This window comes from Nicotiana sylvestris, chromosome 4 (genome assembly GCF_000393655.2).
Source record: "Nicotiana sylvestris chromosome 4, ASM39365v2, whole genome shotgun sequence".
Lineage (NCBI taxonomy): Eukaryota > Viridiplantae > Streptophyta > Magnoliopsida > Solanales > Solanaceae > Nicotiana > Nicotiana sylvestris.
Window position 1 is genome coordinate 144,396,796 of NC_091060.1, and position 144,179 is coordinate 144,540,974.

The following is a 144,179-nucleotide window of genomic DNA, read 5'->3' on the forward strand; positions in this document are numbered from 1 at the left end:
CAATGAAGCAATTTTGAAGATGATAGGGACATTTGAGGGAAATAAGTAAAGGCATTTTGAGATCATTTAAAGCCCGAATTGTGTGAAACCGGGGCAAATAATTTGGGAAGTTAATATGATGACAATAGTTCATTAAGGAGAGTGAATCCCTGACAATTTGAAGCGAGCAACTTTGAGTTCAAGTGTATCTCAAGTAACAAGATAAAGCCAAGGGATTTCGCTCCAAACAGATGGAGGGTATCCATTGTGAAGAAGAAATCACCCAACGAGAGTGTTGTACTTGACAAGGCACAAATAAGTGGAAGGCATATCAGTGATATCAATGCCGAAGCTGCAAAAGAAATGTTGTACTTGCCATTTTCAGGGATTGGGAGGCCCTCTTTCAGCTACCCAAACACTTTATACCATTCGGCACCCCTTTTGAGCCTATGTTAATTTTCTTGACCTCTCCTCTTTTGGAATCAAATTAGAGTCATAAAAAAAGGAAACAGAAAAAATGTTCATGTCCCCATAGGTTTGTTTTAGAAAGTTCATTCTAAAAGAAAATTCAAAAGAAAAAAAAACAAAAGAGAAAAGAAAAAAAGAAGAAAGAAATATAGAAACAAAAAGAAAGCATTTTGTGAACTACTTTCGACCTGATTCTTGTCACCGCAAAATACGTAGGCAGCCTTACAGTTCGTTCGCACCAAATAAAATATTTCATAATCCCACGAAGTCGAAAGTAGAGTAGTCTTTCTTAGAAATTCCATCTAAAAAAAAATCAGATTCCCTTGCTTCAAAAACCGGGGCAAAGTTTTTAAAATAGATTCTAAAAGTTGTAAATAAATTAACCCTGTTGTTTTAATAATTTTGAGCCTTTATGATATCCTTTCTTTCTAACCATGTCAAAAAGCCACATTACAATCCAAACAAGACCTCCCAAATAATCTTTGAGAGTGCCGAGTTAGACACGCCAGGAGCATACGATGTTTTTACTATGGTCAAGGCCATCATCTACCGAGTTAGAGGAAATAAAAAGAAAAAGAACAAAATGAGAGAGTCTTGTCGGTGAAAACCTTTACAGGCACCGTAAGGCGACAGTAAGTTGAGAGAAAGAAAAATGAGAGAGGCTTGATGGTGAAAACCCTTCGGGCACTACAAGTCGAGTAAGGATCGTGAATCAAATTGGATAATCGGAGCATTGAAGCCCAGTTTCACTGTTTAGGGGTATAACAAGAGTTGAACATCAGACTTGCTTGGCAAATTAGGCCATTTAATCCAAAGGTACATGTCATGGTCATAGAGTTGGTATCCACATCTGATAAATTTCTACTTTGTAGTTTTCTTATTAGGAATCATCTCTTTCCATTGTCCTTTACTCTATTCCTTTTGTTTTGTTTACTTCCTCTTCCTGAGTCTGTTTGGTCAGAACAAGTGAGAAATGACTTCAAAATTTGGCACCAGCTTCCAATTGCAGAAAACGGGATCTGGCTAGCACATCAAAGTGGCATAAGTCAGGAAAGAACAACATGCGCACTGAGTTGGTAACAATCAACGTGCTTTGGGATTCATATGAAATACAAAGGTTCGGTATATGTCAATTCATGAACAATGCAACAGATAAAGGGTGTTGGGTTTGAACGGATCAAGGGTATTTTCTGTGATAAGGTTGACATAGAAAGTGGTTAACCAATAACAAGCAAGGTTTTCCTAGTGGAAATTAAAGTTATCATGGCAAGTGAAGGAGCAATAGACCTCAAAACCAAGTCCAGTGGCATACGTTAGGAAAGAACAACAAGCGTACTGAGTAGGTGGAAATTGATGTGCTTTGGGATTCATGTAAAACACAAAGGTTCGATATATGTCAATTCATGAGCACAATGCAGCAGATATAGGGCACAATGCAAGTTTTGTTTGTTTGAAACAAGGACGAAGACTATGTCCAAATCAAAGCTTGGAAGCTTGAATTTTTCAAGTGTCATGCCCAAATTTTGTCAGCACAAAGGTGGTTTGAGAAGGGGAAAGAAAATTTGTTCGATCTGCAGGAACCCTCAATGAGGAAAGCATGGTTCAGGGGCAGAGAATTTTGTTCGTTCTGCAGAGATCCTCCAGAAAGAGAGCATGGGTCAGGTAAGTTCATTCTCGGCTTTTCAGGACCCTCCTGGATAATGGGATTGAGTTTAAAGTTTTCATGACCTGCCTAGATAATGAGATTTAGTTTTAAATTTTCAGGACCCTCCTGGATAATGGGAATTTAGTTTAAAATTTTTATAACCCGCCTGGATAATGGGATTTAATCTTAAAAATTCTCAGGACCCTCTTGGATAATGGGACCTAGTTAAATTTCAAGACCTTAATAGATAACAATATTTAACGTAAGATCTACCTTTAGGAAATATAATTTAGCTTTAAAGTTATCACTCTTAAGATAAGATTTAATTTGAAATTTTCAAGACCCTCCTAGATAATGGGATTTAACTTTTAAATTCTTAGAGATTTTGGGCAACATGATTCGATTAACACTCACAGATGCGACCGGATACCAAACTGGGGCAGAAAAGTTTCTTTTGTTTTGTCTGTTCTGTTGTAATGTCAAGCTCCCACCTGGAGAAAAAGGGAATACAGTTCAAGTTTTGGCAATCAGGCGCCCACTTGAAGAAAAAGGGAATACATTTCAAGTTTTGGCAATCGGGCGCCCACCTAGAGAACAAAGGAATACAATTCAAGTTTTGGGAATCAGGCGCCCAACTGGAGAGCAAGGGAATACAGTTCAAGTTTTGGCAATCAGGCACCCACCTGGAGAACAAGGGAATACAGTTCAAGTTTCGAAAATCAGGCGCCCACTTCGAGAAAAAGGGCATACAGTTAAAGTTTCAGCAATCAGGTGCTCACCTGGAGAACAAGGGAATACAGTTCAATATTCAGCAATCAAGCGCCCACCTGGAGAACAAGGGAATACAATTCAAGTTTCGGCAATCAGGCGCCCACCTGGAGAACAAGGGAATACAGTTCAAATTTCGGCAATCAGACGCCCACCTGGAGACCAAGGGAATGTAGTTCAAGTTTCGGCAATCAGGCGCCCACCTAGAGAACAAAGGAATGCAGTTCAAGTTTCGGCAATCAGGTGCCCACCTGGAGAACAAAGGAATACAGTTCAAGTTTCGGCAATCAGGCGCCCACATGGAGAACAAGGGAATACAGTTCAAGTTTTGGCAATCAGGCACCCACTTGGAGAACAAGGGAATACAGTTCAAGTTTTGGAAATCAGGCGCCCACCTGGAGAACAAGGGAATACAGTTCAAATTTTGGCAATCAGACGCCCACCTGGAGAACAAGGGAATACAGTTAAAGTTTTGGCAATCAGGCGCCCACCTGGAGAAGAAGGGAATATAGTTAAAGTTTTGTCAATCAGGCACCCACCTGGAGAACATGGGAATACAGTTAAGGTTTTGGCAATCAGGCGCCCACCTGGAGAACAAGGGAATACAGTTAAAGTTTTGGAAATCAGGTACCCACTTGGAGAACAAGGGAATACATTTAAAGTTTTGCAGTCAGGCGCCCACCTAGAGAACAAAGGAATATAGTGAAAGTTTTGGCAATCAGGCGCCCACCTGGAGAACAAGGGAATACAGTTAAAGTTTTGGCAATCTGGCGCCCACCTGGAGAGCAAGGGAAAACATTTTCTAGTTTTGGCAATTAGGCGCCTACCTGGAGAACTAGGGAATGTAGTTAAAGTTTTGGCAATCAGGCGCCCACTTGGAGAACACGGGAATATAGTTCAAATGTTGGCAATCAGGTGCCCACCTAAAGAACAAGGGAATACAGTTCATGTTTTGGCAATCAGGAGCCCACCTGGAGAACAAGGGAATACATTTCATGTTTTGGTAATTAGGTGGTCACCTGTAGAACAAGGGAATACAGTTGAAGTTTTGGCAATTAGGCACCCACCTGGAGAACAAGGGAATATAGTTCAAGTTTTGGCAATAAAGCGGCCACCTGGAGAACAAGGGAATACAGTTAACGTTTCGGCAATCAGGAGCCCACCTAGAGAACAAGGGAATACACTTCAAGTTTCGGTAATCAGGTGCCCACCTGGAGAACAAGGGAATACAGTTCAAGTTTCGGCAATCAAGCATCCACTTGGAGAACACGGGAATACAGTTCATGTTTGGGCAATCAGGCGCCCACCTGGAGAACAAGGGAATACAGTTCAAGTTTTGGCAATCAGACGCCCACTTGGAGACCAAGGGAATACAATTATAGTTTTGGCAATCAGGCTCCCACCTGGAGAGCAAGGGAATACAGTTCAAGTTTCGGCAATCAGGCGCCCACCTAGAGAGCAAGGGAATGTAGTTCAAGTTTCGGCAATCAGGCACCCACCTGGAAAACAAGGGAATACGGTTCAAGTTTCGGCAATCAGGCGCCCACCTGGAAAACAAGGGAATACGGTTCAAGTTTCGGCAATCAGGCGCCCACCTGGAGAACAAGGGAATACAGTTCAAGTTTTGATAATCAGGCGCCCACCTGGAGAACAAGGGAATACAGTTCAAGTTTCGGCAATCAGGCGCCCACCTGGAGAACAAGGGAATATAGTTCAAGTTTTGGCAATCAGGCACCCACCTGGAGATCAAGGGAATACAGTTCCAAGTTTTGGCAATCAGGCGCCTACCTAGAGAACAAGGGAATATAGTTCAAATATTGGCAATCAGGCGCCCACATGGAGAACAAGGGAATACAGTTCATGTTTTGGCAATCAGGCGCCCACCTGGAGAATAAGGGAATACATTTCATGTTTTGGCAATCAGGCTCCCACCTAGAGAACTAGGGAACACAGTTCAAGTTTTGGCAATCAAGCATACACCTGTAGAACCAGGAAATACAGTTAAAGTTTCGTTAATCAGGCGCCCACCTGGAGAACAAGGGAATACAGTTCAAGTTTCGGCAATCAGGCGCCCACCTGGAGAACAAGGGAATAATCTTCAAGTTTCGGCAATCAGACGATCACCTGGAGAACAAGGGAATACAGTTCATGTTTTTGCAATCAAGCTCCCACCTGGAGAACAAGGGATACAGTTCATGTTTTGGCAATCATGCGCCCACCTGGAGAACAAGGGAATACAGTTCAAGTTTTGGCAATCAGACGCCCACCTGGAGAATAAGGGAAGTCATTTCAGAATTCAATTCAAGTTATAAGTAGCAAAAGCTCACGGCAAGAATGCGAGTCAATAGTCCGAGATGATCAACAGAAGTTAGTCACAATCCAAAATAAAAAAAGAGAAAGAAGTGAATCCATAATGTAGAAGTAGAGAAAGATGTGAACTGCTCAAGACTTGGCTGAAATCACGAGCATTGCATGTCCGGTCTTGATCCGAAGAAGAATGAACTAGCACCTGAAGCTAGCAAGCATCAAGGTTCAAATCTAAAGTCTGCATGAAGAACCATTCAAGACTCAAGATCAAGCTTCAGAAGACTTATATATAGGAATCTTGTAACTCGTAGTTGACAAACTTAGTTAGTTTTTTTCATTTTGATTTTTGATGTAATAACAGGAACCGCAGATCGGAACCTCGACGACACCTCAATCGGCTCTCCACCTCGGTACTTCATCATTGTTCCTAATTCTAAACTACATGTGGCCTGATTCCTTTATAGCCAAGGATATGTAGGTAGCTTAGATACTAGGGCTCGGTCACATTCTCCTTCCTCTTAGTTTTTGGTCTCCTTAAATAAGGGTCGGGTCAAAACACATATCTAGTCGTTCTTTGTCTGAAAACTCTTCGTGTTTCCAGTCAAAGAGGGGCAGCTGTAGACATGTGATTTTTGACCCTCCCCGAGATTTTACCCATTTTAGCGTAAAATATTTAGATTAGGCCTAATATCGATATTTCAATTAGTTTTGGCTCTTTTACTTTATAAAAAAAATAAAAATTACAAAAAATATTTCTTATTTTTAGTTGCTTTTAGTTTATATACCTTTCGTAAAACTAAAAAATACAAAAAATAGTACCTTATTTTTATTTTAATATGATATTTGAAAATACAAAAAAATAGGTTTGTTTTAACGATTAGTCTTAGTTTAATAGTTATTTTATTTAAGTAATATTAATTAGTAAATAAGGTAGTATTTTAGTCTTGTTCACAGAGAAAGAATAAAATTTGGGCTCAAACAACCATTTTTAAGCCTAATTTTCGGATCAAGCCCATAATTCCTAGGCCCATACCCCTTAACCTAAAAAATCTTACAAAACTAACCTAGACCCCTAGAGACCCTTCAGCCATTTTTTACAAGGGGAGTACCCTTCATCTTCCTAAGAATGAGATATACACAAAAAAACAAGATCTGGAAAAGGGATTCTAACCTAGACCACCTAGAAGAAACCAGTCGTTACACCCCATCAGAATTGGAGCTCCATTAGCTTCTTTAGCGTTTGAACACACAGACCCAAATTGCCGCCTTTCCCCTTAACCTCTGCTCACCAGACCCAACGCCCACCTAGTACCCTAAAAATTCCAGCCATCACCCCCTAAGAAAGCCCATGAGAGAACGTCCAAGTCCCCCTAAGAATTTGGGGTAGTAGCAGCGACAAAGGGAAGGGGAGGGAACGGAAAGTGTGACTGTTTGCTTTTCTCAAATTTTATCTTACTTCCCTTAACCAAGACATCCTATTTTGAAAAGGAAAACCAGGACAAAATATGGCTATAAACCGAGGCTTGAAGCTGGTTTGAATCGTTGATTGAGGGAGTTTGTCCGAAGTTCAGTCGCAGTTCGGGCACGTTCAACTAAATTAATTACAGCAGCTTCCTAATGCCGATTTGATTTTCGGTCGAGGTCGCCGGTGTAATTCCTGATCCGGTTAGTTGGTTCAAGCTTCATCTCTTTTGTTCATGTCGCAATTTGTTCGATTTTTTATCTGAAATTTGTGTATATATTGCGATATATGTTTGAAAGTAATAAGTACATATATCGTCTTATTGTCTGTGTAAGGGTTGAAATTACCCTTTGTTTTCACATTCTTTAATCTTGTTTGTGGTTTAAGAATATTTGTAGGGATTGATAAATTTTTGGCCCAGTTGATTGTTAAGTAAATCTCGAGTTTTTCACTTGGGATTAAAAGGATTTGGGTCATGATTTAATGTAAATGGGCATTGGCATTAAGAGATCATTTTTTGAACCAATAACTTTGTGGTGCGTTTTAAGAAGGGACCAGAATTGGATTTTGGCATCACTTTGTTAATTTTGACTTTAGAATGGTGTTACAATATTAGGGACAATTGGGGTAGTAAATTCATTGACCAATTGGGTCATTGGGGTAATTGTGATTAAATGGAATTAAGCCGTGAAGTTCTGAACATAATAACAAGAATTTGGAATTTGGATATGTTATTTCTCCCATTTAATGATTTTATCACTTGTTATATTCGTAGCTTGCTTTAGGCGCGACTTAATCTATCACCGTGATTGTGGATACATTTCATGACATAATTATGATTTTAAAAATAAAATCGGAGTATGCGTTCACGCAACTTCGACCAAACCTTCTTAATAATAATAAAGCGTTATTAATTACGGACACGTACGCGTGACATGATTTTTGACTTGCCAACGAAATAAGTACATGCACTCGTGACTTGTTTTAGGAGAGTTTCTTAATTAAAAAAGGTAAATGCACATAGGTTTTAAAATGAGTAATTACACAATTTAATAAGTCAAGTATGATCAAAGCGACCGTGCTAAAACCACGGAACCCGGGAATGCCTTACATCTTCTCTCGGGTTAACAGAATTCCTTACCCGAATTTCTGTGTTCGCATACCATAAATAGAGACAATTTCCTCGATTTGGGATTTTAAACCGGTGACTTAGGACACCATAAATTATCCCAAGTTGCGACTCTAATTTTAAATAAATAATCCCGTTTTGATTGTCACTTAAATTGGAAAAAACTAACTTATGCTCCCTTGCGGGGTAGTAAAAAGGAGGTGTGACAAGCATGATGAGTAAGTACCTCAAGATCCAGTGCTAACACTAACAACAATTCTGGCTCAGACAACTATATCTCCAGAGGTGGGTCAAATGTTTAATGTTGTCAACAATGCTATGGATATGTTTAAAGCCTTCATGGCCAACCAGAACGAGAGAAGAGATGAGATTCTACCTCAATCAAATAGACAAAGCAATTCTGAGTCCTCAAGAGTGAATGAATATTTAAAGATGAGTCCTCCATTGTTCTGTGGTACTATAGTTGATGAAGATCCAATATTGTGGCTGGAAGGTGTCAAGAAAGCCCTCCAAGCGATGAAGGCATTTGATGATGAAGCAGTGGAGCTGGCTGCCTACCAACTTAGAAATGTGATTGGCGCTTGGTTTGAGATGTGGGAAAAGGAAAGAGATGAATATGATGGTCCTCCTACTTGGGAAGAATTTGAAGAGGCCTTCATGGCTAATTTTATACCAGAAGAGGATAGGGAAGCTAAAGCTATAGAGTTCGAGCAGCTCAAGCAAGGGAATAAAGGTGTGCAAGAGTACTACATGAAATTCATAAGTTTGGTTAAGCATGCTCCTCATATGGTTAAGACAAAAAAAGCAAAGATCTACAGGTTTGTTGGTTGTTTGGCTTACCACATTAAGGATACGACATCTGTTGTAGCAGCATGAATGACAACTTTCTCCTCTATTGTGGGATTCGTCAAGAACTTGGAAAAAGACAGACAACAAAGAGAAGAAAAAGAGCATAACAAGAAAGCCTAGACAGTGGGCGGGTTTAATGGTACATCCAGTGGAGAAGGAAGGGGTTCCTTCAATAAGTAGTCATTATCACCAGTTTAGTCCTATCATCAATCAGGTGGTGGGTCTTCCTTCAGACGTACTCAGAGTTATGGAAACCAGTCTTACCAGAATCAGAATTTTAGGACAACATCCTCATATAGCTAGAGTCATGTTGAGCAACATTCACAATAACAAGGTCTTTGTGGTACATGTAATCAGCAACATTCAGGTCAGTGCAAGCTCGGGTTTCACAGTTGCTATCATTGCGGAGACAATGATCATATAAAGGAAAACTGACCAAAGTTGCGACATAATTTCAGCGGGGGGTCAACTCGTCCTTCTAGTTCCTCAGCTACTACAGTTGCACCACCTCAGGCCGCGCATGGAGCAGGCAGAGGTGCAGATCGAGTTACTCAGGGAGGGGGACAACCCCGTTTGTTTGCTACACTTGATCGTCAGAGTGCAGAGGCATCTACAGAAGTTATTACATGTATACTACTATTATGCTCATATAATGCTTATGCCATAATTGATTCAGGTTCAATGTTTTCATACATGACTCTATACTTAGAACCTAAACAACATAGTGAGACATTCTTATTATCTACTCTAGTTAGCGAGTCAGTGAAAGACACAAGAGTCTATAGAGGTTTTATAGTTTCAGTCCAAGGTCGCAACACCGAGGCCGATCTTATAGAGTTAGAAATGGTAGATTTCGATGTGATCATGGGTATGGATTGGTTGTTTTCCTGCTATGCCATGTTAGATTGTCGTGCCAAGATAGTCAGATTCAATTTCCAAATGAAGAAGTCTTAGAATGGAAGGGTAGTTCAACATCACTTGTAGGTAAGTTTATTTCTTATCTTAAGACACAACCAATGATCGGTAAGGGGTATCTCACCTATTTGGCCCACATCATTAATCCAGAATCAGAACCACCAGCTTTTCAGTCTGTGCCAGTTGTTAGAGAATTTCCAAAAGTTTTCCTAGATGACCTTCCTGGACTTCCTCCTGAAAGAATCGTAGACTTTGGCATCGATCTCTTGCCAGGAACTCAACCCATATCTATACGTCCTTATAGGATTGCTCCAGCAGAACTTAATGAGTTGAGAGAACAGTTGAAAGACCTCCTTGACAAGGGCTTCATCAGGCCGAATGTTTCATTGTGGGGTGCCCCGATCCTATTTGTCAAGAAGAAATATGGGTCTCTCAGAATGTGCATCGACTATTGATCGGGTCCAAGCCTACACTACTATTGAGTAGAGAGGACGGTCGATGTAGTTTTAACCCAACTAGATCGGGATCAAATCCACAGGGAGATAATATTTGGAATTATGTTTATATCCAAGTTTAGATGCGGGTTTTGCTCTTAATTACACTTCCACAAATGGTTGATTTGTTTTCTACTTCTACTTCTATTCTATTGCATGCAATATTTGAAACTAAGTACAATGTTTTTGTTATTGATTTTCATGGGTTTAAAGGGATTAGGGTAGTGACTTCCACCTAGGTAGATATCTAACGAGTAGCAAGAATTGAGGGAAATCATGTGATTAATTGGGGTCGTAATATAGCTTTCACACTCAGGTATTCACTCTATACCTCTCGGTAGTTTGAATGATTTTGACCAATTTGGCTTTCTCAAGTCCAAATGGGTATTCATGCAATTCAAGTGATATTAGCTCAAGTCGGGTATTACTATCTCTAGGTTTAACCCTTTAATTGGGGCTATCAATTTCTTGAGTTTATCCAAATTCCTTGTTAGCCTAGTTTTTCTAGACTTATCCCTCTTTCTCAAGTAGAGACTAAGTGATAAAGGCATGAATCAGTGTTTGCAACCACTAATTCCATAGTTCTAGCAAGAACTAGGCTAAATACTACTAACCCATACACATTCGAGCCTAAAATTCAAGACCCATCAAATACCCACACTAGGGTTGGGTCACAACCCTAGCTATGGGTTTAGCTACTCATGGAAATAGTAGAAACCAAAGATGAAATAAAGATAAAATTCATAATGCTAGATTAAAAGATGAATATCTAATATTGAAAGATAATTCTAGTATAAAATTGCCCAAAATGAAATTTACAGTCGTCTCACGTGCTCAACTAAAATAACTTAACCTAAAAATGTCAAAAAAATCTATTTATAGTAAGCTAAAATTTTCTGACAAATATACCCCTGCAGAGGTTTCGCGGCTGCGTAATTCTCATCGTGGCCGCACTCATGCTTTTGTGGCTGTGTAAATCTAATTGTGGTCCGCGTTTTTAACTTCTGGATCTGGGTTGAGCATTGTTTTGCAGGGCACGTAATTTGCATCGCGTTCGCATAGGAGACTACCGCGGCCGTGTAATTCTACCGTAGACTGCACTTCTTGTTTTTGCTTGAAATATGAATTCTCTGAACCTCAGCAACTACGGTTCACATAATTCCAATCGCGGCCGCGATGAGACTTTCGTGGCCGCACTTTTCTGGCGCGGAACTCGCTCAACATTTGGCCTAATTTTAATCAATCATGCATCAATTAGGACTAACAATTACCCTCAACACAAATGAATTATCAACAATACAAAACCTTTTTAGTACCATAGTTCTATTTCGACACTAGAGCATCGAGAGTTGACTTAATTCATCAAGGAAGCTCGCTTTATTACATAGGTCATTGTAGAACCCAAACTCTTCCTCCTCTACTCTCCATAAGCAAATCTCACTTTAGATTATAGCACTCAAAACAAGGATTGTGAAGAAGTACGCTCATCTCTCTCAAAGGAATGTCACAAGTCTGGCTCTAAGTACCATAAGCTTGCCCCTTATGTAAATCACCACTAATGTAAGCTCACTCAACTCAAAATCATATAGGGCTTTTGAGGGAATGTAATGAAGGCTTTTTGGATCAAGGTAGGACTTATTGGCATATGATGGTTTCATCTTTCCTTAAGAACTCTATTTTCTCATTTCGGCTCATACTTTCTTGACTTTTTGAAATATTTTATTCTTCCTTAGGGGAACTAGAGAGACACACTATCACTCTTTCTTGCTCATGATAATCATTTTTCTCCTTTTCTAATCATTCATGCCTTTCATCATTGAATCCCTTCACTTTTCTACCTTATTCACTTTCTTTTTGACACATTTCTTTCTTTATTTTCTTTTGCCTTCCCTTTTCTTCATTTCTTTTTGTTCTTTGTACCTTTTATCACTTTAATATTCCTTGTCTCTCCCCCAAACTTATGCTTTTCCACTCATCTATCACGAATGCCAAGGAAAGATCGGGTGCCAAGAGAGGATCATTAGAGAACGGATAAAGGCTTGTAACATGGTTATTTAAAGAAAAAAGGCTTTCGCTCAAAGGGGTTGACTAGGGATATCATATTGGTAGGCTACAGAAGCTTTCAAATTTCAAATTGGATCAAGTATAGCCTACAATCATTTCTCAAGTCGAGATATACTTTGAATTTAGCCTAGACAAACATTCAGGGCAAGTTCTAGACTTATTGGCACAGAACTTGGACTTGCAATTCAATACCTCACCTCACAAGCTGTTAGATTATTAAAGTGAACAGAGTCAAGGGCCCACAACAACCCTAGCTAAGATTGAACATCACAAATGGCTGAAAGAAACCACTCGATGATTGTTTTAGTCAACACAAGAGTCTAAAGGTCACAACTAAAACTATTCTTTGCGAATCAACTTGTCTTTAACCATAAAGTCGAAGGTAAATGTGTTAGGTCCAAGTGAAGCCTGCTTGAGACACTTTTATTTATTACTACTATTTACACCAAAACATAAAGAAAATGGACTCAATCCCTTAAAAAGGTTGTCACGCCATTGATAACTATGGATTTTAGCCTATCTTATGTTCTCTTTTGCTTAGGTTTTGGATAAAAAATGTGTAAAAGTATTCCTGAAAACTGACTTAATGTGCTTGTCTGTAGGGTTTGGTCAAAATGAGGCAAATAAGCCATAATCAACTCATGAAGGAGTTAAACTTGCATAAGTCCAAAGATGGGATTGGAGCGCTGACTGCGATGGAAAATAGCGGCTGATAAGGTCCACCTCTGAGGCGGCCACAAATACAAGGCCCGCGAACATGAGATTCAGAGAAGCTGTTTTGAGCACAAGTTCTACCGCTAACCGCGATGAAGAAGCGCGGCCGCGAAATATCTAATGCGGCCGCGGTGGTATTTTTGCTAAGAGCAGTGATTGAAGTTCAGAGACCCTGCAAGTCAAGCTTAATAGAAGAACGAGGTCCGCATCAAAAATTTGCGTCCGCGGTTGAAGCTAACGCGGAGGCGGTGGCTTTTACACTGTCCGCGAGACCAAGTCAAAACAAAGCCTAGAATTAAAGAAACGCGAACCGCGCTCGTTATTGCGCGGCTGCGAGAGCTCAAGCGTGGACGCAGTAGGAATTATGCCACCGCGAAACTTTCGTAGGGGCATTTTTGTCCGAGAATTTTAGCCTAGTATAAATAGATCTTTTTCAGATTTTTAGATTAAGTTATGTTGTGTTGAACACGTGAACAACCGCATTTTACCTTTTTGAGTAATTTTAGAGTAGATTTACCTTCAATCTTTAGATTTTCATCTTGTATTTGAATCTTATGGCTTATATTTCATTTCCATATTTGATTTCTGCTATTTTTATGAGTAGCTAAAATCATTAGCTAGGGTTGTGACCCAACCCTAGTGTGGATATTTAATGGGTCTTGAATTTAGGGCTTAATTATTTATGGGTTAGTGATATTTGCCTAATTCATGCTTTAATTGTAAAATTGGTTGTTGCAAACACTGATTCGTGCCTTTATGACTTAGACTCTTCTTGAGAAAGAGGGACTAAGTCTAGGAAAATTAGGCTAACAAAGAATTGGGGTACGTTCAAAAGATTGATAGTCCCAATTAAAGGGTTAAACCTAGAGATAGTAATACCCGACTTGAGCCAATATCATTTGTTTTGCATGAACACCCATTTGGACTTGAGAAAGCCAAATTGGGCAAAGTCGGTCAAACTACCGAGAGGTATAGAGTGAGAACTTATGTTTGATGGTTATATCATGACCCCAATCATAACAAGCTTGCCCTGAATTCTTGATACCCGTTAGATATCCACCTAGGCGGAAGTTACTACCCTAGTCCCTTTTAATCTTTGCAAACAACCAACAAGAACATTGTACTTAGTTTAACTATTGCATGCTATAGATTAGAAATAGAAGTAGAAAACAAAATCAACCATTTGTGGAAGTGCAATCTAGAGCAAAACCCGTATCTCTACTCAGATGTAAATCTAACTCCAAATTCATTAACTCCCTGTGGATTCAATCCCGACCTTTGTTGGGTAAAACTGCATCGACCATCCTTACTACTGTATAGTAGTGCAGGCTTGGAACCGATAAGCCATCCATCATCGGGAAGAGCCACCTGGTTCACCTAACATCCACCTTTGGAAAGAACTGTGGCGTTAAGAAAATCAAAGGCTTATTATCAACATAAACATAAAAAGAAGCTAACAACTTAAAAAGAAACTACTACAGGAAATAAGAAGCTATGAAGTAAAATTATGAAAGAAGTTATGAAGTAAACTACGGAAATCAAACTGAATATATACAAACTTGAAGTAAAGCGAATATATACATAAATAAAAATGAATATATACATCAAATGGTAAAAATATATACATACCAAAATATGAAAGTAACGAATATATACATACTTAAAGTAAATATAAAGTGAAGTAAAGATAAAATAAAATAGTATCATAGTTATTACATGCAAATGTCATCAAATCGTCACCAATCAAAATGGACCAACTACCCAAATAAAAGATAGCATTATCCTCAATGCTAATATCAAAATAAGATTAGGGAAAGGATTAGAGAGTAAAGAAAGCTCCCTATGTGGTCTCTATCTACATTGGGTCAGGCACATGAGTGGGAGCCTCGTACTACATAGGATCATCAGCTCTAACTGAATCTCCAAATCCTCTGACTGGGGGACCACGGGGTTGCAGAGCATCTAGATCATCTCCTCAGCAGTATGTGTAGCGGCAGCCGGCTCCTCGACCAGCTGCTGCATCTAGTTCCTGTGCTGCTGGGGCTTGCTCCTACATTAGCAAGTCCAGTGGGAGGTCTCCAGCAGATGTAAACTTCTCTACATCCTTCTTTAGTAGCTCCACTGACTCCTTTGAGGATTGAGTCTTCTTCATATTCTTCACTTGCTTGCCTAGATCCTTGATAACCTTTCCATGTGTAACCAAAGTATTCATGATCTTCTTCTGGTTGTCTAGGAGCTTCTTCTGGTTGTCCAGAAGCTCCTTCAATGACTCCTCCACTGATGGAGGTACCTGAAGTTGTGTTGGGGATGACTGTGCTGCAACTGTAGTGGATAAGACAGACATAGCTGCCTGCATCCAGTTATTGATGTTGGATAATGTCTGAGAAACCCGTAGTGCAGTCTGAGGGTAAGTGGAAGATGAGGGCACAAATAATGGCATGGTGATGGATGGCCCGGATGAAGGAGGAGGCATGGTAGTTGAAGATCCCCCAGCTGTGGAAGGCTTTGACCCTGTTGCCACTACACTTGGCTCTTCAGACTGGCTAGTGGAGATAGCAGCCTTACCCTTTGCTTTAGGGTTGCCCGATCCTTGGAGGCTATGCCAGGAGAAAGGCTTTTTTGGCTTTACCTTTGTGTCATAGTACTTCTTCTGGACCCCTTGGTCCTCGAAATACATAGTGAGGAAGTTGGGGTAGGGATAGGATCTTTCCTCTTTTCCAATTGCCTTAGAGATGTGATAGTACATGAGGTTCCCCACATTGATTGGATACCCCGCCATGATGGAAGCTATCAAGATCGCTTGGGAGACTGAGAGGACATTATCATGCTGGCACGGGTCCAGCTTGCTGCACACAAATGTAGACCACCCTTGGGCTTCAAAGCTGAGGGTGTTTCTGGCTATGAGACTCCAGTTGTGAGCCATGCCGGTGTCGTCCCTAGAATGGCTAATATCTCTGCTAGCCATGGACATGTTCTTCATCTAGGGCCAACTTCTCCAAGTATTTCACAGCTTCCACATCCTCAAAATAGTATATTCATTCAAAGTGTGGCCATCAAACCAGATCTTCAAGTTCCAGACCTTTGTCACAGTGGTGCCCTTTTTGATGTCGGCAACATTGGTTTAGAACTCTTTGACAAGGTACTCATTTGCATCCGACACTTTGCTGGTGAAGAACTTCCACCCTTTTATCTTGTCAAACTGCCCTTGACATTTGGATTGTGGGGAAGGAGGTCTCTCTCTATGAACTGTCGCTCAAGGGTGAGCGACCTTTGGGGCCACCATTCCCGAAACTTCATATATTCTTTCTCACTCACAAATCTATCAGCCCACACCTCAGGCTTTCTGGACCTGGCCAACCCTCCCACATTGGTATCACCCCCTCTCCCGTCATCCAGGACCTCGTCATCATCATCAACATTAATAGGGGCAGCTGGGGAAGCATGTGCAGAAGGGGATTCAAAATTTGCACTACCCTCTCCCGAGCCCTCGGATGAACCCTCAGAGGAGGTGGGCTCATCAACTAAATGGAGTCTCTCCAGGAATTGTGTGGGGATATATGTTGGCACGGAGTCTCCTTCAGAAGCTTCCCAAAATGGGACATACTCACTGGTGTCAGAATGGTCCGTGACTTTATCTGTAGCTTTGATGGAGGCTCTTAACTTGTCGATAGACTTTTGTACTGCTAAGGGTAGCTTAGTCTTGCCTTTACCCCTACCTCGGGAGGGTTCTGCCTTCCCTTTTGAAGTATCACCTATACCTCGGGAACGGACCATTGTCTGCAACAAACAAACAATGAAATATAGTCAGAATAGGGATTCAAGCATGTGTTAAATAGTAAAGATGAAATGCAGATACTGCTTCTCAGAACAGGGCACCACGGATAGCATAAAAGTGAGCACGACCGCAAAATATCCATAGCAGACCGCGTAAAAGTGAACCCGGCCGCGAAGAAGTCAGTCTTATATGTTAAATAGTACATATGAAATGCATATATTGCTTCTTAGAATAGGGCAACACGGACAACGTAAAAGTGAGCGTGACTGCAAAATGCCCATAGCGGACCGCGTAAAAGCGAACGTGGCCGCGAAAAGGTCACGCTCAAACTACTGACTCTCTATACTTGATCAAATGCAGACCGCGAAAAATAGAACGCGACTACAAATGACCCATCGCGGACAGCGTAAAAGTAGTCGTGGCCGTGAAGGCAAAATATAAGCTCTCTGAAGTTTAAAAGTTGCGGACCGCGAAAACATGGACGCGGCCGTGAAGGCTGAACAACTCACAGTGATTTGAAGTTAGGGTGTCGTGGACCGCGATGTTTTGGATGTGGCCGCATACCCTATCGCGGACCATGGAAAAATGACCGCGCAAAATTCAAATGAAATTGGCACTGAAGAACACTGATAACTAGGGTTTTTACTAATTGTGCAAATTATAGCAATTAAATATGCAAAGTTACTAACCTCAGCCCCCACTAGGCATACAAACACTACCCACGTGTATTTAAGCAACAATGAGGCATTAATTTGACATTATGGCATGCTTTTAACCCTAACTAAAAAGAAAAATTAAAACAAAGAGAAAGGAAAAGAAAAAGATAAAATCAAATCATTAAAATAAACATACCAGTTGTATAATGTGGTAGGAACTACACTTGATGAGAATGAGATGAATTTGAAACCAAGTAGAGATGCACAGTGTTTTAGAGGAGTTTGAACAGTTAGGGTTCATAAAGTATGAAGTGAATTAAGAACCTCTATTTATACTAAGACTCAGTGAACCCCTCTGACTTATCTGAGTGCGGCCACGAAATATTTTCGCGGTCCGCACTTATTACCTGTTTGGAGCTCAATTGAACGCGGTTCGCGAAATAATGGCAGCGGCCGCACAAATTTTGCAGACCACAGAATTATGCACACAGTCGCGAAGGCTTAAGGATTTTCAATAGGACAACTTTAGAGAGTTGGCAATTTCTATCAACCAGGTGTGTGGTTTGCATCAGAATTGTGCAGCCGTAAAGTGCTAGCGCGGTCCGCATAATTTTTATTGCGGTCCGCGAAATTCCATCACCTACCAATTTTTCCTTGTCAAATTCCTGCACTGCACAACCAATTCCTACATATACTTAACAACCAGTTTGTCCAAAACAATGCCTAATCTAAGAAGAAACCCAAAAAGAAAGAAAAACACATGGGTTTCCTCCCAAGAAGCGCCTGATTTAACATCGCGACACGACGCATTCTACCATCATTCACTTAAAATGGATCAATGCCACAATGTGGCCATCATCAACCTTACCAAGGTAGTGCTTCACTCGATTCCCATTAACTCTAAAGATCTCACCATTCTTGTTTTCCAAATATAGAGCACCAAAAGGAGTTACAGGCACCATTTCAAAGGGACCGCTCAATTTTGACTTTAGCTTTCACGGAAACATCTGTAACCGGGAGTTGAATAAGAGAACAAGGTCGTCTGTTTTGAATTATTTATTCTGGATATACTTATCATGTAGGTACTTCATCTTGTCCTTATACAAGGATGAACTGGAGTAAGCATGGAACCGAAGCTCATCAAGTTCATTCAATTGCTCCACCCGAAGATTGGCAGCTACATCCCACTCTAGGTACAACTTCTTCAACGCCCACATGGCCCTATGCTCTAATTCCACCGGGAGGTGACATGTTTTCCCAAATACCAACTAATATGGAGACATACCAATTAGAGTCTTGTAAGCTGTTCTATAGGTCCATACAACATCATCAAGTTTCCTTGACCAATCAGTCCGATTTTGCATTGATAGTCTTGGATAGAATACTCTTGATCTCCCTGTTGGAGACCTCAACCTATCAACTTTCCTTTGGGGATGATAGGGGGTTGACACCTTATGAGTGACGCTATACTTGGAGAGTAAAGTGTCACAGGCTTTGTTGCAAAAATGAGAACCCCCATCACTAATGATGACCCTTGGGGTGCCAAACCTTGTGAATATGTTTTTCCCAAGAAAGCCACCACACTCCGTGCTTCATTGTAGAGCAAAGTTACAACTTCAACCCACTTGGAGACATAATCCACAGCAATAAGAAAATAAGTGTTCCCACATGAACTTACAGATGGACCCATTAAGTCGATACCCCACACATCGAAAATGTCAATCTCAAGGATGGTAGTGAGAGGCATCTCATTCTTCTTGGAAATCCCACCGGCTCTTTGGAAATCATCACACCGCTTAACAAGCTCTATAGCATCTTTGTACAAGGTAGGCCAATAGAATCCACAACTTAGGACCTTTGTAGCAGTTCTCGCCCCACCATTGTGACCTTTGTAGCTCTTCTTCTGGAACACATATCCGGATAACACCATCGGTGCAAATTTTAAAAAGATATGGCTCGTCCCAATAATAATCAAAGCAGTCCCATTTGAGCTTCCTTTTTTGGTTTGAAGAGAACTCATTCGGGACAATTCCACTCACAAGATAGTTAGCCACATCTGCAAACCAAGCATCCCGGTCAAATATATAGAAAGGAGTTGTTAATCCGGAAACAAATCATTGATCTCAAGGCCATCATGGGGCTCCCCTCCTCTTCCAAACGGGACAAGTGGTCCACCACTTGATTCTCACTCCCTTTTCGCTCTATGATTTCAAGTTTAAACTCTTGTAGAAGAAGTACCCACCTCATCAATCTAGCCTTTAAGTCATTCTTACTCATCAAATAATGAAGCATCGCGTAATCGGTGTGAACAATCACTTTGGTACCCATGAGGTATGGGCGGATCTTTTCCATAGCAAAGACAATGGGTAAGAGTTCTTTCTCGATCACCGTATAGTTGACTTGAGCATCCTCCATGGTCTTTCTTGCATAATAGATTAGATGGAAGATTTTAATGATTCTTTGACCCAACACCGCTCCAACCGCAACATCACTAGCATCACACATGATCTCAAATAGTAAGCTGGAATTTGATGCGGTAATGATGGGAGTGGTAGTCAACCTATACTTGAGTAGCTCAAATGCCTTCATACAATCATCATTGAACACAAATTTGGCATCTTTTTCCAACAACTTGCACAAGGGGTTCACCACCTTTGAGAAGTCCTTGATGAACTGTCGATAAAACCCCGTGTGCCCTATAAAGCTCCTCACTCCTTTGACGGAAGTAGGAGGAGGAAGTTTTAATATCACTTCAATTTTTGCTTTATCCACTTCAATACCATTCTTGGAGATCTTATGGCCGAGGACAATGCCCTCCTCAACCATAATGTGACACTTCTCTCAATTAAGCACTAAATTGGTCTCTTCACAACGCGCCAAGACTTTATTAAGATTACCCAAACACCCATCAAAAGAATCCCCCAAAATAGAGAAATCATCGATGAAAACCTCGAGGAAGTCCTCCACCATATCCGTAAATATTGCCATCATACACCACTAGCCGGTGCATTACACAAACCAAACGACATCCTTGAGAACGCAAATGTACCATACAGACAAGTGAAAGTGGTCTTCTCTTGGTCTTCAGGTACAATAAGAATCTGGTTATACCCGGAATACCAATCCAAGAAGCAATAATAAGCATGTCTCGCTAACCTATCCAATATTTGATCAAGAAATGAAAGCAGAAAATGGTCTTTCCGAGTCACTTTGTTGAGCTTTCTATAATCCATGCATACCCTCCAACCAGTGATAGTTTTTGTGGGGATCAACTCATTGTTGTCATTTGTAATCACAGTCATGCCCCCTTCTTTGGTACACATTGTATCGGTAAAGTTCATGAACTATCAGAAATAGGGTAGACAACCCCAGCATCCAACCAGTTGATGACCTCTTTTTTGACGACCTCTTGCATGACCTCATTTAACCTTCTTTGATGTTCCACGGAGGGTTTGACATCCTCCTCCAATATGATTTTGTGCATGCAAAAGGCGGGACTTATACCTCGAATATCCGCCAATGACCAACCTATTGCCTTCTTCCTCCTTTGGAGCACCGCAAGGGTGGCAAGTACCTGCACGTTAGTTAAGCACGAGGAAAGAATAACAGGTAAAGTGGAAAAAAGGGCCTAAGAACTCATACCTGAGGTGTGAAGGCAAAGGCTTCAACTCCAATATGGGAGGCTCCTCGATTGAGGGCTTTATTGGCAAAGTCTTCCAATTGTCAATATCCCAGGAAAGTTTCCAGGGCTCATATGTATATGAACTCATTCCTTGCAAAGCATTGACATATTCCACCAAGCCTTCCTTCTCATCCACATCATGATTCAACAACACCACTTCCAATGGGTCTTCTACATTAATCACAGCAATTGTGTCTTCAACAATCACTTCGGTCATAAGATCCACAAACGAACACACTTCGTTGCTATTAGGCTGTGCCACGCCCCGAACCTGGGGGTGACACCAGCACTCAGTGTTTCACCTATCCTTGTGTACCAACTTGCAACTAAGGGACTCTGAACATATGATGTCATACTTTGGTCATGGTCCACATTGCAAGACAACTGTGAACGCTGACTAAATATCAATATAAAGTTGGGCCGACAAGGCCATCATAATTATTGCAGCTGACAAACCAACAAATATACATACAATGCCTACAAGCCCAACATATTACACTAGCTGACAGGATATATCTACAAGCCTCTACTGGTGGATGTATTGTGATCGGAATAGCTCCCTAACCTACTCATCAAATATATACATATATACACAAGATGTACATAGTTATGGTACTTTGAGTTTTGATGATTTGCTAAATAGTCTTGAGGAACTAGTTGTGATCAGCTCCTTAGATTTGGTTCTCATGGGAAATATGGCTGATTCATAGGGGGAACAATGTGGAGATCTGGTTCTTATGGGGAATATAAATTCTAAGTTTGTCATCATCAAAAAGGAGGAAATTGATAGGTTACAAGTACCTTGGGCATAAGTACTTTACTTTGCGTTTTGATGATCTAACAAACTTACCATCCAGAACCAGATAAGGAACCTGTTACACATTTACAAGACCTTGAGATCACAAAGTTCCAGGTTGGGATCTAGCCCTTGGGAAAGCAAGGTGAAGGCAATTATTGAATCAAAAGACTTGTAGGAGCTAACCGTAGAAGAGCTGGTTGGAAATCTGAAGACCTGCGAGATGAAGATGAAGATAGACAGTGAAAGAAGAGAACCAAAGAAAGAAAAGAACCTGGTACTCAATGCTGATAGCAATGAATCAAGTGAGGAAGAGTGGAAGGAACAGCTAAGGGAACAGGTCCCTACCAGTTCCCGAGGAGACTGTATGAAGTCAACTCTCCAGCAGGAAAGTTGCTGCCTGAGGGACCTGATACCTTGGTGTTCCCTTGAAAGAAGTATAAGTCAACTGTACAGATAGAAAGCAATTGCAGAAAGTGACTACCTGCAACAGTGCAACAGACAGTGCAACAGTCACTTTCCATTGAGATTGTACATCACCATTGTGAATTGACATCACTAAGGTAATATTTTTTGTAGTATAAACCTTATGTAAGGCACAAGATTCAGGTTCCAAGACTTGCAAAAATTAGAAACGAAATTCCTTTCTCAAGTGTTTGCCACAACCTCTCTCATGAACAAAGCTGCTGCAACCTCAAGGACTGGATCCAAGATTGAAGATATCTTAAGTCCTTAGGTTTGTTGAGTTTTTTTTTGTTCTTCATTGTAACTCCTATCTTGCTTTTTAGAAACTTTTTTTAGGAAACCCAAAATCCGTAAACTCTCTAGTTTATGTTCTGACTATGTTTAGTCATAAGTCAAAGTCTTTGTAACTAGAGAGTTATAAAGTGGCTTGTAATAGTGTTGTTACAAGTTAGAGTGATCAAAGTCTTTGTAATAGAGTTATTACAAAGTGGTTTGTGGCGAGAGTATCACAAATTAGTCAAAGTCTTTGTAACTAGAGAGTCACAAAGTGGCTTGTGGTAAGAGTACCACAAGTTAGTTGAGTTGAATCCTTTGTAATAGAGTTATTACAAAGTGGCTTGTAATAGGGGTTTACAAGTTAGTGAAGTTGAAAGCCTACAAGTGTAGGTCGTGGTTTTTGTCCCCTTGAGTTGGGATTTTTCCACGTAAAAATTCTCCGTGTTCTTTATTTACTGCCAAGCTACTGTGGGACCAAATAGAGAACTTGATTCCCTATACTGGCTGGTTTTACAGTCTGTTGCTTATAGTGGGAACTTATAGAGAATCTGGTTCTCTATATAGTGGGAACTTATCATGTGTTTCATTTGCATACTTTTTCAGTTGTTAGCATTGTACCAAACAGATATAGGACCAGATCGCTACACAGTTTGGTTCATTAGTATTTTCAGTGGAAACGCATAGAGAACCCGGTTCTCTATATGGTTTGGTGGACGCTTAGTTTCTAACAATTGGTATCTGATAATACAAGGAAACATGTGAGGAATCTGGTTCTCAAGAGATAGTTCTGCTTCGCAGGGGGAACGATGTTGATAATATGTTGATTATAGGTCTGATCTGTAGGAAGCATGTGAGGCATCTGGTTCTCAAGAGGAATATCAATTTTGGGTTTGTCATCATCAAAAAGGGGGAAATTGATAAGTTATGGTACTTTGAGTTTTGATGATTTGCCAAACAGTCTTGAGGAACCAGTTTTGATCAACTCCTTAGGTTTAGTTCTCATGGGGAATATGGTTGATTCATAGGGGGAACAATGTGGAGATCTGGTTCTCATAGGGAATATCAATTCTAAGTTTGTCATCATCAAAAAGGGGGAACAATTAGAGAACATGATTCCCTGTACTAGCTGGTTGTACAGTCTGTTGCTTACAGTAGGAACTGCTAGAGAATTTGGTTCTCTATACAGTGAGAACTTATCCTGTGTCTTATTTACATACTGGTTCCGCAGTTAGCACTGTACCAAACTGATATATAGGACCAGATCACTATACAGTTGGGTTCATTAGTATTTTCAGTAGAAACTTATAAAGAACCCAGTTCTTTATACAGTCTGGTGGATGCTTAGTTTCTAACAATTGGCATCAAAGTGGGTTCTTTCTAAAAGGTTAACACCTAAAAAGGATCTACATGGTTGCTCTACCAAACTTCGAGGAAAGTCAATCAACCAATAAACCACAAAGATTTTAGAAGATGGTTCATAAAAAAGGTGGGATCCCAAAGAAAGGAAGTTCCAGCAAGAATCTCAAAGGAAATGATTGTTGTCATAAGTGTGGAAAGCATGGACACTTCATCAAAGACTGCCCATTTATGAAACAAGAGCATTACAAGCAAAACTCTGACAAAGTAGCAAAAAGGAACCTGATTCCTAACAAACGATTCAGCTGAAAATGTACAACTAACAATATTGTGAAGTAAGTTCTTGCTGCATGGGGAGACTCCTCCAGTGAATTAGAAGAGGAACCAGATGCAAGAAGTAGCTCCATGATGGCAGTGGAAAATAAAGCAAAGGAATATGATTCATTGTTTGCATTGATGGCTCAGTCCGATGAGGATGAAGAGGATGACAATGATGAGGTAACTTTCAGGGATGTTCAGAGAAATCTGAAGTCCCACTCTTCGAAAAAATTGATGTCATTAGCAAATGTTCTAATTGATATATATTATAGTTTTGTTAATGATAAAGATGCATTAATCATAGAGCTAGGAGATGCTGAACATTCTAGAGATGATTTGATAGTAGTGGTTGATGACTTGAAGGAAACCATAGAGAACCTTAGCAAAGAAAAGAATACTCTAGTAGAGAAAATTGTAGCTACTTAGCAAGAAAGGGATGATATGGTAGTTTTGTATTGTAGATTTAAGGGAACAAGTGGAAGAAGTAACTAGAGAACACATCTTGTTGAAAAAACAAACAAAAAAATGGATGGACAACACTGATGGAGAGGAAGTGGCTAGAAAGGCTCAACTTGAGCTTGAGAGTAAGCTTAAGAAAATTAAAACAAGTCTTGTTGCTGAGCTTGAAAAGAATAGACAACTTCATGAGGATTTAAAAAAGGTTAAAATGATCTTGATAAGTCACACAAATGGACCCGGTCCCCTGATATAATAACGTCTATATATAGGAGTAATGATGGAAACAGGCAAAGCTTCGGGTTCCAAAAGGCTAAAACCTCCTATAATTCCCATAGGAAGTATGTAACTATGGCTGATAATATGTTGTGCACTCACTGTGGTCAAACTGCTCATTACAAGGACTCTTGTAAAGTTAAAATTCTGTCTTTGCAGAAAAACAAAGTTTTTGTTGAAAAAAGGCATACTGATGAGGAACCTGGTTCCCTGAAAAGAAAATATGTAATGCTTACATGGGCAAAAAGAAGTTTGATCCGCCCGTTCTATCATTATAAGGGACCCAAACTGGCTTGGGTTCCTAAATATAATCATTGATTTAGTGTGCATGGAACAGTGAAAGGGAGCAGTAAATAATGGTACATGGATAGTGACTGCTCAAAGCTCATAACTGGAAGTACAAATGATTTTCTTTCACTGAAGGTCCTGCAAGGAGGGAGTGTATCCGCTGAAAAAGGATCGGGAAGTTTCTTTCCCACTTTATTGAAAATGTGTACTTCGTGAAGAGGTTGGAGTATAGCTTGCTGGGTATTTCCCAACTCTGACAAGGGGATCTTAGCTGTCTGAGTGTTCATATTGATAATGCTTAGCTATGGCACAGAAGGCTGGGTCGTGCAAGTTTCACGCTGCTGAACAAACTAGTCAAGAAGGACCTGGTTCGTGGTCTGCCAAAATCAAATTTCAAGGATCACAGGGTGTGTGATGCATGTGTAAAAGGAAACAACATCATATCCTTTTTCAAGCCCAAAAAGGAAGTTAGTATCTCAAGGCCACTTGATCTCCTCCATATGGATCTATGTGGACCTATGAGGATGCCAAATAGAAAAAGAAAGAGAACTGAAGATGAGAGTCCAACCGACATAGAGGAATCGTGTCCCTCAATCACAATATCTGAGCAAAAAACAGAGTTGTGGATGATGTACATGGAACTCCAACTGCTAAGAAATTCAAATCAGATCAAAGACAAGAAACTCATTTGTCGTCTCAACCCTTCTCTCTCAAATAGAGCCTAAGATATCAAGGAAACACTGAAAGATGCTGACTGGATTACAATTATGTAAAAAGAGCTCTGTCAACTTGAGAGGAACAGTGTGTGGAACCTGGTTCCATGACTTGCTGATAGAAATGTTATAGGAGCCAGACTCCCCATGCTTGAAATCATGAAGGAACCTACTCACTGTGTAGATTTATGTTGATGGCATCATCTTTGGAGCAAAAGTTGACTCTCAATGTGAAGAAGTTGCAAAACTCATGGGAAGTGAGTTAGAAATGAGTACGATGGGGGAACTGAACTTCTTCTTAGATTTACAAGTGAAGCAACCTCCAAAGGGGACAATGATAAGACAACAGAAGTAAATCAAGAAGCTGCTGAAGAGATTTGACATGGAGACATCAAAAATCATTGACACTCCCATCACCACAGCTAATTGTCTAGAATGGATGAACCTGGTCCCCCTATAAATCAGACCATGCATAGAGGTATCATAGGGTCACTTCTGTAGCAGACCAGATATTTTTTGGTATGGGTCTGTGTATTGAGTTTTAATCCAATCTAAAGGAATCTCATCTGAAAGCTACCAAGAGAATCCTAAGATATCTCAAAGGGATGCAGGACCTGGTTCTCTACTATCCCTCGGGAGATAATATTGAATTGGTTGGATATGCTAATGCTGATTATGTTGAATATCTGGTGGATAGAATAGCACATCTGGAACAACGCATTTTCTGGGATCATGCTTGATATCATGGGGTATAAAGAAACAAATTATGTGGCTCTTCCTACTGCTAAAGTTGATTACGTGGTTGCTGCTTCTTGTTGAAATCAACTAGTACAGATCAAGCAACATCTTGAAGACTTTGGTGTATTTACAGCTTGAACCCGGTACAACACAAGAGGACAAAGCACATTCATGTGCGACATCACTCATTGAGGGATAATATTGAAAAGGTTCTGATTTGTATGAAGTTATGGAAGACGGAGGACCATGTAGCAGACATCTTCACCAAGGCACTAAGCAGAGAACATTTTGAAAGAAAGCGTCTGGAGTTGGGGCTGATCAAGCTCAACTAAGGACCTAGTCCCTCGTTGATTGGCTATGTTAAGAAGGAAAGGTACAATGCTAAAAAGTGTATTTTGGCGACATCAAACTCAAATCTATACTGTTACAGGTATACACATATGGCAGTTTCAGGACAAAAACAAGTAAGAGTGACATTGCACTTCTAGGAGTCTTTGCTCAAAATTTTCAAAAATCGTCAAGGAACCTGGTTCCTGTGACTCAGGTTAGTAGTCTCTCCAATACTTATATGCCTTTTTAAGCTGCTGAAGTGCCATGTCATTAATTTATTTCTGCCTTTCTCCTACCTCTCCTCCTAACCTTTGAAGTCCAAAATGTTAAACCTTTTCTGAACTGACCTGTTGCCCCCCAAAAGGCACTTCTTTATCTTACACCCAATTAAAATCGATTGTTTTCTTCAAAACCAAAATCAACCTTGTCTCAAAAAGAATCCTTCTCCCCAAAATCAAACCCCCAAGAAGTCTTTGGTAGATTTTGATGAGAGTTTAACTGAAAGGGAACGGGGTAGATCTAATATTCTAGAGCGTGATGCTGAAATTGTTGTTGGGTTTGTAGAAGCCTTGAAGGATGGAGGAATTGGTAAATATGCTAAAAAATAGGGGACTTGAATGAGGGAACCGGTCCCTAAAATCCTTCTTAGGATGTTAATTCTAATGATGATCTTTTTCTCTTGGGTTCTATGCTTAAATGAACCTCTGATCCAGCAAAAAGAATTGAGAAAAACAGGCTAATTGATGATGAAGTGGGGTAACCTGCTGATGTGGTGATTGTGGAAGAGATGATGAAGTGGAAGAATATCCATTTGTGCAAATAAATAAATAAATGGAGAAAAGAAAGTTGGCTGAGAAAGATGCAACAGATGATAAGGGTGAACAAATTGAGAAGAGAATGAGGGAGACATGGAAGCTCAGGGATAGAAAGAGTAGTGTAAGTAAGGAACCTGGTTCCATACAAAAGCAAAAGGTTGGGAAATTAGGTTTGGAGGTAGAAGACATTGAACCCTAAAAAAGTGTTGTAAGGCAGAGTGTTGACCCTGATATTGTTGAAAAATGGAGGAACTTCTTGGCAGTGTTGAGTTCCAAAAATAGAATCACCTCTTTGTTCCTCCAAGTCCCAATGTTTATGAAGAAGAAGTAAAAACATCTATGTTTTATGTGACACTATGATGCTATATGTGCGCGGGACAGAGTTGTTTCTGATGAGAAGAAGCTTGGGAAAATTCTTAGTGATCTGATTGATGGTTCAGCCTACTCAGACAGGTTGAGCACCAGGTCCTCAAAGACCCTCGACAGAATAGAATGCTAAGTTGAAGGGTGAGAATGAAAGATAGAGGAAACATGTGGAGGAACTGAGAGAGTAGATGATCATTGATCAAAGGAGATTAAATGAACGAATTGACAAGATCATCAAAGTCTTAGCCCCTTACGTTTCTTCCTGCCCAGTGATCCATGTCCATCACTCCTTTCAAAATACCTTGAATTCTTATCTTCTTTTGATCCCTATATTTAATGACATTGGTACTTTAGTTCTTTAAATTGTCATATTATGTATTGTTGAAACTACTGTGCTTTTGTTATAATTACTCCACTATAGGCAATCACTCTATTTTGTGCGATGACATTCACTTGTTGTTAATGTTACTATTTATGTTGTGTTGCCCAAGTGGCCTGAGTTAATGTTGCTTAACTTCTTTTTGGTTGTGCTTCTTCTATTATTTTTTTCGATGATGCCAAAATAGGGAAGTTATATAGGTGTCAACAACATGGGGGAATCGAATTGATATGTTGTGTTGTGCATGAAAGATAGCTCTGCTTCGTAGGGGGAACATTGTTGATAATGCAGGGAAACATGTGAGGAATCTGGTTCTCAAGAGAGAGTTATGCTTCACAGGGGGAATGGTGCTCATATTATGTTGATTATAGGTCTTATCCGCAGGAAACTTGTGAGGAATATGTTGAAAAAAGGGGAAATTGATAAGTTATGGTACTTTGAGTTTTGATGATTTGCCAAACAATCTTAAGGAACTAGTTGTGATCAGCTCCTTAGGTTTGGTTCTCATGTGGAATATGGTTGATTCGTAGGGGGAACAATGTGGAGATCTGGTTCTTAAGGGGAATATAAATTCTAAGTTTTTCATCATCAAAAAGGGGAAAATTGATAGGTTACAAGTACCTTGGGCATAAGTACTTTACTTTTCATTTTGATGATCTAACAAACTTACCATCCAGAACCAAATAAGGAACTTGTTACACATTTACAAGACCTTGAGATCATAAAGTTCCAGGTTGGGATCCAGCCCTTGGGAAAGCAAGGTGAAGGCTATTACTGAATCAAAGGACTTGTAGGAGCTAACCATAGAAGAGCTGGTTGGAAATCCGAAGACCTACGAGACGAAGAGGAAGATAGATAGTGAAAGAAGAGAACCAAAGAAAGAAACCTGGTACTCAAAGCTGACAGTAATGACTCAAGTGAGGAAGAGAGGAAGGAACATCTAAGAGAACAGGTCCCTACCAGTTCCCGAGGAGACTGTATGAAGTCAACTCTATAGTAGGAAAGTTGCTGCTTGCACACGCTATTGTACAGGAACAGTGCAGCAGTCAACTTTCTGTGGAAGGCTTTTTAGCTACCTTGCTTACATCATTGTAAGTGATGTCACACATGTATAAATACAATCAAGGAAGGTAAAACAACTTACGTCATGAGAGAACCAGATAAAGAACCTGAAGCATGCCTGGTATAACTATTCAAGTTAATCGACTCAAGATAATCTGGGCAGTGTGTCTTTAGATTCACAAGAACCAGATTAGGGACCTGATACCTTGGTGTTCCCCTAACAGAAGTATAAATCAACAGTACAGTTGGAAAGCAACTATAAAAAGTGACTGCCTGCAACTGTACACGCAATAGTTCAGTAAACAGTGTAGTAGTCACTTCCCATTGAGAAGAGGCATGTACTAACCAAGATTTTACATCACTAAGGTGATGTCTTTTGTAATATAATCCTGGTGCAAGACACAAGGCATCCTCTCCAAGACTTGCAAAAATCAGAAACGAAAATCCTCTCTCAAGTGCTTGCAACAACCTCTCTCGAAAGAACAAAGCTACTGTAACCTCAAGGACCTGATCCAAGATCGAAGATATCTTAAGCCCTTAGGTTTGTTGAGTCTTTGTTATTTTTTTCATCATTGTAACTCCTATCTAGCTTTCTTTGAAGCTGTTTTTAGAAAACCCAAAACATGTAAACTCCCCAGTTTATGTTGGGACTAGGTTTAGTTATAAGTATAGTCTTTGTAACAAGAGAGTTACAAAGTGGCTTGTAATAAGTATTATTACAAGTTAGAGTGAGTAAAAGCCTTTATAACTATAGAGTAACAAAGTGGCTTGTGGTGAGAGCATCACAAGTTAGTTAAAGTCTTTGTAACTAGGGAGTCACAAAGTGGCTTGTGGTAAAAGTACCACAAGTTAGTTGAATTCTTTGTAATAGAGTCATTATAATGTGACTTGTAATATGTGTTTACAAGTTAGTGAAGTTGAAAGCCTACAAGTGTAGGTCGTGGTGTTTTTCCCCTTGAGTTGGGATTTTTTCACGTAAAAATCCTCTGTGTTCTTTACTTACTATCGAGCTACTGTGGGAAAAATTAGAGAACCTGATTCCCTGTACTAGTTGGTTGTACAGTCTATTGCTTACAGTAGGAACTGCTAGAGAATCTGGTTCTCTATACAGTGGGATCTTATCCTGTGTCTTATTTACATATTGGTTCTGTAGTTAGCATTGTACCAAACTGATAAAGTACCAGATCGCTATATAGTTTTGTTCATTAGTATATTCAGTGAAAACTCATAGAGAACCGGTTCTCTATACAGTTTGGTGGACGCTTAGTTTCTAACAATTGGTATCAAAGCAGGTTCTTTCTAAAAGGTTAACACCTAGAAAGGATCTACATGGATGATCCACCAAACTTTGAGGAAAGTCAATCAACCAATAGACCACAAAGATTTCAGAAGATGGTTCGTAAAAAGGGTGGGATCCCAAAGAAAGGAAGTTCCAGCAGGAATCTCAAAGGAAATGATTGTTGTCATAAGTGTGGAAAGCCTGGATACTTCATCAAAGACTGCTCATTTCTGAAACAAGAGCATTACAAACACAACTCTGACAAAGTACCAAAAGGAACCCAGTTCTTGACAAATGATTCAGCTAAAAAAGTGCAACTGACAATGTTGTGAAGCAAGCTCTTGCTGCATGGGAGACTCCTCTGGTGAATTAGAAGAGGAACCCGATGTAGGAAGCAACTCCATGATGGTAGCGGAAAATAAAGCAAAGAATATGATTCATTATTTGCATTTGACGGCTCAGTCCGATGAGGATGAAGAGGATGACAATGATGAGGTAACTTTCATGGATGTTTAGAGAAATCTAAAGTCCTACTCTTCGAAAAAATTGATGTCATCAGTAAATGTTCTAATTGATACATATTATAGTTTTGTTAATGATAAAGATGCCTTAATCATAGAACTAGGAGATGTTGAACATTCTAGAGATGATTTGATGGTAGTGGTTGATGACTTGAAGGAAACCATAGAGAACCTTAGCAAAGAAAAAAATCTGGTTCTCTATATAGTGGGAACTTATCCTGTGTTTCATTTACATACTTGTTCAGTAGTTAGCACTGTACCAAACTGATATAGGACCAGATCGCTACACAGTTTGGTTCGTTAGTATTTTCAGTGGAAATGCATAGAGAACCCGGTTCTCTACACAGTCTGGTGAACGCTTAGTTTCTAACAATTGGTATCTTATAATACAAGGAAACATGTGAGGAATCTGGTTCTCAAGAGATAGTTCTGCTTCGCAGGGGGAACGATGCTGATAATATGTTGATTATAGGTCTGATCCGCAGGAAACATGTGAGGAATCTAGTTCTCAAGAAGAATATCAATTTTGGTTTTGTCATCATCAAAAAGGGGAAATTGATAAGTTATGGTAATTTGAGTTTTGATGATTTGTCAAATAGTCTTGAGGAACCAGTTGTGATCAACTCCTTATGTTTAGTTCTCATGGGGAATAAGGCTGATTCGTATGGGGAACAATATGGAGATCTAGTTCTCAGAGGGAATATCAATTCTAAGTTTGTCATCATCAAAAAGGGGGAACAATTAGAGAACCTGGTTCCCTGTACTAGCTGGTTGTACAGTCTGTTGCATACAATAGGAACTGCTAGAGAATTTGGTTCTCTATACAGTGTGAACTTATCCTGTATCTTATTTACATACTGGTTCCACAGTTAGCACTGTACCAAACTGATATATAGGACCAGATCACTATACAGTTGGGTTCATTAGTATTTTAAATGGAAACTTATAAAGAACCCAGTTCTTTATACAGTCTGGTGGATGCTTAGTTTCTAACAATTGGCATCAAAATGGGTTCTTTCTAAAAGGTTAAGACCTAAAAAGGATCTACATGGTTGCTCCACCAAACTTCGAGGAAAGTCAATCAACCAATAGACCACAAAGATTTCAGAAGATAGTTCGTAAAAAGGGTGGGATCCCAAAGAAAGGAAGTTCCAGCAGGAATCTCAAAGGAAATGATTGCTGTCATAAGTGTGGAAAGCATGGACACTTCATCAAAGACTGCCCATTTCTGAAATAAGAGCATTACAAACACAACTCCGACAAAGTAGCAAAAAGGAACCTGATTCCTAACAAACGATTCAGCCGAAAAAGTGCATCTAACAATATTGTGAAGCAAGCTCTTGCTGCATGGGAGACTCCTCCGGTGAATTAGAAGAGGAACCAGATGTAGGAAGCAGCTCCATGATGGTAGTGGAAAATAAAGCAAAGGAATATGATTCATTGTTTGCATTTGACGGCTCAGTCCGATGAGGATGAAAAGGATGACAATGATGAGGTAACTTTCAGGGATGTTTAGAGAAATCTGAAGGCCTACTCTTCGAAAAAATTGATGTCATTAGCAAATGTTCTAATTGATACATATTATAGTTTTGTTAATGATAAAGATGCCCTAATCATAGAACTAGGAGATGCTGAACATTCTAGAGATGATTTGATGGTAGTGGTTGATGACTTGAAGGAAACCATAGAGAACCTTAGCAAAGAAAAGAATACTCTAGTAGAGAAAATTGCAGCTACTGAGCAAGAAAGGGATGATATGGTAGTTTCTATTGTAGATTTAAGGGAACAAGTGGAAGAAGTAACTAGAGAGCACAGCTTGTTGAAAAACCAAACAAAGAAATGGATGGACAATAACGTCTATATACAGGAGTACTGATGGAAACAGGTAAGGCTTCGGGTTCCAAAAGGCTAAAAGCTCTTATAATCCCCATAGAAAGTATGTAAATGTGGCCGATAATAGGTTGTGCACTCACTGTGGTCAAACTGCTCATTACAAGGAGTCTTGTAAAGTTAAAATTCAGTCTTTGCAGAAAAACAAAGTTTTTGTTGAAAAAGGGCATACTGATGAGGAACCTTGTTCCCTGAAAAGAAAATATGTGTTGCCTACATTGGCAAAAAGAAGTTTATCCGCCTGTTCTATCATTATAAGGGACCCAAGCTAGCTTGGGTTCCTAAATCTAATCATTGATTTAGTGTGTAGGGAACAGTGAAAGGGAGCAGTCAATAATGGTACATGGATAGCGACTGCTCAAAGCTCATAACTGAAAGTACAAATGATTTTATTTCACTGAAGGCCCTGCAAGGAGGGAGTATATCCATTGAAAATGGTAAGAAGGGATACATTCTAGGAGTTAGAAGGATCGAGAAGTTTCTTTCCTACTTTATTGAAAATGCGTACTTCGTGAAGAGGTTGAAGTATAGCTTGTTGGGTATTTCCCAACTTTGTGACAAGGGGATCTTAGCTGTTTGAGTGTTGTTAATGATAATGCAAAGCTATGGCACAGAAGGCTGGGTCGTGCAAGTTTCACGCTACTGAACAAACTAGTCAAGAAGGACCTGGTTCGTAGTATGCTAAATTCAAATTTCAAGGATCACAGGGTGTGTAATGCATGTGTAAAAGGAAAGCAAGTCAGATCCTTTTTAAAGCCCAAAAAGGAAGTTAGTATCTCAAGGCCACTTGATCTCCTCCATATGGATCTATGTGGACCTATGAGGATGCCAAACAGAGAAGGAAAGAGAACTGAAGATGAGAGTCCAACCGACATAGAGGAACCTGGTCCCTTAATCACAATATCTGAAGCAGAAAATAGAGTTGTGGATGTTGTACATGGAACTCCAACTGCTGAGAAATTCAAATCAGATCAAAGACAAGAAACTCATTTCCCTTCTCAGCGCTTCTATCTCAAATAGAGCCTAAGATATTAAGGAAGCATTGAAAGATGTTGATTGGATTACAATTATGCAAATAGTGCTCCGTCAACTTGAGAGGAACAGTGTGGGGAACCTGGTTCCACGACCTGCTAAAAGAAATGTTATAGGAGCCAGACTCCCCGTGCTTGAAATTATGAAGTAACCTACTCACTGTGCAGAATTATGTTGATGGCATCATCTTTGGAGCAACAGTTGACTCTGAATGTGAAGAAGTTGCAAAACTTATGGGAAGTGAGTTGTAAATGAGGACGATGGGGGAACTGAACTTCTTTTTAGATGTACAAGTGAAGCAACCTCCCAAGGGGACAATGATAAGACAATAAAAGTACATCAAGAAGCTGCTGAACAGATTTGACATGGGGACATCAAAACTCATTGACACTCCCATCACCACAGCTACTTGTCTAGAATGGATGAACCTGGTTCCTCTATAAATCAAACCATGCATAGAGGTATCATAGGGTCACTTCTGTAGCAGCCCAGTTTTTTTTTGGTGTGGGTCTGTGTGCCGGGTTTCAATCCAATCTAAAGGAATCTCATCTGAAAGCTGTCAAGAGAATCCTAAGATATCTGAAATGGATGTAGGACCTGGTTCTCTACTATCCCTTAGGAGATAACATTGAATTGGTTGGATATGCCAATGCTGATTATGTTGAATATCTGGTGGACAGAATAGCACATCTGGAACGACGCATTTTCTGGGATCAAGCTTGATCTCATGGGGTACAAAGAAACAAATTGTGTGGCTCTTCCTACTGTTGAAGCTGATTACGTGGTTGTTGCTTCTTGTTGGGCTCAACTAGTACAGATCAAGCAACTTCTTAAATACTTTGGTGTATTTACAGCTTGAACCCGGTACAACACAAGAGGACAAAGCACATTCATGTGCGACATCACTCATTGAGGGATAATATTGAAAAGGTTCTGATTTGTATGAAGTTCTGGAAGACGGAGGACCACGTAGAAAACATCTTCACCAAGGCACTAAGCAGGGAACATTTTGAAAGAAAACGTTTGGAGTTGCGGTTAATCAAGCTCAACTAAGGACCTGGTCCCTCGATGATTGGCTATGTTAAGAAGGAAAGGTACAATGCTAAAAAGTATTTTTTGGCGACATCTAACTCAAATCGATATTGTTATAGGTATACACACATGGCAGTTTTAGGACAAAAATAAGTAAGAGTGACATTGAACTTCTAGGAATCTTTGCTCAAAATTTTCAAAAACCGTCAAGGAACCTGGTTCCTGTGACTCAGGTTAGTAGTCTCTCCAATACTTATATGCCTTTTTAAGCTGCTAAAGTATCATGTCATTAATTTATCTCTGCCTTTCTCCCGCCTCTCCTCCTAACTTTTGAAGTCCAAAATGTTAAACCTTTTTCCGAACTGACCTGTTGCCCCCAAAAAGGCACTTCTTTATCTTACACCCAATTAAAATCGATTCTTTTCTTCAAAACCAAAATCAACCTTGTCTCAAAAAGAATCCTTCTCTCCAAATATGTCAGAAGTAAACATAACTCTGTCACCTTCCAAAATCCTAACTATATCTAAATCAAACCCCTAAAAGTCTTTGGTAGATTTTGATGAGAGTTTAACTGAAAGGGAACGGAGTAGATCTAATATTCTAGAGCGTAAGGCTGAAATTGTTGTTGGGTTTGTAGAAGCCTTGAAGGATGGAGAAATTGGTGAATGTGCTAAAAAAGAGGGGAACTGAATGAGGGATCAAGTCCCTAAAATCCTTCTTAGGATGTTAATTCTAATGATGATCTATTTCTCTTGGGTTTTGTGCTTAAATATACCTCTGATCCAGCAAAAAGAATTGAGAAAAGCAGGCTAATTGATGATGAAGTGGTGTAACCTGCTAATGTGATGATTGTGGAAGAGAGGATGAAGTGGAAGAATCTTATTTGTGCAAATAAATAAATGGAGAAAAGAAAGTTGACTGAGAAAGATGCAATAGATGATAAGGGTGAATAGATTGAGAAGAGAGCGAGGGAGACTTAGCAGCTCAGGGATAGAAATGGTAGTGTAAGTGAGGAACATGGTTCCATACAAAAGCAAAAGGTTGGGCCATTAGGTTTGGAAGGAGAAGACATTGAAGTCTCAAAAAGTGTTTTAAGGCAGAGCGTTGACCCTGATATTGCTGAAAAATGGACGAACTTCTCGGCAGTGTTGAGTTCCAAAAATAGAATCACCTCTTTGTTCTTCAAAGTCCCAATGTTTATGAAGAAGAAGTAAAAACATCTATGTTTTATGTGATACTATAATGCTATATGTGCATGGGACAGAGTTGTTCCTGATGAGAAGAAGCTTGCGGAGATTCTTGGTGATCTTATTGATGGTTCAGCCTACTCAGACAGGTTGAGAACCAGGTCCTCGTAGACCCTCAGATGAATAGAATGCTAAGTTGAAGGGTGAGAATGAAAGATAGAGGAAACAGGTGGAGGAACTGAGAGAGTAGATGATCATTGATCAAAGGAGATTAAATGAACGAATGGACAAGATCATCAAAGCCTTAGCCCCTTACATTTCTTCCTGCCCAGTGATCCATGTCCATCACTCCTTCCAAAATCCCTAGAATTCTTATCTTCTTTTGATACCTATATTTAATGACATTGGTACTTTAGTTATATAATTGTCATATTATGTATTGTTGAAACAACTGTGCTTTGTGATAATTACTCCACTATGGGCAATCACTCTATTTTGTGCCATGACATTCACTTGTTGTTCTTGTTACTATTTATGCTGTGTTGCCCAAGTGGCATGAGTTAATGTTGCTGAACTTCTTTTGGGTTGTGATCTTCTGTTATTCTTTTCGATGATGCCAAAAGGGGGAAGTTATATAGGTGTCAACAACATGGGGGAATCAAATTGATATGTTGTGTTGTGCATGAAAGATACCTCTGCTTCGTAGAGGGAACGTTGCTGATAATGCAGGAAAATATGTGAGGAATCTGGTTCTCAAGAGATAGTTCTGCTTCACAGGGGAAACGGTGCTCATAATATGTTGATTATAGGCCTGATCCGCAGGAAACATGTGAGGAATCTGGTTCTCAAGAGGAATATCAATTTTGGGTTTGTCATCATCAAAAAGGGGGAAATTGATAAGTTATGGTATTTTGAGTTTCGATGATTTGCTAAACAGTCTTGAGGAACTAGTTGTGATCAGCACCTTAGGTTTGGTTCTCGTGGGGAATATGGCTGATTCATAGGGGAAACAATGTGGAGATCTGGTTCTTAGGGGGAATATAAATTCTAAGTTTGTCATCATCAAAAAGGGAGAAATTGATAGGTTACAAGTAACTTGGGCATAAGTACTTTACTTTGTATTTTGATGATCTAACAAACTTACCATCCAGAACCAGATAAGGAACCTGTTATACATTTACAAGATCTTGAGATCATAAAGTTCCAGGTTGGGATCCAGCCCTTGGGAAAGCAAGGTGAAGGCTATTACTAAATCAAAGGACTTGCAGGAGCTGACCATAAAAGAGCTAGTTGGAAATCTGAATACCTACGAGATGAAGAGGAAGATAGACAATGAAAGAAGAGAACCAAAGAAAGAAAAGAACCTGGTACTCAAAGCTGATAGAAATGACTCAAGTGAGGAAGAGTGAAAGGAACAGCTGAGAGAGTAGGTCCCTACCAGTTCCCGAGGAGACTGTATGAAGTCAACTCTCCAGCAGGAAAGTTGTTGCCTGCACAAATGTTATTATAAAGGAACAGTGCAGCAGTCAACTTTCTGTGGAAGGCTTTTTACCTACCTTGCTGACATCATTGTAAGTGATGTCACGCATGCATAAATACAAACAAGGAAGATAAAACAACTTAAGTCATGAGAGAACCAGATAAAGAACTTGAAGCATGCCTGGAACAGCCATTCAAGTTAATCGACTCAGGATAATCTAGGCATTGTGTCTTTAGATTCACAGGAACCATTTGAGGACATATTACTTTGGTGTTCCCCTAACATAAGTATATGTCAACAGTACAGCTGGAAAGCAACTGTAGAAAGTGACTACCTGTAACTGTACATGCAACACTTCTGTAGATAGTGCAGCAGTGACTTCCCATTGATAAGAGGCATGTACTAACTAAGATTTGACATCACTAAGGTGATGTCTTTTGTAATATAAACCTAGTGCAAGACACAAGGCATCCTCTCCAAGACTTGCAACAATCAAAAACAAAAATCCTCTCTCAAGTGCTTACAACAACCTCTCTCTCAAGAACAAAGCTACTGCAACCTCAAGGTCCTGATCCAAGATCGAAGATATCTTAAGTCCTTAGGTTTGTTCAGTCTTTATTATTTGTTCTTCATTGTAACTCCTATCTAGCTTTCTTAGAAGCTTTTTTTAGAAAATCTAAAACCCGTAAACTCCCTAGCTTATGTTGTGACTGGGTTTAGTCATAAGTTAAAGTCTTTATAACTAGAGAGTTACAAAGTGGCTTATAAGAAGTGTTATTACAAGTTAGAGTGAGTAAAAGCCTTTGTAACTATAGAGTGACAAAGTGGCTTGTGGTGAGAGCATCACAAGTTAGTTAAAGTCTTTGTAACTAGGGAGTCACAAAATGGCTTGTGGTAAGAGTACCACAAGTTAGTTGAATTCTTTGTAATAGAGTCATTACAAAGTGGCTTGTAATAGTTGTTTACAAGTTAGTGAAGTTGAAAGCCTATAAGTGTAGGTCGTGGTTTTTGTCCCCTTGAGTTGGGATTTTTCCACGTAAAAATCCTTTGTGTTCATTACTTACTGCCGAGCTACTGTGGGAGCAATGAGAGAACCTGATTCCCTGTACTGGTTGGTTGTATAGTCTGTTGCTTATAGTAGGAACTGCTAGAGAATCTGGTTCTCTATATTGTGGGAACTTATCCTGTGTTTTATTTACATACTGGTTCCGCAGTTAGTACTATACCAAACTGATATAGGACCAGATTGTGATACAGTTTGGTTCATTAGTATTTTCAGTGGAAAATCATATAGAACCTGGTTCTCTATACAGTCTAGTGGATGCTTAGTTTCTAACAAAGCTCTAGACATGGCGACTCCGATAGGCATGGAGCTTATCGATCAAGCTGAACTCGGGCAACACTTAATAAGGAGGTCTACCCGACTATCTATCTGAACTTCTACGCATGAAATGTAGCGCCACCAGAAAAGGGATGTCAGTACAAAATAATGTACCGAGTATGTAAGGCAATATACTGAAAGTTGAAACTGAACTGAAAATATAATAACTACAAGTAGATGGAAGTCAAAGATAATCTGAAGATATGCTTACCTGCTGATACTGACTCAACTCTCTCAATATAGTAAGTAAAATAGTTTTCCGGCCCTATAAGGCTCGGTATATATATACATATACATAACTGCTATGCCATAGTAGGCTCGCTCATAGACGGTCGGCCATACTAATCTCTGTATCTCGACCAACTGGGCTTGCTTATAGGTGCTCGACTACAGTAGGCTCGATATATAACTTACCATCTAATCAAAGGTTGCCCAATAGGGGCCTGCCCATCGATTATAGCTCAATGGTAATAAAAATACTTTAATGCTGTATATATATACTCTCTGCTCTCTTGACTAGAAGAAGAAAATACTCAATTAAATATGAAGTCCCGATAAAGAGAATATTGTAACTTACAAAACTAGGAAAATATACGTAACTTGCGGAACTAGCAAAATATACGTAAATTTGGGGATATGAATTTTTCTTTATGCCTCGTTATCAAACTTGTCTTATGACAAGATCATGCAAAATAAAGGAAGAGCTTAGCCTTAACATACCTTAACCGATTCTCTTTGCGAAAAAACGTAATGGAGGATCGAAGTAGGAAAGAATCCATATGATATTCTTGAGAAAGATTGTACCGGACCTTTTTTTAATTAGCATTTCACGTTGAACCGTGTAGTATTTTAGAGAAATCTCACGTTACCATTGCAAAATTTTGAGCTAGTAACATTAATTTGCAAAGGTGATGTCTAAGACAATGACTAACGTCATTGATCTCATTCTTAAAAATGAATGAGAGAAGTAATGTTATTGAATCTTATTCTTAATGTTATTGGTATATGACTCTGCCTTTCCAATGTGATGACTAAGCCAAATCCTTATCAAGTGGCTTGTAAGAGTCATCAACCTTAAATTAAGTTGCTGCCACGTTTTGCATTTAAGCTTATCCACAATTCTAATTAATTATCCACTAATCTCTTGATTAACTTGTTAATCTCCCACTAACCAATAATTAACCAATTACCCACATAATTAAGAATTATTCCAAATTACTTAGAACACTACTCACTTTTAATACACCTTATACACCTTACTATCATAGTCATATGGTACCTTGTATGACAATAGTCTATAAATACCGGGTATTTATAGTCCGGACCGTATTTTATCTCAAAATGCCAAACTTCGACAAAATTCATTCTTATTGATTTGCTTACCCTCTCACCTTCACAAATTTACTTATCACTTGCTTGAAATAGTATAATACTTATAATCTCAAAATAATCTCATTCCCAAACTTACGCCGATTAACTTACGATGAAATTTAACATACGACAATGCGGGATGTAACATCTCATTTTCCGAGCTTTCATCAATTTATTTATGGCGTACTTCCGCATATGAAAACATGGGGTGTAGTATAATTTCCCTCTTTGGAACATTCGTCTTCGAATGTTGACTGATGCACTTATCATTCTCATAACCCATAGCTCAGGTGAATACTTTAATACTCCTCTTGCCATCTAGGTAATTGTTCTGTGAATGAATCCCAAAGGCCAGAGCATTTTCCCCTTTAGGCCTCTTTCTCGTACCATAACTCGTTATCAGAATCCTTCCAATCTTGTAATTGTTGCTACCTTTTATCATGCAACATGTACGACTCTAACTTTGTAAGTGCACATATGCGACTCTTCTTTCATTTTTCCTCCAACTTTTAGCCAATATCTAGGCCTCACTTTGTAACCATGTACAGAGCTTAATAAGATGTCCCTATGGGCATCTATAGGAATACTAAAGTTCTTCGCTCGGTACTTTGTCGAACTTACGTATATTGTTATATTTTATTTCATAGGCCCGATTATCTATCCGCATGACTTTACTATATCTAAGTAGGTCATAATACACCATAATTCTTACCTTGATTTATCATTACTGAGGTCTGCGACCAGACTCCAGGTTACTCTCGTTGCTTATCCTATATACATAAAGCTAAGTCTTTTAACGCTTCTTCATTTCTGCTCATTCTAAGACTAATGGCCTAATCTCATCTCGTACTTTGTATCTTTTACCCATACATTATCGATTTACCTTAATGTTGATCTACAATATTCCATTGATAACTTGAAACTTCTTACGTAATACCTTGCCACTAGGGTTTATATTGCATCGAGGAATATTTGAAGTGATTTCCATAATCGTATTTTATAGTATCTCGATGTGATTCACCTTATGGGGGTATTCTAATCTTTTATAATTCATGAAATCCTTTTCCCCCTTTTTTTTCTTCTTCAATCATTACTCAAGCGAAGGCCCAAATGTCATCCTTTATTTATCACAATTACACTTTCATTCTGCTACCAGGGTAGGATCCCATCTCTTTTAAATGTTACTAGTCTTAGACACTTTTGAGTTCATTCAGGCTATATTGAGCTTTCTATTACTTAGAGGAACCATCAACTCCTTTGTTTTCAAGGGCTTAATCCCGAAGACTTATCCACTTTTGTCACCTTCTCACTTGCCTTCTTCGTATCCTTACTCTTCTTTTTCTAAAACCTTTTCATTCTATCATACTTTAGCTTGCGATCGATTCCCTTATGCTTTCCTGGAATATCAAGCGAGACATCACATCGTCTCTAACTCTTCTTTTACTCTCTAATTTGATCTTTCGGTACTTAGAAACCATAGGCTGGAAGGTATGCCACTGACGATGCTGCTATCATTCCTGGATACTGAATCCCAGCGCTTCTAGTCCTTTACCTAAAGTATGGACCACTCTCATACTTCTATACTTGAGTATTTCGAATGTTGTTCACCTTTTACCTTACTTATTTTAAAATATCACCTCATATTCTTCTATCTATCTTTCATAACCTCCCTCCCACATAGGTATAAATCACATCCACCATTTGAAGTTTTATAATAATACTAGTATCTCTGGTGCCTGTACAATCCGGTGGGAGCTCCATACTGAATTCTTTTGAGGCTGGTATTTTTCTAACTAGCTTTATCGTAGAGCCATTATAGAAAATAGTTGTTGTGCTATCTCTCTTGCACCTCTAATATTAAGATTAATTCTGCAGTATTCTCAATCACGACTTTTATAATTTCCTGGGTCCAATAATCAGAATCCTGATTTACTTCGTTGATGTAACTCTTTAGTTTCATCCTTCTTCTGATCGGCCTTAATGTCGGCTTAAGTTATCTCCCGATTTGGGGTTCAAGGTATTAGTTATACTATTTAACCTTTCATGGGTGTTGAGGGATATGCATTATACAATCCTTTAACAATTTAACCATTCGTTTATAACCTGTGCCCAATTCTTTCTTTTAACGTATACCCAAATCTTCTATGGCCATATATGCTACGTGTATAAAACTCTGAACCCTTAAGTATGTTCATAACGTAACCAACTATGGATTATTGATCGAATAATTTCTTTTCGTTCTATCTTAACTTTCTTTAAATATAAGCTATTACTTTTCCTAGTCTTTCTGCTCCCTTGTTGCGTCCATAATTAGCTTATCTTAGTGCCTACATATGCCAAAGTTTTTGTGCAACTCATATGATCTCGAATATTACTTTTAGTTTTACTTCCCGTTCATTAGCCACGATAAGTGCCACTTTCCTTTGGAGTGCTTACAATGTTGTTGTGAGATTGTTGTTATAAGACCATTTCCTCTTTAGGTCACTGAGTTTAGGTTGAAGCCTTCTTCCTTATTTTTCTTTGCTAGTCTTTCATTGTAGTACTTTAGGGAGGACCCTCTGACTCTTGTAAAGCTGCGAGCTTATTACATCGTATACCCGATGGAATTTTTTATGTTCTTTCGCGCCTCTAATTATCCATAGTTACTTACCTCCACGCCCTTGTGCTTGTAGAGTTGCTTCTGAAATAATATTTCGACTGTCTTCCCAGTGGCATTCTCTTTTATTTCCTAGTACTCATACGGTACCTTTTTAACTTCCCCAACTCTTATATGAATATATCTCAAGTATTACAATGTCATAACTGCGAGGATGAATTCCCCATGTTGGGGTTCCCTATGTTTATCTTGCATTGATCTGTTGATTTGTCTTTATCCTCTTGTCTAGGCATAACTGGGCTCTTCACAAATCAACTACTAACTACTCATTGGCTCATTCTCATATCCATATTCCGCGTAATCTTTCTTGGGTTATTTTCTTGTTTTAACTTGCCTCACGTACTGGCTCCTTATATATCAATAACATCCCGGGAAGGAACCCTTACTTTCCCTTTTTTTGACGTCATGCTTACATAACGTTCTAGAATCATAGCATATCTGTAACATTTAGATAAGTGCAATCTCATCCCTTTCTTATTTTTATCGCATTCTTCCTTTATCATTCCATATTCCCTCCTTTAGGGGAGTACTAAGACTTGGAGCCATGACGACCTGCCTATAGATATTTTTCCTTTTCATCTTTGGCATCCTTTCGCATCATCAATGAACCTTACTCACCTTGCGGTATTCCTTCTGTACCAAGAATAACAAAATTCATCACTCGTGGTGGTGACACTTAGTGTAAATGGCACATACAGTCCCTTAAGCTTAACTTTGCTCATATTGCTTGCTTTAGGGAAGCGTCTCCCTGAATGACCATTCTCTGAATTCATCATGGGTCTTCTTCTATTGTCCATTCTATTATTATCGGAATGCAGTCTGAAATTCTCTTGATGTTGAGTATTATCAAATCACTCAGTTCCTAATTCATGTTTAGTTTATCTTGTTCACCAGTACATACTGATTTCTATTACTCTGGGGTCTAACTTTTCCTTCTGTTAATTACGTTAGAGTCGCGAACTTATTTCTCGAAATGGAGATGTGACTGTATGGCCTATACTCTTTTGTTGTCTTAAGGCCCATCACCTCTCGTATCTTTCTTCATTTGACTATAAATTCTGTAACACTCTATCGTTGCCATCCATGTATCACATCTCACTCATAATGCTTCATTATCCCTCTTCGTACTTCCCTGCTAATACTTCTATCTACCACTTTATTCTGAAAATTTGAACAAAACATTCCTTTGCTTTTAGCTCCCCTTGCTCCATCCATTAACTCTTCAAATTTCCAAACATTCTTTCTCTACTAGGGACGAGAGCCACACTAAGGTAATATTTACCCCTTCCAGGATTCCATTGCACATCTTTGTAGTACTCATATCTAGTTGTACCATTTTAGAGTGCACCATCTAGGTATCTCACAAGGAGATCCATTAGCACCTTTGTAACATCCTTCAGAAATGTCAACTAACACAAACCATCCATTAATCATTTTGGGTTACTCTAATCCCAGTCGGATCCTACTATCATGTCCTTCTCTTAAACCATATCAGTTTGCTCCCATAGGGCATGACTGAGATAGATGTGGCCGATTGTACGTACATCTATTACGGTTGAAGGTAATTCAAAATGCTTATATCTCCCTTCCTGAATGGTAAATAATGATAATCTTTATTAACTGGGTACCTCGTATCCTTCTTCACCTTGCTTCTTTTACTTTCTACAACTCATACCTAACTTCCGATTCCATTATTCTTTTTTACCGTAAGAGTGGATAAGTATTATTTCCTAAAAGCTCCTTATTAGCAACCGTACACCTTTTAGTACACGCATGATCTGCTTAATACCTATCATTTACTCATCATAAGCAAGATGCAAAATCGAGTTCCTCTAACTCAACATTTCCACAGCTATATCTCTTATCGATCGCCTTTCTAAATGTAGGCATCATCTTATTACGAATAAAATAGAAGTTCAGAATTTGAATTATTATAAGTGAGCTCTACCACACGATCTAGAGTAAGAAGAAAGAGTGACAGCCCTAAATACCCTATAGCCATCTGCTTATAAGTGTGGTGCACAATACACCCATAAACAAGACTCTACTAGACACGTCTCATAGACTCCCTAGGATAGAACTACTCTGATACCACTTTTGTCACGCCTCGAACCTGGGGAGAGACCAGCACCCAGTGCCTCACCTATCCTTGTGTACCAACTTGCAACTAAGGGAATCTGAACATATGATGTCATACTTCGACCATGGGCCACATTGCAAGACAACTGCGAATGCTAACTAAATATTAATATAAAGTTGGGCCGACAAGGCCGTCATAATTATTGCAGCTGACAAACCAACCAAATATACATACAATGCCTACAAGTCCAACATATTACATTAGCTGATAGGATATGTCTACAAGCCTCTACTGGTGGATATACTATGATCGGAACTTCTCCCCGACCTACTCATAACATATATACATATATACACAAGATGTATATAAAGCTCTAGACCCGACGACTCCGAACAACATGGAGCTTACCGATCAAGCTGAACTCGGGCAACACTTAATGAGGAGGTATACCTGTCTGTCTATCTGAACCTGCACGCATGAAATGCAGCGCCCCTAGAAAAGGGACGTTAATACGAAATAATGTACCGAGTATGTAAGGCAATATACTGAAAGCTGAAACTGAACTGATAATATAATAACTGCAAGTAGATGGAAGTCAAAGATAATATGAAGATATACTTACCTACTGATACTGACTCAACTCTCTCAATATAGTAAGTAAAATAGTTGTCCTACCCTATAAGACTCAGTATACATATACAACTGTTATGCCGCAGTAGGCTCGCTCATAGGCTCGCGACCATACTAGGCTTTGTATCTCAACCAATTGGGCTCGCTCATAAGCGCTCGGTCACAGTAGGCTCGGTATATAACTTACCATCTGATCAGAGGTTGCCCAATAGGGGCCTGCCCATCAATTATAGCTCGATGGTAATGAAAATACTTTAATACTGTATATATATACTCTGACCAGAGGTTGCCCAATAGGGGCCTGCCCATCAATTATAGCTCGATGGTAATGAAAATACTTTAATACTGTATATATATACTCTCTACTCTATTGACTAGAAGAAGGAAATACTCAATTGTATATGAAGTTCCGATAAAGAGTATATTGTAACTTACAAAACTAGAAAAATATACGTAACTTGCGGGACTAGCAAAATATACGTAAATTTCGAGATATGAATTTTTCTTTATGCCTAGTTATCAAACTTGTGTTATGATGAGATCATGCAAAATGAAGGAAGAGCTTAGCCTTAACATACCTGAACCGATTCTCATTGCTAAAACACGTAACGGAGGATTGAAGTAGGGAAGAATCCGTATGATATTCTTGAGAAAGATTGTATCGGGTCTTCTTTGAATTACTATTTCACATTGAACCGTGTAGTATTTCAGAGAAATCTCACATTACCTTTGCAAAATTATGAGCTAGTAACATTAATTTCCAAAGGTGATGTATAAGACAATGACTAACGTCATTGATCTCATTCTTAAAAATCAATGAGAGAGGTAATGTTATTGAATCTTATTCTTAATGTTATTGGTATATGACTAAGCCTTTCCAATGTGATGACTAAGCCAAAGCCTTATCAAGTGGCTTGTAAGAGTCATCAACCTTAAATTAAGTTGTTGCCACGTTTTGCATTTAAGCTTATCCACAATTCTAATTAATTATCCACTAATCTCTTGATTAACTTGTTAATCTCCCACTAACCAATAATTAACCAATTACTCACATAATTAAGAATTATCCCATATTATTTAGAATACTAATCATTTTTAACACACCTTATACGTCTTATTACCATGGTCATGTGGTACCTTGTATGACACTAGTCCACAAATACCGGGTATTTATAGTCCGAACCGTATTTTATCTCAAAATGCCAAACTTCGACAAAATTCATTCTCATCGATTTGTTTACCCTCTCACCTTCACGAATTTACTTATCACTTGCTTGAATAGCATTACTTATAATATCAAAATAATCTCATTCCTAAACTTACGTCGATTAACTTACGATGAAAGTTAACGTACGACAATGCGGGATGTAACATCTTATTTTACGAGTTTTCATCAATTTATTTATGGCGTACTTTCGTGTATGACAACATGAGGTATAACAGGCTGCCTCATTGCCTTGCAACATGGAACACAACTTTTTTATCGCCCACCCGGAAGGTGAGCTCCCCTGCTTCCACATCAACTAAGGCCTTCCCTATAGCTAGGAAAGGTTTCCCCAATATGATCGGAACCTCTTAGTCAACCTCACAGTCAAGTATTACAAAATCTGCGGGAAGTATGAACTTGTCGACCCAAACTAGCACATCATCAATTATCCCCAATGGCCTCTTCATTGTCCTATCCGCCATTTGCAACCTCATGGATATGGTCCTTGGTTGCCCAATCCCCAAAGTCTTGAACATAGAATATGGCATCAAGTTAATGCTTTCTCCCAAGTCACACAAAGCTTTGGCAAAATCGGCACTACCAATAGTGCACAAGATTGTAAAGGCATCGGGGTCTTCTAACTTTGGAGCCATGTAGGCCACAATGGCACTCACTTGATGTGTCATTTTGATCATTTCACAGTTCATTGATCTCTTCTTTATTACCAAGTCCTTCATGAACTTGGCATATCCCGACATTTGTTCGAGAGCATCAACCAAAGGCACATTTATGGACAGACTTTTCATCATATCAATAGATTTCTTGAACTGATTCTCATTGTCTGGCTTTGTGATCCTTTGAGGATATAGTGGAGGAGGTATTGGCAAAGGAGCCTTGGCTTTGGGCACTACTGTTTTCGGTATGTCTATCACATATTACCTAGATGGGTTCACATCATTTTATGTCTCCTCTCTGTTGTCATTAATGTCTATTCTCACTTCATCATTCACATTCTCATCATTCACTTGCACATCATTGTTCGACTCATCATCATCTTGCGCCATCACATTATCACTCACAAGCTTTCTTGGATTCGAGATACTAGCAACTCCACCTCTACCACTTCTTGTAGTCACCGCCATAGCATGGCCCATATTGTTCCCACCCTTCGGGTTTACTACCGAATCACTTGGTAGTGCCCCCTTAGGGCGAGTATTCAAAGCTTGAGAAATTTGGCCATGTTGGACTTCCAAGTTGCGGATAGAAGTGTTATGGGAGTCCAATTGGGCATCGGAGTTGGCATTTTTCTTCATCATTTGCTCGAACATGGATTCAATCCGTCCCATCTCATTATTAGAAGAGCTAGGACCTTGTGAAGGAAATAGAGGCGGGTTATTCAGTTGTTGATACATCGGAGGCCTTTGAAAGCCTGACCCCCGATTCCCTTGATTATCGTTGTTCCAACCCCCTTGATTGTTATTGCCTCCCCAATTACTATTATTGTTGCCACCCCAATTGCCTTGGTTTCCTTGGTTATCCCAATTTTGATTATTGTTGTTCCCCCAATTGCTTTGGTTGTTGTTGTTGCCACTATTCCAATTTCCTTGTTGACCTTGATTTCCCCAATTTCCTTGTGATCTCCACTGTTGTTGATTCGGAGCATTGCCCCGTTGACCTTGATAATTGTTGACATGTTGCACCTCTTCACTTTGATCATCATAGGAATCATCTTGATTGTACCCACTACCACTTTGCTCAAATTGGTCCGGATTGTTTTAAACTTGTTAACCTCGTTGCCTTCTCTTGTTGATCATCATATTTACCCCTTCCATGGCATTCACTTGATTTGGCCCTTGAACTTGTTGCAACTGAGCTTTAGCCAATTGGTTCATGGTAGCAGTCAACTCGGCTATAGCTTGGTCGTGGTCATGTAGCTCCTTATGCATGTGAATAACATTGGGGTCACCTTGTGGCACATTGGCTCTACTTTGCCACGCCGAGGATATATCTGCCATCTCATCAAGTGTATTTCACACGCTTCAGCATATGGCGTGTTCGTGAAGTCCCCCCCCCCCCACCGGCGAGTTGGTTAACTACACATTGGTTTGTTGTATTGATGCCACGGTAGAATGTTTGTTGGATCATGGCTTCGGTCATATCATTATTCAGACAGTCTTTAACCATGGTCTAGTACCTTTCCTAAATCTCATGCAGCGGTTCATTTGGCTCTTGTTTAAAAGCAAGGATCTCATCTCTTAGTGTTGCCATATGTCTCGGAGAAAAGAACTTCGTGATGAACTTCTCGGCCAACTCATCCCAAGTGGTGATGGAATGGTTGGGTAACATTTCTAGCCAATCCAAAGCCTTCCCCTTAGAGAAAATGGGAAGATCCTTAAGCTTAGTGTGTCCTTAGAAACATTGGTTTGCTTGCTCCCCCAACACGTGTCAACAAAACCTTTGAGATGCTTGTAGGCATTTTGGTGTGGAGCTCCGGTGAAGAACCCCTCTGTTCTAATAGTGTAAGCATGACATTAGTTATTTAGAAGTTGCCTGCCCTAATCGGAGGTGGGACTATTGCACTTGCATCGCCTTCGTTGGGCAACACCCGGTGTGCTGCTATTGGAGGAGGTGGGGAAGGGTTTGGAATATTATCATGAGGCGGTCGGCCTCTCCTTTGTACTTGAGGTTTAGGTTGAATCTCATCCACATTATCATCATCTACCTCCTCCCCAAATGGCAAATTTCCGAGAGCTTCATTGTTAAGAGCCATTTGATACCTAAAAGCAATTCACACACAAATTAGAAAAATGGAAGGAAAGAAAAACAAAATACACACATACTTAGATATATAGCTAAAACTGTCTAGCTCCCTGAAAACGACGCCAAAAAATGATCGGGTCCAAGCCTACACTACTATTGAGTAGAGAGGGTGGTCGATGCAGTTTTAACCCAACTAGGTCGGGATCGAATCCACATGGAGTTAATATTTGGAATTAGGTTATATCCAAGTCTAGATGTGGGTTTTGCTCTTAATTACACTTCCACAAATGGTTGGTTTGTTTTCTACTTCTACTTCTATTCTATTACATGCAATATTTGAAACTAAGTACATTATTTTTGTTGTTGATTTTCAAGGGTTTAAAGGGACTAGGGTAGTGACTTCCACCTAGGTAGATATCTAACGGGTAGCAAGAATTGAGGGCAATCTTGTGATTACTTGGGGTCATAATATAGCTATCACACCCGGATACTCACTCTATACCTCTCTATAGTTTGAGTAACTTTGCTCAATTTGGCTTTCTCAAGTCCAAATGGGTATTCACGCAATTCAAGTGATATTAGCTCAAGTCGGGTATTACTATCTTGAGGTTTAACCATTTAATTGGGCTATCAATTTCTTGAGTTCACCCCAATTCCTTATTAGCTTAGTTTTCCTACACTTAGTCCATCTTTCTCAAGTAGAGACTAAATCATAAAGGTATGAATCAGTGTTTGCAACAACTAATTCCATAGTTCTAGCAAGAATTAGGCAAAATACTACTAACTCATACACATTCGAGCCATAAAGATTAAAGACTCATCAAATACCCACACTAGGGTTGGGTCACAACCCTAGCTATGGGTTTAGCTACTCATGAAAATAGCAGAAATCAAAGATGAAATAAAGATAAAATTCATAATACTAGATTAAAAAATGAAAATCTAATGTTGAAAGATAATTCTAGTACAAAATTACCCAAATGGAATTTACAACCATCTCACGCGCTTAGCTAAAACATAACTTAACCTAAAAATGTCAAAAAGATCTATTTATACTAAGCTGAAATTTCCGGACAAAAATGCCCCTGTGGAGGTTTCACGGCCGCATAATTCTCAACGCGGCAGCATTCATGCTTTCGCGGCCGCGTAAATCTGATTGCGGTCCGCGTTTTTAACTTCTGGATCTGGGTTGAGCATTGTTTCGCAGGGCACGTAGTTTGCATCGCGGTCGCGTAAGAGACTACCGAGGACCGCACTCCTTGGTTTTTCTCAAAATATGAACTCTATGAACCTCATCAACCGCGGTTCGCATAATTCCAATCGCGGCCGCACTTTTCTGGCACGGACCTCGCTCAACATTTGGCCTGAAAATGCACTCTCTGAATCTCCCTTTTGTGGACTGCGTAGTTGTGATCGCGGCCGCGTTGTGGCTTCCGCGGCCGCACAATATTTATGCGGTCCGCGTTTCAGGTCTCCTAGCCCAGTCTTGGTTTTTGTTCCAGTTTTGACTCCTTTATGAGTTGTTATGCCTCCTTTGGCTCATTTTGATCAATTCCTACAAGCAAGCATATTACATTAGTTTTCGGGAATACATTCACGTATTTTAGGCCTAAAACGCAGGTAAAAGAGAGCAAATAATAGGCTAAAATCCCCACTTATCAACTATCGGTAGTTGAATAAAGTTATCATTAAGAACAAGTACCCACTGCCAAGAATTGATGATTTATTTGATCAAATTTAGGGTGCAAAGTACTTTTCAAAGATAGACTTAAGGTCGGGGTACCATCAATTGAGAATCAGAGAAGAGGATATATTTAAAATAGTCTTAGAACCACTACAATATTTTAGGCCTTTAACCACCCCAGAAAAGTGTGGCTAAAACTGTCAAAAGATGGCCTTTGATAAAAGGCCACACTTTTGAACCTAAGGCAACACTTTTTAGGAGTGGCCTATACAAGCGTAACCTTTGCTCTAAGGCAACACTTTTCAGTGACCGAAGGCCACGTTTTGTGCACACCCCTTAATGAATCTAGAGTTCTTTATTGAGATATAAAATAAGAACACAACCCCTAGCTATTCTAAACATGTATATGATGCACGTGATGCTTCTATTTACTAGAGAGGTACTTTAAAAATACCAAGTGAATCTGGCAGGCATTTGGACAGCTTGATTCTTTAACAATACTATTTATGAGCAAATAGAAAAATTGGCATTATTGTCACTAAAATCTGAGAATTCGAAACCTGAACCAGCTACATAAAGATGTTGCTTTTCAAATTTGAACCTTCGCAATAGATATTTTAAGACGCAATCTAGACTAATGAAAGTTTTAGAATAACTAATGAAGCAGCAACAGTTCCATTTAATTCCTTGTCAATAAGAATTCAGTTAACAAATTATCTAAATTAAGATTATTGTATGGAGATAAGTTATCTATTAAATTGCAAGTATGTTACCTATAGGAATTCAGTTAACCAATGAAAACTTAAGCCTCAAAACTAAACTACCATTTCTCTTTCTCGTTTTCACATTTTCTAAGATTTTGCCTAAGCATATTACTAACACCAGTAAAAATGTCATTAATTCATCGAATAGTTGAACATAATACATATCTTAAAGCCTAAATAATCTATTGCACGTCGCTAACCAACAGAGTCATCATAGATGATATTTTTCCCAATTCTCCACATCTAGTTAAAGAGAAACTTTAGAGTCTATCCATCGTTGGAACAAAATGGAGCTAGTTAAACATGATAAAACACAACAGGTCTTTGACCAAAATTTCAAATTGAACAACTGAAATTAACTAGAAGACCTTCATTTTTATAGATCCATACACAACAATAACAAAAAATCCAGTGTAATCCCAAAAATAGAGGTCCAGAGAGGATAGTGTACGCATCCTTATAAAAAGAAGTTCCAAATTTTATAAATTAGCATCCTCTTTCTGTCAAGAAATAATTTTTTTTTCTTTCATTGCTTTTGAACATTGTTGGCATAGCTTATAGTATCATATAATGCATACATAAATAGGCAAAAATTGACCCGATATTGAAAAACCTACTATACCTGAGCAGAGACAAAAAGACCAGGGAGTGATTTCATACGTTCGTAAGATTAAAGGCTAAAAAATGTAAGAAAATCACAGAAAAAACTCAAATAACTCATTTGAAGCAAATCAAAACATGGCTAGGAAGAACTCACCATCACCGCAGCTTACTGAACAGCAAACTTCAATGCTTGATTTGTGCGCTTCGGTTTTAAGCCCTAACTCTTTGATGGAGCCCTAACTCTAATAATTTTATCAACGAGCTATCTTTAATTGACAGATTAATTTGGGTTTGTCAATAATAATGTGCAACCACATTTCAAACAATGGTAGTAAGCCCTAATCCTTCAAGTGAGAAATTTGCCGATAGATCAATTTGGGACTCCTACGGACGTATGTTTTACAAAACTGCTATGGGTGGAATTCTTATTTTTTAACTTTTTAGTTTTAAGAGGGAAAAGTTTGAGAAAAAATTTTGTTTTACGATGCTGCTATGGGTGGAAAGGTTTTTTTCTCAACTTTGGGTGGGAAAGTTTAAGAGGGAAATTTCGGTGAATATTTTAGATTGCGCTTCTACTATGTTGCTTTTAGGAATACAATACTTTATACTTGTAAGGCGTAGTAGTATATGTCAGTAAGTGTTCCCCTATGTCCTATGATTTGGCAACGCTTAAGCGGTGTGCCCTTTCTATTAAAAGAGAATGTTTTAGAAGCATTGCTTAGTAACCGTAATAAAGGCCATACAGATAAAAGCGTGCCCATAGATACCTTTAGCAATGCTTTCAGGGGTTGTTTAAAATAAGTGTGGCCTTAGATCGAATTTGTTGTAGTGTACTCGCTATGGGCATTATGAATTTCTAGTATTGTCCTTCGGATTGACAAATGTTCTAGCTGTATTTATGGACCTCATGAAAAGAGTTTTCAAGTCATTCCTTGGTACCTTTATTATCGTGTTTATAGATGATATTTTGGTATACTCTATGATCAAGGATAAGCATACAGAACACCTCAGGATAGCCTTGCAGATCTTGAAGGAGAATGAGCTTTATGCCAAGTTTTCAAAATGTGAGTTCCGATTACAGTCAGTGGCATTCTTAGGTCACGTGATATCTAGTGAAGGCATAAAAGTAGATCCTCAGAAGACAGAAGCATTCAAGAACTGGCCAAGGCCGATAACGCCAATCGAAATCAGGAATTTCTTGGGATTAGTTGGCTACTATAAAAGGTTTGTAGAGGTATTTTCCTCACTTGTATGTAAGGTCCCGTGAAATTTTACCTAAAATCCAGAATTTTGTGGTGCCAAGTTAGATTTATGTGTTCTAATAGTAGAAAAAGATCGCCGTCGTTCGGACTTTTTGGATTGAACAGTACGTTATTGAGTTAAAGGAAAATGTCTTGCAGAAGTGTGTGTTTCTATGGCCTATTATGCGGCCGCATAATCACTCTGCGGACCGCATTTTGGTCGCAGAGTGAGGCAGTCTTTTTGTCCAATTTTGAGGTCTGTTTTCGTGGCCAATTATGTGATCGCATAACCATTTCGTGGGTCGTACTTTGGCCGCATAACCATTCTTGTACTTTTGTGAAGGGAGGTTCTGTGGCACATTATGCGATCGCAGAACAGGTCTGCGGACCGCATATTCGCCGCAGACCGAGGCAGAAAATTCAGGTCCCTGAGGGCTACTTTTTGCGGTCGTTTCACGGACCGCATAACCATTATGCGGTCGCATATGCGACTGCAGATCTGATTCGGTGCTCCAAATTTCTAATTTTAAACCCTATCCTATGTCGATATATCATATGTTATAGCTCATTTTAAGCCTATTTTCTAATACCTTTAGAGTGAGGAAGAGGGTCCTAGAGGGAGAAGGGGTTCTTCATCAAAAAATTACTTAATCTTTGCTAGAAACCTTGAAGATTGTCAAGTAAAGTTCACTAAGTCTTCACCTTAAAGGTAAGAATTTATGCCCTATCTCTTATTTCAAAATTTCTACTAAAAATGGGTAATTAGCAAAATGGCTCATGGGTATGAGGGTTATTTATTTTGCATGCATAGGTGGTGAAAGAATGTAGGAAGAATGTGAGCTAAAATAGTAAAGAATGGGGTATGGGTTGGTGTAGTACTTCATAAAAAGGTCCATGAACCTTAATACACACATAAAGTGTTTGATAGAATGCTCAAGTGAGCTAGAATTACGGTCGTTTTTCTAATTTTGGGTTCAATTTTGCTATATTATTAAAATAGATTGAAGTTGCTAAATTCCGGATCATCTTAAAGTTTTAAGAGCTCAATTGAGGTTTGTATAGCTAAACCCCCTTCTTTTTAGAGTCGAACCCCTAGTGTTCGTGAAGTTGGTGTAAGTCCCTAAATTGATCTTACTAGAATTGGCTGCCCTAATGTGTTGTGTTGAAAGATTCATGTTCAGTAATTGTTCTAAATGTTTATCATATCGTCATGCGATTTGAGAATGTGTTTAAAATGTGGAATATGTGTTGATAAAGGTCAAGAATTCATGTCAAGAATCGAATAAAGCTTGTTATACTAATTTGTATGAAAAGCCTCCGTGTGATTAAGATTTTCCAAGCTTTTCCCTTATGTGTGCAGTGCCTTATATGATAGGCTTTATGGATGTTGATGATAATGTAATTTGAATGTATAGAAAGGGAAACTTGCATTGTAAGATACGGCCAAGAGCCAATAACGACTTAATAAATGAGGACACTCGTGCCATGTATTGAAAGATAGGAAGGAAATGTGAATTGAAATGAACGATTGAAAGGGATGATGTCTTAAGTGAGATGACCTAGACGATCGGGCCGTGATCGAACACCATACCGCACACCTGGTGGTAACTGTGCTGGAAATAATTGATTGAAATTGTGGATATATGTGATATCACAAATGAGATGACCTAGCCGATCGGGTCGAGATCGGACTTCGTGTAGGAACACGGTGGTATTATGGATTGTGGCACATGACACTAAAGATTACCAACCAAATAAAATGAAAAATGACTTGAGAACTTATGTAATCCTTACTTGATGTTTTGGTATTTGTTTGAAGCTCTTATTGTAAATCATGACTGCTTCCTCTTTGTTTTGTTGTTTATTCTATTAAGACTGGTGTTGAGCTTTATATACTAGGACTATTTGATAGCACTAATGTCCCTTTTGCCGGGGATGCTATGTAGCAACCCCTTTGGGAGGCTACTACTTAAGAAACAAATCTAATTCCCTACTTACAAAATATTAAAAGAGATATTAATAAAAATATCCAAAGTAATTTAGTAGCGGAAATAGGCCCATGCGAAAAGGTTCAAAGTGCAATATTTTTTTTAACATACACCATAATTTTATTTAAAATAAAATACAATGTCAAAATATTAACACAGGGTGATATAACCCTTCTTGAGAAATCAAGAGATTAAAACAACCTTCTAACAAATTTATACACTCATTCAAAATCACTGCAAGTTTGTATTATACATAAATTTTAACTATCGGGTATAAAGAAAGGAAAACTAGTTTTCTCCTTTTCTACATATTTACAAGACAAAGTGTAAATTCAGCATATTACAAGACCTGAGTCGTTAAAATACCCTAATACAATAAAGTAGGTTACAAATTCAAGTTACAAGATTTTTTTTGGTCTTTAAAAATCAACAAGCCTCCAAATAACATGTGTGACATATATATATATATATATATATATATATATATATATATATATATATATATCTTGTACATCATGTATACGTCCCAAAACTATGCAAAACCAAGGTGCATATGCAAATGTGATCTTCATAAGTTCTTCCAAAAGACTAATTCACCCTGGCCATCTTCAGATTTCATCCCGAACATTTGCTACGATAGAAAACAACTATCGCTAAGCATAAAGCTTAGTGGTGTATAAACTTTAGGCTTGGAGTCATTAAATTCTCCAATTCCCCTTTTCAGTCATAGTTAGCTCAATTTAACATAATTTAAAACAAGTGAACAAATATATCAAACATACCAATATCAAACTTTGAAGTGTTTCCAAATATTAATAACAATGCTCAAGAGTCTAGAAAGTGTATACTATCAATTTAAGGAAGTATACCAAACATCCATTTTTCGCCCATATGTACGTCATGCCATCACACTAAGCATAATCAGATATCAAGATGGACCGAAGCCCCAAATCAAGTAGGGTCAAAACCCAATAGACAAGAGAATCAAGAACCATATTAAAAATGGCTTCCTAATTCGTACTTAACACGGACAAGTTCCATAATCCAAGATGAACTACAAATCCAAAGTCAAGATGGCAAAAGATCCGAATCAAGAGACATGCCAAGTGAGTGACCAAATCACGGCCACAAGAAGGACAAAGTCCCAACAAGAATGCAAAATGATCAAACAATCCGTACGAATGAGCGATTTAGCAAATTTCTGACAAGACTTAATATAATACGAATATAACAATATAAATTGAAGACAATAAAAACAAAATATCAGGTTATTTTAACATATTTCCAGCAAGCAAAAAGAGTACAAGTTTATACACAAACCTTGGTATTTTACCATAAAACAGTTCAATCACAACTTGGGGACGTTCGAATCGTCAACGCCGTAAACAAACCAAATCTGTCCACTTCCTCAAACACTTCTCCTTTGATGTTTTTTTTCAAGGGTTTATATACCTTAAGTACATAATCAAATATCTAAATAAGTTCAGTGATTTAACAAGTCAACTAAACATGATATTGGTGAAAATTACCCAAAAACGTTTGAAACAGAAATTCTGGACAGTATCACTGTTCTACGTTGTGACTCAGTTTTGAAGATCTATACGGACAAACTAAACTTTATAGTCTTCATAAAAGTTGTAGATCTATGTCTTAACGTTTCATAACATCTTGAATCACTACCATATCAATTTTTAACAAAAGGTTATGCTAAATTTACTAACAGCAGTACATGGAGTATTTCAAGAACTGAAAATCTGGACAGCACCTGCCCTGTACTTTCTGACTCTTTTTCAGGTACATAACCACAAAGTCCTAGATCACTGAAAGTCCTAGATCACTGAAATCGGAGCTCTGTACAAAAAGATATGTAGAAAATACTAGTAGATGTCTAGTATAAAAACGGGTTATAGAAACTTACCAAGAGGAGCAACTTGATCTTCACCAAAAATGAATTTTGTGTGTTGATTTAGTAGAAATCCATGGTTTTTTTTTATGAACCTTCAGTTTCTTGTTCTTACAGAGGAGAAAGATAGAGAGAGATAGAGATAGAGAGATAGAGTAGAAAGATAGAGATAGAAAGAGAGAGGTAGATATTTCTTCTTCTTTTTTTGTTTCGGAAGAGTAGAAGAATAGGGAGCTTACGGATAGATATGAAATAAAATGATTCCTCAACTACTAAATATTCTTAGATAAATACAAAAGGTTGGAAACCCAAAACTTAATTATATACTATATTTAATAACAACTCGTCAAAATAATATTAAGTGTTACATATAGCAACACCATGGAACTTCCTTGCCAATATTAACACAACCTAAGTAAGAAATTTTCATATACTGACCATTTCACATTTAGGAAGTGCAAAGTAAAATATTTCCTCGTTAAAAAAAATGCTCAATCAAGAATGCAAATATTGTAAAAATTTTGGAGTGTTACAACTCTCTCTCCCTAAAAAAATTTCGTCTCGAAATTTACCTTGTACTAGTCCCGAAACAAATGTGGATATTGAACTCGCATATCCTCTTCTCGCTCCCAGGTAGCTTCTTCGCCTGAATGATTTCTCCAAAGAACTTTCACTAATGGGATTCTCTTTTTTCTAAGCTCTTTTATCTCCCGCGCTAAGATTTGAATTGGTTCTTCTTCATATGTCAAATCAAGATTAACCTCAATAGACTCAATAGGAAGAACATGAGATGGATCTGAGCGGTATTTTTGAAGCATAGAAACATGAAAGACGTTGTGGATCTTACCTAATTCAGGTGGCAAAGCTAGCTTATATGCAACCGGACCAATTCTTTCAAGTATTTCATAAGGTCCAATAAATCGAGGACTAAGTTTACCTTTTTGGCCAAATCTCATAATCTTCTTCCATGGAGATACCTTTAAAAATACCTTATCGCCCACCTGATGCTCAATTTCACGTCTTTTAAGATCAGCATAGGACTTTTGTCTGTCTGAAGAAATTTTCAAACGATCCTTGATGATTTTTACCTTATCTTCAGTTTGTTGCACAATCTCAGGACCCACAAATTTTCTTTCACCAACCTCATTCCAACAAAGAGGCGTTCTACATTTTCTCCCATATAAAGCTTCATAAGGAGGTATGCCTATGCTTGATTGGTAGCTATTATTGTAAGCAAATTCTATTAGGGCCAAATGTTTGTCCCAACTACCCTTAAACTCAATAATGCAGGCTCGAAGCATATCCTCCAAGATTTGTATTACCCTTTCAGACTGGTCATCTGTTTGTGGATGGAAAGCGGTGCTAAAATTCAACCTGGAACCCAAAGTTTCTTGCAGACTAGACCAAAATCTGGATGTAAACCTCGGATCTCTATCAGACACAATAGAAACAGGGATTCCATGCAGCTTCACAATCTCATTAATGTACAATTCTGCTAAACGTTCCAGTGAGTAGTCCATTCTGATTGCCAAGAAATGAGCACTCTTAGTTAGTCTATCTACAATGACCCAAATTGCGTCATGATTTCTTTGAGTACGTGGAAGTCCAGAAACAAAGTCCATCGTTATCCTTTCCCATTTCCATTCAGGTATTGACAAAGGTTGCAGTAAACCAGCTAGGACTTGATGTTCGGCTTTTATTTGTTGACATACCAAGCATTTAGAAATGAACTCTGCAATGTCTTTCTTCATACCACTCCACCAATAGTGTTCCTTAATGGTCCGATACATTTTAGTACCTCCAGGATGCATTGCATAAGGTGAACTATGTGCTTCAATTAAGATCTGCTTTCTCAATTCATCATCATTAGGAACACACAACCTATTTTTATAAAATAAGGTACCATCTTTCCTTAATGAAAAATTTGATTCTCTTCCATTTTGGACTTCTTCAACCCGTTTCACCAGCTTCTCATCTAACTTCTGTGCTTCTTGGACTTGCTCAAGTAAGACTGGCTTGACTTGCAAATTAGCAATGATAGAACCATTAGAATTAAATGAAAGGCAAACATTCATGGCTCTTAATTCAAGAAGCAAAGGCAAATGACTTAGAGTTAAACTTGCAAGGGAATTGCGACTCAACGCATTTGCAACCACATTGGCTTTACCAGGATGATAATCAATCGTGCAATCATAATCTTTGATGAGTTCAATCCATCTACGTTGTCTCAAGTTTAACTCTTTTTGTGTACCCAAGTACTTCAAACTCTTGTGATCAGTAAATATGTGACACTTCTCTCCGTACAAGTAATGCCTCCAAATTTTTAAGGCAAAAACAATGGCAGCAAGTTCAAGATCGTGAGTGGGATAATTTAACTCATGTGATTTCAACTTTCGAGAGGCATAAGCAATTACTTTCCCTTCTTGCATCAAAACACAACCCAAGCCACGATGAGATGCATCACTGTATACCACATAATCTTTTCCTTCAAGCTGGCAAAGAAAGTATTGGAGCTTGTGTCAACAAGGATTTGAGCTTTTCAAAGCTCTCTTGACACTTGTCATCCCATACAAACTTAGTATCTTTCCCCAAAAGTTTGGTTAAAGGAGAAGCTATAATAGAGAAGCCCTTCACAAACCTTCTGTAGTATCCTGCTAAACCCAAGAAACTTCTTATCTCAGTTGGAGTTTTAGGGAGTTTCCAATCAACAATAGCTTGAATCTTACTAGGATCAACCTTCACACCTTCAGATGATACAATGTGCCCCAAAAATGCCACTTCATTCAGCCAAAATTCACATTTGGAAAGCTTAGCGTAGATTAGAATTTGCATGACAATTCGGATATGCTTATCATGATCTTCTCTATTCTTGGAATAGACTAAAATGTCATCAATAAACACTACCACAAATTGATCGAGATAAGGCTTGAATATACGGTTCATTAGATCCATAAATCCGGCAGGAGCATTTGTTAAACCAAATGGCATTACCAAAAATTCATAATGGCCATACCTGGTCCTAAAAGCAGTTTTAGGAACATCTTGCTCCCTCACACGCAACTGATAATATCCAGACCTCAAGTCAATTTTTGAGAATAAGCTGGCACCCTTCAGTTGGTCAAACAAGTCATCGATTCTAGGCAGTGGGTATTTGTTCTTGATTGTTACCTTGTTCAGCTGTCGGTAATCAATGCAAAGCCTAAGAGTGCCATCTTTCTTTTTCACAAATAAAACAGGAGCTCCCCAAGGTGAAATACTGGGACGGATGAAACCTTTCTCAAGAAGTTCTTGCAATTGAGCCTTCAACTCTTTTAATTCAGCTGGAGCCATTCTATAAGGAGCGATAGAAATAGGGGTAGTTCCCGGGACAAGATCTATAGGAAATTCAATCTCCCTTTCTGGAGGCAACCCAGGAAGATCATCAGGAAATACATCAGGAAAGTCGCACACAGTTGGTATGTCCTTAAGACTTGGACTCCCCAATCGTGTATCGACTATATGAGCAAGATAGGCATCACAACCTTGACAAATCATTTTCCTTGACAAGACCGCTGAAATAATATTAGATACCAATGATCTTTCTCATTGAACTACTATGTGTGAATGTGCAGGAGTTCTAAATGTCACTTGCTTCAACCTACAATCAACCACTACGTGGTGTCTATGGAGCCAATCCATGCCAACAATAACATCATAGTCTTGGAAGGGCATTTCAAGCAAGTCGGCAGGGAAGACCAGATTTTGAATCATGAATGGACAATCTCGGTAAATCCTGTTAACAACAGCCTGATGACCTAATGGACTCGTGACCAGCACATCAAAGTCAAGTCTCCCAGATTTAACAGTATCAGAAAATGCAAGTGATGAGCAAACATAAGAGTGCGAAGATCCAGGATCAAATAGTGTAACAACAGATATGCCAAATAAGTGAAATTTACCAGTAACCACGCCTGGGCCATCCTGGTCATTCTTCTGTCTCATAGCATAAACTCGTGCAGCAGCTCTTGACCCACCAGCCTGATTAGCTCCACTCGAACCCGCTGCTTGCATATTTCGAGGTCTAGCACTGCTATTAGCTTGAGAATGAATAGTGGCAGGCTTTTGAACTGATCCCTCTGTATGTGAATACGAAAAAAGGATTAGGATTAGGACAATCCTTCACTTTATGATCCATACTTCCACAATTAAAGCAAGCACCGGAAGCTCGTCTACAGGCACCATAATGATTCTTCCCGCACTGTGCACAAGTAGGGGTATGAGTTTTGCCTTGGCCATAACGTGGAGTACTGGCAGTAGAAAAATTCGACTTATTCTGCTTATGATGTAATGATTTATGTGTACTCTCAGTCTTGGAATAATCAAACTTTCCCTTTTTGGATGGACCGCCATAATCTGAATTACCCTTCCTAAACCTGTTTTCTCTCCTACTAGCTTCTTCCTTGTCAATTCTTTCCTAAGTAAGAGCAGCTGAAATCAGCTTGGAAAAAACATCAAGTTGTAAGATTGCCACTGATTTTCGAATGTAACCATTCAAACCTTCTTCAAATCTTCTGCACTTGTCTCTTTCACCATCAATAATACCTTTAGCATAGCGAGAAAGCCTGAGAAAGTTTTGTTGATATTCTGCAATAGACATACTTCCTTGTCTTAAATTCAAAAACTCTTTCTTTTTAGCATCACAATAGACAGGGGGAACATATTTTGCACGAAATAATTTCACAAAGTCATCCCAAGTCAGCACCGGAGGTTTTGCTTTAGCATTTAGCACACTTACCCACCAATCATAGGCGTCTTTTTGTAAAAGAGAGATAGCATACTTAAATTTGGAAGCATTAGTACACTCCAGTTGTTCAAAGACCCTCTCCATGCGCTCGAGTCATTGTTCAGCTACCGTGGGATCTGTAGTGCCTTCAAATTCAACTCCGCCCATTTTTCTCATCTTCTCAAAATTCATTTCACTAGGTTCTGACCTTGTCCCAGCCAAGTGACGAAAGAACTCAGTCATTTGCTGGAATGGAGGAGTCATAAATGGAGTATTATGACTCATTGCTCTTGGATTACTGCCCACTTCATTTCCACTAACACGAGGATGATTTAGGTCAGGCAAGGGTTCCTCATTTTCTCCCTGAAGGTGAGGCATGACATTATGCTGAGCCTGACTTTCATCAACGGATTCAACAGCTCTATTCGAAGAAGAGGCCATATTAAAATTCCTATAAAAGATAAGATCACACTGCATTAGGGACATGTACATGATGCACGTGCACACAGAATCCAATAAATTAAATTAAACAAGTATGCAAAAATTTATAAACTCCAAGTCATTTTCAAAAAAAAAAAATAACAACAAATACTACGTACTATCACAACAAAACAAATCCTAGAATCACAAGCCGTGGCTCTGATACCAAAACTTGTAGCAACCCCTTTGGGAGGCTACTACTTAAGAAACAAATCTAATTCCCTACTTACAAAATATTAAAAGAGATATTAATAAAAATATCCAAAGTAATTTAGTAGCGGAAATAGGCCCATGCGAAAAGGTTCAAAGTGCAATATCTTTTTTTAACATACACCATAATTTTATTTAAAATAAAATACAATGTCAAAATATTAACACAGGGTGATATAACCCTTCTTGAGCAATCAAGAGATTAAAACAACCTTCTAACAAATTTATACACTCATTCAAAATCACTGCAAGTTTGTATTATACATAAATTTTAACTATCGGGTATAAAGAAAGGGAAACTAGTTTTCTCCTTTTCTACATATTTACAAGACAAAGTGTAAATTCAGCATATTACAAGACCTGAGCCGTTAAAATACCCTAATACAATAAAGTAGGTTACAAATTCAAGTTACAAGATTTTTTTGGTCTTTAAAAACCAACAAGCCTCCAAATAACATAAGTGTGACATATACATACATATATATATATATATATATATATATATATATATATATATATATATATATATACATATATATTTTGTATATCCTGTACATCATGTATACGTCCCAAAACTATGCAAAACCAAGGTGCATATGCAAATGTGATCTTCATAAGTTCTTCCAAAAGACTAATTCACCCTGGCCATCTTCAGATTTCATCCCGAACATTTCCTACGATAGAAAACAACTATCGCTAAGCATAAAGCTTAGTGGTGTATAAACTTTAGGCTTGGAGTCATTAAATTCTCCAATTCCCCTTTTCAGTCATAGTTAGCTCAATTTAACATAATTTAAAACAAGTGAACAAATATATCAAACATACCAATATCAAACTTTGAAGTGTTTCCAAATATTAATAACAATGCTCAAGAGTCTAGAAAGTGTATACTATCAATTTAAGGAAGTATACCAATTATCCATTTTTCGCCCAATATGTACGTCATGCCATCACACTAAGCATAATCAGATATCAAGATGGACCGAAGCCCCAAATCAAGTAGGGTCAAAACCCAATAGACAAGAGAATCAAGAACCATATTAAAAATGGCTTCCTAGTTCGTACTTAACACGGACAAGTTCCATAATCCAAGACGAACTACAAATCCAAAGTCAAGATGGCAAAAGATCCGAATCAAGAGGCATGCCAAGTGAGTGACCAAATCACTGCCACAAGAAGGACAAAGTCCCAACAAGAATGCAAAATGATCAAACAATCCGTACGAATGGGCGATTTAGCAAATTTCTGACAAGACTTAATATAATACGAATATAACAATATAAATTGAAGACAATAAAAACAAAATATCAGGTTATTTCAACATATTTCCAGCAAGCAAAAAGAGTACAAGTTTATACACAAACCTTGGTGTTTTACCATAAAACAGTTCAATCACAACTTGTGGACGTTCGAATCGTCAACGTTGTAAACAAACCAAATCTGTCCACTTCCTCAAACACTTCTCCTTTGATGTTTTTTTTCAAGGGTTTATATACCTTAAATACATAATCAAATATCTAAATAAGTTCAGTGATTTAACAAGTCAACTAAACATGATATTGGTGAAAATTACCCAAAAACGTTTGAAACAGAAATTCTGGACAGTATCACAGTTCTAAGTTGTGACTCAGTTTTGAAGATCTATATGGACAAACTAGACTTTATAGTCTTCATAAAAGTTGTAGATATATGTTTTACCGTTTCAGAAAAACTTGAATAACTACCATATCAATTTTGAATAAAAAGTTATGTTAAATTTACTAACAGCAGTACATGGAGTATTTCAAGAACTGAAAATCTGGACAGCACCTGCCCTGTACTTTCTGACTCTTTTTCAGGTACATAAACACAAAATTAGATTTTGATTCCTTCATAAGAGTTGTAGATTTATGAAATACCTTTTTAGAAAGTCCTAGATAACTGAAATCGGAGCTCTGTACAAAAAGATATGTATAAAATACTAGTAGATGTCTAGTATAAAAACGGGTTATAGAAACTTACCAAGAGGAGCAACTTGATCTTCACCAAAAACGAATTTTGTGTGTTGATTTAGTAGAAATCCATGTTTTTTTTATGAACCTTCAGCTTCTTGTTCTTACAGAGGAGAAAGATAGAGAGAGATAGAGATAGAGAGATAGAGTAGAAAGATAGAGATAGAAAGAGAGAGGTAGATATTTCTTCTTCTTTTTTTGTTTCGGAAGAGTAGAAGAATAGGGAGCTTACGGATAGATATGAAATAAAATGATTCCTCAACTACTAAATATTCTTAGATAAATACAAAAGGTTGGAAACCCAAAACTTAATTATATACTATATTTAATAACAACTCGTCAAAATAATATTAAGTGTTACATATAGCAACACCATGGAACTTCCTTGCCAATATTAACACAACCTAAGTAAGAAATTTTCATATACTGACCATTTCACATTTAGGAAGTGCAAAGTAAAATATTTCTTCGTTAAAAAAAAAATGCTCAGTCAAGAATGCAAATATTGTAAAAAATTTGGGGTGTTACATGCTACATCTTTAAATGGATGTAGGTGGTTCCATAGCAGATAGTGTTGATTGCAGCTAGTGGTGTGCCCTCTTTCCAGCTGACTTGGTGAGCCCCACATTATTTCAGGGTCCTATATCTTTTGTATCTTATGTTCACCTTCTTATCATATTTTGAGGTAAAGTCGGGGCCTTGTTACGGGCACTATTTTAGCACCTTCTTTTGTATCTACTTAGAGACTCTATAGACATTATGTGGGTTGTATATGGGTATTGGGAAGGTCAATGGATTATGTTGTGTTTTGGATACTTGTTCCACTAAATCGTAAGGTGTATGTATTTTGAAACTTAACAATAATGTAACTAATGAATTGGCTTAGTAATGTACTTTTATGATCTCTTATTAAGAAAGTTGGGTAGAAAGTGTCTAACAGGCTTACTCGGTCGGGTTCACTCGGTTGAGTGTCGGTCGCGCTCCCCAAGCTTGGGGCATGACATTGCAGCTCCATTAACTAAGTTGACCCAGAAAGTAGTTAAGTTTCAATGGTCAGACACTTGTAAGCAAAGTTTTCAAGAGTTAAAAAAGAGGTTGACCACTGCACCTGTGTTAACACTGCCGACATGTTTGGGTGGGTTCACAGTATATTGTGATGCCTCCATTTGGTCTTGGTTGTGTTCTTATGCAAGATGGAAAAGTTATTGCTTATGCTTCCAAGAAGTTAAAGAATCATGAGAAGAACTACCCCACACATGACTTGGAGCTTGCAGCAGTGGTGTTTGCATTAAAGATATGGCGACACTACCTTTATGGCGAGCATTCTGAAATGTTTACAAATCACAAAAGCTTCAAGTACATTTTCAAAGAGAAAGAATTAAATTTGAGACAAAGAAGGTGGCTCGAGTTATTGAAGGATTATGGCATCAATATCCTTTATCACCCGGACAAAATAATATGGTAGCAAATGCACTTAGTAAGAAGTCAATGAGTGTCTTGGCACATATAGCACTACAAAGGCGAACTTTGGGTCGAGAAATGCAAAAACTGGCAAATGGTGGAATTAGATTAGATGAGATCGAAGAAGGAGGTATGATTGCTTATGCCTTAGCGCAATCCTCTCTTGTTGCGCATGTTAAGGCTAAACAAGAAGAAGATCTATACTTAGTAAAGTTAAAAGAAGAGTCAGAAACAAATAAAGCACTGCTTTCACTCTAGGAAGTGATGGAGTTTTGAAGTCTAATGATCGATTATGTGTGCCTGATGTAGATGGGCTTAGGAAGGCCATAATGGAAGAAACTTACAGTTCGAGGTACTCTATCTACCCAGGTGCTACCAAAATGTATCTGGACTTGAAAGAGTTGTAATTGTGGAAAGGCATGAAGAAGCAAGTAGCAGATCATGTGGACAAATATTTGAATTGCCAGCAAGTCAAAGCCGAGCATCAGAGGCCTGGTGGCCTAGCTCAAGATATAGAGATACCACAGTGGAAATAAGAGATGATTAATATGGATTTTGTAGTAGGTCTGCCTCGCGCATACTGTAATCATGATTCAATTTGGGTTATTGTAGACCGACTAACAAAGTCTACGCATTTCCTACTAGTAAAGATAACATATTTCACAGAGCAGTATGCACAGTTGTACATCAAAAAAATAGTTCGATTGCATGGTACTTCAATTTAAATCATATTTGATAGAGGCCCTCAGTTCACGATGCATTTTTGGTAGGCATTTAGAAAATATTAGGCACCAAGGTCAATTTAAGCATAGCTCCATCCACAGACCAATGGCAAGATAGAAAGGACCATTCAGACTCTCGAAAATATGTTGCGTGCATGTGTTATAGATTTTAGAGGAAATTGGGATGATCACTTGCCACTTATAGAATTTTCTTATAATAACAGCTATCAGGCCAGCATTGGGGTGGCTCCTTATGAAGCGTCGTATGGGTAAAGATGTAGGCCTCAAGTGGGTTGGTTTGAACCAGTAGAGGTGTCGTTGATTGGTTTAGAGTTTGTTTGTGAGGCTTTAGAGAAAGTTCAGCTAATCAAGAGAGGCTGATAGTGGCTCAGAGTCGTCAAAAGTCTTATCCTGACAAGAGACATCGTGATTTAGAGTTCATGGTTGGTGATAAGGTATTTTTGAAAGTCTCACCAATAAAAGGAGTTATGAGGTTCGGTAAGAAAGGAAAACTTAGTCCTAGGTTTATCGGGCCTTATGAGATTGTAGAAAAGACAGAAAAGCGGCTTATGAGCTAGCATTGGCCGTTGAGTTATCCTCTGTTCATCCTTTATTTCACGTGTCTATGCTTAGAAAATACATTTATGATGAGTTGCATATAATACCTGCCGACACTATAGAAATTAAATAAGGCTTGACTTATGAAGAGGTACCTATAGAAATTCTCGATAGGCAAGTAAGAAAGTTGAGAAGAAACGATATAGCATCGGTAGAAGTTCTGTGGAGTAATCATGATTCAAAAAAGGCTATGTGGGAGGTCGAAGAAGATATGAGGAAGAAGTATCCTTATTTATTTGAGGAACAAGGTATGTGAACCTAGATTTGGCTTGGCATTTATATTTTAATTATTAAGTACAAGTTAGCATGTGTTTATGTCCTTGCTAATTATTAAGTACAAGTTGGCTTTGTTGAAGTAATTTAGTTTTTGTCAGAGTATATTTAGTTATTAAATAATCTAGTACTATGTCAGGGTACATTTAATTAATTAAAGTGATTTACTTTTGCTGAAGTGTTGTGCTTTAGATTTTGGTTAGTTATTGTGATACCTCCTTGCCGGAGTGTGAGTAATTAATTTATGAGCTATGCATGGTGCCTATGAATGATCTGTTATGATATATTTGATTGTTATTGGTGTAGTTGTGGTATTGGTGATATAGATTTCTTTTGGATAGTCCAATTTACAGGGGAGACTCTGCCGAAATTTTTGAAAATTTAGAGAGTTAGCCAAAATTTTGAGTCCCTTGGAAAGTGAGTAGTCCTAAGAAAATTTAAGAAGTTCAAGGAATTAAGGAATAATTGTTAGCTTAAGAATAAAGCCCTAGCAACATTCGAGAACGAATGTTTTTAAGGAGGAAACATTGTAACACTCCTCAAATCTATAAAAGTTTCAAGATACACTAAATATAGAATTTAATTTTTTTTAAATCTTAAATTATACTTTTATTACGGATTTTAAACCTCTGTGATTGACTTTTGAATTACTTCTCTATTTATAAATAGTTGGATATACAATTAGAAAAATATTAATAATTTTAATATTGTTAATTATTAAAAGTGAGTACAAACTAAATACTAATTAAGTCAAAAAAAGAGAGAAAACAAATAAAAAAAGCACGTGAATAACCTAAAGCCCAAAGTGGGTTGTTATAAGAAAAGGCTCAAAGCCTTGGACGAAATACCAAGAAGCATATTTTACTTTTAAAAGGCAAAAGGCTTAAAAAGCCTTATACAAAAAAAAAAAAGTAATTAGAACGCTACTTAATAGAGAACCACGAAACAGAGGCAGCCTTGCAGCTTACGCACCCAGGCAATAAAAATTCTAGGTTTTTTTACAAATAACTAATCCTTGAATTTAGGTATAAAAATTTTCTATTCTCAATTATCCTACAGTATAACAATTGGATAGTTAATTCCCTTCTTTCTCTGTATCAACATTAAGTTCAATGTTTAGGTGTGAAACTTTAAAATTAATTAAGTGCACTGACTGTTGTGGAATCGATTGGTTGACAGGTATAAATCTGACCAGAGCCTACGTATTGGCTCGAGGAGTTTTAAGGTGAGTGGATATAACCCTTTACTAAACTGGTTTAACTCACAAAAGCACGCATATAAGGTGTTTGATGAATTGCTTACAAAAGTTAATATGTACTTAATTGGAGTGAGTGAGTACCTATTAACTTAGAATTGTTCTAGCTAAAGTTTAGATGATTTATTATGATATATGAGTATAAATTTTCAAATTTTTGTGTTATTCTTATATGCCATTTTCATGTTGAAAATTCATGAAGAAGCAAGAATCTTTAGAAATACTTTTGAATGTTTATTTCATTCTTACGCCATGCTTTACCTTTAAGGATACCAGTATGAATATGTATAGGATGTTTCAGAAAAGATTTAGACTTGAAAAATCACAAGTAAAAGTTTTAGAAAGAAAAGATTTTTGGGAGTATCCTCTATTCTGAGAAGGAGTCATCGTCCAGGTCGAGGGTTCTGACCAAGGCATTGACTTCTTGAAACTACTTGTGCCAAAGTAGGGAGCACACGAGCCGAGAGTCTCGTTGCTGAGAATTTACTTAGCTAGGCTAAAATATGATACATGAGCGTTGAGAACTATGAAGCGAGTGACACTTCGTGTATTGGGCCTATTCGATCAGGTTGGGATCGAACCTGTGCCGATCACAAGGTGACTAAGACAGAAATAAGTCAGGATAAATGGAACTCCCGAAGTATAAAGTGAAGTATTTTTTTTATAAGAAAGAAAAAGAAAAGAATTTCTTTTAGAATATTCATAAACTGCTATTATGCAATTATTTTAGAATTGTGCTTAGAAGCTTTATGTTTTTCATGCATTTAGAATCTTTGCTCATAATGTATATTTTATTAGAGCTTCATTCCCCGTCGTTGAGACTCATTGAGTACAATGGATGATACTGGCGTTCTCTTTTGGGAACCTACGTTAGTCTGCGGTACAACGTAGGAACCGATTTTGCTGGCGAGCGGGCTACATGTTAGGACTTTCCTCTCTTCCAATGCTATTGGTGAGCTCCGCTTTTGTTCGTGGAGTATTCCTTGGGGTCATCTTTATTTAGTTATTTTTTTGTTTAGCCAGGCAATATCATGTTCTGAGCAGTGCGTCAGTTTATCAGTATATGCTTCATAGACACAGTCGGTGGGTTAAGAGTCAGATATTTTTATAACAACTTGGTAGTATTTCAGTAGTTACTACGAATAAAGTGTTGGAGTTGGTTTATTTTAGATATTTAAATTAATTAAAAGTATTTGGTTAAAGTATTGTCTTGCTGCATATAAAGTTTAAAGTTATAATAGATTTGATAAGCGCAGATGGTTCGCTTGGTCAGGTTTAGTGATCGGGTGCCGGTCACGGCTTATTCAAAAATGGGTCGTAACAATGGCATAGACCAATGAATGTTCCAACAATTTTACCTAAAAATTCGAATTGCGATATACTTCCGGTTGGATTTTCTGAAACCATTCTACATTTCTACTAAGTAATATTTATATGTAGTAGTCTTACATTTTAAAGTTTTTTTTAGTTCATTTAACTATTATGCTACCTAGTAGTATTATCTAACTTTAAAATGCTCATTTTATCTTTATTGAAATAATTTATAGCTATACAAATATCTACGCTAAAAAAAATTCATTTTTTTTTCTACATATATTGAGATGGAGGGAGTAACATTTTAAACCTCCATATTCAATCAAACATGATAGGAATCATAAACAAAAAAGGCTTTAGGTTACATTTGCACTAATCAGCCACATTTTGAAGGCTCGTTGGTAGAGGTCTAGGACTCTAGGTTCAACATATGGCCCGAGTGTTTGTATATAGCTCCTTTGGACATGACCTAAGTGATTATGACCTAACTAATTTGCAGTCTTAGAAATCCTCTAGGAGTACTTAGGTACTATTCACTTAAAATTCTCTTTTTTAACTATGAATCATATCATGCATTTATCTATATGTACTCTCAATACATGTATTTTTATGCTACCTTTGATTTCTTATAAAATAATATATAGATTCTCGTGTCAGTGTTCCGTGGAACATGGCAAGGTTGGAGAAGATAAAATTTAGAGAAAGTGGTTTCCATTTCGGATCGACAAGCTCACAAAGTTGTTTTTGAAGCTCTTCAGTAAAGGAAGCTCTCTTTTCATGGTTTCACAAGCATGGTTCATTTGTTCTCGTGTTATATATTGTAGGGAGTGAATAATAATTGGTAAACAAACAAAAATGTTATACTAACATAGTCGCAAAGAAAGAAAAAAAAAGGAACAAAAAGAATAAAAAGAAGGAATAATTGACGTAATTAAGGAACCCCTAATAGTAGCAAGTAGCGAGGTTTTTGTTAACCAGAATTACTAAAACAGCTCAACTTGACAAATGGAAAGTTAAATGTTCTCAGCATGATAATATAGGGCAAAAAAAAAAAAAACTTCCCGACTTTCTGTTTGAATGTTGATTAAACCGAAATGTTAACTTTATATATTATACTATATTACAATTTAATTATATAATTATTTAATTTTATTTATGTGTATATAAATTAATTTTAATCAAATAATTATAATATTTCAAAGTTATAAAAGTGTAGAGGCTCGCATTATATTAATCTTCTGAAGGTAAAATGTAGTACCTCTCATATTTTATGCGATATATTGTTTTGTCAACAAAATTACAAAGTGAGGGTATACCAGACTTTTCACAGAATAACCTAAGCAACGTGTCATTAGACCTGATGTCTTTGCATTCATTTTTTGTTGCTGTGTTTTTAGGTTAGTTCATCTGTTTACTATCTTTCTATTGTCTCTCTGGTAACTGCCGAATTTGGTATCTTTTTTTTTTAGTCAATTAAATTTGAATTTCATGTGTTAGATATTTTTTCTAGTGTTACACTGACTATAGTGTGTACATAATATAAGATCAATAATAGTTTTAGCCTTTAGCTCACTAGCATCTGGATTTTGGAGTTTGCTTTAGGCCATGATACCGTTCGTTTAGGGCCAAACATTAGCTTATAGATAATGGAGATTTTGAAGCATGCTAAATTTCAATTAACTTAGTTTTTGAAATGAAGGGACGACTTGAGGTTGTAATTTTGATAAATAGGTAAGGCTGAACTGATACAATAGCAGGTTTCTTTCAGTGTGTATTTTTGTGTTTGTTTGAATGAGTCATATCTCATGCTGTTCAAAAGTTCTCAGATTTGGTGAAGCTATTGATATTATATACTACTAATTAGTTGAATTATATACTAGAAAAAGGTAATCCTATCTCCTTTAAGGGCTCTGCTTGTAGGTACTTTGGTTGCATGGTGTCTAAGTAAAAGTATATCTACACCATTTTTTATGATTGCTTTGTTAGTATTTTCTGACTTTTGCCTTTTTTGTGTTTGTGGTTACTCAGTTCTAATTTGTGGATGATAAGAGAAATTGGATCTTGCCATCTCGGTGGATTTTGTGTTTGTTTTGCTTGGGGTTTTATTAGGGGTTTGAGAGGGCAAAAGTGGTAAATTTCTCTTAGCAGCTTTATATAACATAGCTACGGATGGTAAATTTGCTAAAAATATAACTACAATAAGTTAGGTTGGCATATTACTTTGTTTAGACTAATGAGATCCGATTAAGAACCTGTTGATCTGCAACTATATGATGTTTGCAAATTCTTTGATAGCCTAACTCTCTTCTTTTAGTCCCGTGGTTATAATTTTAAGCTAATCTATGTGTATGTTTATTTATTTATTTATGAATTATGCTGACATTGTTAGTTTAAGTATATTACAATTTATTTTTGTTATGCACCATCAGGACCATTTTTTATTTTTGTTTTTGTTTTTGTTTTCTACTGTCTATAGCACATGTAACTTAATTATGCTACACCACTTCATGTTACCTTCTTTTGGAATTGAATGCTTTCATGTGATAATCTTTGCTCCGTTATGCTTTTTTCTCTCAAATTACCAAGCCTTTTTTCCTCCAAATTGAGTCGTTGAGATTCATATGTAAACAATATCCAGCAATTCAAACTATGACTTCTACCCAACTGGTCCCTTATTCCTCTTTCTTTTTCAACTGTCTAAGAAAAGAATTTAATTGTTGAAAGCAAGTACAGTAGTAGTATTTATTTAAAGACAAATACGGATAAGAATTTGTCTAATCTGGCATCCTATTTGGCAAGGGGTCAATAAGTTCGAATTCTTGATCGCTTTACTTATCGATATAAAGTTGCAGAATATTATTAGGTATTACAATGTAAGCTTTATTTCTTTGTCTCATTTGTTGCTTTTTTAAAAGCAATGCAAGACATTGACCATGAAAACGCAGGTTATTTTTGTAAAATTACTACTATTCTTGCATTTTTTCACACTTTTTACTGTAAATGATTACGTCATAATCCTCAGAATCTTATTTAGTCCAAATTCTCTCTCTTACTTATGTCATAATCGAAGTTAAAATCTATTAAAAGCCTTTAGTGTTTCACCAATAGGAAACCACGATGACCTCAATGCACTTTTGCCTTTTCTTCCACTTTTATTAATCAGTGGTCTCTTAGGTTGGAGTTCATGATAATTCACAAAAAGAAAAACAATTAAATAAATTAGATAGTGCAATAATAAAGCACTAAGATAGAATTGCTAACTCCATTATGGAATAATGTTTTAATAGCAGGGGGGCATTATATTCCCAAAACTATCATTACAAATTGACTCGCTAAAGCTAATCTTATTCATTCCTTTACACAAAGAAAGGAAAAGAAAGAAAGAAAGACGAAGGGAATAGATATATGCGGCCTGCCGCAATATTAACTTGACACTAAAAGTAAAAGGTAATGCCCTAACTCTAAAAGAAGAATTAACTCAAATAATCGTCCATCTAATCGCTTAAACTAAAAATAACCGGCGAATGTATAATGTTTGTATAATTAATTTTGTATAATATTTGTACAATTGTAGTATATAATTAATATATAATGTATGTATACCAGCCAGAAAAAGTAAAACAGTAAATCTTACATGCCATTTGTGCAAAAATCCCAAAGTAAAAAAAAGAAAAGAATTCTTTGGCCATCTTTTAGGGCCTTAATCACAGCTTGGATTCCTCGCCATACTAAAGTGGAATTGAGAGTTCTTGCGGTCAATTTAGGGGAGAATTTTCTAAAGTGATGTTATATTTCCTTTTTTTCCTAATTACGTAGTTAATTAACCAAAAAAAGAAGAGAAAAACGATAGATTCAAATGGACATATGAGTCGTTATTGGAAACCACCAGCTCTAAATTAATATTAAAATTCAAATTTGTGACATCTTGATTATTAAACTGCCTCTTTATAATAGTAGAACTGATGTTGGAGTTAACTTATATTTCTAGGCAAGATAAGTTTAAAACTTTTGAAAGAAACAGTAGAAGACTCCGATCCCCCGTGTATATTTGACCTCATCTATAGTTGCTAGATCAACAAAAAAAAAAAAAAAATTCCATTCAGAACGAGTGGACGTCTTTATTTGCATTTCCACTATTTGAGCACCTTATCCAAATATCCAATAGATATTCCCATTTACGGATTCAATAAGATATTCCGGCTGATCTTGCTGGTAATGGTGGCCGAGTGATATTCCTTGTTTTTCTGGTTCCTATGGAGAGTTGAGGTAGGAGCATACAAGAAAAAAATGTTGACTACTGAAATTCTCGAGGGTCAGTTGGGGCGCGATATTTACTCTGCGGCTAATGAATGAGCCCATCCTTCTTTTCTTCTAGATATAAATATCTAGCTCTTGTTTACATTATGGTTCGAACTCGTGACGTGACCTTAAGCCACTTGCTCTTATTACTAGACTAGAATAGAACAAAAATATCTCATTACTTTTATGGTTAAGACAAACTTGTATGCAAAAAGAGGTGCAAACATATATATTTTGGGTGATCAAGATTAGGTTGATAGATATTTATTTATCAGCGAGAAAGTTAAAAAAAACAGTCAAACACAAGTAGTAACTGAAAGGGAAAGGAGAAAAGGGGGCAACAGATTCTTTAGCGTCAAAACCATAACAGTTACTCTGTTAAATTCAACAACACTATCCTCAAATCTTGCAGGTGGTCCTTTCCAATGCATTATAAGATTTCCTAATAAATTTCATACACGCTGCAGAGATTCAAGCTTATCCACATTCATCTATCAGCTACTTGTTATAACCTTCACTATTTTATTGTTTGGCTAAGCTTATAAACTGATCAAACTGCCTTATAAATACTTTTTAGCTTATTTATGCGTTTGGTAAAATTAAAAGTGCTTATAAATTAAGTGCTTATAAGCCAAAAATAAGCCAAAAGTCATAAGTTGGTCTCCCCCAACTTATCAAATTTCAGCTTATAAGCACTTTAAGTTTGACCAAAATATTTACTATTCTATCCCTAAAATACTTCTTTTTAAAACAAAGCTCTTCGTATACCCAGTTCTTCAGCTGCATATTATTAATTTCAGCACTTTTATCCAAATACGTAACTGTTTATTTTTTAAATCAGTTTCAGCACTTAAAAGTGCTTTTCAGCACCTAATGCTTATCAGCTACTCTAAATCAATTAAGCCAAACGGGCTCTAATTTAGGTTCGCACAGGTAATGACTCATTAAAGGAGAAAGCGATGTCTACAGAGGCGGACATACCCTTAAGATTGGGGGGCGGGGGGTGTCACCGGCCTTGGTAACTTCAGGAAAAATATATGTATTTATGTATATATATCTTAAATAACATGTATACATTTTGATTGGCACCATAAACTCAAAGATTAAACAGTTGCATTGGTTAATTTGGGGAGCACATCTTGACTTTTAGCGTTCTGTTTTTGTTCGTCTTCCACTCCAACATCTACTCAAATTTTAATTTGACAATAGTGCCTCCGCCATTTTCAAATCCTAGGTCCGTTTTTGGATATCTACCAGGAGTTTGTCCATTTCAAGGCTTGGCCTCGAGCCATTGATTAAGGGTAGAGGCATCCCATCCATCTCACCACATTCTTTGGTGGTATTTTAATGAATTTAAGAGCATAAGAAATCAAAATGTATTTCCGTACAGTTGTACAACGTGTCCCATTTTTAAGATGTCTGAACCAAGGTCAACATAGAATAAGTGATAAATACATGAGTTCTGTGCCTTTATTCGAATACTCTTGTATATCTGAGCTATTTAAAATAAGAAATACCTTAAACATGTGTATTCTCAAAATTTCAGTGTTTGGCCACTGACTTTTTGTCTCATAAATGCACTAGCACAAAGCACTATTTAATATGGAAAGTTTCATGCCTATACGTAATACTATAAGCGTGTGAAAAAATGGGATCTGAATAAACATCAATCCTATGCAACATAAGTAGATAAATAAACTTTTGATACATGCTTAGATGGAGGTCGACAAGATAATACGCGCGATACACTTATCCAAAAACAAGAAAAGAACAAGATAATATAATACAAACAAAAATTAAACTACTTAACTATAATTCCATCTCTAATCCAATATACCATCAATAGAAAAAAATAAAAATGATCAATTGTTAAGACCATTGGCTACGAATATAAAATAAAACGATACTATTACAAAATAAACATCAATTTGATATTAGAAGGAAAACCTTACAACCTTTATACAGCTGGATACAAACCGAGTTGAGATAATAGATTGACACTATTTGCACAAAATTTTGCTTACGCCACTGATTAAGACTTTCTAAGAATTGAATATGATCATATTGACAAATCTTGATCAATAAATCCTTGCAGAAAAATAAATGAGAAGCAAGTTTATTGCGACAGCTCTTCATGAGTATAAAGGCCTTTTAAATAGATGTTATTCTCTTGGGGTTGCTAGTGAGGGTATAAACATAAAGCTTCTTTTGTGCAAAGATAGCCACTTTGTTTGTCTATCTCTCACTTTCAATACATGAAATGCTTCTCACCACTCCACCAAATGATCCCATCAATCATCCCTTTTATTATATATTTCTTCACTACTTCTCCATCTTCTCAACTACAACCAAAATAACCATTTCCCTCTCCCTCTATAGCAAAAATACCAAATTTAATACACTTTGTTAAAGTTCACTATGACTATTCAGAAAGTTATCACTCTTGTGTTTTTTCTTACCTTGTCCAGCTTTTGTCAAGGTACAATAAATGATCAATCTCAGTTCTTTGTTGTAATGAAGAAGTCTCTCACAGGGAATTCTTTGTCTAATTGGGATAGTGAAAAACCTCTTTGTCAATATAAAGGAGTTGGCTGTGATAATCAAGGGAATATTACAAAAATTGATGTTTCAGGTTGGTCTTTATCAGGCCAATTTCCTAATGATGTGTGCACTTATTTACCAAGATTACAAATTGTCCATCTTAGTCACAACAATTTCCAAGGTGGTTTTCCTAAAAGCATCACTAATTGTTCTTTTTTGGAAGAGTTGAATATGAGTGCAACATCACTTACAGGTCAAATTCCAGACTTGTCACCTTTGCAATCCCTGAAATTACTTGATCTTTCCAATAATCAATTAACAGGTGATTTTCCTTTGTCAATTACCAACCTCACCAACTTAGTCCTCCTCAACATGAACGAAAATCGCCATTTCAATCCATGGCAGTTACCACAGGATATTTCCAGGCTTACAAAACTCAAGTGGATGATCTTAACAGCCTGCAAATTGCATGGACCAATTCCAGTGTCCATAGGAAACATGACATCTCTTATTGATCTTGAATTAAGCGGAAATCGCCTAGTTGGTAAGATACCAAGAGAGTTAGGGCAGCTAAAGAATTTGAAACTCCTTGAACTTTATTACAACCAACTCGAAGGTCAAATACCCGAGGAGCTAGGAAATTTAACTCAGCTTATAGACTTGGATATGTCTGTTAACAATTTAACAGGCAAAGTACCCGAGTCTATAAGCCGCCTTCCTAAGCTAGAAGTTTTGCAGCTTTACCATAATTCTCTTTCAGGAGAATTTCCAGCAGCACTTGCGAATTCAACAACCTTAAACATCCTGTCCCTTTATGACAACCTCTTCACAGGAGAAGTCCCACAAAACTTTGGTCTTTCATCAGCTTTGTTAGCATTGGACTTGTCTGAAAATCAATTTTCAGGAAAGTTACCACCTTTTCTGTGTAATGGAGGTAAACTGAATTATATTCTTTTACTCCAAAACATGTTCTCAGGTGAACTGCCAGAAGGGTATGCGAAATGTGAGTCTGTTGTTCGCTTTCGAGTGAATTACAATCTGTTGGAGGGAAGAATACCAGAAGAACTTTTTACTCTTCCTCATGTTTCAATTGTTGATGTGAGTTATAACCATTTTAGTGGTCCAATTCCTAAAACAATAGGAAGTGCTAAGAATTTATCTGAACTTTTCATGCAAAGTAACAGGTTTTCAGGTTTGCTTCCTTTTGAAATATCTGGAGCTATTAATCTTGTGAAGCTTGATCTTAGCAATAATCTCTTGTATGGTCCAATTCCTTCTGGTATTGGTGACTTAAAAAGCCTCAATTTGTTACTTTTACAAGGTAACAAATTCAATTCTTCTATTCCTGAGTCACTTTCTTCACTTAAATCTTTGAACTATCTTGATCTTTCAAGTAATCTTTTGATGGGGAGTATTCCTGAAAGCCTAGGTGAATTGTTACCAAATTCAATGAATTTGTCAAACAATTTACTTTCTGGTCCTATACCTCTCTTGTTTATAAAAGGAGGTGTTTTGGAAAGTTTTTCAGGGAATCCGGGACTTTGTGTACCGGCCTCTCTGAATTCATCAGACATGAATTTTCAAACATGTTCACATAGTTATAACCATAAGAAGACGTACAACATTGTTTGGATTATTGGTGCATCAGTGGGAATTGTTATTGTTGGAGTTATCTTGTTTCTCAAACGATGGTTTGGTAACAAAAAAACGGAGACTGAACATGATGATCATTCGATGTCATCATCATTTTTCTCCTACGATGTTAAGAGTTTCCATCGATTAAGCTTTGATCAACGTGAGATTTTTGAAGCTATGGTTGAGAAAAACATTGTTGGATATGGAGGATCAGGAGCTGTGTATAAGATTGAGTTAAGTAATGGAGGAGTTGTTGCTGCAAAGAAGCTGTGGAGTCACAAACATAAGCATTCTGTTTCTGATGATCAATTGGTTTTGGACAAAGAACTTAAGACAGAAGTTGAGACTCTTGGTAATATAAGGCACAAGAACATTGTGAAGTTATACTGCTATTTCTCAAGTTTGGACTGCAGTTTGTTGGTTTATGAATACATGCCTAATGGAAATCTTTGGCATGCTCTTCACGGGGGGAAATTCGTATTAGATTGGCCTATTCGACATCAGATTGCACTCGGTGTAGCACAGGGTTTAGCCTATCTTCATCATGATCTTATGCCACCAATTATTCACAGAGATATCAAATCTACCAACATTCTCCTTGACATTGATTACCAGCCCAAAGTTGCTGATTTTGGCATAGCCAAAGTTTTGCAAGCCAGAGGAGGGAAAGATTCTAGTACCACAGTTATTGCTGGAACTTATGGTTACTTAGCTCCAGGTAATTTTCTCAATTTATTAAGTATCACTTTTAATCCTATAATATCATTGAATGTTTCCAAAGTGGAGTAATTTTGTTGAAATTCTTAGAGCTTAAGAGTTACATATCACTCTAATTTTAGATAAGAAGAATTAACTCAAATAGCCGTCCACTTAATCTCTTAAAGTAAAAATAACCAGTAGATGTATAATTTATGTATATTATATGTATAACTGTGTATAATCAATGTATAATCCACGTATACCAACTAGAAAAGTAAACATTAAAGCTGGCCGGCTATTTATGTAATAATCCTTTAGATAATTAGACCATTTATATAAGAAATAGGCAAAGTTCACTTCCATATAACACATGTTAAAAGGGTTCATTTTGGCTTAATGTTACTCTATTTTGGTTCAATTTGTTTATAACAGAATATGCATATTCTTCAAAGGCAACTACAAAGTGTGATGTTTATAGTTTTGGAGTTGTTCTAATGGAGCTGATCACTGGAAAAAAGCCGGTGGAATCCGAATTTGGAGAGAACAAGAACATTGTTTATTGGGTTTCAACAAAAGTGGAAACTAAAGAAGGAGCATTTGAAGTCTTAGATAAAAATGTCTCAGATTCATTCAAGGAAGACATGATTAAGGTACTTCGTATAGCTATACGTTGTACGTATAGTACACCGGCTCTACGCCCGACTATGAATGAAGTTGTTCAGCTCCTAATTGAGGCAGATCCATGCAAATTCAATTGTTGCAACATGTCAAATAAAAAGAAGAGTGACACAGAACAAGTTATCAATAAGCCAAAGAGCATATATGATTTGTAATTTTAGTATTTTAGATTGGTATAAGGTATATAGAATCTAACTGTATGGTCTTAAAAACTTTGAGATTCATTACCTAAGAGAATCAGTCTCAATGTTTTTTTTTAAAAAAAAATAAATGGTATAGTATAATATAGATTCTCTTTATCTTTTATTTCCTTTTAGTGTCACTTTGCTTTATAGTATTGGCCTGTTATGTGTATTTGAGAATTTATGAAATACAATAGCTTTATGGTAACGCATAAATATTTGTATGGCGTATTCCTCATTGACCCACAACATGAAAATAAGAGTCATTCTTGTACGAAGTTTTCTGTCGGAAACAGCCTCTTTATCTCCACAATGTAAAAATAAGGTCAACGTATATATTACCTTCCCAAAATTCCACATGTAAAAATATTGTTATTGTTGTTGTCTGTCCTTTACAAAATTTGTTGTTTTCTTCTTCTTTTTTCATGAGAGTTGTCCAATAAAAGAGGTTATAATCAAAAGGAAAAAATGTAGGTAAGGGTGGAAGGTCTTGATTCAAAGGGACTTTCTTTTGTGCATGAAAGTGGGGTTTCTGATTCCAAACTTTAAAATATAAAAATTATTTTGGTTCATGGAGGGACCTATTTAGCTCATATATATATTCCATTAAAAAGGAAAATGGCAATGGCATGATTGATTGATGAGTATCGTCTTTGTCTCCATTTTAGCAAAGGCAGTACACTTATGAAAAGCATAAAATTACTTCCCTTTTTCTTATTCTTTTTTCTTCTTTAAATTTTTTTAATTTAAAAATTCTATCTGGCTCTCTTTTTGAAGTTGAACTCTACTGTTTTTGTTGAAATATTAATGTGAGGACAAAGTATGAAAAATAACCAAGCGAATATACGTCGATGGTAGTGTTCCACGAATCTCCACTTCCAAATTTATATTATTATTCTTTGGGTGGGAGATCGTATTCTTTGAAGTCATCTAACAACCATTAGATTACCCCCTATACACTAGGAACATAACTAGCTAGGCCACTTTTATTAGACAAGAAATAAACCAACTAACTATAAATATCTCAACGTGAGGTGTTAAAAAACATTTTTCAACATATCACGAGACCAAAACAATGCATAAATTAACATGAACTTCAATTATATGCACTAACGTAAGAAATAATTTACACTTTCAATATAATTTAACCTATAATAAAAGATTAACTAGCCTATCATGTATTAATTTGTCTTTACCTAATTGTGTAACTTTCCTTTTTTGCATTATCAGTACATGTAACTTAAATTCTATCTAACATTTGCTCGTTCATACTAGCTAAACGCCAAAATGCGTATGAGCACACACGTGTGTAAGTAGTAGCGGATATAGCCTAGAATTTATAGGTTTATCTGAACTCATAATTTTTTATACGGAATATAAATATATATGTTAAAACCTATTAAAATTTTAATAAATATTAAATTTGAACTCATAATTTTAACATATAACGAGTTCAGTGCAAATTTAAACCCATTAATTTATATCTTAGATTTGTCTCTGCCTCTATATAAGTTATTTCAGATGGTTAAGTGGTAGAAGGGGTCCGAAGAATATGTTTTTTGGGTGCATAAAAAAGAATGCAAATTCGATCAAAAAAGCCTTTCTTTTAGCATGGTGGAGAGTGCATACAAACAAAAGGTTGTAATGATTCTTCAATGGAATACTTCCTTCTTCTTCCGTGGAACTTTTACTTATTACAAGTTTCTTATGCAATAATTGATAACTTTACAATTCGCATAAAAGAAGAATTTTAAAAAACTAAAGAAAAAAAGACTCGCAATGATAACGTTCACTGCTTTCCCATTCATTTCCTTTTTTGATGAATATCCTAAAGGCCTAAAGGGAGTGCACGTACGTGCAGATGCCATTTTTTCATTGCTTGAAATGACAAACACAATGGCAATAATGTTCTCAACTCAAGATTGACAACACCAAACAAGTTGAAGAAATAGAGAACACAATAGTAACAGAGGCAAATAAAGAAGTAAAACAAGATATTTAGCATAATTGGGTGCAAGTAATACATTTAAATGAAGGTATTAATTTGGGTAAAAACACATCAAACATATACACTGTATTTACCAAATTTACCTTTAAAATGAATACATTAAAATAAAGATATTAATTTGAGAAAAACACATCAAACATATACACTGTATTTACCAAACATATACATTGTATTTACATATACACGGTAGCTGTACTTTTAGCAAATTGACCAGTTATAACTATATTTGAATTTTATAGCAGATCCATGAAATAAGAGATTAATTTTTTTGAACTAAAACAAGAGCGCCTACTTAATTAGTGGAGGTCTTGAATTCGACTCTTCGCAAGAGCATTTTATTTTTCTGTATTTCTGTATTTCACCTTGATTGTATTCGCTGCGCAAATGAGTACAGTTGATACAGGTTGTATCCTTTGTATAAACTGTTTACCTTGAAAATAGTAATTACAATTATATTTGATTTTATGGTTCTAAAAATACGTGATTTATTTTTGTACTAGTTGTTAGACAATAGGTGCTAAGAGTAAGTAAAGAAAATAAGAAATGCGAACCAAAACTATCACAGAACCGAGCCTTGAGCTAGCTGGAACAGAGGCTTCGAGGCCTATTTAGGGTGGTTGGTAGTGAGTTGTTGATGAAGAAACAACGATAATGGAGGCCTCAAAGATGGCCTTTTGCGGTTAATAATGAGTGTGAGCACATGATTTTTGCCTCGCATGAATTACTTCTACATAATTCCAAAAAATTAGATCTTTCCTTTTAATTATTTGTTATTTTAGGAATTATTATAGAATTTTTCTGATTGTTTGCATTTTTGTGTTCATGTTTAATCTTTTTAATTCATAAAAAAATACATTGCATTTGTATTTAGGATTTAATTTTATATTTTTATATTAATTAATAAATAGTTTGTTTTACAAAAATGAAAAAATCACAAAAAATAGTTCATGTTGCATTTTCACCCTTTAATTTCGAATTTTATAGCCTTTTCTTTTAAATTAGGAGTTAATTAATTTTTGTAAATACTATGCTTGAGTAATTAATATTTTTGATAGGTTAATTTAGTTTTAAGAATTAATTTAGATTTTATTTTTATTTTTGAAAAGAAAAAAAATTAGAAATTGAAAAAGAAAAGAAAAAGGAAACAAAGAATAGGATTTTGGGCTCTTTTAATTCAATTCCCTAGCCCAAGTGTTCAAACCCCCTTTACCCGGTCAAAATTGGCCCAAAACCCACGTGATACCCGATCCAAACCCCACCAAGGACCAAACGACCCCGTAATTTGATCCCCAATCCCAGCCTTTGATCTCTCTCAATCGAACGGTCGAGAACTAGGGTGTGTGACAATATATAACTGTCCGAACCGCCTGACCCCCCGGTTACATCCTCACTCCTCATCTCCCATCTTCAGAGATTAGCCTAAACCCTAGCGCCGCCTCAATTCTCCACCACCTCAAGCCGGCGGTGCCGCCTCTAACCCGTCCCAAATCAACACCATGAAATCCCCATGGCTCCCTCTCTCCCAATCTTTAACTGGTTTCTCTCGAATCACCTTAATCTTCATCGAATCTTAAATATGAGTTCAGGCCCTAAAAGCCAAAATTAAATCTGCGCATGCAAGGCTATTTCTCCGAATTTCCTGAGTGTTCAAGGCTTGGTTTATCACAGAACAATGATGTTCGTTTGTTCTTGACAAAGAACAAGCGATTGACATTATTTTGGGTTAAATCAGAATGTCTCCAGTTTATTTCGAGTTTAATCGGTGAGTTTTTCTTCATCTCTTTGTCCGTTCTTGTTGTTTCACCATCTTATTCCTCTTCTTTTCCTCTCCCTTTCTTTAGTTAGTTTCTTTTACTTTGAATGGTATTTGAGCAAGGTCCTGAACCCAGGTTCCCTTTAGATTAATTTTGTGTTCAATTTTCTTTTTCAAATCTTAAAAGTTTGTTCTCTGATTTTCAGTGGTTTATTTTAGTTTTATTAATGCCATGTTTTAACCTCTGATTTTGCCTTTTGTTCTAGTCACATAGTTTAATTTAATTAGGTTGTTTTGATTTAATAACTTAGTTAATTTCATACCTATTTGTGTTATTAATCAGTCACTTAGTTTAGGTTTTAGTTTTGGAAACTGTTTAAGTGTTTTCTTCTACTTGGCATAAATTACTGATCTGGTTTGGATCATTCTTGTTGTTTGGGATTTGAGGCCATTTTAGACCCCACTTCTGGAGATTGGTTTAAGTTCATGGGACAAAATTGAGCCCATGTTCGGCTGACCTTTGGCTCCATTTGACCCGTTTGGTTCACTAAAGTAAAAACAGGGTTTCTAAGGGTTAGATTAGGAAATTTAGGATAGAGAATCTTTTATAACTGAATTGGGAAGCTGCCTAGAAGGTGTGATGGGGACTAACTCTGAAAAACTGATTTTAAACTAAGGGTACATTAGCAAAAACGAAAATTCCAAAAGGATTGAAAAGCAAAATTAAACTATTTTCTGCTGCCCTAAGACTTGCCTATAAAGGCATTGTAGCTTCATTTTCAAGGCAAATTTTAGAAATTCAGAGACTGAAAAAACATTGAAAAAAGCTAGAAAACGGCTGGACCTCTTTCAAGCTCTAAAACACTGAAATTTTGCTGAAAAACTTGGTTTCTGGTTTCTGGTTTTTGCTTCCTTTTGGTTCATTAGAATTTCTGAAAGTTCCAAATCAATTAGCTGGGTTTTGTTTGGTCTCGCTGATTGAAAAATGGCTTGAGTTTGGGGTTTTAAAAAGCTTGGTTTGAGTTGCTATTTCTGCACTGTTACATTGCTGTTTTCTGCTACTGCTGCTTCCTCCTAATCTCGGGCTGTATTTCTGATATATTTTGATGTATTCAGGTACATGTTTCTGAATCCTACCTAATGTGAGACTTGATTCGAACTACAAAAAATGGAAATATGGAGCTTTAAGCATAGCCTCAACTTGTTTTGTTCATAGCTTAACTTTACTTTTTTTTTGAATTACATTTTTCTGAGTATTTAGTGTATTGTATTCTGTTGGCTGCTGACAATACTTTTCTAAGAGCTGTATTTGGTTTGTACTTAGTGGGAAATTTAATTTTCTATCAAAGATCTTATAGCTAGATGTTGGGTTTTGACAATTGAACTCTTATCATTGTATTTGAGTTTGGACTGTCATGATGAAACTTGATGAAAACCTGCTTAGTCGAATCAGTAGCAAAATCCTGCATTCAGCCATGTTAAATAGTGTGATTTGGAATGCATTTGAAATTTCATTTGGACTGTGATAGCATGTTTGTGGTACACAAATAACCCTTTTCTTTCATGGAATTGACCACTGAATGGTTCCTAAGCTAGGAGTTAGTATATTTAAATTGGATTCCATATTGAATCTATGTTCCCATGGTTTGTGTTTGAGGTGATGTTATTGGACTTAATGTTTAAAATCAAGTTTGTCTATGTCAATCGCTCCAGGTTCTGATAATATGAGTTTTAATTAAGGTTCACACTCTCCTGTTATGGTTTTAAGTTAGCTTGGAATTTTAAATTAAAGTGGCATACTGTGCAATGGGTGTCATTAGTGTAATTGAATTCAAGCAATGATTTTCTTTTAAAATGATGCTTTGGTTTAGTGATGTTTCCCCCCTTTACCTTGTTGCTTCATTTGGTTGAAATTTGATATTGGATCAGTTTGTAATTTTGAGTCCAAATGCGTGCTCTCTCTTGTGCTATGAAGAGACTCGATCTTGAGTCTCAATTCTGCGACGCTGGTCTGTCATCAGGGTTGGGATCCTTTGGGGCCTGAACTAAGCTATTGAGAAATCGGCAACTTTGCGGCCTTGCAACTTTGGTAGGCTATTGGGCCTCATGTCAGGCCCAGGCTTTGGAATACAATAGACTGGACCTCATGTAGTGTTAGTCCTTCTGTTTAATGAGTTAAGTTGAGCATTGACCTAAATTAATTAGAATGCTTTTAAGTCTTCTTAAATTAATTAGACTCTTAAAATTAGTTGGGGTGTGCTATATTAAACAACATTTAATTTATGGCCCTCTAAATTAAAACTATGATCCCTTGATTAGAATAATTTAAGGTGTGTCATGCCAAATAAAATCTCAAAACGCATGACCCACACTTAATTAATTTTAATCCTTAAAAATCGAGGCGTGCCATTTGTCACACCTCCTTTTTCCGCCCCCGCGGGGGTACAAGGGAGTTTTCTCCAATTAAAGGACAGTCGAAACGGGATTTGTTTGTTTGTTTCAGAGTCGCCACTTGGGAATTTTAAGGCGTCCCAAGTCACCAATTTTAATCCCTGAATCGAGGAGAATATGACTCTGTTTATTATTCTGCGAACCAGAAATCCTGAGTAAGGAATTCTGTTAATTCGGAAGAAGGTGTTAGGCATTTCCGAATTCCGTGGTTCTAGCACGGTCGCTTAACTGTTTTTATTATTGGCTTAATTATCTTGATTTTTATTAAATACTTTTTGTTACATGATTTTTCTACCGCTTTTACTTATTGTGGTTAAGAACCCTTCTTTGAATCGAATCACGCATACGTGTATTCATTTTATATATTATATTTTTTTTAACGTGAAAAATCGTGTCACGCATACGTGTACACAATGATATTGATAAGATATTTATTATAAAATAATTATTTTTTCGAAATTGTGTTTTAAATAAAATCAAGAACATTCGCACTTTTTGTATGATTAAGTAGTGAACCGCACATCTCGGGTTTTATGAAATTAATTTAAGATCCTCCGACGAATCTCTTTTTAATAAAAATTTGCTCGAAGTTGCGCGAACGCATAATCCGAATCGCCTTTAGAAGTATAATCAAGTCACGCGAACGCATCCTTAATTATGCAAATATTCTTGACAGTAATATAAATTCTCTACAAATGTTTATTGCATCCATCTATTTTTAAATGTAAGAGTCATGAGAAATCACTATTTGAGATGCCTCTAAATTCCTTGAAAAGAATTCACAATTCATTAAGTGTTGACCGCAAATTATATTTTTACGTGTGAATTATATTCCTCAAAAACCATGAGTTTAAAGAGTAAAATAAAAATAAAATAAAAATAAACAACGTGTGATTAATACTACCATTTTTATGGTAAATACAATATTTATCTACCCAAAAAGCGAATTGCGTATAAAACTTAGGAAAACAATTGATTTAATAAATGAAGTAATATTTTTTGAAGAATTTTCATTGTTATATTTGGAGCAAACGCTATTTACACATTTTTTGACTTAAAAAGTTACAATCTATAAATCTCATCCTTCTTTTACACCACTTGTTTTTAGTCCGAGGTTATAATTGTTTGGTTAATTTTGCTTACGAAGATTGGGTTTGAGATAAATAAACCAATTCTTATATTCTGCCTATGCGAATATTTGCAAACACTTAACTCTATATTTTGTAAAAAAATCATTGACATTATTTCATATATTAAAAGAAATGAGTTGATCGCGTTCCTAAAATAACTAAGCCATTTGTTATTAAGAAAGAGAACTAATCTACCAATTGATTTAATACTATATTAACCAACTAAAACAAAACTGAAACTTAAACTAATAAAATTTAAATGAGTAGAAGACATCCTTATAATTCCAAACTTCATTTACTTGCCATGTTGAAGCTCTTCACAACATGAGTTTAAAAGATATGTACCTGATATTGGAAGCAAAAGAAAATGAAGATGAAAATCAGCAACAGTAATAACAGTGTAACAGCAACAACTGCCCAGCAACAGTAACAACCCAGTAACAGACCGGTGGAGTAGTAATCCCAAAAACAAAAGCTTTAAGCTTTGAATGAAACAACAACCCAAAGAAAGAAAGCAGAATATTTTTTAGTTTTTATTTTGAAAGCTTAAATATTTTTCGAAATTTTCTTTCTCTTGAATGTTCAGCCCTTTTCTCTCTCTTATTTTCAGATTTGTTTCTCTCTCTCGTTTTTTTCTCTTTCTGTTTTCTGTATCTGTGTATTTTTTCTATCTCCCTTTAAATCTGATTTCAAGACTTCATATATATAACCCATCCCATAAACCTTTCAATTAATTAAAATCCATACTTTTTCTCTACCCAACCCATTATCTTCCCACTCATCCCCATTACATTAAATAAACATATCACACCACCCCGTTATATTTTGTCCCCCATGCCTAACATAAAATAATGCAAGATTCCCCCACTAAATTTTGTCTTGTCCCCCCTTTATATTAAATAATCATATCACAACCCACCCCATTTTATTTTGTCCCCCATGCTTCAAATAAACAATTACAAAATGTACAATTCCTAAACTACTCCTCCGACCTTACTGAAAATTACCAAACTACCCCTGAATGTACTACAAATTACCAAACTACCCATCAGCTATAACACATCAATTAATCAAACTTTAACCAAAATATAGGCAATATGATTAATTTCTAACAATGTTCAAACAACAAATTTCATGAACATGATTTCTTCAACATTTCAATAACAAATCACATGAACATGATTTGAACAACAAAGAACAACTAAAATTTGATTGAATAATATTTTAGCAACAAACAATCCTATTTTCGGATTCAACAACAACAACAAACAAGTATATTTTGATTTCTAAATTCAATAATATTGAACTTAAAATCAATTCTAACAACATTACAACAAACAATTCTTATATTAAACTTTAAACAAGATTATGAGACCAATTCAAGAAATAATCATAAATGGTAAACAAGAAATCAAATTATACACATTTCGGATTCAAGATCAAACAAACATGATATGAACATGAATTAAATCTAAAAATAAAAACGACGGATTCAAATGATTAAAAACCAACATACTTCCCTTATTACAACTAAATTCTTTTAGGCAAATGACAAGATCAACGAATAAACAATTATAAACTTAAGCTTGAACTTAACAATATTAACAATTTCTAACAATACATAAACTCATGAAACAAATTGAAGAAATAGTTAATTAAATTTTAATTTGAATCTAACAAACATCATACTAACAAATATTCACTTAAACAGTAATACAAACATGAAATGAATATGAAAACAACTAATTAAACTTCTATTTTGAAATCTAAAAATTAATTTAACAAACAACATGAACATGAACAAAACCAAAAAATCAAATATCTAACCATAGATATGAACAAAGCAAACATTCGCCGATTTTAGATTCGAAAAATATCAAAACAAAATAACGGACGAAATAAAATTCAAAAACTACTAACCGGATTGAAATGACGAACAACGACCAAACAAACAACGAACTTGACGAGCCTCGACCAAAGCTCGAACCAACGATGACTAACACGAGCAGACGACGACGAACATGAACCTACGAAGCAACTGAAGCAACAACAACAACGAGGTTTCAAAACAGACCCATATGGGAGGTCGACGAACAGCAAAGACGTGGCAGCTGGGGGGGCTTCGAACTGGACTATGAACTTGGCCATGGAAGCAGCGGAGACGCGACAGAAGGCGATGGACAGTGATGACGCGATGGAAGGAGCTGGGTTGGGTGGTTGTTGGAACTGTGGTGTTTGGGCGTTACTGGTTTTGGACAAAGGAGAAGTGATGAACGGAAGTAGCTGGAAGTGAAGAAGAAGGTGGAACGGGAAGCAGCTGGTCGACGTTTGGATGACGAGGGCAGCGACGGGGCGGTCCGGCGGTTCAGGCGTCCATGGTTGTTTGTTTAGGGTGGTGTTGACGACGGACAACGAAGACGAGGGAGGGGACTATTTGGTCGAAGGTCTGGACGACGCCATGGGAGGCAGCCATGGTTATCTTGAGGAAGAAGAAGAAGATAGGAGGGGTATGGGCGGATTGGTTTAGTGTTTTTAGGGTTTTCTTCTTTTAATTTTTGTTTTGTTTTTGTAAAATGTAAGACAAAGGGGTTTGGGTCTTTTGGGTTATGGACTGGGTCGACCCAGTTCGAAATGGACTGGGTCGTAGGGAAGATTGGGCCATTTTTTGGGCCTGTGGCTTGAAATTGAAGAAGAGGCCCAATTCCGACTTTTCTTTATATTTTCGCTCTCTTTTCTTCTTTTATTTTTCTAAAACTAAATTATAAAAATACTTAAACTATTATTAAGAACTAAATTAAGTTATAAAAGCGCAAATTAACTCCCAATATCAATTAACACACAATTAAATAATAATTAAGCATGAAATTGTATATTTGGACATTAAATGCTAAAAATGCAAACGATGCCTATTTTGTAATTTTTAATTTTTGTAAAACAAATTTAATTACTAAAAATTGTAGAATTAAATCCTACATGCAAAATGCGACATATTTTTGTATTTTTTATTAATTTAGCAAATAAACACGCACAGACAAATACAAATAATTATTCAAAAATATCACAAAATATCACAAAATTGCACACCAAAGAAAAATCATTTTATTTTTGAATTTTTTGGGAGTAATTCTCATATAGGGCAAAAATCACGTGCTTACACCATTTAGTTGAATTTTCCATGGCCCTCGCAAATTTGAAAGTGCGTAGTTACTTTAGGCGCGCTATTTTAAAAAAATAATTCCTAAACTCGGGTGTGCATTTCATGTGACCCAAATCCAAATCTCAACGACGTTAGATAAAATGTGTCGTGGACCGCAGGTGCATTTCATGTGACGTGGTTCAAGACGTGTTTTAGATGACATTGAATCTCCCTAAAAATAACTAAAAGCGGTTTAATAAGTTAAAATATACCATAGGCTAAAACATGTATTAAAATCAGATAATAGGCCAATTATGATAGTTTAAGCGACCGTGCTAGAACCACGGAATTCAGGAGTGCCTAACATCCCTCGGGTTAACAGAATTCCTTATTCAGAATTTCTGGTTCGCAGACTTCGAAAGGAATATCGAAATTTCCTCGATTTGGGATTTAAAATAACCTGGTGAATTGGGACACCAATTAAAATATTCCAAGTGGCGACTCTAAGAATTGAATAAATAATCCCATTTCGAATAATGTCACTTAAAGTGGAAAAACTCCCTTATATTACCCTCGGGTGTGTAAAAAGGAGGTGTGACAATGAGCAATAAATGTGTAAAACAATTGTTTAAGAAAAGAGCAGAGAATGTTGTATTGTATTCAATATGTTGTGTCCCCCTTTCAAAATGACAAGGGTCCCCTTTATATAGGAAGGGGGAGGAATCCCAGCATAGTACATCTCCTGATGAGGGGGAAATGTCGTTGATACAGCTGTATTATGGCTCAGTGCTGATTTGTCCTATTCTTGCAGGCCCTGTCAGTTTCGATCACGTGCCCTTGGGAATTTCCCGCCTTTCCATGATGGTCGTCGATTTTCATGCTGCCTCGAGGTATGCTATGATGAGACTTCAATATACCCTCTCGAGGCGAGTGCTTCAGGGGCGAGCCCTGGATCGTGCTCCGAGCCTATCGAGGCCAGGCTCGAGATACTATAAAAGCCTCAAAATCGACCTTCCTTGATTTTGACCGTATACAGATAGTCCCCGCGTTCCTTGGAATCAAATAACAAGGAACAATTTGAATTCTTCAACTCTTTAATGCCTCCATTGTTACGTCAATTATGTCACGTGAGCAGTTAGTGTGACAAGAAAAAGGATGTTCAACAGTCGCATTCGTACGGCTCTTGAAAAGCCTCGAATTGATTACGACGATCGACCATCCCTTGGCTTTCCCCAACGTGCACTACTAGCCTCTATAAATACTCCAATCCTTCTCTCCTTACTCTTCATCATATCTCCAAACTTTCAACAGATCTTCTCACTTCTTTCTTGTGTTCGTCTCTTAACCAGTTTTTCTCTTTTCCTCTGAGATCTTTCAGTAAAAATGGTGAAGATTTCTACAACCATTTCCCAAGATGACAAAGCTTCTTCATCTTCACGCTCGTCTAAGGATAAGACCATAGTACCCCCTCGACTTGAAGAGTGCATCCCTGGACCCTGTGAAACATCCTCCGATTTCACGGTTGACAAGCCTTCTTCGAAACCGGGGCGATGCGAACCTATGTCCCGGTATATTAGCCTGATAACTGTCATTGGGAAGGTCAAAGCAGATTGCCGCTGGGGAGATGCAGTGCAAGTGGAGATTCTTTCTCGGGAGAAAGATGTGACAAAACACAAACCTAGTTTCCTTAGCATATACATATATCCTTTTATCCTAGGTCCGGTAGAACCATCCTTGCCATCGATAGACCCCGTGATCCTCGATTTCTACGGGCAATATCGGGTGACACTCGGCCAGATCCATCCATCATTCTGGTGCATTGTTTACATGATTAGGCATTTCGCGAACATGGTCAAGGGGATGCCTTTTACCCTTGACAATCTGATTAGGATATACATCCCCGACTTTATCGTGGTGGTCTGATTAAGCTTCAACGTCGGGCCCTGAAGGCTTTTTTTGCTTGCACCGATGAAGGAAAAGATAGAGGGTGGATGAGCCGCTTTGTCCGAGTTAGGACCTCGGATCTAATTCCTGCTAAAAAGATTCCATTCCCCAAGGAATGGAATATGAACCGTAAGCGAATATGTCAATTAAATATTTTCTTTTTCCTTTGGACCATCTTCCCCTTGAATTGACTTTCTATGATGGTGCAGTTGTTGAGTGGTACCCTAGCGCGGTAAAGAATCTCTCGGGCTAGGTACGCCAACTTGATTCGACTTGCTCGTATGCTAAGAGCATGTTGTGCGATCTGGCCAATGCCCGATGGGAAGCTAAAAATCATGGTGAGGTTTTTCTCCTATCGTATTTGAGCTCTTTACAGGAGATATCCCTTGACTGTATTCTCATTTTTTGTATATACCCTTTATGTTTTTGCAGGCCTGGGGGAGGCCACTTTGATGAGGGAAACCCCCTCCGGGGAGGCAGGTGCCCCGAAACTTACCAAAGAGAAGAAGAGAAAAAGAAAGTCTCCGACCAAGTCCTTGAAATTGAATAAGGCTAAGGCTCAAAAGCCTAAGGTCGATCCAGCGGCCTTAACTTTGGAAGCAACAGAGAGTCCCCGAGCTGGAGGTGAAGAGAAAAATGATTCCCCGCTAGTACCTGGGGGAAAAGGAAGCATGTCTGCTTCGGATCTTGCTGAGCCGATGGCTGTTGAGCTGAAGGCTTCTAAACCAGGAGTTGCTAATGTTGTCCCACCTCAGGCTGAAGAGGCTCTCGAGGGTGATGTCCTTGAGCCGATCGATGGCGAAAACATATCTCGAGTTGAGGGGCGTTTGGTAGATGAGTTAGGGGGCCCCAGCTATGAGGTTCCCGGGAGGCAAGAGAAGGCCCCGATCGATCCAGCTGGGGTTATTGATATGGGTGATTCTCCGCCGGGTCCGACATCCTTTCCGTGGGAGATGCTGGATGCCCATAATAGAGATACTTCCGATGCGGGGGCGTTCCTTGGGGGGAATGACGTATTTGAAGGATTCTTCACTGGGGTCGAAGAAAACCCCGAGCCTAATGCCTCATTCATTTTCGAGGAGGTCGAGAGGCTACGTAAACAGGTAACCTTTTTGTCGACTTTGCTCTGAGCTTCGATCCCCATTTTCCTAATTTTGTTTTCTTTTATGCTTTCAGGTTATAGCGCTTTACAATCGGGCTTTAGCTAAGTCCCAAGCTGAGTCGACCCCTATGCGGAAGAGTGTGGGAGGCTCTCATCATAGGCCGGCGAGTTCAGAGCTATTTTTACCAAAAAAGAGGAAGAATTAATGACCTTCAGGCTCATTTTGAGACGGTGTCTCTAGAGCGGACCGATCTTGTTGAGCAGGTAATGCAGTCTTCACATGTTCTTATTTCCATTCTTGTTCGACTTTAGCATTTATCAACTTTGGGTTGATCTTTGCAGCTTGAGAAGAAAGATGTCCTGATGAGGGAGGGGCTCAGAGCCAAGGATATTGAGATTCTTGGACTTAAGCAGCGTGCGGATGAGATAGACTCCGAGAGAGATACCCTCCAGGGGAAGTTGACCTTGGTTGAGCGTTGTCTTCAGGATGCAAGAGCGGATAGTAGTAAGTATAAGGATCTCTGTGCTGAATTGATTGCCGCACTATCCGCAGCCAAGTCCAAAGCCGATGCACTCATGTCCTTGTATCGAGATGATGTTGTTGCTACCAATGCTCGAGCTAAGAAGATATTAGAAGAGGCTGAGCTTGAGCTGACCCAGGCCCTGGAGCGTGCTCAATTAAGATCTTAGAGGCAGACTCTCGAGTATGTATATGTAGGGTCATCGATTTGTCCGCTGAGATCGAGAAGGTGAAGGCCTTAGAGGAAGAGTCGGCAGCTTCGCTTACTTTTGATGAGGATTCAACTAGTGGCTCAGAGACCGGTGGAGATGAAAAAGAAGTCCCCGAGGGGGAAGAACCCATTAATGACCAGAGTGCCGAGGGTCAAGCTATCGAGGGCGTAGCTCTTGAGGGAATTTCATTCGACCAAGTGACTGCGGCTGAGGACTAGGATTTCTTTTGTTTTTGTGCAAGGGCCCCTCGTGGTCTTTGTAAACATCTTTTACCAATATAAGAATTTCTTCATTTCGCCTTCGATTTGTGTTGAGCCTCATTCTGCCTTCGTTTGTGAAGAATTCAAGTGTATGACTCTAATGATTAGTCCGAATATTGGACCCGGAACATAACAAACCCTTAGGTTATTAATTGATTGATACGATGCTTCTTAAATTCCTTTGTTATTTCTATGACTAAGCTTGGATTGATTTGATGCAAGCCTAGGTCACCGGGACTTCTGAGTCCGAATTGAGTGAGAGTTGGGTCTCGTTGATGGTCCTCGATTGAGAGTTTTCTCGAACTAGCCTTTGGGCTTAGCAACCGGGAGTGTTTGCTCGATCATCTGAAAATAAAGATAGCCCTTAGGCTTTTACAAATAGTCCCCGAGTGAGAGTTTGTTCGAAATCGGGTAGCCCTTGAGTGAAAATTTGTTTGAATTTGAAATAAAGATAGACCTAAGGCTTTATATACAGTCCCCGAGTGAGAATTTTCTCGAACTCAGGTAGCCTTTGGGCTTGATAGTCGAGTGAGTGTTTGCTCGAAATCGAAATAAAGACAGCCCTGAGGCTTTTTAGGCCGACCCTTAGGCTCTTACGCTTTGGCCCTTAGGCTCTTTAGGCTGGCCCTTAGGCTCTTATGCATTAGCCCTTAGGCGCTTTTTAGATTGGGTCGATGCGACCTCCGATATGTCTCTAATTTTCCCTCATTTTGGCTAAAGATTTTTGATTATGCCTTGGCATGTTTTGTGTTCGTCCGACTCTTCGACTGCTCAAACGAGAACCTCGATGATGAGTCGATATGTGACGATAGCTGAGTACCTCGGGAGGTTCACTCAAAGGCTAAATTTTGAAGCTTTTTCATCGGAGGCTGATTGTTTTTGAAGCCTTTTTATTGTTCGGAGCTGATATTATCGAAGCTCCTTTGCTTATGCCAAGGGTAGCCTGATTAACTGGTCCTTTTCGAAGTATTTTCGAAGTATTTGGAGGCCTATATTTTTATGGTAGCCTTTAGTCCCCGTGTGTGGTGGACTTGGTATCTATATCGAGGGTATACCTTTTTAGGGGTCTTATAAGTTCGATATATAGCCTCGGCTTTAATATCGGGGTTATGCCCTTTTAAGGTCTTATAAGCTCGGTATTGCCTCATTAAGGTCTTACAAGCTTAGTTTTTCCTCATTGAGGTCTCGTGAGCTTGGTATTGCTTCATCGAGGTCTTATGAGTTCGAGCATGCCTTGTTGAGGTCTTACAGATTTGATGTTGCCTCACTGAGGGCTTATAATCTCAAAGTTGCCTGATCGAGGTCTTACGATTTTGAGTTTTTGATGGCCCGATGAACTGACTGTTGATGACAGTCCCTGAGTGTTTGAGAGTTTCTGGCCTTTGAGCCGTCTTATGAGAAAGTAGTGAACTTCTTTGAGGCACAAAGTGTTTCGATAAGCAAAGGGCTTCCTCAATTACTTGATATATGCATACATGTTTTGTCCTTTATAGGCTCGACTATTCTATATGGACACGGTTCATTTGACCGTTTGGCCCAATATAACATTCCCCTATCGAGGTCTTCCTAGGTGTAGTTCGGTTTCTTCCATAGGTGACATCCCGGGGTGATGCCCCCCAGTATTTGAGGTTGATCGAAGAGAAGCCTTGAATACTTGACGAGTTCTCCTTAGGTAGCATATGGATGTTGCCTTGTTAAAAACCTCGCCGGTAAAAACCCATTTGGGATAAAACCTGATCGAAGGGAAAAAGAGTGCAACGTATGCTTTAAAACCCAAGGTCTTCGAGTCGAAAGGTACTTCATCATCTCCCATCGAACACTTGTAATAAATTAGTATGAGACATAAAGCGAAAAGGGAGAAAGTTATACCTTAGCAATAATAGCATTTGAGCATCGACATGTTCCAATTGCTTAGAAGTTGCTCACCTTCCATGGTGCCAAGTTTGTAGGACCCTTTGCCTACTACTCCGAGGACGCAGTACGGTCCTTCCCAACTTGGCCTAGCTTTCCTTCATTTGGGTTTCGAGTGCTGAAGGTGACTTTCTTAGGACTAAGTCCCCAACTCTGAAGTATCGGAGGTTTGTTCTCCTGTTATAGCATCTCTCGATCCTCTATTTTTGGGCGGCCATTCGGACTAGAGCAGCCTCTCGCTTTTCATGTAGTAGCTCGAGGGCTATAGTCATGGCTTCGATGTTTGAGTCCTCGGTGGCATGTCGGAATCTGGTGCTTGGATCTCCGACCTCGACTGGTATCAAGGCCTTGGACCCGTATACCAAAGAGAAAGGTGTCTCTCCTGCGCTTGACTTCGAAGTTGTTTGGAATGCCCATAATACTTCGGGCAATACCTCTCTCCATTTTCCCTTCGCATTTTCTAACCTCTTTTTCAAGTTTTGGATAATGGTCTTGTTCGTGGACTCGGCCTGTCCATTTGCACATGGATGATAGGGCATTTATAAGATCCTCTTGATTTTATGATCTTCGAGAAATTTCGTCACCTTGCTGCCTATGAACTGCTTCCCATTATCACATGTAATCTCGAAGGGGATCCTGAATCGGCATATGATATGGTCCTAGATGAAGTCACTGACTTCTTTTTCTCTTATTTTTTTTAAGGCCTGTGCTTCCACCCATTTCGAGAAATAGTCAGTTATAAGCAGAATAAATCTAGCTTTACCTGGCGCCATTGGTAGGGGCCGATGATGTCCATCCCTTATTTCATGAATGATCATGGTGATAATACTGAATGTAACTATTCACCAGGTTGGTGAATCATTTGCGCGAACCTTTGGCATTTGTCACACCTTCGAACGAATTCCTTGGTGTCCTTCCCCATCCTGTCCCAATAATAGCCTGCTCTGATCACTTTTCGAACCAGAGGATCGGCGCTAGAATGATTTCCCACAAGTGCCTTCGTGGATTTCACGAAGTACATAATCGGTGTCCCCCGATACCAAGCATACTGCTAGAGGTCCGTCGAAGGTCCTTCTATATAGTGTTCCATTCTCGTCGAGTGAAAATCGAGCTGCTTTGGCTCGAAGGGCCCTCGATTCTTTTGGGTCTGTGGGCAACTTTCCGTTTCTCAAATAGTCGATGTATTTATTCCTCCAGTCCCATGTTAGACTTGTTGAGTTGATCTCGGCGTGACCTTCTTCAATTGATGACTTGGACAACTGTACAACAGCCCTCGGGAGTATGTCATCTTCTTCGATGGATGACCTCAAGTTTGCGAGTGCATTGGCCTCGTTGTTCTGATATCGAGGAACATGGAACAGAATCCATTTTTTGAAGCTATGCAATGTGACTTGAAGTTTGTCTAAGTATCTTTGCATCCTATCTTCTCGAACCTCGAAGATCCTATTTACTTGGTTGACTATCAGAAGGGAGTCGCATGTTGCTTCGATGACTTTTGCTCCTAGGCTCCTGGCCAGCTCGAGACCTGCAATCATAGACTCATACTTGTCCTCGTTGTTAGTGAGTTTCGAATTTTTTATAGATTGCCTAATCATGTCGCCCGTAGGTGGTTTCAGGACGATGCCGAGCCTAGACCCTTTGACGTTCGAGGCACCGTCGATGAATAGGGTCCATACCCCCGATGATGTGCCCGTTTTTAGCAAGAGTTCTTTCTCAACTTTGGGCACAAGGGTAGGCATAAAATTAGCCATGAAGTTCGCCGAAATTTGGGACTTGATAGCTGTTCGAGGTTGGTACTTGATATCATACCCTCCGAGCTCGATGGCCCATTTGGCCAATCTGGCCGATAATTTGGGTTTGTGTAAGATGTTTCAAAGAGGGTATGTTGTTAAGATACATATACGATGGCATTGAAAATAAGGCTTTAGTTTCTCAGACGCACTTATTAATGCAAGATCTAATTTTTCTAAGTGGAGATACCTGGTTTCAGCATCTCCTAGAGTCCGACTTACGTAATAAACAGGGAATTGCATACCTTGTTCTTCCCGAACCAACACACCACTTACCGCTACTTCGGATACGGCCAGATATAAGTACAACGTTGCATCTTCTTTTGCAGTGTAGAGCAAAGGCGGGCTCGAGAGATACCGCTTTAACTCTTCTAAAGCGTGCTGGCATTTCGGAGTCCACTCAAAGCTATTTTTCTTTTGGAGCAAGGAGAAGAAATGATGACTCCGATCTGACGATCTTGAGATGAATCGGCCTAAGGCCGCTGTCACACCTCCTTTTTACCACCCGAGGGGGGTATATAAGGGAGTTTTTCCAATTAAAGTGATATTATTCGAAATGAGATTATTTTATTTGATTTTCAGAGTCCCCACTTGGGAGAATTTTATGGTGTCCCAAGTCACCAGTTTATTTTTAAATCCCAAATCAAGGAAATAGACTTTATTAAAAGTTTGCAAAACCAGAAATTCTAGATAAGGAATTCTATTAACTTGGGAGAAGGTGTTAGGCATTCCCGAGTTCCGTGGTTCGAGCACGGTCGCTTAAAGTATTATTAATTGGCCTATTATCTGATTTAATACATGTTTTAAAACATATTGTGCATTTTTAAACTTTATAACCGCTTTTAATTATTTTAAACCGCTTTTAGGATTTATGGAATTATTTCTTGAACAAGTTACGATTGTCGTACACTTGCCGTTTTAAAACACGCCGCAAACTCTGCTACATGAAATGCACCCGCGATTCGCGATATGTTTATTTTATTAATGTTCGAAATTGTTAGGATCGAGTCACATGAAATGCACACCCGAATTTGGGAATTATGTATCGTGACCATGCCAAGGGAACCGTACCCAGAGTCACGATGATTTTATTAATCGCGCCTAAAGCAAGCTACGATGTTTGTGATTTATTTCGTATTCTAATTTGAGATTATTGCAAGGTTGTGAATTATGGATAAGAGATTTTGGTGAAAGAAATAGTATGATACTGCTACTATAGTCACTAAGAGAATCAATTATTATTTAGAGCTATTAAAAGTCTTAACTTAATAAAACAATCCATCCTACTCAATATCTAATGTAAAACAACATTCTCATTAACGTAATAATAAAATAACCAAATGCAGACGCACAAAACATGGAAAAATACAATCCATTAAACATGATTTAAAGCTCACTTGAATGTTCTCTTAATCCAAACTAAATGAACCAAACTATAAAGAATCAACTATATATGAACACTAATGGAGATCAAAATGCAGAAAAAGAATATTAACCAAGCAAAATATCATGTGTTAATAACTAAGCAAGACAGAGAAACAAGCAAATAAAATGTACAACAGTAGAAATAAAGAAAAGTGAACCTTATGGCTAGAAGCTTTCTTCAATATATTTTCTGTTCTGCAGAAGCAATTACAAGAAAATCCAACGTTGAAGCTAGAACAGCGACAAGAATAATCAACAGGAATCCATGGACCAAAGCTCGAATAGGGGATTGTGAACCTCGACTCCTTAAAACAGGAACCAAATCTCATGCGGAACCCATTTTTCTCCCTTGCTTTTTCTCAAAATCCAACTTAAAAGAAAAAGAAGCTAATATATTGTATGTGATTTTTCAGATCTGAGTAGCTAGAGATGAAACTAAAAGTGAAAATATTCTTTTTTTTTTCTGATCGGGTCTCTTAAGAAGTAGAACTAAGATGAAAACAAATAGAAAAATCATTATTTTTGGACATTTTCTTTGGATTGAAACAAAAAGAAACTGAAAAAAAATGTAAAGAAAATCCTTTCTCCAATTACATGAATACTCACTAATCTTTAAAAGAATCTAGCCTATTATCATATTGTTAGGCTTTACGCCTCTAGCTAAATGACAGTTTAATCTTGTTCAACCATAGTTTCTTTAAAACTATGTTTCGAGCTGCGCGTTGCTCTAGAGTGAACCAGATTGAAAGTTCTTTCAGCTGTAGTTAGTTCGCATTAGTGACAAGTATGTGAAGGTGAAATCAACGTAGGAGAAGTTAGTTATATGATCCATAATAAGGGACTTTCAAGGTAATACTGACTAGAGAGCTTGTGAGTAAAAAGGGTGGCTGGTATTCAAACTGGCATTTTTGGGTGTGGCTTGTAAGGTGGCATTGCTTATTCAACTTTAGCTTCTTGGGGGTATCTGCGTTTTTTTTGTTTCTTAGCTTTAGGGATTCTTGAGTTTGGAAAGGTGATGGTGCCGTTTTATTCAAGAGAGGGGTCCTGAGATGGATCGACAAAAATGGGAGCAGCGGCGCTGCTTCTTCGTTGTTGAAGAAAGGGGAAGGGTCCTTGATTTTTGCTAGGTCTTTTTTATGTCTAAGAATCTGTAGGTTTTCTCATATTTTTTTTTTCAATGTAGGGGGGGGTGGGGGGTCCAAATTAATGAGGGGGAAGGGATTGGGCTAGGCGGGGTTTTGGGCTGGGTCATTTGGGTTTTTGGGCCAATGTAGTGTTTGGCCCAATTTTGAACAAGACCCAAACAATTCTTTAATTCCTTGTTTTTTCTTTTCTTTTCTTTTCTTTGGTTTTAAATTCAAATTAAATTAATTAAAATCCTAAATCAATCTATTTTTATAGAAATTAAAATTCTTTATCCATTTTTAACATTAAAACAACTAATTAACTTAAAACTAAAGAAAAATGCTAATTTTATAGGCTAAAATCTAAATATGTAAAAATGACAATTTTTTGTGATTTGTGCTTAATAAAATTAATTCCTACATGCAAATTTGAACCTAAGATGGCATGAAATTAAAACGTGATAATTTTTATGATTTTTCTATGATTTCAAAATATTAAAAATTCATGAAATGCAACTAAATAAAGAAAAAATCCTAGAAATCAATTAAAATTATTTTGGTCTATTTTTAGGAGTTACTTTCATGTAGGGCAAAAATTAGGTGCTCACAACTGCCCCTCTTTGCTCGGAAATATGAAGAGTTTTCGGGCAAAGATAAAGTGAGCAATTACGAACAATTTTTGCCCATTTGAAACCCCATTTGGAAGCATTTTGAAAAAGTTTGACCAAACCTTGCTTTGGAGGTTGCGTACATATCCCTGGCTTTAAAGGAATCAGGTCGGTGTAGTTCTAGAAGTTTTGGTAGCTGGGACAACCGAATGGTTATGATTTCACTACTGTTGCTGGTGTTTCTGCTTGCTGAGCTCCTTATTACACCAAAATCAAAAATGAAAAAGACTAACTAAACCTATCAACTACGCGTTACAAGATTCCTATCTATAAATCTTTTGAAACTTGATCTTGAGTCTTGGCTGGTTCTTCATGCAGACTTTGATCTGAATCTTGCTGCTCGTTAGCTGAGAACGCTGGTTTATTTTCTTCAGCTTTTCGGATCAAGGAGGGACATGCAAAGCATTGTGACTTCAATCATATCTTGAGCAGTCCACACCTTTTCTCCGCTTCTGCACTTTGTTTCACTTCTGTTCTTTTGTTCCTTTTTCTTTTATTCTGGATCGAGACTTCTTCTTTTGGTCGTCTCGAAACTTGTGCCTCAAGGTAAAAACCTGCTCAGGCACCAAAACAAATAAACGAAGGAAATTTTTCTGCCCCAATTTTCACTAGGAAAATTTCATGAGTTGTTGTAATAAAAATCTAAACTACTTCTTTTCTGAAAGTAGTAAAATCAGGATTGTGTATCCTTGGGAAAAAGAGATTGGGAAGATTACCAAGTTATGCTGGAAAAAAGACCGAGTTATGCCGGAAAGGTCCTCGAGTTATGCCGGGGTAGGTCATCAGGTTATGCCGAGGTAGGTCATCGGGTTATACCGAAAAGCTCCACGGGTTATGCCGGGAAAGTCATCGGGTTATGCTGGAAAAAGTCATCGGGTTATGCCGGGGAGGTCCACGGGTTATGCCGGAAAAGTCATCGGGTTATGCCAAAAAAGGTCCTCGGGTTATGCCAGGGAGGTACACGGGTTATGCCGGGAAAGTCATAGGGTTATGCCGGAAAAGGTCCTCGGGTTATGCCAATGAGGTACACGGGTTATACCAGGAAAGTCATCGGGTTATGTCGGAAAAAGTCCTCGAATTATGCCGGGAAGGTCCACGGGTTATGCGGGAAAAGTCATCGGGTTATGCCGAAAAAGGTCCTCGGGTCATGCCGGAAAAGGTCCTCGAGTTATTCCGGGGAGGTCCACGGGTTATGATGGAAAAGGTCCTCGGGTTATGCCGGGGAGGTCCATGGGTTATGCCGGGAAAGTCATTGGGTTATGCCAAAAAAGGTCCATGGGTTATGCCGAAAAGTTATCGGGTTATGCCAGAAAAGGTCCTCGGGTTATGCCGGGGAGGGTCATTGGGTTATGCCAAAAAAGGTCATCGGGTTATGCCGGGGAGGCTCACGGATTATGCCGGGAAAGTCATCGGATTATGCCCAAAAAGGTCCTCGGGTTAGGCCGGGGAAGTCCACAGGTTATACCGGGAAAGATCATTAGGTTATGCCGGAAAAAGGTCTTCGGCTTATGCTGGGGAGGTCCACGGGTTAAGCCGGGAAAGTCATCGGGTTATGCCGGAAAAAGGTCCCGGGTTATGCTAGGGAGGTCCACAGGTTTTGCCGGGAAAGTCATCTGGTTATGCCGGAAAAGGTCCTCGGGTTATGCCGGGGAGGTCCACGGGTTATGCCGGAAAAGTCATCGGGTTATGCCGGAAAAGGTCCTCGGGTTATGCCGGGGAGGTCCACAGGTTATGCAGGGAAAGTCATCGGTTTATGCTAGAAAAGGTCCTCGGGTTATGTCGGGGAGGTCCACGGGTTATGCCGGGAAAGGTCCTCGGGTTATTCCAGGAAAGATCCTCGGGTTATGACGGGGAGGTCCACGGGTTATGCTGGGGAGGTCCATGGGTTATGCCGGAAAAGGTCCTCGGGTTATGCCGGGGAGGTCCACGGGTTATGCGGGGAAAGTCATCGGGTTATGCCTGAAAAGGTCCTCGGGTTATGCCGAGGATGTCCATGGGTTATGCCAGGAAAGTCATCGGGTTATGCTGGAAAAGGTCCTCGGGTTTTGCCGGGAAGTCATCGGGTTATGCCAGAAAAAGGTCCTCGGGTTATGTCGGGAGTGTCATCGGGTTATGCCGGAAAAGGTCCTCGGGTTTTGCCGGGGAGGCCCACGGGTTATGCTGGGAAAGTCATCGGGTTATGCCGACAAAGGTCCTCGGGTTATGCCGGGGAAATCCACGGGTTATACCGGGAAAGGTCATCGGGTTATGCCGGAGAAAGGTTCTCAGCTTATGCCGTAGAGGTCCACGGGTTATGCCAGGAAAGTCATCGGGTTATGTCGGAAAAAGGTCCTCGGGTTATGCCGGGGAGGTCTACGGGTTATGCCGGAAAAGTCATCGGGTTATGCTGGAAAGGTTCCTCGGGTTATGCCGGGTGTTGATACCCAATTTTTTCCTATATATTTTTTATATGCAAAATACTTTCAAAATAGCATGAATATGCATATATAAGTATGTCCCAAGGTTTTAATATTTTTTCTCTTAATTTTAAGGATTTTTAAATCAATTTATTGCCTTATTTTAGCAAGAGAAACCCAATAATTGATCCCAAAATTATCATTTTGGTGATTCATCTATTGGATTCTCATATTTGCATTAAATATATCTAATATAATTTTTGCATATTTTTAATAAATTTATTTAGTATTTTTAAAGCTAAATTACACGTAATTGCGACATTAGCCTTTTTAAGATTTAATGGTGTTTATATTTATAAAATTAATTTCAGTATTTTTAGTTGGATAATTATGTATTATTAATCATTTTAGTGCTTTTAATTTATTCCGGGAAATCATTTACTATTTTTTATAAAATAAATAAGGGAAAATGATTATTTAAATGATAGCCCATTTGTATTTCAATTTTGGCAAGATTTGAACCCCTAATTAAACCCAATCTCAAACCCAATTACCTAGCCCAAATCCTAAATCTACCCGACCCACAACTCGTTTGAATAACCCGCCCGGATCCCCATTTAATCCAGGTCGTTGATCAAAATGATCAACGACCACCATTCACCCTTTCTAAATTAAACCAAACGACCCCGCCAAACCCCTCTCATTTCCCTCACTCAACCGACTCTCTCTCTATCTCTCTCTCTCTTTGATTCTCTCTAGAAACTTCCCCTTCCCCCTCCTCTCCGATGAGTCTCATCCATCTTCTCTGGCCATTTCCTGGCCTGAATCTATGGTGGTCTCACCACCTACCAACCTTCCATGGTGCATACACACTTGTTTGCTGAGGTTTCATGGCCTGACCAAGAAGAATCTTCGTCCAGGCGTCGTTGATTCATGTTTTATGGCCATCTCCGGCCTTGCTCCAACAAGCTATGTCTGTTTCGAGCATGGCTTCGATTCCTCCTACTTTAATCCAGGTCTTTCTCACCTTTTGGGTTCCTCTGAAACCCTAGCTTTTGAGGTTTTTCTGATCTCTTTAGATCTGTTCCAGATCCGTGTTTTCCCTAAGTTTTTAAACGATTTCTTGATATTTCTTTCAAAGCTATGTTTTCAAAACCCTTTATTTTTTTTTCGACCTAGGGTTTCTGAGTTATTTAGAGGTTTCTCTAATTTTCTTTTTCTTTTGTGTGTTTTATTTACAATGTTTCTTCTACTGTGTTCTCTGTGAGTTTCTTATTAAGTTTCTTCCACTGTGTTCTTAATTAGTTTCTTCTACCATGTTTCTTTATATGTTTCTCCTACTGTGTTTTGATTAGTCTTCTTCTACTATGTTTCTTATTAGCTTCTTCTACTATGTTTCTTTCAGCTCTTCTACTATAATTCGCATGTTACTCTTTTACTATGTTTCTCATGAGTTTCCGTACTGAAAAAGCATGTCGAAGGCCCCAGTTCCCTTCTGAGATCTTTGAACCTATTTTCGACTAGTATCTTCTTCTTACTTGTCCTCTAATATCGGCACTCGATTGATGGTAAAACCCTAGAATTTGGGGTTCATACGAGTTTGAGAACATTGTCTATGTGATATGTTTGTTCTTCATCTTTAAAACCGTCTGATTTCAGAAACCCTAACTATTTCGAGTTTCTAAATTTGTTTCTTAACTGAGTCTCGAAACCTTTCAACCTCTGTCTCTTTAAGCAATTCTGATTTTTCGCTGAACTCTTCTAAGGTCTTTTACACTGGACCTTTTGTATGCTATTTGAAGCTACTTCTCTTCTACATCGCTAACCTATGTGACTACCATGCCCTTATAGTCTATTATCTACTGATTTTGCAATGACACATCATTTTATTTCAACTTAGTATGTTTGTATGCTCTTTATATGTGTTGAACTTCCCTTTAAAATGGCTTTCAAATTTGTGATTAGTTCAGACTTCCTTCTGTATAGGCTTGATTGATTTCTTTCCTTGTTGGCTGATTTCCCTGTGACTCGACTTAAGTTAAAACTTTTCTCAGTTTTTCTGACTTGGTTCACTCATGGACCAGTGATTACAAATCTCTGATCTTTGATTTACTGGCTACTAATTGATTTTTCTTACCTTATTTATGTAACTTTGTATTTCAAAATTCTGCCCTTAAGTAACTTCTTATGTATTTACCCCTAATTGCATGCTTCGCACAAGATTTTATTTGATTTCTTCCCTTAAATAGTTTTCCTGTTTGAATCTGAGTTCCTTAATTAAGGGAAATCATGTATTGATTGATTTTTAATTGATACCCCAGTCCCTTAATTGTTTTCTTACCTTATTTCTGCCTATTTTTCACACTATAAATACACTACTCTTTCATTAGCACATGGATCGATCCCCACTCATAGTTTTCTTCTGAATCTACACTTACATACAATAGTATTCTATCTTATTTGCTTGCATCGTGGCCTGTTTACAAGACCTACTGCTTTTCTCTATTTCTTTCTTTGAAACTGGTATGTTCTTATTTAAGCTTTAGCACCACGACAATGTGTTTATTTACTGCTTTTGTATCCATGCCTACTTGTTGTTTATGTATAGTTCAACACTTAAATTAGCATGCTGATTTCTTTCTGCCTGTTTCTATTATGAATCCCAAACCCCTGCCCGCTATGTGTTTGAGCTATGACTTAAGGCATGTCAATATGCAAATTATTGTCCCTGAATTAAGCTTGATCCCTTGGGATCCTAGCCTCTAATAGTATGTTCTAACAGGCTTATGGGTGTGCTAGCATTCACCATTGCTGGGTATGCCCACAGCCTGCCCTTGGCTCTTTACAACCTCCTCGTTCCCCTATACCCCTATGTGTACTTATTTGTAGATGTTTCCCTTCCCCTTTCCCTCTCTCAAAATTCTTTTCTGCACTTGCACTCCCTCTTAGTCTTTAAGTTCTGCCCCCTCTTGTGAGCCTTGCCTTGGGACCTTGAGTTCCCTCTGAACTTGGACACTTGAGGGCTGACCTTTCCACACTGCACTTGTCCTAATCTGATAATACATTTGGGTGTGAGCATTGCCCGAAGTCCTTTTGAGGCTCTTAGGGAACTTTGACACACTCGAATGAGAGAAAGGCTTTGGATCTTGATCTTATGAAGTTGGTTTACCTCATATTTCAGACATGAAGTCTGAATCAGGCTCTCCTTTGGTTGTACTTTTATTTTTCTGATATATTTTACTTTACTCTGGGCTGTAATAATTTTGTAATAAAAATTTGGGGCTGGTTAGTGAAAGGGTGGGTAACTATCTATGCAAAGGGTAGATGCCATGCCTATAGGTATTTCTAAATTTTGCACTCTCACATAGATGCCATGCCTATAGGTATTTTTGAATTCTACACTCTCACATAGATGCCATGCCTATAGGTATTTCTGAATTCTGTATTCTCACATAGATACCACGTTTATATGAATTCTGAATTCTGCATAGATACCACGTCTATAGGTTTTCGAATTCTGCACATTCAAATGCATATAGAAAACATGTCTATAGGGAATTCTGAATGTCCATTTTTCACATAGAAATCATGATCATAGGTCTGCTATCTGATAGGCTGCGGGAAATTATAGCAGGATTGCTTCTGCTGAGACAGCCGTTGCTAGCCGGTGTACCTGCGAATGAACAATACTAGCATATATATATATATATATATATATATATATATTGTGCATAAATTTAAACGTGATGCAAGTTCCCGTTGGACCATGAAAGCTGTCTTTGGATGGTTAGGATGACGTCCTCGGACCATGATGTCCTGGGCCATGAAACGTATGATAAAGGATTCGCAGGCTATGAAATGATATTATCGGGCTATGAGGATGATGCCTCCGAACCATGATGCCTTTGAATAATGATATGCAAAAGATAAAATGGGGTCCTCAGGCCATGACATGGCATTCTCGGGCTATGAAAATGGTGCCTCCGAACAATGACGCCTTTGGACAATTTGGCGATCTTTCAGCCCATGAAAATGTAGAAGGTGACGATCTTTCAGCCGATGCAAGACATAAATAAAGGGTAGCAGTTGTATTGGGAAAAATTGCATTTATATATGTAAGTGACATGTTGAGACACGTGGACTGGTCAAATAGTCAAAGAATTATAATTAGTCAAGAGGCACGGGCAGCAATAGAAACAAGCAAAGGCAAAGGAAGAGGCACGGGAGGAAATTCGAAGGATTTAGCGCCCGTACCTATTTAAGTCATTTATCAAAAGGAATGGATCTGACCATAATAAAGAGCGCAGATACAGAATTTGACAGGTATTAAATACTGGATACGTTAGAGAATTTGTATTGATTACAATGATTGTGTAACGTAGCATTCAATGTCTTTAATTATTCATAATAGCCTCATTATGATTTGGGTAAAACGCATCTCTTCAAGATACCTATAAAAGGGAGGTATCTGGTCACTTGTAAACACAAGATACGATTGGAATATATTTTGATTCACTTGTTTTTCTCCTGATTACACTCTGGTTACCCCAAATCACTTTCTTCTACATATTCTTTTGATTATCAGTAACCCGCATTCTTCTAAATTCTAGCTTTGACTAGAATTCTATTTTTTTGGTTAAACAAATTGTATTTCAGCCATGCAAGAGAAATAAGATGGCGGTATTTCAGTCATGCAAGAGAAGTAGAGTGGCGATATTTCAGCCAATGCAAGAGAAATAAGGTGGCGGTATTTCAGCCATGCAGATGGAGGTAGATCTTAACCTCGGAAGGCAGAAAGATAGCCTTATACAATGCAGGATATGCAAATGTAGGTAGAGCTTAACCTCGGAAGGCAGAAAGGTAGCCTTATGCAGTGCAGAAAATGCAGATGGAGATAGGGTTAGTCTCAAGGTAGCCTTATGCAATGCAGAAGATGCAGATGGAGGTAGAGCTTAACCTCGAAAGGCAGAAAAGTAGCCTTATGCAATGTAGAAAATGCAGATGGAGGCAGAGCATAGCCTCGGAAGGCAAAAAGGTAGCCTTATGCAATGCAGAGAAATGCAGATGGAGGTAGAGCTTAACCTCGGAAGGCAAAAAGGTAGCCTTATGCAATGCAGGAAATAAAAGGCGAATAGTAATGAAATCTCTTAGCTGATAGATGATAGCTGATAGATGATTGCTATATTGTGGCTGCTATGGATGTCATGTATGGATAACAACTGTAAATAGGTGATGATTCCGAGAGTTGTATTCCCGGGAAGTATGAGTGTATAGATTTATCTGATGATTTTACGACTTGAGTGCCTGCATCCAAAGAAAAATCGTGAGTTTTGTAAAGGGGGGGGGGGGGTTAGTTTAGTTTGTTTCCCCATGAGCTCTTGGTGTCCTAATGCACCTTAATCATTAGCTGGTGAATCTTCAAATGCAAACCCAAATTCCCAAAAGGGAATGAGTTGTCCTCCCAAATGTCATAAACCCGATTCCGCGAGGAAAAAGTGGGCGCGACAGTGTGGAGACTCTACTGGGGATTCTTAGGCTTTTTACCATTCCAGACTATTATTGTGAATTTATGCTTCTTTATGCGCAATTATCTGTTTATTTCTTTCAAACATTCAATTTTTCTTTTCGATTGCAAAACTGACTTGTCTTTTTGTTTCTTTCCCTTATTCCTTTCCTTTACTGCTTTCCTTTACTACCGCTTTAAATTATGAAAAAAAACTGTTGTATTTACTACCTTCCTAACGTGAAAATACGTGACAACCTGCTTTAATTGTTGCATAATCATGCTCAACATCATATTCCACTCGTGCCAAACAAAATACCATAGCAACGCTTATAATGAGTGGTTGCGCTCTTCCGATATTATCACCCCTTTAAATCCGGAAAAAAGGCATATTTGTGGTAAAACCAGTCAATCAACGGTGTAGTCGACGGTTCCGTGCCTTTCCCCCTTGAGTTGTCCACTCAAGGGTACCAGTCTAAAACCCCATAGAAACCTTATTCTATTTAATTGTGCATGCATCATGGTCAAAACTAGCCGAGTCAGTTATGTTATCCATATAATGATTCTTTAAGATAGCCTTGTCCAAAGTCCACTGGGTTTCCCTAAAACCCAAACAGACACCATCACGTTCTGTGCATTTATTTGGAGAACTAAATGTTTTTATGCCAATTATTGATATTTAATAGTCGAGTCTGGTGGGGGTAAGGGCCTAACCCTTTTGTCCTGCAGAAATATGTGGCATGAAGTCCCCAAATTAGGCATGGTCACCAACATCCACCCGAAATTGCTAAGTTGGTGGGAGGATCTTCATTCCAGTGATCAGAATCTTGTCCGGAAATACCTAGGAAATCTACCTTCTCTTCTGGAAGTCCAACCTAACAACAAGATCATAGAAGTTGCTACTCTGTTCTGGGATTGTGATAGGTCTGTGTTCCACTTCGAGGACATTGAGATGACTCCCCTACTGTAAGAAATAGGAGGATGAGCTGGTACACCATGGGAAACTCCGGGTTTGTTAATGCCGGAAAATCGCAAGGGTAGAGGTTTCCTCAAAATGATGGGTCTAAATAAGAATCCAGACTTGACATGCTTAAAAGAGTCGTATATTCCCTTTGATTATTTGTACGAGAGGTACGGTCACATCAAATCTTACCGTACTTATCCTGATGAGTTCGCCCTCACATCATTGGGGCATATTCACCAAAGGGTCTTTGTCTTCATGTTTTTCTTCCTGTGAATGATAGTGTTTCCAATGAAGAAAGCCAGAATCCACACTAGGCTAACTATGGTAACCAAAATTATAGTGGAGGGAATTGGTGGGCAACCATTCAGCATTGTGCCCATGATTAATGCGGAGATATACTGATCCATGGAGAAGTGTCAACGAGGAGCCGAACGCTGTGAGGGATGCAACTTGCTACTTCATCTTTGGCTCATAGAGCATCTCCAAAGGGGTGAATACCGACAGGAAATTCAGCGAAGAGACTGGGACGATCATATCGCTTTCCATCATCTGAAACGAATGAACTACATGCCCAACATGTTCGCCCATCTAGAAGACGCTAAGGGATGGTTAGAGCTGTTTGAAAATCTAACTGAGGATCAAGTACAATGGATGTTAGAGTGCTTCCCTACTGAGGAGTTCATCGTCCGATCTAGGGATGCGCTGTTTCTGATATTAATCGATATGAGAGGAACCTACCCTTATGTTCCTCTCCGAGTTATGAGACATGCTGGTAGGAAGCAGGTTATACCAAGGGTAGACAAGATGAGTCACTTCCGGGCTGACTTCCAAGCTGATGACAGCCCTTATAAGTGCCAAGCTCAGCATATGTGGCATTGCAAGATCATCATGAGAAGAGATACTATCGAACCAGACAGATTCCATGCTGGTTGTACTCCATACTATTCAGGCTGGTTGGAATCTAATCACGATGGTTTGGTCAGCCAGAACTTGCTAGGGGCCACAGGATCATAGATGAGAGGGCCGAGGCACAGGTCAAATACAATTAACTGCGCAAGAGGATCCGGGAATTTAAAAGCGAGCACCGTGAGATACAAGAAGCCAACCAAAAGCTGATCGAGGAGTGGAAAGACATGGCTGTTAGTGCCAACAAGTGTCTGGGACACTTGGAGCGAGGCATAGTGGAGCTAGAAAGGAAGTTCCTCAAAAGGATCGACGATTTCCAAAATGCTGAGGGAAATGAGTGCGGACATCTAGCCAGAGCCTACCTATTGCTGGGACTTCGTGAGCTGGGAAAGCTGTTCGACGGAGCCAAAAATGCCAAGTCTAGGAAAGGTCCTTCAGGGACCAAATAGATAGGAAGTTTTTCTTTTGCTTTAAGAAATGTAATAAGGCCAATGGCCACTAGTGATATTTTTATTTCCTGCTATTTAGGGTCGATTTGGCATTCGTCTACTTTTTATCAATAAAATAAGGCATTTAGCATTCTAAGTTCTCCAAATCAACTTGTCGCTAGGCCTATCTCGGGAACAAAGAGGTTCCTAAATAGGACACGATTTACATTCTTGCACTATGTGTTTAAATATCGCAACATTTTCTTATATTCCTCACTGACTTGTTACCTTTTTGTTTTTACTTATTTATTACCCTCCCCAAAGGTTAGTTCGTGTACTCTGGCAATATCATCTTATTCAATGAAATCCAGGGGACCTCTACCCACTCCTCTTCTTAGTCCTATCAGAAGCAAGAACAAAGGGAAGATGGAAGATTTGAACAACGCCAAAAAGGAGAGCTTAACTGAACAGGTCGAGGTCACTCATGGTACTCAGGTTTCCAAGGAAAGTGCATCCCAACTTGAACAAAAGCTGCTGAAATTCCAAGAAGAACTTGATCAGGTTCGGAATCTGGCGGATCTGTCATTTTCCCTCACCACTCCCGACATTAATTTCCCAAATGCTCAAAACCCCACACCTCCCACATATCAACCTACTTCACCTAGATATTCCCAACCCGCACATGTTTACCAAGCCTACAATGCTCAACAATCCCACCATCAATCACCTCCTACACGCCAAAACATCCCTAGATCTCGACCAAATTTTGACCGCAGACCTTCTAAACAATATACAGCCATTACCGAACCCATTGACCCGTTGTACGAGAGGCTCAAAGCTGCTGGTTATGTCACCTCTATCCCTGCTATAACCCCCGAGAACCCTTCTCAGTGGGTTAATATAAACAAATCATGTGCATACCATTCCAGCATGAAATGACACACCATCTACGAATGTCGCTCCCTAAAAGACAAGATCCAGGCTCTGATTGACAAAAAAATCATTGTGGCAAAGGAACCTGCTCCAAATGTCCGCAATAACCCTCTACCAGACCATATGAGTGGAGACGTTCATATGATTGAAATAGAGGATGATTGGGACCACAAGGGATCGATCTGTTTGATCACAGAAGGCGACGATCCAAAGGAGCCAATAGTCATCCTTAATCTGATTGTAGTCCAGATTCAACCTTCTGGGGATGCCGAGGTAGATATGTCCATGCCACTTGAGTTTGAAGCACCATCCTCTGCAAAGACGCCAACACCGATTGAGTTCAAATTTATGTCACCAACAAATACACCTACACCATTCGAAGTTGCAGTTTTACCACCCAAGGAACATGCTCCGTTCGGGGTGAAGATAACCACGCCGATCCCAGTAGCAATGTCAGCCGTGACGCCATTCCACACAAAGGCTATACTATGGGACTATACAGCTGAGGCAAGGAGGAAAGGCAAGTTAGGTTCGAGGAAACTGTTGCCGCACAGGGTATGACAAGAACTGGTAGGGTCTATACCCTGGAACACCTAGCTGAGTCAAGCAAGCAGGCCTCCAACCGGTCACCCATCATTGAGACAGGTCCAGATGATCTTTGGAGAAAGATACAAGCCAAGGAATACTCGATCATCGACCAGCTGAACAAAACACCGACGTAAATCTACATACTTGCTTTGCTACAAAATTTTGAGGCACACAAGAATGCTCTGTTAAAGGTACTAAGTGAGGCATATGTACCAAGCAACATCACCGGAGGAGAGATGGAAAACATGGTAGGGCAAGTATTGGAAAGTCACAAGATCACTTTTCATGAAGATGAGCTGCCACCAGAAGGGTTGAGTCACAACAAGGCGTTGCACATCACCATGCAATGCGAAGATTATTTTATCACCAGAGTCCTAATTGATGGAGGGTCCAGCCTTAACATTTGTCCGTTGGTAACTCTCTGGACATTAGGAAAGGGGCTGCATGAGATTAAGGACGGGGCCATCAACGTCAAAGATTTCGACGGTTCCCAAAGGTCCACTATTGGTGAAATCAACCTGTGTTTGTAAATGGGGCCTACTGGGTTCAATGTTGATTTTCAAGTAATATACGTGTCGGTATCTTACAATTTGTTGTTGGAATGACCGTGGATTCATGCCGCTGGGGCCTTAGCATCAACACTACATCAGGCGTTGAAATTTGAGTGGAACCACTAAGAGGTGATAATTCACGGTGATGGTAGCAATCCCATATACAGTCGCCAGACCATCCCAGCAATCGGAGGCAGAAGAAACATAGGTGGGGAGACCTATCACCACATAGAGCGAGTCAACTCCATCGACAAGGACAAATGGTGGGACAATAAAATTGAAAGCATATTGAACTGGAGCGGATATGAACCTGGCAAGGGACTTGGCAAAAACCTCCAAGGAATCGCTAAGCCTATCAAACTAAAGAAACATGGCACCACCTTCGGTCTGGGATATGAGTACACTTGGGAGGAATTCAACAACTGGTCGCCACCATGGCGCGGTCCTTACTATCCGTTGGAGCAACCGATACCATATTTGAAGCAGACTTTCCAACCAACCGATGTTATCTATGGGTTAGAAGAAGAGGAAGCATTTGCAACAGTAATGAATCTGTTCCTGGAAGACAATGATATGGATTGTTATGTTGTTTTTGAGGAGGAGGGGGAGGAAGGCCCTTCCATATAGGCAGTGAGAAGAGGAGCATGCCTCAATAACTGGACCATCAGAACCACCAGAGCCCGAAAATCCTCGGGGTAGCAAGGCTGAACAAGCATCATGAACTATCTTTTATTTTTACTAGTTGACTTTCCTTTTGCATTTTAAAATTTTGCAATAAGATCTTCAATGTTCAAAACAGTTATGGAATTTTTCAAAACATTTCGATTTTCCCTATAAATCTTACTCTTATTATTCTCTCTCATTACTTTGCTTATACAACATTACTATTACTTATCTTGATGAACCAATGACTGTGACATGCAACGAGACAACGCAATAAACAGACACAGATTCAGAGGAAGATGAAATACCGGAAGAGATTGTTAAGGAAGTTGAGAATTTTGAGAATAGACCTATTTCAAACCTGGACGAGACCAAGATTGTTAACCTGGGAGATGCAAAGAATGTCAAAGAAACGAGAATCAGTGTCCACTTATCGCCATCAGAAAAGGAAGAGTACACAGAATTTCTAAGGGAATATGAGGACATATTCGCCTGGTCGTATGATAACACAACTGGTCTGAGTACATCTATTGTGGCACACAAACTGCCAACTGACCTGACATGTCCGCCGATAAAGCAAAAACTCAGAAAGTTCAAGCTTGATATGAGTTTGAAAATCAAAGAAGAAGTCACTAAGTAGGTCAAAGCCAATGTTCTCAGGGTAGTAGAATATCCGACGTGGTTAGCCAACATTGTGCCGGTACCAAAGAAGGACGGGAAGGTCAGAGTCTGTGTCGACTACCGGTATCTCAACCGGGCCAGTCCAAAAGATGATTCCCCCTTGCCGAACATACACATCATGATCGACAATTGCGCTAAGCATAAGTTGCAGTCATTCGTAGATTGTTTTGCGGGGTATCATCAGATCTGGATGGATGAAGAAGATGCTGAGAAAATGACTTTCATTATGCCGTGGGGGATGTACTGTTACAAGATGATGCCGTTTGGATTAAAAAATGTTGGGGCCTCCTACATGAGGGCCATGACTACCATTTTCCACGATATGATACACAATGAGATCGAAGTATATGTAGACGATGTTATCATCAAGTCCAAGAAAGCCACTGATCACATGGAAGATTTGAGTAAGTTCTTCAACAGACCGAGAAGATATATCAATAGAGTGAGAAGATATAACCTAAAACTGAATCCCGCGAAGTGCGCATTTGGGGTTTCTGCCGGAAAACTACTTGGGTTCATTGTAAGTCGCCGAGGAATAGAACTGGATCCATCAAAGGTCAAAGCTATTCAAGAGTTGCCACCGCCAAAGAACAAGAAGGACATGATGAGTTTCTTGGGGAGACTTAACTATATCGGCCGGTTCATAGCACAATCTACAATTATCTGTGAGCCAATCTTTAAGATATTGAAGAAGGAGGCCGCTACCAAATGGACTGATAACTGCCAAAAAGCCTTCGACAGAACCAAGGAGTACCTGTCAACATCACCAGTCTTGGTCCCGCCCGAGCTAGGTAGGCCTCTATTACTCTACCTCGCAGTATTGGATGGAGCATTCGGTTGTGTTCTGGGGCAACATGATGAAACAGAGAGGAAGGAACAGGCTATCTATTACCTCAGTAAGAAGTTCACCCCGTACGAGGCTCGGTATTGTCTATTAGAGCGCACCTGTTATGCTTTAACTTGGGTAGCTCAGAAGTTGAGGCACTATTTCTGTGCCTATACAACATATCTCATATCAAGGATGGATCCTTTGAAGTACATCTTCCATAAGCCCATGCCCACTGAAAAGCTATCCAAGTGGCAAATCTTGTTGAGTGAATTTGACATTGTCTACGTAACTCAAAAGGCAATCAAGGGACATGCACTAGCAGATCACCTTGCTGAAAACCCCGTGGATGGAGAATACGAACCCCTGCAAATGTATTTTCCTGACAAAGAGGTATCATTCATAGGAGAAAATATTGTAGAATCCCATGTCGGTTGGAGAATGTTTTTTGACGGAGCATCAAACTTTAAGGGAGTTGGCATAGGAGCAGTCCTCGTATCGGAAACCGGTTAGCTTTATCTGGTGTCCGCCAAACTCAGATTCCCGTGCACCAACAATATGGCTGAGTATGAAGCCTGCATCTTAGGTCTCAAAATGGCCATCGACATGAACATTCAAGAGTTGCTAGTAATGGGGGATTCAGCCTTGCTTATACATCAGGTCCTAGAAGAATGGCGACCAAGAACTCCAAGATACTCCCTTATTTGCATCATGTACAGGAATTGAGAAAGAGGTTCACAAAGACGGAATTCCAACATGTTCCTAGAATCCAAAATGAGTTCGCCGATGCATTGGCCACCCTATCATCCATGATACAACATCCAGACAAGAACTTCATTGATCCCATTCCGGTAAAGATCTATGATCAACCAGCTTACTGTGCTCATGTCGAAGAAGAAGTAGATGGAAAGCCTTGGTTTCATGATATCAAGGAATATTTGGCAAACAGAGAATACCCAGAACTTGCGAACACTACTCAGAAGCACACACTTCGAAGGTTGTCCAATAATTTCTTTCACAGCGGAGGAATCCTATATAGGAGGACTCCTGATTTGGGATTACTATGGTGTGTCAACGCGAAGGAAGCATCTAAACTACTAGAAAAAATCCATGCTAGGACCTGCAGACCACATATGAACCGTTTTGTCTTAGCAAAAAAGATACTCCGTGCTGGTTACTTTTGGATGACTAGACGGACTGCATCCAGTATGTATGGAAATGCCACCGCTGTCAGATACATGCAGACATGATAAAGGTACCTCCAAGCGAGCTTACTGCAACAAGCTCACCGTGGCCGTTCGCTGCCTGGGGAATGGATATTATTGGACCAATTGAGCATGCCGCCTCCGACGGGCATAGGTTTATCCTAGTAGCAATTGACTATTTCACCAAATAGGTCAAAGCAACATCTTACAAAGCAGGGATTAAGAAAGTCGTGGAAGACTTCGTCCGTGACCGTATCGTTTGTCGGTTCGGGATTCCGGAATCAATCATCCCTGATAATTTTTCCAATCTCAACAGTGACCTGATGAAAGCCATGTGTGAAACCTTCAAAATCAAATACAAGAATTCTACAGCCTACAGACCTTAGATGAATGGAGCAGTAGAAGCCGCCAATAAGAATATCAAGAAGATACTAAGGAAAACGATAGAGAAGCATAAGCAGTGGTAGAGAAGCTACCGTTTGCTTTATTGGGATACCGCACCATAGTTCGTACATCAACCGGGGTAACCCCCTATATTCTGGTTTATAGTACAGAAGTCGTCATTCCCGCCGAGGTGGAAATTCGCTCATTAAAAATCATACAGAAAGCAAAAATAGACGATGCAGAATGGGTAAAGAATCGTTACGAGCAGCTAGCTCTTATATATGGAAAGAGAATGAATGCAGTTTGCCATGGTCAACTTTATCAGAACAGGATGTCCAGAGCCTTCAACAAAAGAGTCAAGCCAAGACAGTTCACACCGGGGCAGCTGGTGTTAAAGAAAATTTTCCCGCATCAAGATGAAGCCAAAGGGAAATTCTCTCGCAACTGGCAGGGTTCGTACATGGTTCACCGGGTTCTAACAGGAGGAGCCCTCATACTTGCAGAAATGGACGGAAAAGTCTAGCCAAAGCCGATTAATTTAGATGTAGTCAAGCGCTACTATGTGTAATCTTTATGCTTTCCTTTGGGATGTTATTTGAACTACGCCTGACCTGATTCCCGTTTAAGAGGGGATACGTAGGCAACCCTATGGGTTCGGTCACAATTCAACAAAACTTTCATTTCCCCCCGCAATTGGAAACTGGGGCAGAATTTTGAGGAGGACCCTCAAAATTCCGAAGTTAATTTCAGCCAACCATCGCTAGCAGCAGTTAGAAGTAGCAACCCAGTAAACTGGGACAGAATTTTGAGGAGGACCCTTAAAATTCTGTAACAAGGAAGGTTGCAATGTCTTGGACCACGTCATAGTCGCTGGTTTATCTAAAAGTTGTTCTTGATTATACACTTATGTCATATTTTTTAAAAAATCAGGCATGTTTATTTCTGAAATCGCTTTGTTTAGCAACGCTACACCAATGATATGTACAGTATCACCAGATCCAAGCTGAGCAGGTCAAGCAGAGCCCGAGGATACGAACTAACCTCCCACCATTTATAAAACTCACAATTTTTCTTTGGATGCAGACACTTGAGTTGCAAAATCATCAAATATACTATACACTCACGAGACTCACATTGCTCAGAAATACGACTCTCAAAACCGTTGCACTTACTCACAGCTGCTATCTGCACGTAGTGTCCCCGACAGATATAGTATCCCCAGTAGTCGCAATATCGCGATCCACAATCAGCTAAGAAAATTCTATTATTATTTACCTTTATTTCCTGCATAAGGCTACCATTCTACCTTCCGAGACTAAGCTCTGTCTCCATCTACATTTTGCATTGCATAAGGCTACCATTCTGCCTTATGAGGTTAACCTCTACCTCCATATGCATTTTTGCATTGCATAAGGCTACCATTCTGCCTTCCGAGGTTAAGCTCTACCTCCATCTGCATGGTTGAAAGATCACCACCTTTGCATTTTCATTGGCTAAAAGATTGCCACCTTATTTACATTTGCATTGGCTGAAAGATCGCTACCTCCACATTTGCATGGCTGAAAGATCGCCACCTTATTTACATTTGCATTGGTTGAAAGATCGCCACCTCTACATTTACATGGTTGAAAGATCACCACCTTATTTACATTTGCATTGGCCAAAAGATCGCCACCTCTACATTTGCATTGGCTGAAAGATCGCCACCTTATTTACATCTGTATTGGCTGAAAGATCGCTACCTCTACATTTGCATGGCTGAAAGATCGCCACCTTATTTACATTTGCATTGGCTGAAAGATCACCACCTCTACATTTGCATGGCCGAAAGATCGCCACCTTATTCACATTTGCATTGGCTGAAAGATCGCCACCTCTACATTTGCATGGCTGAAAGATCGCCACTTTATTTACGTTTGCATTGGCTGAAAGATCTTATTTACGTTTGTATGGTTGAAAGATCGCCACCTCTACATTTGCATGGCTGAAAGATCGCCACCTTATTTACGTTTGCATTGGCTGAAAGTTCGCCATCTTATTTACGTTTGCATGGCTAAAAGATCGCCACTTCTACATTTGCATGGCTGAAAGATCGCCACCTCTACATTTGCATCTCATGGGCTGAAAGATTGCCACCTGTTGCATTTCATGGGATGAAAGATCGCCAAATTGTCCAAAGGCGTCATTGTTCGGATGCACCATTTTCATAGCCCGAGAACACCATGCCATGGCCTGAGGACCCCCTCTTTTCCTTTTTAATCTCTTGCATATCATTATTCAAAGGCATCATGGTTCGGAGGCATCATTCTCATAGTCCGGGAGAATCATTTCATGACTTGTGAATCCTTTATTATACGCTTCATGGCCCAGGACACCATGGTATAAGGACGTCATCCTAACCGTCCGAGGACAAACATTCATGGTCCGACGTGAATTTGCATCATCTTTAATTTTACGCACAATATATGCTTGTATTGTTTATTAGCAGGTAAATCGGCGAGCAATGACCATCTCAGCAGGAGCGATCCCGCTCCAGTTCCCGCATCCCTATCAGATTTCAGCCATCCACCCCAACCTGAATATTGCGTCCGTTCTTGAAAGTCTCCATCAGGCCTACTCCGCCGACGGATCATGAACTATATATGGCCCGATTCCTGTAAATTCAGGGATATATAGGTAGCTCAAAAGCCAGAGTACGGCTTAAGTCTCCTCGAACCCTTTCGTTCGGTCAAAATTGGCCATCATATCTTTACCCGACAACTCTTTCATCCTTCCGGGGTAAATAGGGGCAGCTGTTGATACCCAATTTTTCCCTGTATATTTTTAATATGCTAAATACTTTCAAAATAGCATGAATATGTATATATAAATATGTCCCAAGATTTTAATATTTTTTCTCTAAATTTTAAGGATTTTTAAATCAATTTATTGCCTTATTTTAGCAAGAAAAACCCAATAATTGTTCCCAAAATTATCATTTTGGTGATTCATCTATTGGATTCTCATATTTACATTAAATATAGCTAACATAATTTTTGCATATTTTTTATAAATTTATTTAGTATTTTTAAAGCTAAATTGTACGTAATTGTGACATTAGCCTTTTTTAAGATTTAATGTTGTTTATATTTATAAAATTAACTTCAGTATTTTTAATTGGATAATTATGTATTAGTAATCATATTAGTGCTTTTAATTTATTCATGGAAATCATTTTACTATTTTTTATAAAATAAATAAGGGAAGAATGGTTATTTAAATGATAGCCCATTTGTATTTCAATTTTGGCCAGGTTTGAACCCCTAATTAAATCCAATCTCAAACCCAATTACCCAGCCCAAATCCTAAATCTACCCGACCCACAACCCGTTTGAATAACCCGCCCGGATCCCCATTTAACCCAGGCCGTTGATCAAAATGATCAACGACCACCATTCACCCTTCCTAAATTAAACCAAACGACCCCCCAAACCCCTCTCATTTCCCTCACTCAACTGACTCTCTCTCTATCTCTCTATCTCTGGTTCTCTAGAACCTTCCCCTTCCCCCTCCTTTCCGATGAGTCTCATCCATCTTCTCCGGCCATCTCCTGGCCTGAATCTATGGTGGTCTCACCACCTACCAACCTTCCATGGTGCATACACGCTCGTTTGTTGAGGTTTCATGGCCTGACCACGAAGAAGCTTTGTCCAGGCCTCGTTGATTCAAGTTTTATGACCATCTCCAGCCTTGCTCCGGCAAGCTATGTCTGTTTCGAGCCTGGCTTTGATTCCTCCTTCTTTGATCCAGGCCTTTCTCACTGTTTGGGTTCCTCTGAAACCCTAGCTTTTGAGGTTTTTCTGATCTTTTTAGATCTGTTCCAGATCCGTGTTTTCCCTAAGTTTTTAAACGATTTCTTGATATTTCTTTCAAAGCTATGTTTTCAAAACCCTTTATTTTTTTGACCTAGGGTTTCTGAGTTATTTAGAGGCTTCTCCAATTTTCTTTTTCTTTTGTGTGTTTGTTTTACTACGTTTCTTCTACTGTGTTCTTTGTGAGTTTCTTATTAAGTTTCTTCCACTGTGTTCTTAATTAGTTTCTTCTACCATGTTTCTTTATATGTTTCTCCTATTGTGTTCTGATTAGTCTTCTTCTACTATGTTTCTTATTAGCTTCTTCTACTATGTTTCTTTGAGCTCTTCTACTGTAATTTGCATGTTACTCTTTTACTATGTTTCTCATGAGTTTCCGTTACTGAAAAAGCATGCCGAAGGCCCCAGTTCCCTTCTGAGATCTTTGAACCTGTTTTCGACTAGTATCTTTTTCTTACTTGTCCTCTCATCTCGGCACTCGATTGATGGTAAAACCCTATATTTTGGGGTTCATCCAAGTTTGAGAACATTGGCTATGTGTCTTCATCCTTAAAACCGTCTAATTTCAAAAACCCTAACTATTTCGAGTTTCTGAATTTGTTTCTCAACTGAGTCTCGAAACCTTTCAACCTCTTCTCTTTAAGCAATTCTGATTTCCACTAAACTCTTCTAAGGTCTTTTACACTGGACCTTTTGTATTCTATTTGATGCTACTTCTCTTCTACATCGCTAACCTATGTGACAACCATGCCCCTGTAGTCTATTATCTATTGATTTTGCAATGACACGTCATTTTCTTTCAGATTAGCATGTTTGTATTCTCTTTATATTGCTGAACTTTCCTCTAAAATGGCTTTCAAATTTGTGATTAGTTCAGACTTCCTTTTGTATAGGCTTGAGTGATTTCTTTCCTTGTTGGCTGATTTCCCTGTGACTCGACTTAAGTTAAAACTTTTCTCAGTTTTTGTAACATGGTCCACTCATGGACCAGTGATTACAAAATCTCTGATCTTTGATTTACTGGCTACTAATTGATTTTTCTTACCTTATTTATGTAACCGTGTATTTTAAAATTCTGCCCTTAAGTAACTTCTTATGTATTTACCATTAATTTCATGCTTCACACAAGATGTTTATTTGATTTCTTCCCTTAAATCGTTTTCCCGTTTGAATCTGATTTCCTTAATTAAGGGAAATCTTGTATTGATTGATTTTTAATTGATACCCCAGTCCCTTAATTGTTTTTTACCTTATTTCTGCCTATTTTCCACACTATATATACACTACTCTTTCATTAGCACAGGGATCGATCCCTCACTCATAGTTTTCTTCTGAAACTACACTTACACACAATAGTATTCTCTCTTATTTGCTTGCATCATGGCCTGTTTACAAGACCTACTGTTTTCTCTATTTGTCTCTTTGAAACTGGTATGTTCTGATTTAAGCTTTAGCACCACGACAATGTGTTTATTTACTGCTTTTATATCCATGCCTACTTACTATTTCTGTATAGTTCAACACTTAAATTAGCATGCTAATTTCTTTCTGCCTGTTTCTATTATGAATCCCAAACCCCTGCCCCCTATGTGTTTGAGTTATGGCTTATGGCATGACAATATGAAAATTATTGTCCCTGAATTAAGCTTGATCCATTGGGATCCTAGCCTCTAATAGTGTGTTCTAATAGGCTTATGGGTGTGCTAGCATTCACCATTGCTAGGTATGCCCACAGCCTGCCCTTGGCTCTTTACAACCTCCCCGTTCCCCTATACCCCTATGTGTACTTATTTGTAGTTGTTTCCCTTCCCCTTTCCCTCTCTGAGAATTCTTTTCTGCACTTGCACTCCCTCTTAGTCTTTTAGTTCTGCCCCCTCTTGTGAGCCTTGCCTTGGGACCTTGAGTTTCTTCTGAACTTGGACACTTGAGGGCTGGCCCTTCCACACTGCACTTGTCCTAATCTGATAATACATTTGGGTGTAAGCATTGCCCGAAGTCCTTTTGAGTCTCTTAGGGAACTTTGACACACTCGAATGGGAGAAAGGCTTTGGATCTTGATCTTATAGAGTTGGTTTACCTCATATTTCAGACTTGAAGTCTGAATCAGGCTCTCCTTTGGTTGTACTTTTATTTTTTTGATGTATTTTACTTTATTCCGGGCTGTAATAATTTTGTAATAAACATTTGGGGCAGGTTAGTGAAAGGGCGGGTAACTATGTATGCAAAGGGTAGATGCCATGCCTATAGGTATTTCTGAATTCTGCACTTTCACATAGATGCCATGCCTATAGGTATTTCTGAATTCTATATTCTCACATAGATACCACGTCTATAGGAATTCTGAATTCTGCATAGATACCACATCTATAGGTTTTTGAATTCTGCACATTCAAATGCATATAGAAAGTATGTCTATAGGGAATTCTGAATGTCCATTTTTCATATAGAAATCATGATCATAGGTCTGCTACTCTCGTCTAGTAATCATGCCTATAAGTCAATCTGAATTCTGAATATGCATATAGAAAATATGACTATAAGTCTTTCTGAATCTTGTATATCCATTTTCTCATATAGAAATCATGTTCATAGGTCTTAAACAAATTTCTACACCTAAATATCATGCTCATAGGACTTAAACATACAATTGCACTTGGGCATCATGTCTTAAACAGAATTCAACATCTAGATATCATGTTCATAGGTTTAAAATGAGTCTTCTGCATTTTTATACTACGTCTTCAAGGTTTTAAATCAGTAATGCCTAGAAGGCATGCCTATAGGAGTTTCTAATTGAATCTGATTCACCTAACTTAATGTCAGATATAAAATCAGTAATAACGAGTATCATCAGTTTCAGAGCCTATAACTTTCGTTAAAGTGCGCTTTCTTTTCATAATCTAACTTCCCCTTTTTACCAGCATGTACTCAGTTTATTTTTTTGAGACCTTATTATTTCATGGCTTTCCTGAAATCAATAGATACCATGCATATAGGATACTTGTCCGACACTTAGGCAAGCCTTAGGATAAAAGATATAAACTGAATCCATGTTATTAGCTACAACCAGCAGGCAGACCTAATTCTGGCTTCTTATCTAAAATATGTATTAAATCAGTCTGCCTCAACCTCTAAGTTCTTTCACATTCAGTATTTAATCAGACCATAAACAGTATGTGAAAGTCATGCTAATTATGTGCTTTCTTTGTTCCAGAGGGTATATCTGAGCCTTTTACTTATTATGTGCTTTCCCCAACTTGCTATACATGTTTTTGTATGTCGCCTTTGAATTTTGCTTTTGAAACTACAAATAAGCCTAATATCCCTCCCTCTTAGGATTAATAATCCTAAATGCCTCCGGACTGATAGGATTGGGATGGGTAATAGCATGCAATAAGTAATTGAGACCATTTCGCGCTTTAATACCTCAACGGGGTGGGAAAGGGTAGATATGGATATGATGACCACGCGATAACGTCTTGTGTAGCCCCTTACTAAGGAGTGATTACCGGATGTTGTGTGGGGTGATCCATATTATTAATAAACCTAGGACCCCCCCCCCTTTCCCTTTTGTTTCTTTGTTTTTTCTAAAGATTTCAAACTATTTCTTTTAAGAAAATCAGCTTCCTTTTAATTCTTTCTAATTTTGTTTGTAACCATTATGTGAAAATCCCCTCTTATTTGAAGTTTTATTCGCCTACATGTTGTTTGCACCTAAATTCACAATAATAGTCCGGCCGGGAACCACACTAGTGGATTCTGAGGGGTGCCTAACACCTTCCCCTTGGAATAATTTCAAGCCCTTACCCAATCTCTGGTTACTCAAATCAAACCTTCTTGGTGTCCTAATGCACCTTATTCATTAGGTGGCGACACTTCAAAAGCAAACCCAAATTCCCAAAAGGGAATGAGTTGTCCTCCCAAATGTCATAAACTTGATTCCGCGAGGATAAAGGGGGCACGACACCAGGGAGGTCCACGGGTTTCTGCCGGAAAGGTCATCGGGTTATGCCGGAAAAGGTCCTCGGGTTATGCCAGGGAGGTCCACGGGTTGTGCCAGGAATGTCACCGGGTTATGGCGGTAAAGGTTCTCGGGTTATGCTGGGGAAGTCCACGGATTGTGCTGGGAAAGTCATTGGGTTATGAAGGAAAAGGTCCTCGGGTTATGCCGGGGAGGTCCACAGGTTATGCCGGGAAAGTCATTGGGTTATGCCGGAAAAGGTCCTCGGGTTATGCCGGGGAAGTCCACGGGTTATATTGGGAAAGTCATCGGGTTATGCTGGAAAAGGTCCTCGGGTTATGCCGGGGAAGTCCACGGGTTATATTGGGAAAGTCATCGGGTTATGCTGGAAAAGGTCCTCGGGTTATGCCGGGGAGTTCCACGGATTATGCAGGGAAAGTCATCGGGTTATGCCGGAAAAGTCATCAAGTTATGCCGAAAAAGGTCCTTGGGTTATGCCCGAAAAGGTCCATGGGTTATGCCGAGAAAGTCATCGGGTTATGCCGGAAAAGGTTCTCAGGTTATGTCGGGGAGGTCCATGGGTTATGCCGGGAAAGTCCTCGGGTTATGCCGAAAGGTCCACGGGTTATGCCGGGAAGTCATTGGGTTATGCCAGAAAAGGTCCTCAAGTTATGCCGGGGAGGGTCATCAGGTTATGCCGGAAAAGGTCCTCGGGTTATGCCGGGGAGGTCCACAGGTTATGCCGGGAAAGTCATCGGGTTATGCCGCAAAAGCACCGCAGATTATGTCGGGGAGGTCCATGGGTTATGCGGGGAAAGACATCGGGTTATGCCGGAAAAGGTCCTCGGGTTATGCCGGGGAGGTCCACGGGTTATGCCGGGAAAGTCATCGGGTTATGCCAGGAAAGGTCCTCGGGTTATGCCGGGAAAGATCCTCGGGTTATGACGGGGAGGTACACGGGTTATGTCGAGAAAGTCATAGGGTTATGTCGGAAAAGGTCCTCAAGTTAGTCTGAGGAGATCCACGGGTTATGCCAGGAAAGTCATCGGGTAATACCGGAAAAGGTCCTCGGGTTATGCCGGGGAAGTCCATCGGTTATGCTGGGAAAGTCATCGGGTTATGCCGGAAAAGGTCCACGGGATATGCCTGGAAGTCATCGGGGTATGCTAGAAAAGGTCCTCGGGTTATGCCAGGGAGGGTCATCGGGATAAGCCGGAAAAGGTCCTCGGGTTTTGCCGGGGAGGCCCACGGGTTATGCTAGGAAAATCATTGGGTTATGCTGAAAAAGGTCCTCAAGTTATGTCGGGGAAGTCTACGGGTTATACCGGAAAAGGTCATTGGGTTATGCCGGAAAAAGATCCTCAGCTTATGCCAAGAAAATCATCGGGTTATACCAGAAAAAGGTCCTTGGGTTATGTCGGGGAGGTCCACGGGTTATGCCAGGAAAGTCGTCGGGTTATGTCGAAAAAGGTTCTCGGGTTATGCCGGGGAGGTCCACGAGTTGTGTTGGGATTGTCATCGGGTTATGCTGGTAAAGGTTCTCGGATTAAACCGGGGAAGTCCACGGGTTGTGTCAGAAAAGTCATTAGGTTATGCCGGAAAAGGTCCTCGGGTTATGCCGGGGAGGTCCACGGGTTAGGCCGGGAAAGTCATCGGGTTATGCTGGAAAAGGTCCTCGGGTTATGCCGGCAAAGTCATCGGGTTATGCTGGAAAAGGTCCTCGGGTTATGCCGGGGAGGTCCACAGGTTATGCCAGGAAAGTCATCGGATTATGCCGGAAAAGGTCCTCGGGTTATGCCGGAGAGGTCCACGGGTTATGCCGGGAAAGTCATCGGGTTATGCCAGAAAAGATCCTCGGGTTATGCTGGGGAATTCAATGGGTTATGCCGGGAAAGTCATCGGGTTATGCCGAAAATGGTCCACGGGTTATGTCGGGAAGTCAATGGTTTATGCCATAAAAGGTCCTCGGGTTATGCCAGGGAGGGTCATTAGGTTATGTCGGAAAAGGTGATCGGGTTATGCCGGGGAGGCCCACGGGATATGCCAGGAAAGTCATCGGGTTATGCTGAAAAAGGTCCTCGGGTTAGGCCAGGGAAGTCCACAGGTTATACCGGGAAAGGTCATCAGGTTATTCCGGAAAAAGGTCCTCGGCTTATGCCGGGGAGGTCCACGAGTTAGGCCGGGAAAGTTATCGGGTTATGCTGGAAAAAGGTCCTCGATTTATGCCGGGGAGGTCCACGGGTTATGCGGAAAAGTCATCGGGTTATGCCAGAAAATGTCCTCAGGTTATGCCAGGGAGGTCCACGGGTTATACTGGGAAAGTCATCGGGTTATACCGGAAAAGGTCCTTGGGTTATGCCGGTGAGGTCCACGGGTTATGCGGGGAAAGTCATCGGGTTATGCCGAAAAAGGACCGTGGGTTATGTCGGTGAGGTCAACGGGTTATGCAGGGGAAGTCATCGGTTTATGCCGGAAAAGGTCCTCGGGTTATGCCGGGGAGGTCCACGGGTTATGCCGGCAAGTCATCGGGTTATGCCAGGAAAAGTCCTCGGGTTATACCGGGAAAGATCTTCGGGTTATGACGGGGAGGTCCACGGGTTATGCCGGGAAAGTCATAGGGTTATGCCGGAAAAGGTCCTCGGGTTATGCCGAGGAGGTCCACGAGTTATGCCAGGAAAGTCATTGGGTTATGTCGGAAAAGGTCCTCGGGTTATGCCGGGGAAGTCCACAGGTAAAGTCAGGAAAGTCGTCGGGTTATTACGGAAAAGGTCTACGGGTTAAGCCGGGAAGTCATCGGGTTATGCCAGAAAAGGTCCTCGAGTTATGCCAGGGAGGGTCCACGGGTTATGCCGGGAAATTAATCGGGTTATGTCGGAAAAATGTTCCTCGGGTTATGCCGGGGAGGTACACGGGTTATGCCGGGAATGTCATTGGGTTATGCCGAAAAAGGTTCTCGGGTTATGCCGGGTATGTCCACGGGTTGTGCTGGGAATGTCATCGGGTTATGCCGGTAAAGGTTCTCGGGTTATGTTGGGAAGGTCCACGGGTTGTGCCGGGAAAGTCATCGGGTTATGCCGGAAAAGGTCCTCGGGTTATGCCGGGGAGGTCCACAGGTTATGCCGGAAAAGTCATCCGGTTATGTCTGAAAAGGTCCTCAGGTTATGCCGGGGAAGTCCACGGGTTAGGTCGGGAAAGTCACCGGGTTATGTTGGAAAAAGTCCTCGGGTTATGCCGGGGAGGTCCACGGATTATGCCAGGAAAGTCATCGGGTTATGCCGGGAAAGTCATCGGATTATGCTGGAAAAGGTCATCGGGTTATGCCGGAGACGTCCACGGGTTATGCTAGGAAAGTCCTCGAGTTATGCCGGAAAAGGTCATCGGGTTATGCCGGGGAAGTTCATGGGTTATGCCGGGAAAGTCATCGGGTTATGCCGAAAAAGGTGCATGGGTTATGTCGGGAAGTCATTGGGTTATGCCAGAAAAGGTCCTCGGGTAATGCTAGGGAGAGTCATCAGGTTATGCTGGAAAAGGTGATCGGGTTATGCCGGGGAGGCCCACGGGATAGGCCGGGAAAGTTATCGGGTTATGCTGAAAAAGGTTCTCGTGTTAGGCCAGGGAAGTCCACAGGTTATACCGGGAAAGGTCATCAGATTATTCAGGAAAATGGTCCTCGTCTTATGCCGGGGAGGTCCACGGGTTAGGCCGGGAAAGTCAATGGGTTATGCTGGAAAAAGATCCTCGGTTTATGCCGGGGAGGTCCACGGGTTATGCAGAAAAGTTATCGGGTTATGCCGGAAAAGGTCCTCAAGTTATGCAAGGAAAGTCATCGGGTTATGCCGGAAAAGGTCCTCGGGTTATGCCGAGAAGGTCCACGGGTTATGTCGGGAAAGATCCTCGGGTTATAACGGGGAGGTCCACAGGTAATGCCAGGAAAGTCATAGGGTTATGCTGGAAAAGGTCCTCGGGTTATGCCGGGGAGGTCAACGGGTTATGTCGGGAAAGTCATCGGGTTATGCCGGAAAAGGTCCTTGAGTTATGCCGAGGATGTCCCTGGGTTATGCCAGGAAAGTCAATGGGTTATGCCGGAAAAGGTCCTCGGGTTATGCCGGGGAGGGTCATCGGGTTATGCCGGAAAAGGTCCTCGGGTTTTACCGGGGAGGCCCACGGGTTATGCTGGAAAAGTCATCGGGTTATGCTGAAAAAGGTCCATGGGTTATGCTGGGGAAGTCCACGGGTTGTACCGGGAAAGGTCATCGGGTTATACCGGAAGAAGGTTCTCAGCTTATGCCGATGAGGTACACGGGTTATCACTGGAAAATCATCAGGTTATGCTGGAAAAAGGTCCTCGGGTTATGCCATGGAGGTCCACGGGTTATGCTAGGAAAGTCATCGGGTTATGCCGGAAAAGGTCCTCAGGTTATGCCGGGGAGGTCCACGGGTTATGCTGGGAATGTCATAGGGTTATGCCGGAAAAGGTCCTCGGGTTAGTCCGAGGAGGTCCACGGGTTATGCCAGGAAAGTCATCGGGTAATGCCAGAAAAGGTCCTCGGGTTATGTCGGGGAAGTCCACCGGTTATGCTGGGAAAGTCATCGGGTTATGCCGGAAAAGGTCCACGGGTTATGCCGGGAAGTCATCGGGTTATGCTAGAAAAGGTCCTCGGGTTTTGCCGGGGAGGCCCACGGGTTATGCTGGGAAAATCATTGGGTTGTGCTAAAAAAGGTCCTCGGGTTATGCCGGGGAAGTCTACGGGTTATACCGGAAAAGGTCATTGGGTTATGATGGGAAAAGGTCCTCAGCTTATGCCAGAAAAAGGTCCTTGGGTTATGTCGGGGATGTCCACGGGTTATGTCGGGGAAAGTCATCGGGTTATGTCGGAAAAGGTTCTCGGGTTATGTCGGGGAGGTCCACGAGTTGTGTTGGGATTGTCATTGGGTTATGCCGGTAAAGGTTCTCGGGTTATGCCGTGGAGGTCCACGGGTTGTGTAAGAAAAAAGTCATGAGGTTATGCCGGAAAAGGTCCTCGTGTTATGCCGGGGAGGTCCACGGGTTAGGCCGGGAAAGTCATCGGGTTATGCTAGAAAGGGTCCTCGGATTATGCCGACAAAGTCATCGGGTTATGCTGGAAAATGTCCTCGGGTTATGCCAGGGAGGTCCACAGGTTATGCCGGGAAAGTCATCGGATTATGCCGGAAAAGGTCCTCGGGTTATGCCGGAGAGGTCAACGGGTTATGCCGGGAAAGTCATCGGGTTATGCCAGAAAAGGTCCTTGGGTTATGCCGGGGAAGTCCATGGGTTATGCCGGGAAAGTCAGCGGGATATGCCGAAAAAGGTCCACGGGTTATGTCGGGAAGTCATTGGTTTATGCCAGAAAAGGTCCTCGGGTTATGCCAGGGAGGGTCATAAGGTTATGCCGGAAAAGGTGATCGGGTTATGCCGGGGAGGCCCACGGGATATGCCGGGAAAGTCATCGGGTTATGCTAAAAAAGGTCCTCGGGTGAGGCCAGGGAAGTCCACAGGTTATACCGGGAAAGGTCATCAGGTTATTCCGGAAAAAAGGTCCTCGGCTTATGCCTGGGAGGTCCACGGATTAGGCCGGGAAAGTTATCGGGTTATGCTGGAAAAAGGTCCTCGATTTATGCCGGGGAGGTCCACGGGTTATGCGGAAAAGTCATCGGGTTATGCCGGAAAAGGTCCTCAGGTTATGCCGGGGAGGTCCACGGGTTATACTGGGATAGTCATCGTGTTATGCCGGAAAAAGGTCCTCGGGTTATGCCGGAGAGGTCCACGGGTTATGCGGGGAAAGTCATCGGGTTATACCAAAAAAGGACCGCGGGTTATGTCAGGGAGGTCCACAGGTTATGCAGGGAAAGTCATCGGTTTATGCCGGAAAAGATCCTCGGGTTATGCTGGAGAGGTCCACGGGTTATGCCAAGAAAGTTATCGGGTTATGCCAGGAAATGTCCTCGGGTTATGCCGGGAAAGATCCTCGGGTTATGACGGGGAGGTCCACGGGTTATGCCAGGAAAGTCATAGGGTTATGCCGGAAAAGGTCCTCGGGTTATGCCGAGGAGGTCCACGGGTTATGCCAGGAAAGTCATTGGGTTATGTCGGAATAGGTCCTCGGATTATGCCGGGGAAGTCCACAGGTAATGCCAGGAAAGTCGTCGGGTTATGCCGGAAAAGGTCCACAGGTTATGCCGGGAAGTCATTAGGTTATGCTAGAAAAGGTCCTCGAGTTATGCCAGGGAGGGTCATCGGGTTAAGCCGGAAAAGGTCCTCGGGTTTTTCCGGGGAGTCCCACGGGTTATGCTTGGAAAATCATTGGGTTATGCTGAAAAAGGTCCTCGGGTTATGCCGGGAAAGTCTACGGGTTATACCGGGAAAGGTCATCGGGTTATGCCGGAAAAAGGTCCTCCGCTTTTGCTAGAAAAATCATCGGTTTATGCGGGAAAAAGGTCCTCGGGTTATGCCGGGGAGGTCCATGGGTTATGCCGGGAAAGTCATCGGGTTATACCAAAAAAGGTTCTCGGGTTATGTCGGGGATGTCCACGGGTTGTGTTGGGAATGTCATCGGGTTATGCCGGTAAAGGTTCTCGGGTTATGCTGGGGAGGTCCACGGGTTGTGCCGGGAAAGTCATCAGGTTATGCCGGGAAAGGTCCTCGGGTTAGCCGGAGAGGTCAACGGGTTATGCCGGGAAAGTCCTCGGGTTATGCCGGAAAAGGTTCTCAGGTTATGCCGGGAAAGTCATCGGGTTACGCTGGAAAAGGTCCTTGGGTTAGGCTGTAAAAGGTCCTCGGGTTATGCCGAGGAGGTCAACTGGTTATGCCGGGAAAATCTTCGGATTATGCCGGAAAAGGTCCTCGGGTTATGCCGGAGAGGTCCACGGGTTATGCCAGAAAAGGTCCATGGGTTTTGCCGGGAAAGTCCATGGGTTATGCCGGGAAAGTCATCGAGTTATGCCGAAATAGGTCCACGGGTTATGTCGGGAAGTCATTGGGTTATGCCAGAAAAGGTACTCGGGTAATGCCAGGGAGGGTCATCAGTTTATGCCAGAAAAGGAGATCGGGTTATGCCGTAGAGGCCCACGGGATATGCCCGGAAAGTCATCGGGTTATGATGAAAAAAGTCCTCGGGTTAGGCTAGGGAAGTCCACAGGTTTTACTAGGAAAGGTCATCAGGTTATTCCGGAAAAAGGTCCTCGGCTTATGCCGGGGAGGTCATCGAGTTATGCTGGAAAAAGGTCATCAGTTTATGCCGGGGAGGTCCACGGGTTATGCGGAAAAGTCATAGATGCCGGAAAAGGTCCTCAGGTTATGCCGGGGAGGTCCACGGGTTATGCTGGGAAAGTCATCGGGTTATGCCAGAAAAGATCCTCGGGTTATGCCGGGGAGGTCCACGGGTTATGCGGGGAAAGTCATCGGGTTATGCCAGAAAAAGACCGCGGGTTATGTCTGGGAGGTCCACGGGTTATGCAGGGAAAGTCATCGGTTTATGCCGGAAAAGGTCCTCGGGTTATGCCGGGGAGGTCCACGGGTTATGCCGGGAAAGTCATCGGGTTATGCCAAGAAAGGTCCTGGGGTTATGCCGGGAAAGATCCTCGGGTTATGACGGGGAGGTCCACGGGTTATGCCGGGAAAGTCATAGGGTTATGCCGAAAAAGGTCCTCGGGTTATGCCGAGGAGGTCAACGGGTTATGCCAGGAAAGTCATTGGGTTATGTCGGAAAAGGTCCTCGGGTTTTGCCGGGGAAGTCCACAGGTAATGCCAGAAAAGTCATCGGGTTATGCCGGAAAAGGTCCACGGGTTATGCCGGGAAGTCATCGGGTTATGCTAGAAAAGGTCCTCGGGTTATGCCAGGGAGGTTCATCGGGTTAAGCCAGAAAAGGTCCTCGGGTTTTGCCGGGGAGGCCCACGGGTTATGCTGGGAAAATCATTGGGTTATGCTGTAAAAGGTACTCGGGTTATGCCGGGGAAGTCCACGGGATATACCGGGAAAGGTCATCGGGTTATGCCGGAAAAATGTCATCAGCTTATGCAAGGAAAATCATCGGGTTATGCCTAAAAAAGGTCCTCACGTTATGCCAGGGAGATCCATGGGTTATGCCGGGAAAGTCATCGGGTTATGCCGAAAAAGGTTCTTGGGTTATGTCGGGGATGTCCACGGGTTGTGTTGGGAATGTCATCGGGTTATGCCGGTAAAGGTTCTCGGGTTATTTTGGGGAGGTCCACGGGTTGTGCCGGGAAAGTCATCAGGTTATTCCGGGAAAGGTCCTCGGGTTAGCCGGAGAGGTCCACGGGTTATGCCGGGAAAGTCCTCGGGTTATGCCGGAAAAGGTTCTCGGGTTATGCCGGGAAAGTCATCGGGTTAAGCTGGAAAAGGTCCTTGGGTTATGCCGGGGAGGTCAACTGGTTATGCCGGGGAGGTCAACTGGTTATGCCGGGAAAGTCATCGGATTATGCCGGAAAAGGTCCTCGGGTTATGCCAGAGAGGTCCACGGGTTATGCCGGAAAAGGTCCATGGGTTATGCCGGGAAAGTCCATGGGTTATGCCGGGAAAGTCATCGAGTTATGCCGAAATAGGTCCACGGGTTATGACGGGAAGTCATTGGGTTATGCCAGAAAAGGTACTCGGGTAATGCCAGGGAGGGTCATCAATTTATGCCAGAAAAGGTGATCGGGTTATGCCGTAGAGGCCCACGGGATATGCCCGGAAAGTCATCGGGTTATGATGAAAAAAGTCCTCGGGTTAGGCCAGGGAAGTCCACAGGTTTTACCGGGAAAGGTCATCAGGTTATTCCGGAAGAAGGTCCTCGGCTTATGCCGGGGAGGTCATCGAGTTATGCTGGAAAAAGATCATCAGTTTATGCCGGGGAGGTCCACGGGTTATGCGGAAAAGTCATCGATGCCGGAAAAGGTCCTTAGGTTATGCCGGGGAGGTCCTCGGGTTATGCTGGGAAAGTCATCGGGTTATGCCAGAAAAGGTCCTCGGGTTATGCCGGGGAGGTCCACGGGTTATGCGGGGAAAGTCATCGGGTTATGCCAGAAAAGACCGCGGGTTATGTCTGGGAGGTCCACGGGTTATGCAGGGAAAGTCATCGGTTTATGCCGGAAAAGGTCCTCGGGTTATGCCGGAAAAGTCATCAGGTTATGCCAGGAAAGGTCCTCGGGTTATGCCGGTAAAGATCCTCGGGTTATGACGGGGATGTCCACGGGTTATGCCGGGAAAGTCATAGGGTTATGCCGTAAAAGGTCCTCAGGTTATGCCGAGGAGGTCCACGGGTTATGCCAGGAAAGTCATTGGGTTATGTCGGAAAAGGTCCTCGGGTTATGCCGGGGAAGTCCACAGGTAATGCCAGGAAAGTCGTCGGGTTATGCCGGAAAAGGTCCACGGGTTATGCCGGGAAGTCATCGGGTTATGCTAGAAAAGGTCCTCGGGTTATGCCAGGGAGGTTCATCGGGTTAAGCCAGAAAAGGTCCTCGGGTTTTGCCGGGGAGGCCCACGGGTTATGCTGGGAAAATCATTGGGTTATGCTGTAAAAGGTACTCGGGTTATGCCGGGTAAGTCCACGGGATATACCGGGAAAGGTCATCGGGTTATGCCGGAAAAAGGTCCTCAGCTTATGCCAGGAAAATCATCGGGTTATGCCTAAAAAAGGTCCTCACGTTATGCCAGGGAGATCCATGGGTTATGCCGGGAAAGTCATCGGGTTATGCCGGTAAAGGTTCTCGGGTTATGCCGGGGAGGTCCACGGGTTGTTCCGGGAAAGTCATCGGGTTTTTCCGGAAAAGGTCCTCGGGTTATGCCGGGAAAGTCATCGGGTTATGCCGGAAAAGGTTCTCGGGTTATACCGGGAAAGTCATCGGGTAATGCTGGAAAAGGTCCTCGGGTTATGCGGGGAGGTCCACGGTTTATGCCGGGAAAGTCATCGGATTATGCCGGAAAAGGTCCTCGTGTTATGCCGGAGAGGTCCACGGGTTATTCCGGGAAAGTCCTCGAGTTATGCCGGAAAAGGTCCTCGGGTTATGCCGGGGAATTCCATGGGTTATGCCGGGAAAGTCATCGGGTTATGCCGAAAAAGGTCCACGGGTTATGTCGGGAAGTCATTGGGTTATGCCAGAAAAGGTCCTCGGGTAATGCTAGGGAGGGTCATCAGGTTATGCCGAAAAAGGTGATCGAGTTAAGACGGGAAGGCCCATGGGATATTCCGGGAAAGTCATCGGGTTATGGTGAAAAAGGTCCTCGGGTTAGGCCAGGGAAGTCCACAGGTTATACCGGGAAAGGTCATCAGATTATTCAGGAAAAAGGTCCTCGGCTTATGCCGGGGAGGTCCCCGGGTTAGGTCGGGAAATTCATCGGGTTATGCTGGAAAAAGATCCTCAGTTTATGCCGGGGAGGTCCACGGGTTATGCAGAAAAGTTATCGGGTTATGCCGGAAAAGGTCCTCAAGTTATGCAAAGAAAGTTATCGGGTTATGCCGGAAAAGGTCCTCGGGTTATGCCGAGGAGGTTCACGGGTTATGCCGCGAAAGTCATCGGGTTATGCCGGGAAAGGTCCTCGGGTTATGTCGGGAAAGATCCTCGTGTTATAACGGGGAAGTCCACAGGTTATGCCAGGAAAGTCATAGGGTTATGCCGGAAAAGGTCCTCAGGTTATGCCGGGGAGGTCCATGGGTTATGCTGGGAATGTCATCAGGTCATGCCGGTAAAGGTTCTCGGGATATGCCGGAAAGGACCAAGGGTTGTGCCAGGAAATTCATTAGGTTATGCTGGAAAAGGTCCTCGGGTTATGCCGTGGAGGTCCACGAGTTATGCCGGAAAAGTCATCCGGTTATGTCGGAAAAGGTCCTCAGGTTATACCGGGGAAGTCCACGGGTTATGTCGGGAAAGTCATCGGGTTATGTTGGAAAAGGTCCTCGGGTTATACCGGGGAGGTCAACGGATTATGCCAGGAAAGTCATCAGGTTACGCCGGGAAAGTCATCGGATTATGCTGGAAAAGGTCCTCTAGTTATGCCGGAGAGGTCCACGGGTTATGCCGGGAGAGGTCCACGGGTTATGCTGGGAAGTCAACAGGTTATGCCAGAAAAGGTCCTCGGGTTATGCCAGGGAGGGTCATCAGGTTATGAAGGAAAAGGTCATCGGGTTATGCCGGGAAAGTCATAGGGTTATGTCGGAAAAGGTCCTCGGGTTATGCCGGGGAGGTCCACGGGTTATGCCGGGAAAGTCATCGGGTTATGTTGGAAAAGGTCCTCGGGTTATACCGGGGAGGTCAACGGATTATGCCAGGAAAGTCATCAGGTTACGCCGGGAAAGTCATCGGATTATGCTGGAAAAGGTCCTCTAGTTATGCCGGAGAGGTCCACGGGTTATGCCGGGAGAGGTCCACGGGTTATGCTGGGAAGTCAACAGGTTATGCCAGAAAAGGTCCTCGGGTTATGCCAGGGAGGGTCATCAGGTTATGAAGGAAAAGGTCATCGGGTTATGCCGGGAAAGTCATAGGGTTATGTCGGAAAAGGTCCTCAGGTTATACCGGGGAAGTCCACGGGTTATGTCGGGAAAGTCATCGGGTTATGTTGGAAAAGGTCCTCGGGTTATACCGGGGAGGTCAACGGATTATGCCAGGAAAGTCATCAGGTTACGCCGGGAAAGTCATCGGATTATGCTGGAAAAGGTCCTCTAGTTATGCTGGAGAGGTCCACGGGTTATGCCGGGAGAGGTCCACGGGTTATGGTGGGAAGTCAACAGGTTATGCCAGAAAAGGTCCTCGGGTTATGCCAGGGAGGGTCATCAGGTTATGAAGGAAAAGGTCATCGGGTTATGCCGGGAAAGTCATAGGGTTATGTCGGAAAAGGTCCTCGGGTTATGCCGGGGAGGTCCACGGGTTATGCCGGGGAGACCCACGGGTTATGCCGGAAAAGGTCCTCAGGTTATGCCACGGAAGTCCACGGGTTATGCTGGGAAAGTTATCGGGTTATGCTGGAAAAGGTCCTCGCGTTATGCCGAGGAGGTCCACGGGTTATGTTGGGAAAGTCATCGGGTTATGCCGGAAAAGGTCCTCGGGTTATGCAGGAGAGGTCCACGGGTTATGCCGGCAAAGTCATTGGGTTATGCTCGAAAAGGTCCTCGGGTTATGCTGGGGAGGTCCATGGGTTTTGCCGGGAAAGTTATCACATTATGCCGAAAAGGGTCCACAGGTTATGCCGGGAAGTCATCGGGTTATGCTAGAAAAGGTCCTCGGGTTATGCCGGGGAGGGTCATCGGGTTATGCCGGAAAAGGTCATCGGGTTATGTCTGGGAGGTCCACGGGTTTTGCGGGAAAAGTCATCGGGTTATGCCAGAAAAGGTCCTCGGGTTATATCGGGGAGGTCCACGGGTTATGCTGGGAATGTCATCGGGTTATGCTAGGAAAGGTCCTCAGGTTATACCGGGAATGATTCTCGGGTTAAGACGGGGAGGTCCACGGGTTATGCTGGGAAAGTCATAGGGTTATTCTGGAAAAGGTACTCAGGTTATGCCGAGGAGGTCCACGGTTTATGCCAGGAAAGTCGTCGGGTTATGTCGGAAAAGGTCCTCGGGTTATGCCTGGGAAGTCCACAGGTTATGCCGGGAAAGTCATCGAGTTATGCCGGAAAAGGTCCACGGGTTATGCCGGGAAGTCATCGGGTTATGCCAGAAAAGGTCCTCGGGTTATGCCAGGGAGGTTCATCGGGTTAAGCCGGAAAAGGTCCTCGGGTTTTGCCGGGGAGGCGCACGGGTTATGCTGGGAAAATCATTGGGTTATGCAGTAAAAGGTACTCAGGTTATGCCGGGGAAGTCCACGGGTTATACCGGGAAAGGTCATCGGGTTATGCCGGAAAAAGGTCCTGAGCTTATGCCAGGAAAATCATCGGGTTATGCCTGAAAAAGGTCCTCACGTTATGAGAGGAGGTCCACGGGTTATGCCGGGAAAGTCATCGGGTTATGCCGGTAAAGGTTCACGGGTTATGCCGGGGAGGTCCACGGGTTGTGCCGGGAAAGTCATCGGGTTATGCCGGAAAAGGTCCTCGGGTTATGCCGGGGAGGTCCACGGGTTATGCCGGGAAAGTCATCGGGTTATGCCGGAAAAGGTCCTCGGGTTATACCGGAAAAGTCATCGGGTTATACTGGAAAAGGTCCCCGGGTTATGCCGGGGAGGTCCACGGTTTATGCCGGGAAAGTCATCGGATTATGCTGGAAAAGGTCCTCGGGTTATGCCGGAGAGGTCCACGGGTTATGCCGGGAAAGTCTTCGGGTTATGCCGGAAAAGGTCTTCGGGTTATGCCTGGGAAGTCCATGGGTTATGCCAGGAAAGTCATCGGGTTATGCCGAAAAATGTCCACGGGTTATGTCGGGAAGTCATTGGGTTATGCCAGAAAAGGTCCTCGGGTAATGCTAGGGAGGGTCATCAGGTTATGCCGAAAAAGGTGATCGGGTTATGCCGGGGAGGCCCACGAGATATGCCGGGAAAGTCATCGGGTTATGCTAAAAAAGGTCCTCGAGTTAGGCCAGGGAAGTCCACAGGTTATACCGGGAAAGGTCATCAGATTATTCAGGAAAAAGGTCCTCGGCTTATGCCAGGGAGGTCCACGGGTTAGGCTGGGAAAGTCATCAGGTTATGCTGGAAAAAGATCCTCGATTTATGCCGGGGAGGTCCACGGGTTATGCAAAAAAGTCACCGTGTTATGCCGGAAAAGGTCCTCAAGTTATGCAAGGAAAGTCATCGGGTTATGCCGGAAAAGGTCCTCGGGTTTTGCCGGGGAGTTCCACTGGTTATGCCGGGAAAGTCATCGGGTTATGCCGGGAAAGGTCCTCGGGTTATGCCGGGAAAGATCCTCGGGTTATGACGGGGAGGTCCACAGGTTATGCTAGGAAAGTCATAGGGTTATGCCGAAAAAGTCCTCGGGTTATGCCGGGGAGGTCAACGGGTTATGTCGGGAAAGTCATCGGGTTATGCCGGAAAAGGTCCCTGAGTTATGCCGAGGATGTCCACGGGTTATGCCAGGAAAGTCATCGAGTTATGCCGGAAAAGGTCCTCGGGTTATGCCGGGGAGGGTCATCGGGTTATGCCGAAAAAGGTCCTCGGGTTTTACCGGTGAGGCCCACGGGTTATGCTGGAAAAGTCATCGGGTTATGCCGAAAAAGGTCCATGGGTTATGCCGGGGAAGTCCACGGGTTATGCCGGAAAAGTCATCGGGTTATACTGGAAAAGGTCCCCGAGTTATGCCGGGGAGGTCCACGGTTTATGCCGGGAAAGTCATCGGATTACGCCGAAAAATGTCATCGGTTTATGCCGGGGAGGTCCACGGGTTATGCCGGGAAAGTCATCGGGTTATCTCGGGAAAGTCATCGGGTTATGTCGGGAAAGGTCCTCGGGTTATGCCGGGGAGGTCCACGGATTATGCCGGAAAGTCATCGGGTTTTGCCGAAAAAGGTCCTCGGGTTATGCCGGGGAAGTCCACGGGTTAAGCGTGGAAAGTCATCGGGTTATGCCAGAAAAGGTCCTCGGGTTATGCTGGGGAGGGTCATCAGGTTATGCCGAAAAAGGTGATCGGGTTATGCCGGGGAGGCCCACGGGATATGCCGGTAAAGTCATCGGGTTATGCTAAAAAAGGTCCTCGAGTTAGGCTAGGGAAGTCCACAGGTTATACCGGGAAAGGTCATCAGATTATTCAGGAAAAAGGTCCTCGGCTTATGCTAGGGAGGTCCACGGGTTAGGCTGGGAAAGTCATCGGGTTATGCTGGAAAAAGATCCTCGATTTATGCCGGGGAGGTCCACGGGTTATGCATAAAACTCATCGTGTTATGCCGGAAAAGGTCCTCAAGTTATGCAGGGAAAGTCATCGGGTTATGCCGGAAAAGGTCCTCGGGTTTTGCCGGGGAGTTCCACTGGTTATGCCGGGAAAGTCATCGGGTTATGCCGGGAAAGGTCCTCGGGTTATGCCGGGAAAGATCCTCGGGTTATGACGGGGAGGTCCACAGGTTATGCTAGGAAAGTCATAGGGTTATGCCGAAAAAGGTCCTCGGGTTATGCCGGGGAGGTCAACGGGTTATGTCGGGAAAGTCATCGGTTTATGCCGGAAAAGGTCCCTGAGTTATGCCGAGGATGTCCACGGGTTATGCCAGGAAAGTCATCGAGTTATGCCAGAAAAGGTCCTCGGGTTATGCCGGGGAGGGTCATCGGGTTATGCCGAAAAAGGTCCTCGGGTTTTACCGGTGAGGCCCACGGGTTATGCTGGAAAAGTCATCGGGTTATGCCGAAAAAGGTCCATGGGTTATGCCGGGGAAGTCCACGGGTTATGTCGGAAAAGTCATCGGGTTATACTGGAAAAGGTCCCCGGGTTATGCCGGGGAGGTCCACGGTTTATGCCGGGAAAGTCATCGGATTATGCTGGAAAAGGTCCTCGGGTTATGCCGGAGAGGTCCACGGGTTATGCCGGGAAAGTCTTCGGGTTATGCCGGAAAAGGTCTTCGGGTTATGCCTGGGAAGTCCATGGGTAATGCCAGGAAAGTCATCGGGTTATGCCGAAAAATGTCCACGGGTTATGCGTGGAAAGTCATCGGGTTATGCCGGAAAAGGTCCTCGGGTTATGCTGGGGAGGGTCATCAGGTTATGCTGAAAAAGGTGATCGGGTTATGCCGGGGAGGCCCACGGGATATGCCGGGAAAGTCATCGGGTTATGCTAAAAAAGGTCCTCGAGTTAGGCTAGGGAAGTCCACAGGTTATACCGGGAAAGGTCATCAGATTATTCAGGAAAAAGGTCCTCGGCTTATGCCAGGGAGGTCCACGGGTTAGGCTGGGAAAGTCATCGGGTTATGCTGGAAAAAGATCCTCGATTTATGCCGGGGAGGTCCACGGGTTATGCAGAAAAGTCATCGTGTTATGCCGGAAAAGGTCCTCAAGTTATGCAAGGAAAGTCATCGGGTTATGCCGGAAAAGGTCCTCGGGTTATGCCGGGGAGTTCCACGGGTTATGCCGGGAAAGTCATCGGGTTATGCCGGGAAAGGTCCTCGGGTTATGCCGGGAAAGATCCTCGGGTTATGACGGGGAGGTCCACAGGGTATGCCAGGAAAGTCATAGGGTTATGCCGAAAAAGGTCCTCCGGTTATGCCGGGGAGGTCAACGGGTTATGTCGGGAAAGTCATCGGGTTATGCCGGAAAAGGTCCCTGAGTTATGCCGAGGATGTCCACGGGTTATGCCAGGAAAGTCATCGAGTTATGCCGGAAAAGGTCCTCGGGTTATGCCGGGGAGGGTCATCGGGTTATGCCGAAAAAGGTCCTCGGGTTTTACCGGTGAGGCCCACGGGTTATGCTGGAAAAGTCATCGGGTTATGCCGAAAAAGGTCCATGGGTTATGCCGGGGAAGTCCACGGGTTGTACCGGGAAAGGTCATCGGGTTATACCGGAAAAGGATTCTCAGCTTATGCCGAGGAGGTACACGGGTTATGTCGGGAAAATCATAAGGTTATGCCGGAAAAAGGTCCTCGGGTTATGCCAGGGAGGTCCGCGGGTTATGCTAGGAAAGTCATCGGGTTATGCCGGAAAAGGTCCTCGGGTTATGCCGGGGAGGTCCATAGGTTATTATGGGAATGTCATCAGGTCATGCCGGTAAAGATTCTCGGGATATGCCGGAAAGGACCACAGGTTGTGCTGGGAAATTCAACGGGTTATGCTGGAAAAGGTCCTCGGGTTATGCCGGAGAGGTCCACGGGTTATGCCGGAAAAGTCATCCGGTTATGTCGGAAAAGGTCCTCAGGTTATGCCGGGGAAATCCACGGGTTATGTCGGAAAAGTCATCTGGTTATGTCGGAAAAGGTCCTCAGGTTATATCGGGGAAGTCCACGGGTTATGTCGGGAAAGTCATCGGGTTATGTTGGAAAAGGTCCTCGGGTTATGCCGGGGAGGTCCACGGATTATGCCAGGAAAGTCATCGGGTTATGCCGAGAAAGTCATCGGATTATGCTGGAAAAGGTCCTCGGGTTATGCCGGAGAGGTCCAAGGGTTTTGCCGGGAAAGTCATCGGGTTATGCCGGAAAAGGTCCTCGGGTTATGACAGGGAGGTCCATGGGTTATGCTGGGAAAGTCATCGGGTTAGGCCGAATAATGTCCATGGGTTATGCTGGGAAGTCAATGGGTTATGCCAGAAAAGGTCCTCGGGTTATGCTAGGGAGGGTCATCGGGTTATGCCGGAAAAGGTCATCGGGGTATGCCGGGAAAGTCATAGGGTTATGTCGGAAAAGGTCCTCGGGTTATGTCGGGGAGGTCCACGGGTTATGCCGGGGAGACCCACGGGTTATGCCGGGAAAGTCATCGGGTTATGCCGAAAAAGGTCCTCAGGTTATGCCACGAAAGTCCACGGGTTATGCCGGGAAAGTCATCAGGTTATGCTGGAAAAGGTCCTCGCGTTATGCCGAGGAGCTCCACGGGTTTTGTTGGGAAAGTCATCGGGTTATGCCGGAAAAGGTCCTCGGGTTATGCCGGAGAGGTCCACAGGTTATGCCGGGAAAGTCATCGGGTTATGCTCGAAAAGGTCCTCGGG

At 40.1% G+C, this 144,179-nt stretch overlaps 5 protein-coding genes across 5 annotated transcripts; 2 read left to right on the forward strand and 3 right to left on the reverse strand.

The window, feature by feature from the left end:
- Positions 1 to 47,655: 47,655 nt before the first annotated feature.
- LOC138890287 (uncharacterized) lies at positions 47,656 to 48,045 on the reverse strand. The gene has a single exon (XM_070173662.1). It carries the CDS (start codon positions 48,043 to 48,045, stop codon positions 47,656 to 47,658), a length of 390 nt encoding a protein of 129 aa, XP_070029763.1.
- Positions 48,046 to 48,246: 201 nt separating this feature from the next.
- LOC138890288 (uncharacterized) lies at positions 48,247 to 49,302 on the reverse strand. Its single transcript, XM_070173663.1, has 2 exons — positions 49,077 to 49,302; positions 48,247 to 48,989 (listed from the first exon to the last, which is right to left on the reverse strand). Exons 1-2 carry the CDS (start codon positions 49,300 to 49,302, stop codon positions 48,247 to 48,249), a joined length of 969 nt encoding a protein of 322 aa, XP_070029764.1.
- Positions 49,303 to 53,996: 4,694 nt separating this feature from the next.
- LOC138890289 (uncharacterized mitochondrial protein AtMg00860-like) lies at positions 53,997 to 55,046 on the forward strand. The gene is made up of 2 exons (XM_070173664.1): positions 53,997 to 54,332; positions 54,936 to 55,046. Exons 1-2 carry the CDS (start codon positions 53,997 to 53,999, stop codon positions 55,044 to 55,046), a joined length of 447 nt encoding a protein of 148 aa, XP_070029765.1.
- A 6,766-nt stretch (positions 55,047 to 61,812) lies between these two features.
- Positions 61,813 to 63,097, reverse strand: LOC138890290 (uncharacterized). Its single transcript, XM_070173665.1, has 3 exons — positions 62,738 to 63,097; positions 62,428 to 62,683; positions 61,813 to 62,345 (listed from the first exon to the last, which is right to left on the reverse strand). Exons 1-3 carry the CDS (start codon positions 63,095 to 63,097, stop codon positions 61,813 to 61,815), a joined length of 1,149 nt encoding a protein of 382 aa, XP_070029766.1.
- Positions 63,098 to 77,821: 14,724 nt separating this feature from the next.
- LOC104216475 (receptor protein-tyrosine kinase CEPR1-like) lies at positions 77,822 to 81,474 on the forward strand. Its single transcript, XM_009766524.2, has 2 exons — positions 77,822 to 80,509; positions 80,923 to 81,474. The coding sequence occupies exons 1-2, from the start codon at positions 78,034 to 78,036 to the stop codon at positions 81,321 to 81,323; spliced, it is 2,877 nt and encodes a 958-aa protein (XP_009764826.1). The 5' UTR covers positions 77,822 to 78,033; the 3' UTR covers positions 81,324 to 81,474.
- Positions 81,475 to 144,179: the final 62,705 nt, after the last annotated feature.

Coding starts and splice junctions, on each gene's coding strand:
- LOC138890287 (XM_070173662.1), bottom strand. CDS start 48,045: ATGTCGGGATATGCCAAGTTCATGAAGGACTTGGTAATAAAGAAGAGA.
- LOC138890288 (XM_070173663.1), bottom strand. CDS start 49,302: ATGGCAGATATATCCTCGGCGTGGCAAAGTAGAGCCAATGTGCCACAA. Junction 48,990..49,076: donor CAACAAGAGAAGGCAACGAG/GTTAACAAGTTT, acceptor ATCAAAGTGAAG/AGGTGCAACATGTCAACAAT.
- LOC138890289 (XM_070173664.1), top strand. CDS start 53,997: ATGGACCTCATGAAAAGAGTTTTCAAGTCATTCCTTGGTACCTTTATT. Junction 54,333..54,935: donor ACTATAAAAGGTTTGTAGAG/GTATTTTCCTCA, acceptor TAATACCTTTAG/AGTGAGGAAGAGGGTCCTAG.
- LOC138890290 (XM_070173665.1), bottom strand. CDS start 63,097: ATGGAGAGGGTCTTTGAACAACTGGAGTGTACTAATGCTTCCAAATTT. Junction 62,684..62,737: donor GTTACATTCGAAAATCAGTG/GCAATCTTACAA, acceptor GCTCTTACTTAG/GAAAGAATTGACAAGGAAGA. Junction 62,346..62,427: donor TGCCTGTAGACGAGCTTCCG/GTGCTTGCTTTA, acceptor ATTCACATACAG/AGGGATCAGTTCAAAAGCCT.
- LOC104216475 (XM_009766524.2), top strand. CDS start 78,034: ATGACTATTCAGAAAGTTATCACTCTTGTGTTTTTTCTTACCTTGTCC. Junction 80,510..80,922: donor TTATGGTTACTTAGCTCCAG/GTAATTTTCTCA, acceptor TGTTTATAACAG/AATATGCATATTCTTCAAAG.